The sequence below is a fragment of the Cricetulus griseus genome, chromosome 4, assembly GCF_003668045.3.
Source record: "Cricetulus griseus strain 17A/GY chromosome 4, alternate assembly CriGri-PICRH-1.0, whole genome shotgun sequence".
NCBI classification, from domain to species: Eukaryota; Metazoa; Chordata; class Mammalia; order Rodentia; family Cricetidae; genus Cricetulus; species Cricetulus griseus.
The window spans coordinates 189,157,086-189,282,787 of NC_048597.1; the positions used below are offsets into that span (position 1 = coordinate 189,157,086).

Consider the following 125,702-nt stretch of genomic DNA (forward strand, 5'->3'; position numbering starts at 1 on the left):
CTAAAGCTCTGTGTCAGATATGTGTTTTGTAGGCTTTTGCTTTGTAGCTTCTAAATAGATATTTGTAATCCAATGTATGATTTACAAGTATTTTCTCAGTTATTATATACTATCTAATCCAAAGCCATAAAGATTTTCTCTATACTTTCTTTGAATGATTTTATTTTTAGCTACTATAGCTAAACCATGCTCTATTTCTACATAAATTTCATATATAAGGTATGAGGTGAGAGCTGAGTTTCACTTTATTTTTCATATGGATAGTAAATTGTCTCAAAGGCATTTGTTTGTGGTTTCCTTATTCAAATATAGTAAATAATGTGTATTTCCCATATCTCCCCTTTATTATTTGGAAGATGTTTGTATTTATTACAGTACTTCACTGTTCCAAGGAAGATTGTGATGGGACATTATTAAAAATTCAATTTGGGAAAGGGTTTTATTATTCATCCTCCTCTCTAAACAACATCTTCACAAATAACATAGCATAACATTTTTTTACTGTGCTGATAGTTTTCAAATACCTATCTTAGCTTCTCTCTCTATTGTTGTGTTCTTTTTCTTTCCTTAGAGGAAACATACAAAAGCAAATCCAGCAACATTTTCCAGGTAAATAATTTGGTTATTCTTGTTTGGTTGGTATTTTTGTTTTTAGAAATACAAAATGCCCCGTCATCTTAGCTTATCACAGTGAAGATGGAGTAGTAAGATCAAAATGAGTGTATTTATTACATAGAGAATGTATTGGAATATTTTACTAAATCAGAATGAAATAAAATACAGAATATAAAAGCAAAAAAGGGCATTTGTTTGAATCAATATTTCCTCACAATCTGAAAAAAGTAATATCTAGAATTTCTAGGGCCCAAAGAAATGACTCAGTGGCTAAAAGCACCCGCTGATCCTATAGGGTACTGGAGTCTCATTCCCGGTATCCACATGATGGGTCAAAACCATCTGCAACTAGTTCCAGGAGATCTAACATGCTCTTCAGGCATTCATGGGCACCAGGCACATACATAGCACACATACATGCAGACAAACATTCACATACATTTAAAAAAGTCTCATTTCCTGGAACTTACTGCTATTTCATTGATTACAGTGTCTATACCTTTTCAGATAGCTTTGATGGGTAATCCTGGTTGGGAGTTTTGTTCATTTCTTTCATCTCTGTATGCAAATAAAATTATGAGCACAACATAATTACAAGAAATAGCAGGTTTCTTATGGCATTTGTAAACAGTCTGTGATGGACTTTGATCTTACCTCCTCATGCACCATTGACCTCACTGGTCACCTTCCTGTCTCTTGCTGATCTCCTGTGTCTTTAAAAGAAATTTTTTTTGACTTTCTGTACAAGACATCACATAGCTATTTGCCTTTTTGACTCTGTCTCTTGACATGAAGATCTCTACTTCCATCCCTTTTTCTTGGCCAGTTATTTTCTTCCCAGACTTAGAATATGGCATTTCATTCCCTTCTGGACTACAGCATCTATCTGTACTGAGAAATCTGTCAGTTTAGTGAGGATATCTTTACATGTGACTTGGTCCTTTTCTTCTTGTAGACTTTAAAATTATTTGCCTTTTATTTTTGACAGTTTGACTACAGCACATTGTGGTGATATTTTCTTCCTAGCCTTTTAGTGTCCTTTAAACTTCCTGTCCATGGATGTTTGTATCTGTCCCCGCATTAGGTGAATCATTTGCTGTTATTACAAGGAATGCATTTTCCTGCATTCTTTTTCTCTTGGATTTCAGGTATTTTGTAAATGATGACACTTAATCTAGTTTAATGTTGTCACATAGGTTGCCAATAGTCTATTCTTTCATTATTATTTTTTCTTTTTTATCTTTCTATTTGTACACTGTGATTATTCTCTTTTGATTTTTAATTTGTTCTTAAGTTCCACATAGGTCTATATTATATCCTGAGCATATTTTCTTTGTGCCTCTGAGCTTCTCCATTGACATTTCTTCTTTTTCCTACAGACAGACTTGTATGTGAACATATACTTTAAGCATAGCTTTAAGTATCTATATAAAATCTAGATCCCACAAATGTACAATATTTGTGTTTCTGAGATTAAATTCATTTACTTAATATGATCCTCTCTCTAGTCATATCTTTTTTATTACAAATGACTTCATTATTATTTGTGGCTGAAAAATTCCACTGTGTGTAGAAAGTACATCCCTGTATTGTTGGCCACCTAGGTTGGTTGGTTCCATCTCTTACTATGAATGGCGCTATGGCAAACAGTGATGTGCAAGCATCTCTAATTTTGTCTTCCACCCAGGTCACGGGGAGATCTAGTTTTAGTTTTTTAAATAAACCACCACACTGGCTTCCACTGTGCCTAGCCTGGTTTACACTCCTGGAAGAAGGGTATAAGGGTCCGTTGGTCTACATGTCTACATGTCAATAACATGTCTTGTTTTCTTAATGACTGCCATTTGGACTGTGTGAGATGAAATCTCAGTGTTTGGCAGGACAGTTCCAAAGACCAGGTCTTCTTCAACATCACATATTCTTTTTTCTGCTTGATTGAGCCATTCTCGAGGTTTGTCTGTATTGTTGATTGACTGAGCTTGACATACAAATGGCTCTTATCCAAAATCCCTCTTTCCTGAACTCCTCACCTGTAGCTTATTCTCTGTTTTCTCTGGCATCTGACCTACCTTTTTATGATCATTCTTTTTGGGGGTGTTTTGTTCATTTCATTTTCCTTGAACTCTGCTCATAGGGAGTTGTTGCATTCTTTTGGAAGCATCAGGTTACTTGACTGTCATATTTCTTTTTCTACGTTGAGATTTGCACATCTGGTGGATCAGGTACCTCTATTACTTTCAAAGGGTGCATTTCTCATTTAAATTATTTTATTTGTATGTGTATGGCATTTTGACTGCATATATGTCTCTGCCAAATGTGCATGCCTGGTGTCTACATAGGCCAGAAGAGGGTGACAGAGCTGTAACTCCCCAGAGCTGGAGTTACAGATGGTTGTGAGCTGCCATATGGGTGCTAGAACTTGAACTTGCTGCAAAAGCAGCAAGTATCCCTAACCACTGACCCATGTCTCCCGTCTCAGGGTGACTTTTTAATGAGTGTGTGTCCTCTGGTTTGGGATATCAGCTTATTATGCAGTGTTGGCTTTCATTCTAACTAGACATAATACCAAAGCTTCCCTCTAGCTTCTTAGGCTATGATTAATGACTCTGAGCATAGTGAATATTGAGGAGGGTCAAACAAAATTAGTGTCTCTTGAACCATGCAAAGGTAGAAATTCTCTAGTAATGTAGGCAGGCTTTTATAAGTATCAGGGGGTGAGGGGCAGTTAATCCTACAGTGAAAATGGTATATATGGTATATATATATATCATACATGTGTGTTTATATATTCATATATATAGTGAAAATAATAGTATCCTTTCTTCTTTAGTTGTGTGTATATACATATATATAACTAATACACACACACATAAACATATATGTATATGTGGGGGGGGGTTCTCATGTAGCCAGACTAGTCTTGGACATACTATGTAACCCAGAATGACTTTGAACTTCTGATCTTCCTGCCTCCACATACCAAATGCTAGGTGTGTGCCACTATGCCTGATCTATAGGATGCTGGCGGTGGAACTCTGGATTTTGTCCAATATAGATAAGCACTCTACCAACTGAAGTACATTTCCAGCCTTCTTTTATTTTTTTTAATCCCCATTTAAAAAGCTGCTATTATGTCATGGGCACAGAGTATTAAGAATGTGAACAATTTTCTCCTGCCAGGGAAGCAGGTAGGCTGATTGTAGATCTTCACCTTTCTTTTGGCTCCTCCAGTCCCAACCCCGCCCACCCAGTCTCACCCCAGCTCTGTAGGAGAACACCTACTGCAGTCTCCCTTTCTTCCCTGACCCCATTTGGAACAGATAGATCAATAAAGATCTCCTTCAACCTTCCTTCCCCCAACTCATCCCAGTATCCCAGCCTCCAACACTAGCAGACATTCCCTGGGAACATACCAATGGAACAGGCCAGGAAAACAGGTAAGCTAACTCAACACTTTAATCACTCCTCCCTCGCCTCCAAATCTAATCCCCTAGCTTTACTCCTAGTTCTGCAACAGAACCTGCTACAGAGTTCCTTCCCCTACTGTGGACATCACCTATGGATCCCACGGACCTTCCCTTCCTAACCTGCCTTCCCCAACTCATTGTTTTATTCCAGCCCCCAACTCCCTGCTACCCCACAACCACTAATGCCAAGGAAGCAGGTAGACTGACTGACTGCAGATATTCACCTCTCCTTCCGTTCTTCAGGTTCAATTTCTTAGTCTCGTCCCCGGCTTTACGGCAGACCTACAGGAGTGACCTCTCCCTCACTCTCTGCCCCAATTCCAAGGAGACTAAAGAAGAGGATCCTAGAAAAACACTCTGCTTTCCTCTGTCCTGTGAACCCCCTCAGACCACTAGCCTATCCCCATTCCTAAGCATCAGCCCCAATACCCAGAAACACATTGTACCCAAGACCCTCAATGGCCACAGTTTTTCAGGTGCACAGAAAATTTATCAGCCAACACACAGCCACCACATTCTCAAAAACAACAAAACAAACAAACAAACAAACAAACAGAAAGGAAAGGAAACAGAAGCCAAGGAATAAAGCATCCTCCTAACAAAGACAAAATCAGATATCATCACCTAGAATTACAATCTTCCCAATCTCAGATGTCTAGACACTAGCATAGAAACACAATCAATAACAGCCAGGACAATACGTCTTCATTAGAGCCTACCAACCCTATCACAGCAGTTATGAATACTCTAACATAACTGAAGCTCAAGAAAAAGACTTCAAAGCAGCCTGTTCTAACAGAGGAAATGAATAAATCCCTTGAAGAAATCCAGGAAAACACAAACAGTTCAATTTGAAAAGGGGAATAGAATCAATAAAGAAAACCCAAACTGAGAGAATTCTTTTGTTTGAAAACAAAAAAAAAAAATTAGAAATTCAAACAGGAACATAAAGAGACAAGCTTAATCAACAAAATATAAGAGATGGAAGAGAGAATCTCAGGCACTGAAGACACAAGAATTGGATAAATTGGTCTAAGAAAATGTTAAATCTAAAAAACTCCTGGCACAAAATTTCCAGGAAATCAGGGACACTAGGAAAAGACCAAATCTAAGGATATTAGAAATAGAAGGAGAAGAAGAATCCCAGGTTAAAGGCAAAGAAAATATTTTCAACAAAATCATGGATGAAATTTTTCCTAACCTAATTAATAAAATGCCTATAAAGTTACAAGAAGCACACAGATTGCCTAATAGATTGTACCAGAAAAGAAAGTCAAAGAAAGAATATTAAAAAGCTGCAACAGAAAAACACCAAGTAACACATAAAGGCAGACCTATTAGGATCACACCTGACTTCTCAAGGGAGACTCTAAAAGCCAGAAGGGCCCGGGAAGGTGTGTTGCAGACTTTAAGAGACCAAAGATGCCACCACAGATTACTATACCCAGCAAAACTTTCAATCACCAAACATGAAGAAAATAAGATATTTCATGATAAAACAAAATGTAAGCAGTATATGTCTACAAATTCAGCCCTACAAAAGGTGCTAGAAGGAAAAAAAAATCCAACCTAAAGAGGTTAACTACACCCATGAAAACATAGGAAATAATCTCAGACCAACAAAAACAAAAGAAGAGAAACACACACACACACACACACACAAAATACTAACACCATCATCACTACCAACACTGACCAACAACAAAATAATAGGAATCAACAACCATAGGTCATTGATATCTCTTAACGTCAATGGTCTCAATTCTCCAATAAAAAGACACAGACTAACAGAATGGACCAGAAAACAGGATCCATCCTTCAGCTGCATTCAAGAAACACACCTCAATGGTTGAGGTTTTCCTCAGGGTAAAGGGTTAGAAAGACATTCCAAGCAAATGGACCTAAAAAGCAAGATGGTGTAGCTGTTTTAGTACCTAACAAAATAAACTTCAAACCAAAACTAATCAGAAGAGATAGGGAAGGACACTACATACTTACCAAAGGAAAACTCCACCAATATGACTTTTCAGTTCTTAACATCTATGCCCCAAACACAAGAACACCCAAGTTTGTAAAAGAAATACCAGCACTCGGAAGGCAGAGGCAAGAGAATCACTGAGTTCAACCAACCTGGTCTACAGAGTGAGTTCCAGGACAGCCAGGGCTACACAGAGAAACCCTGTCTCAAACAAATAAACAAACTCTACTACAGCTTAAATTATATATGAATCCTCACACAGTGATAGTAGGAGACTTCAAAACCCCACTCACACCAATAGACAGGTCATTCGGGCAAAAACTAAACAGAGAAATGCTAGAGCTAACAGATGTTATAAACTAAATGGACCAAATGGGTATCTACAGAACATTTTACTTACACACACACACACAAACACACACACACACACACACACACACACAAATACCTTCTACTCTGCACTTCGTATAACTTCCTCCAACCAAAATTGATCACATACTCAGACACTGTCTGAAGTTTCTAGTGCTTGGATGAATCACGATGACCAAAGAGCAAGTTGGGAGAGGAAAGGATCTATTTGGCTTAGACTTCAGCATTGCTGTTCATCACTGAGGAGAATCAAGACAGGAACTCGAACAGGGCATGATCCCAGAGTCAGGAGCTGACACAGAGGGCCATGAGGGATGCTGCTTACTGGCTTGCTCAACCTACCATCTTACAGAACCCAGGACCTACAGCCCAGGGATAGCACCACCCACCATGGGCAGGGCCCTCCCACATTGATCACTAATTAAGAAAATGCCTTACAGCTGGATCTCAAGGAGGCATTTCCTCACCTGAGGCTCCTCCCTCTGATGACTCTAGCTTTGGTCAAGTTGACACACAAAACCAGGCAGTACTGGCACAAAGCAAGTCTCAACAGATACAAGAAAATTGAAAAGACATCCTGCATTCCATCAGACCACCATGGATTAAAGCTGGATATCATCAACAACAGCAACAACATAATTCTCACAAATTCATGAAAACTGAACAACTCTCTACTGAATGAAAAATGGGTCAAGACAGAAATAAAGAAAGAAATTAAAGACTTTCTAGAAGTCAATGAAAATGAATACACAACATACCCAAACTTACGGGACACAATGAAAATGGTTCTGAGAGGCAAGTTCATAGCACTAAAAGCCAACATAAAAACAAAACAAAACAACAACAACAAAAAAAATAGCAAACCTCTGGAGAGATCTCATACTAGCAACGTAAAAGCACACTGGAAAGCAATAGAGCAAAAAGAAGTAATCACATCCAAAAGGAGAAGACAGCAAGAAACAATCAAACTAAAGACTGAAATCAATATCAACAAAATAGAAACAAAGAGAATAATAGAAGAATCAACAAAACAATGAGTGAGTTCTTTAAAACAAAATCAACATGATAGACAAACCTTTATCCAAAGTAATTAAAAGGTGGAGAAAGAATATCTAAATTAATAAAATCAGAAACAAAAAGGGGGAACATAACAACACACACCAAGGAAGTCCAGGGAATCAGAAGGACATACTTTAAAAACCTGTACTACACCAAATTGTAAAATCTAAAAGAAATGGACAATTTTCTTGATAGATGCCACTTACCAAAGTTAAATCAAAATCAGATAAGCAATTTAAGTAAGCTTATAATCCCTAGTGAAATAGAAGCACTCATTAAAAGTTGTCCAAACCCCGTGTCAGATGGCTTCAGGGCAGAATTCTACCAGACTTTCAAAGAAGAGTAAAATCCACAAAATAGAAACAGAAGGAACAATGCCCAATTCATTTTATGAGGTCACAGTTACCCTCATGCCCAAACCCAACAAAGAAAGAGAATTACAGACCACTTTCCTTTATGAACATAGATGTAAAATTTTTTAATGAAATACTTGCAAACCGAATCTAAGAACACACCAAAAAGATCATCTACCATGATCAAGTAGGCTTCACCCCAGAGACACAAGGATAGTTCAACATACAAAAATCAATAAATATAATCCACCATATAAGCAAACTGAAAGGAAAAAAAAAAAAAAAACCATGATCGTCTCATTAGATGCAAAGAAGGCCTTTGACAAACTCCAACACCTTTTCTTAATAAAATTTCTGGAGATATTAGGGATACAAGTGGGGGGGGGCAGGAAATATCATTTAGAAATATCTCGAGGTACAAACCTCTGGTTCAGCTCCGGCCTACAATTGTATTGCAGATTCGAGCTAATCTGCTATTGAATGACATGACCTCAGTGGAGAAGGTCCCCTAGTTTGCATCTCTACAGGACTAAGCATTTGAATAAGCTTGTACCTGGGCTGAGGGCCTGGTGTGTAAGTAACAAGTGAGGACAGAAAAAGAGTTAGAAGCCATCTAGCAGAGAGGAGTCAACTGAAGGAGAGAGAAATGGCCTGGTGGCCTTGGAAGCATGGTTAGAAAACAGCCAGGAAGATGCTGAATAAAGAAGAGACTTTAGTTTTGCAGCATGGAACTGAGAGCTCTCTAAAGATGACAAGATGCCTGTGTTTGGTCTTTGTCAATGTTGGGTTGCTAGGAGTTTCGAAGTCCATGCTCCCTCACTGAGGCAAAACCTCATAGCTTCTGTGGCTTGGGGCTGAGACATGCTGGGCCACCATATACAAGAGACATGCCTCAACATAATAAAGGCAATTTACATCAAATCTATAGCCAACATCAAATTAAATGGAGACAAACTCAAAGCATTTCCACTAAAATCAGGAGCAAGACAAGGTTGTCCACTTTCTCTATTGAATATAGTACTTGAAGTCTTAGCTTGTTAGACCCCTGAAAACTCAAGTATCCGGGGTCTCAGGCCAGGTTCGCGGTCACCCCAATCACCAGGCGGATTCGAGAGCTTGCTGCAAACTGCACGAGGCTTTATTGTAATTTAACGAGTTAACACCATGTTAGCTTGGGTCTTTCACCCACCCGCCATGGCGGACAGCTAGAAAAGACGGCTCCTTGGGTCTCCCAAAAGATCTTATAGGGCAGCGTAAGGGGAGTGTCTAGGGGTACGCACAGGCTTACGCACAGGCTCACGATTGGTGTGCTTCCAGGCTTGGAGGGCTTGCCCTGTGTTGATTGGTCAACTGGTTGTTATGGCCCATAGGCCCTCCCAGGGTGGTTGCTATGCTCTCTACGTCATTGCTGTGCGCTTGTCCATAAAGCACACCCAGGGTCGTAAAGCATAGCGCCACCAGCTAACTTCTGATTGGTTCCTTGTCACGAGACAGGCATCTGACCTCTAAGTGACCAAGGCAGGTTTATGGCAAGCACGTGTTCGGCTGTTATGGCTGCCAAAAGGGAAGCCGGTTCCTTCAAGCTAAAGCAGTAAGACAACTGAAGGAAATCAAGGGAATATAAATTGGAAAGGAAGAAGCCAAGATATTGCTATTCACAGATGATATAATAATTTATGTACATGATCCTAAAAATTCCACCAGGGAACTCCTACTGAAGGAACCAGCTTCCCTTTGGGCAGCCATAACAGCCGAACATGTGCTTCTATGACCTTGTCCTAGAAACCAGAAAGTCAGATGCCTGTCTCGTGACAAGGAGCCAATCAGAGGTTAGCTGGTGGCGCTATGCTTTACGACCCTGGATGTGCTTTACGGACAAGCACACAGCAATGACGTAGAGAGCATAGCAACCACCCTGGGAGGGCCTATGGGCCATAACAACCAGTTGACCAATCAACACAGGGCAAGCCCTCCAAGCCTGGAGGCACACCAATCGTAAGCCTGTGCGTACCCCTAGACACTCCCCTTACGCTGCCCTATAAGATCTTTTGGGAGCCCGTAGGAGCCGTCTTTTCTAGCCGTCCGCCATGGCGGGTGGGTGAAAGACCCGAGCTAACATGGGGTTAGCTCGTTAAATTACAATAAAGCCTCGTGCAGTTTGCAGCAAGCTCTCGAATCCGCCTAGTGATTGGGGTGACCGAGAACCTGGCCTGAGACCCTGGATACTTGAGTTTTCGGGGGGTCTAACACTACAGATGATAAACACTTTCAGCAATGTAGCTGGATACAAAATTAACTCACAAAAAACAGTAGCCCTCCTATATACAAATAACAAATATACAAATAACAAACAGACTGAGAAAGAAATCAGGGAAATAGACCCTTTCACAATAGCTTCAAATATAATATTAAATATCTTGGGTAATTGTAATCAAGCAAGTAAAAAAATAAAACTTGCAAGTCTTTGAGGAAAGAAATTGAAGAAGATACCAGAGGATCTCTCATGTTCATGGGTCAGTAGGATTAAGAGAGTAAAAATGGCCATCCCACCAAAAGCAATCTACAGATTCAGTGGAATCTCCATCAAAACTCTAACACAATTCTTCACATATTTTGAAAGGTCAATTCTCAACTTCATACAGAAAAACAACAACAAAAACTCAAGGTGTAAGACCCCCCCGGAAAGCTCAGGCCTCCAGGGTCTTAGCCCAGGACCTCGGCCACCCCAGTCACCAGGCAGAGTCAAAAGCTTAATGCAAACTGCACGAGGCTTTATTGTAGTTTAACGAGCTAACACCATGTTAGCTGGGGTCTTTCATCCACCTGCCATGGCGGATGGCTAGAAAAGACAGTTTGATTCGGCTGCATGAGCATTTGTGTCTTTCAACTTATTCCGAAAGATTTGTTTTATTTTTAATGGTGTGTGTGTGTGTGTGTGTGTGTAGCTGGAGTTACAAGCTGTTGTTAGCTGGCTGGTGTGTGTGCTGGGTGCTGAACTTGGGTGCTCTGCAAGAGCAACAAGATGCTCTTAACTGCTGAACCATCTCTCTAGACCCTCAATCTTTTTTAAAAAATGATTTGATGCCCAACCCCCTCCCCTGCTTGAACCAGCTCAGGTTTTATTCATCTTGTTGATTTGATGATTGCTATACAAAGGCATTTCCCCTGTCAGGATCACATTTAGTATAGTGGTTTATAGTGTCTTCAACATGTCACTGCCACCTCATCCTTAGATTATAAAATTTGTCTGTCTACGTATGTGTATAAGTGTGTGTGTGTGTGTGTGTGTGTGTGTGTGTGTGTGTGTGTGTGTGTGTGCAGGTGAGCATGAATGTGTGTGTGTGCAGGTGAGCATGAGTGTGTGTGTATGCAGATGAGCATGAGTGTGTGTGTGTGTGTGTGTGTGTGTGTGCAGGTGAGCATGAGTGTGTGTGTGTGTGTGTGTGTGTGTGTGTGTGTGTGTGTGTGATGATGTATGTGGAGGCCAAAAGTTGACATGGGGTGTCCTCCTTATATGTTGAGGCAGGATTTTCACTGATGCTGGAGCTCACTAATTCAGCTCATCTAGCTATCCAGCATGCTCTAGACACCCTGTCTCCTGAGTACTAGGATTGCAGGCAGGCTGACATGCTTATTTAATAATGAAGCTGAGGATGTGAACCCTGGTCACATCCTCAGCAGACGAAGTGCTTTGGGGGCAAGCACTTTATCTGCTGAGCTGTCTTCCTGGGCCAAGATATTTAATTTTGACACATCTTACATCTCCTAATTCCTAGGAATCTGGTTCCAAAGGGAGAAAAAAATCACTATTTAACTGTCAATGGAAGTCAGGCAATATTTTTTCATGCCACTCCCAATCAGGAAATTTTGTTTTGTTTGGAGGAAGGGAGAGGGAAGCAGCTGCTGTTAACAATGAAATCTTCACTTTTTTTAATTAATTTTTTTATTTAAATAAAAAACAATCTTATTTTACATACCAATCCCAGTTCCCTCTCCCTCCCACTCCCCCCACCATCCCCTCATCCCATCCCCCATCCACGCTTCAGAGAGTGTGAGGCCTTCTATGGGGGAATCATAAAAGTCTGAATTCTTCATTTTAAGGCTAGTCTTGGTGGGGGGGCAGGCAATCAACATCACCAGGAAGAATGGAAATTTCACGAAGATAACCCCCTCCTTGGAGGCTTCTCCGCCAACAATTTTTACGTATTGCTTGGCAGGAAACAGGAAATAGGAGTTTTAGCTGCCTTTTTCATAGCTTCTTTTCTTCTAGCTAATTTTTCTTTTATTGTGACAAACAGCATGACCAAAAGCAACTTGAGGAGAAAAGTTGCTTATATTATCAAAGGAAGCCAAGGCAAGGACTCAAGGCAGAACCTTGAGGCAGAAACAATGGAAGAAATGTGTGAACTGCCTAGGATGGTATAGGCACGGTAGGATGGACCTTCCTGCATCAACCAGCAATTAAAAAAAAAAATGTCTGAAAGCCTTGTGGGGCCTTTTGTTCTGCCTAGTTGAGGTTAGCTCTGGCCAGTGCCTGGAGATTGAATGTTAGTGTGTTGATCATCACTCCAGAGTGAGACTTACACTGCATGGTTGTCTACAAGCAGGCTGCATGTGGGGAATTTGTCCACCATGTGTGGGGTGGGGGCCTGGCTGACTGAACTGCACAGCCCTCTTCCCCAGAAGTCACTGCAAACCATCTTAGTTTGATGATCTCTCCAGCCCCAGTATCTCCAGACTGTCCCTCCCCCCACCTTTTTTTTTTTTTTTTTTAAAGCAAACCGGTTATATAGTCTTCCAATTCTAAAATCCTAGCCAGATTTCAAAGAGAAAAGTCTTCCTAATTGAGCTAAAGAAAACACTTCCATAGACTGTCTCTGGTCCTACTTTGTAACTCTGCTGAACATGGCCATGGCAAGGAGAACTCTCGTGAACAGATGGCAGCCATGGGAACTAGAGAGAAACATTTGAGGAAGAGAAAAAAAATGGAGTTTAGTGAAATAGTAGAAGAGTGATGCTAACTGCAGGGAACACATGGTTTCTAATGCTGTGTGTAGTCCTGGCAACAATAATTATGGATCAAATTCAACTCTTCAGGTTGTGTAAAATTTCATTTGGTGTAATTTAATCTTTGTCACTTTCCTTAATTTGTGGTTTGAAAAACCAGACCACAAGTTCATGACTCATGTCTTAAGGAGAACTCTCCCTATAAATGATTTTGAATATATATATATATATATATATATATATATATATATATATGGGAGAATTATAGTCAAAGAAAAAAGGCTATCAACTTGAGAGTAGAGGGGCAAGGGAGGGTGAAGAAAAGGTGTTGGAGGGAGGAAAGGAAGGAGGAAAGTGATGCAATTCTTTTTCAATTAAAAACATAGTTTTTAAAGTATACTTAATTCGGTCTTTTTTGTTGAAAATAGATTCTTCTCTTGCACAACACATCCTGACCACAACTCCCCCTCCCTCTACTCCTCCCAGCTCCCCTTAATTATATCTTAATAAAGGCCTATGTATTCCTTCTAATCAGGTCATGTTTCTCCAACTCACTTGGGGATTACTTGATAAAGGAGAGGAAAGGGGGAAGAGTCTGCATTCCTTTATTTTTAAATCTCTAGGAATATTTAGGAAAAATGTTTTCACAGGAAGCAGGGCTTTGACTGAAGAGCTGAATGCATTCACTGTATGTGGCCAGGCAGCCCGTGGCACTGCCAAAGCACCAGCAGGCACGTCCATTCCTGAGAAGGCAGCCCACTTTCTCAGCTGCCTGTCATTTCTGCTCCTAGCTAAACAAACAGCTCAGACTACTGTGATCTGAGTGTGAAAGCATAGGTTACTACAAAAACAAGCAGGTTTCCAATATGGTCCGTTGGGGAGCAAAGTCTGTAAGCCTTAAAGGAAGTGACATCTTCAATAAGTGTTGAAAATTGATTAGATCTCTAATAGATTTGGGATCAGGAGGAGGGAAGAGGCTCAGAGTTGAAAACAGAAGACAGATCTAAGACTATGAACTCAATTGGGCTGGTGGTCACAAAGCTATATTTTGTTGTAATTTCGTGTATAGTGACTGTTTCTTTCTGATCATTAGTTTACTGTTATTAGCAGTTTTGGTCCCCATGTCTAGCCCCATTTAGGTCATCATTAAAAATGAAACTGGGGCTAGGAGAGAATTTAGCCAGAAAGGTGCCTGGTATGTGTATGTACCAGGTCCTAAGTACAGAGCCCCAGGTCCCGTGTAAAAAACTAGCGTAGTAGCATGTGTCTGAACAAGAAGGTGGGTTTGAGGCAGGGGGATACCTGATATTCATTGGTCAGCCACACTAGCCTTATTGATGAGCTTCAGGTTCAGTGAGAGACTTTGTTTCAGGATAGATAGATAGATAGATAGATAGATAGATAGATAGATAGATACATACATACATACATACAAAATAGATACATACATGCATGAATGCATACAAAATAGATAGATAGATAGATAGATAGATAGATAGATAGATAGATAGATAGAGGCCAGGGAGATGGCTAAACAGTAAAACCTAGTCACCCATGCCTGAGTTACATTTCTAGAACTCTCATAAAAAGCCAGATGAAGAGACATGATCTATAATCTTATCACTTCTATGGCAAGAAGGGAGGTGGGCACAAGAAAATATCAAGGATGCTGGGATAATGCTATGGGCCACACACACACACACACATACACACACACACACACACACACACACACACACACACACACACACACAAATGGGGTGATAATTGTACTAAACTAATTTTTAATTTAAAAATGGCACAAAAAGTAAAAATCAAACCCAACAAAAGCCCAGGCTTGGTGGTTCACACCTATAATCCCAGCACTTGGGAGACAGAGAAGGAAAAAAACAGGAATTTAAAGCCATTCTCAGCTACATAGTAAGTTTGAGCAGTCTGAGCTATGTAGGACCTGCCTCAAAAACAAAACAAGAACAACAAAAAAAAACTCATACACGGAAAGGGACAAGATCTCCTGGAAAAATTGTGAGCATGGGGAGAGGAGAGAGGGAGCTAGGAGAATGAGAAGGGGAGAAGAGGAGGGATGAGGAGGACATAAGGGAACAGGAAGGTTGTGTAGGGGGAAGAATAGAGGAGAGCAAAATAAGAGATACCATCAGAGAGGGAGCCGGTATAGGTTTAAAGAGAAATCAGGCACTAGGGAAATGTCCAGAGATCTACAAGGATGACATCAACTAACCATTTAAGCAACAGAGGAGAGGCTACCTTAAATGCCCTCCCCTGATAATGAGATTGATGACTAACTTATATGCCATCCTAGAGCCTTCATCCAGCAGCTGGTGGAAGTAGAAGCAGACACCCACAGCTAAACACTGAACTGAACTGGAATCCAGTTGCAGAGGAGGAGGAGTGATGAGCAAAGGTGTCCATACCAAGCTGGTGAAACCCACAGAAACAGCTGACCTGAACAAGGGGGAGCTCTTGGTCCCCAGACTGATAGCTGGGAAACCAGCATAGGACTGATCCAGACCCCATGAACGTGGGTGACAGTGAGGAGGCCTCAGAAATCTATGAGGCCTCTTGTAGTAGATCAGTTCTTATCCCTAGCATAGGAATGGACTTTGGGAGCCCATTCCACATAGAGGGATACTCCCTCAGCCTAGACACACAGGGGAGGGCCTAGGCCCTATCCCAAAGGATATGACAGACTCTGAAGACATCCCCCCCCCCAGGGAAGCCTCACCTCCCTGGGGAGCAGAAATGGCATTGGATAAGTAGGGTGTTAGTGGGGGGCAGGGGAGGAGAGGAGGGAGAGGGGACTAGGATTGACATGTAAAACAATCTTGTTTCTAATTTAATAAAAAAAAAAATGGAGGGAAAAAAAACCCCAAAAACCCATACACATGACTGGAACACACAAGTGGAATGTTGAGCATCCTTAGGTTAGGTCTAAAGCTCATTTTCTCGCCTCAGGAGTCACAGTTCTATCTCAGATCAGTGTTCAACACCTTAACATGAGCAGAGTGCAAAACTGCCTTCCCACCAGGGCCTGAGCGCAGGCTACATGAAGCAAACAAGTGTCTATGTCTGTGAGACCTGTTTTCCAAGCCTAAAAGTTCTCACCAAGCAGTTAGTGTGCTTCGTTGAGGAGTAGCTTCCTTGTTCACCACAGGCTAGCTGACTGAAAATATCAGCCTGAAGAGAGATCAATCCACAGTCCGTAGGCTAAGGTTTCTTTATTCAGATAACACCAGCCAAGCGCAAGCCAAAGCAGGCCAGGGGCAGCAAGGCAGCCAGGCCAGAGAGAAGGGAAAAAGGAGAAGAGGCTCTCCACGTGTCTCTTAAGAACCGTTCCGTGTCACCTTAGACTTCCCCTCACCACGCTCTCACGGGCATGTCCCGGCACACCTGTCTGGGCTACTAGGAGGCGGGGCTACAGTGTCTCCCTACATCAACTCTACTGGAAAGTAGACTTTGAAAGTCCATTGGAGTAGAGTCTACATCCCCCCCTCAGCGCCACAGGACCAGGCATGGAGACTCCCAGGCAGATAAGTGTCTCTGGTGACATTTTTCTATACACATATTTTGCTTCCCTGGTAAAGTTTCTTCCCACATACTTAAGTTTTGATAACTCAGCAATTACTGGCCTGAATATAATTGCTTTCATGGCATCTCTTTCAGCCAGTTCATAGGTGGCACAGAGCACTGGTGATTTTCTTTCGTGCACTTTGCAGTCTGATTCTTTGCTGAGTCTGTTTGCAGTTCTGTCTTGTCGTGAATCTTTGGGTTCATTCTGTGTAGGATTTGGCACCTTGTGGATCTTCTGATCATTTCACTAGTTTCAATTTCTTTGGAATGTTTTCCTCGAGAGTGGTATTCTTTTGGGGGCAGGGTGCTACCTTGATTCTTTTTGTATTTCTTGTGCTCCTATGCTGAAATTTGTGCATCTTGTATCTGATACCTCTGCCATTTTAGTGAAGGGGTCTTCTTAGTAAGTGGTGAGCATAAGACTTGGCTGTCCATTTGTTGGGCTGGGCTGACTTTGAGTCCAACTGGACACCATAGTGCAGTCTCCCTGTGGCTTTTCTGGCTACAAGTGACTTTGAATGTAGTGGAAGAGTTGGAAAGACTCCATTCTTGAGTGTGGGGACACTTGGGATTCAGATTAGGGGTGATATTGGTGGCCTCAGATGTGGGATGCTCACTGTGGCTTTTATTACAGGGTAGATGGTGGGCCCACTTAGATTGTGGGTTTTCTCAAGCAGAAGTGAAAAGCCTGATGTATTTGCTAGTCAGTGGTACTGAGCCAGGTGCCACAAGAAAAGTGGGATCAGGACTCTCTGCAGCACTCACTTCTTGATAACATTACACACACAGCCAGCATGTTGCCAGGATGTCTTAATCAGTGTTCTATTGCTGTGAAGAGACACCATGACCATGGCAGCTCTTAGAAAGGAAAGCATTTCACTGGGGCTGGCTCACAGTTTCAGAGGGTTAGTCCATCAACAGCAATGCAGGGAGCATGGCAGCACCCTCAGGCAGGTATCATGCTGGTGGAGCTGAGAGTTCTACATCCAGGTCCATAGGCAGCAGGAAGGGAGAGAAAGACTCTGGGCTGGCTTGGGCTTCTAAAATCTTCAAAGCCCACCCCCACACCCCCACACCCCCATGACACACTTCCTCCAAAAAGGCCAAACCTCCTGATCCCTCCAATTGGTGCCACTCCCTTATGACTAAGTATTCAAACATAGGAGCCTATGGGGGCCATTCTGATGCAAACCACCATACTGGGGGTTTCAGTGACAAGGACTGTACAGGTTAGGTTGCAATGGGAAACAGGATGTTCCTCTCTCACTGTGGTGACAGCATCCACCAGAAGTGACCACAGCCAGGTAGGCCCATTTCCTCCTCTCTGGGCCCCTTTCTGTTTTGCATGTCTGTAAAGCCAGGGCATTGTTTAGTCCCTGTCCCCAGTCTCGGGGGGGGGGGGGCAATGAGTCCAGTCACAAGAACCCCGTGTTCTCTTGATCTTGTCAGTAATGTCTGCTTGAGTGTAGCCCTGAAAGAAAGGGTAGTAGAGGCCACACAGGTAGTAGAGCCTTTGGTCCTGCTGCAGGTCTGCATATGGCTGGCCTCAGAGGGCAGATGCTGTGATGACATGGTTCATGAGATCAATGCCCCTTTGGTTTCCCCCATGTTGTGATACCTGTCTCCTGTATCTGGGCTTGCATCACAGTTACTCTGCTGAGCCAAGGTGGATCATGAGGATACTGCTTTTGTTCCCAAGCCAATGCAGTAAAATTGTCTATGGAAATCCAGTAAAGGGAATGTACAAGGGTTACTAAACCCTAGAGCAGCCGGAGTTCTGACTACAGCTCCCTTCTCAAGATAGCTACTGCCTGCAGTACCCTGAGGAGTCCCTGGAAGATGATGTAAAGTTTTCACCTAAAATAAGGCACCGTGCAGATTTTTTGGGTCTTATCTCAGTGAGCTGCAAGGCTGCGACCATTGTGAAACTTTGAGCCGGGATTACTCACATCTGCACTCTCTTTCATTATCTCTCAGACCTCTCTTTCATTATTACTGCTGCAGAGGGGAGGGGACCCTAGGGCATTCTGTCTCTCTTATGATGCTGATCCCAAGTCTCTGAATTGTAGCTCTTCTATTTTCTTTCATGTTGATTCCCAGTGTTCTCTCAAGGTCCCTCGCCTCAAATGCTGCTGTACGCCTAGAGAAATTTGGTTTAGCAATGGGGGAGAGGAGAGAGCCCAAAGCTAGGGTTTTAAGAGAATTAGCAAATAGTAGGCTTTGAAATTAATTTCCACTGAAGCTGGCAGGAATCAAAAACCCAATCTGGCATAAACGATGTCTTCCAACCTTGACCAATGAAAGGAAGCTTTGACAGATAGGCCTCCTCAAAATCTGACAGTAGTCCCAGTCAGTAGCTGTCTATCCTCTGCAAGGACACCCCCAAAAGACCAGTCTTTACCAAATGATTCTCCAGTCCACCCATTAGTGTGGCTGCATCTACAGTCACTGGGTTAATTACACCTCCCCCTGCTCATTTTCCATAGCACCATTTTTGTCCTCCTTCTGATCCCAAACCCCACCTGTACTGCTTGTACCTGGTTTAAAAAAAAAAAAAAAAAAAAACTGGCAAAGAGATGCTAAAAGTTGGGCAGTGGTGGCGCACGCCTTTAATCCCAGTATTGCCAGCCTGTTCTACAGAGTGAGTTCCAGGACAGCCAAGGCTACACAGAAAAACCCTGTCTCGAAAACCAGAGAGAGAGAGACACTGAGAGACAGAGACAGAGACACAGAGAGAGAGAGAGAGAGAGAGAGAGAGAGAGAGAGAGAGAGCCTAAGAGCATCTTCATTAGAACATGCTGGTGCCCCACCAGCCAACAAATCAGGCTGGCAAATGTGAACAGTGGTTATCCTTGCTGTGTGTTTATGAGTAATTCCTCATTTCTTCTTACTGCCTTTCAGTGTTTTCAGAAACACTGTATCAAAAAGATGTTATGAAGTATGTATTCCCTAAGGAAACAGTACAGGAGAGAAAAATCCAGAGTCGACATGTTTCCACATAAGTGCCATGGACTAACCAATTGTGCCTCTGAAGCTTCCCTACAAGTTTTCAAACTGAGCCACGCCCTGAAGATTTTACCTAGTGGTAGGAGGTACCTTTTCCAGGTGCCACAGCCTGTGTGTGTGTGTGAGGATCATGCAGTTCTTGGATAGGATTGCCAGCTAGCAGCATTGGTAGGTTTTCCTGGACTCTGTCTTCATTATCCACCCCGAAGGGTAGGGACTTGGATGACAGTCTCTGGGGTATACTGTGTTTCTTTTGCTATGCTGATTCCAAAAAAGTCTGTGAAAGTCACAGATCCTTCCCAGACAGGTGTGCCACTGTGAAATGGAGGGTTGGGGGGGTTGGCATAAGAATGTCACAGATCCTCCCAAGACAGGTGTGCCACTGTGAAATGGGGGGGGGGGGGTAGCAAAGGAATATTGGTTGTCTCAAGAAGAGTAAGACAGAGTTATACAGACACCCCTCCAGGATGGCTGGCCCTCAAGTGAGCTAGCAACCGCCACACAGCATGACAGTCACATGGACAGGCGTCCTCGTATGCAGAGACACTGGCTTAATGACTGTCTCAGTAGGAAGAGAGGCTCATTGCTATTTTCTTGAAGCAAACTCTCTTCCCCGCTCGCCCCCGCCCCCAGCATAACAAGACAACCTTTATTCACCGTCTCCTCCCTCCGCCTTCCCGTAGTTAGCGCTTATCGCCTCCCAGAAGCCCCAAGCCACTCTTCTTCTCATTTTATTATTTTGCTTATTTACTTCTCCATGCGTACATGGGTGGCTGGCTGGCTGGGGATGCACCACACGTTCATATTAAGGTCAGAAGACAACTTGCCGAAGCTGGCTTTCTCCTTCCGCCCTGTAGATCCTGGGACTCAAACAAGTCATCGGCCTTGGTGGGCTTACCCCTTATACATCCCACTGAACGTTTTCTTGCTAACCATTCCCCTCCGACTCTTACATCTTTCTTGGCAGCAGGGGCTGAGGGTGAGGAGTAGTGTGAGTGAGGTAGAGGATTGGGGGTGTAGGGGTAGGTGTGGGGGGGGTGAGGGAAGTGGGAGGTGGCCCAATGCATTTAATTAGGACCGTTTTCCTGGCAGGGGTGGGGTTATACACTTGAACAAGGAAGCCTCTTGATCTTTACAGTTTTTCCAACTGTTCTGGTTCTTCAGGACATTTTTGTTTTTGTAACTTGGAAGGCCTGTTTTGAGACTGTGCTTGTGCTTCAAATACTGGTATTTTGGAGTTGAATTGTGGCAGAGGTTAGGCAGGGCTAAGAGCAGGGTGGGCTGTTTCTAGTCTTGAGCATTTATAAAGGTCACCTTTTGTACTCTGTCATTAAAGAACCGAGCTACACTGTTTCTTACTCAAGTATTCTCAAGAGCAGAGTCCTCCTAGATATATAGAGCACCTACAGCAGAATATAGACTTGGGAAGGGCATTAGCTTCAGTGACACTCAAGGCCTCCTCTCTTGACTAGTTGGCTATTTCCAAGCTGCTGCTGCTGCTTTGCTGCAGCTGGAAATGTACTTTAATTATAACTTTTATCTCCTGCTTTTTACAATCTTTTGTTATATATTTTTTTAAAACAAGCTCTGGAACGTTTTACTAAAAGCTTCCCTGGTTCACATCCACCAGCCTGTTTGGGCACGATTCTACTAATACCAGAATCACCTGAATCTGTGATAGGCAGTGTGCAGATCTCTCCACATGCTTTTCCCAATTCAATATTATTGCCACTGTAGTGATGGACACCGGTTTTGGCCAACATGGTATAGTGTTCTATTTCATATTTCCTCAAAGCTGAGCAGTTGTTCACGAGAATAACCAAGTTCTCTTTGTGGTGTCTGCTCATCTTCAGAGTTGGCTCATCCCACCAGCAATGAGTAAATTTCTCTCTTGCCTCACATCCTCACAGGCCTTCATTTTCTTGATGACAGCCATTCTGACTGGAGAGCCCATTCTGAGATAGCCCGTCTCACTCAAACAAGTTTTTGTTGGCATTTCCCCAATGGCTACAGATTGGGAATGCTTTTTTCTTTCATGCATTTGTTGGCTGTTTTTATTTCTTTTTTTAAGAATAGTCTATTCAGTTCATCAATCTATTTATTTTACTTTGTGATAAATGTTTTATTTTTAAAACTTATTTTTATCTCTGCATCTGTGTGATATGTATGCTATGTGTGTGTGAGGTTACCCCTGGAGGCCAGAAGGTGGCAGAAGGACTCCTTGAAGCTGGAGTAACAGCTTCAAGGGTTAAGGGCTTGGTTAAGGGCTGCCTGATGTGGGTACTGGGAACCTTAACCCGGGTCCTCTGCAAGAGTAGCAAATACTCTTAACTGTCTCTCCAGCTCCAGGCACATTTATTTATTAGATGACTTGAGGTTTTAGTATTTGATTTTTTGCAGTTCTTCCTGTCCTATGGAATTAAAACACGCTACTGAAAAGGAGTGGGAAAAGTGGACACCCTCATATTACTTCTGATGTTAGTGAAAATGCTTTGCATTCTTCTCTACTTAGCATGATGTTGGCTGTAACTTGTCATATATGTTAAGATATGTTCCTTCTCTTCCTAGTCTCCAGGACTTTTATCATAAAAAGATGTTGGGTTTTGTCAAAGGTCTTTTCTCCTCTATTGATAATGATCACATGACTTATGCCCTTGAGTCTATTTATGTGTTCGATTAGGTTTATCATCTGATACATGTTGAACCATCCTTAAATCTCCAGAATAAAGCCAACTTGACCATGATAAACAACTGTGTTTTTGTGTTCTTGAATTCAAGTCAAGTGTTTTGTTGAGGAGTTTTGTGTCTGTGTTCACCAGGTATGTTGGTCTGTAACTTTCTTCTTTTGCCACATGGTTTTGCTTCAGTGGTAATGCCTGCTTTATAAAATCAGTTTGGAGCTATGCCTTCCTTTTCTATCTTCTGGACAAATCTGAGAAGAGTGGTGATACTTTTTCTTTGAAGACCTGGTAGAATTATACTGAATTCATCTGGACTAGAACTTATTTGCTTCAATTTTGTTGCTAGGTATAGATCTCTTTGAATTCTTTATCTCATCCTGGCTTGACATTAGTAAATCATAGCTACCTAGAAATTCATCTGTTTTCCCCGGGTGTCCAAGATGTCGGAGAAAGGACATGGTGGGTCCTTCAGAGTGCAAATCTGGATTTCCCTGGGTCTTCCAGTTGAAGCTGTAATCAACTGTGCTGACAACACAGGCCGAAAAAATTTGTATATCATCTCTGTGAAGAACATCAAGGGACGACTGAACAGACTTCCTGCTGCTGGCGTGGGCGACATGGTGATGGCTACAGTTAAGAAAGGCAAACCAGAACTAAGGAAAAAGGTCCATCCAGCAGTGGTAATTCGACAACAAAAGTCGTATCAAAGAAAAGATGGGGTGTTTCTTTATTTTGAAGACAATGCAGGGGTCATAGTAAACAATAAAGGCAAGATGAAAGGCTCTGCTGTCACAGGTCCAGTTGCAAAGGAATGTGCAGACTTGTAGCCCAGGATTGCATCCAATGCAGGCAGCATTGCATGGTTCTCCAGTGTATTTGTAAAATATATTTATTAAAAAGTCTTCACTCCAAAAAAAAAAAAGAAATTCATCTGTTTCTTTCAGATTTCCTGGTTTAATGGGATATAAGTTTTAAGGTATATCCTTATAATTTTATGAATTTTGTTTCTATTTGTTATAGTATCTCTTTTAATGTCTAATTTTATTCATTTGGGTCTTCTCTCTATCATTTGGTTAGTTTGGCTGAGGGTTTATCAATCTTGTTTATCTTTCCATGAGCCAATTTGATTTCATTGGTTCTTTGTGTTTGTCTCATTATTTGTTTATTATTTCTTATTATTGTTTCTATTTCTTTAATCTCTGCCCTGTCTTAATTATTCTTACATCCAATCATTTTGAGTTTGGCTTGTTTATGTTTTTCCAAGGCCCTAAAGTGCATCCATTTTATAATGTAGAATGCTAGATGATGCTGCAATATATAAAGACTTTCTCCATTGGATCTTTTGAAATTGTCATTGCCAGCAACTTTTTAGTTTGATTCTTCTCCAATATTCCTTTATTTTAAAATGCATTTACTTGTTCATGCATAGTTCTGTATGTGTAGTCATGTTTATGTCATCAAGTGCATGTGGAGGTCAGAGGGAAGTCTGCAGGAGTCAGTTTTCCCCTTCCACCATGTGGGTTCTGGGATCAAAGCGGGCCGTTAGGCATAGTGGCAAGGGTCTTTCCCTTCTGGGTCATATCACAGTCCTTCTTTAGTCCTCTGTCTCTTCACTGAATTCCATTTTCGTAGTCTGCATTAGCGTTCTTGTTTCACTTAGATGTTGGCTTTCTCTTGGAATTCATTCAGGCATTTCTTCATTTCTTTGAACATAGTTATCATCATTCTTTTGAACTCTGTCCAGGATTTCATCTAAGTCACTCTTGTTGGGCCATACACTCTGGGATTGACAGATCGTGGAGGAGACATATTGTCATGGTTTTCATGCCATTCTTGGTTTTGCTCCAGGGTTAGCACATTAAGAATCAGATAGTTGTTGGAGCTTTTCTCAATTATGTAGGTCATCCTTCTTCTTTTAGTCAGAAGCATCTGTAACCTTCGTGTGGGTCTAGATTACAATTGGGTTGATGTGTTGCTGTCCCCTGTATGACTCCTGTATAGGGCACCAGATTCTTTCCCAGCCATCCCCTGCAACAGCATTGGCTATCTATAGGTAGACCTACTGTGAGAGCAAAGTCATAGTCCACCATACAACAATCACTCCTTAGGTACTAGTCATTTTCATGAGTAAAGGGACCTTGACAGCACTGTGTGTGGTAATATTAGTTATTGTGGATACAAGTTGTTGGGAGGGGAGAAGAGTGAAAGAAGAAAAAAACACAATAAGATTAGTAATTAGTATGTTGACAGGGAAAATGTAGAGGAAAGGAACTTAAATAGGAGGGGGTATGTTACGATAAATCTTTCCGCCAAAAGCTGCCACGCCCCACCGTCACATGTGCGCTCTATGCCAGCAGCCCGCCCAAGTTAGGGCCCAAGTTAATACACAGAAACTTGTATTAGGTTCAAATGCTGCTTGGCCAATGACTGGGATTTCTCATCTGTTAGCTCAGTCTTAATTATCATAAATCTATATATTTTATAAGACTTATCTAATAGAGGATGCCTTCTGCTGGCACCCTCCCTTGCCGGTGGATCACATTGTGCCGCTGGAGGAGGAGCGGAGGGGAAAGAGGGCACTTCCTGTTTCTCCTTGCTTAAATATGAGTCTCCTTGCTATGTCACTTCCTGCCTGGATCACCACTTATCTACTACATTTCCCAGAATCCTCTTTGACTCCTAGTTCTGTCTAACTTGCTGTCTTATTGGCCAAACAAGTACTTTATTCAATAATCAATAAGATGAACATACACAGTACATTCCCCATCAGGGGCACTGTAGGGAAAAAGACTTGGGGAGATGAGGGCATTGGGGCTAAAGGTAGACCAGAGAGAGGTACAGATGTGCTGTCAGGTAACACAGAGCACATCTCTCGGAGGCTGATGTGCAGGTACCCTACAGACCAAAGGAAGAATAAGGAGAGGGGGAGGAAAAGAGAAAGTAAAATTATAAAATGCAGGAGAAAGAAAAGGATGCAATACAGAACCAAGGAGTTGAGGTGACCTGCTAAAACAAAAGTGGGTATTAACACACAGGTGCTGTAGATACAGAGGGAGATAAAACTGGGTGGGGATTAGGATGTGAAAACTATCTCTCTTGGTTGCTGGCTGTCCTCTGTATGCTTGGCTTGCTCGTGCTTCTTCCCTGATGAGAGGAGGTCCTCCGGGATGGGTCTGTTCTCCATTCTGACCTCGGCCTTGGATGACCAGAATACTGTTGCAGCTCTTCACAGGTGGAGTCTGATGTCCTAACAGCTCTGGGAATTCCTTCTGGTCTCCAACTGCCAACGCTGCCCTACCCCTGCGGATGCCACACCAGTCCTCTATCTGTTGCTTGGAGTCTGTGAAAATTCTGGTGTAACTTTAGCTCCACCATATTCTCAGCTTCCGAAGTGTGTCCAGATGCCCTTAGAAATTTCTTTCCTGCAGTCTTTCGGGGACCTGTTGTCTGGTTATGATGTATTGACCCTACCACTTGAACTGTGTTTCTATGTGGTTTACCCAAGACCTTGAGCTGCCAAGCTGCAGTGGTAGGAGGTTTTGGAGCATGTGTTTGTTTTTGTGGTTGTTGCTCTGCTAGTTTTGTTGTTGTTTTAAATGGTGTCTTGTTTCTGTTGTGTTGTTTACCAGTGCTGGATAAGACAGTAAATTCTAGTAAGGGTAGGAGTCCAACCCAGAGCAGTCTAAGCAAGCTTACAGGCCTTCTGCTCCCTTCCTTCCGTCAAGTGCTGAGTTAACAAAAGGCTTCACATTCGGGTGGAAGGAACATGGCCCCATGTTTCCTAGTCAGAGCCTGAATTATTCAAAAGAAACATTTTAAGCTTTGACGACTCCATAGATGAGAGGCCCAATGCTTGTGACTTTCACTAGCCCTCAGTGGTACTAGCAATAGCAAAGAGTCCTGGGAGCTTGAGGTTGGGGCCCCCTCCTTTGACACACCGCTGATAGAGAAGACCACAGAGGCCGCTCCTTGACTTCAGAGGCAAACTCAGGTGCTCTGATTAGGAATCAGCTACATTGGCTGCGTGTCTACTAGCATCACATTTTATGCTAGGTGCTCTGTGCACATGCACTCTGATGGGGTTCATGGTCCTCACAGCAGGGTTGTTTTACAGCACGGGTGATGCTAGATAAGGCAGGAGAAACTTTGCTTTTAGCTTTATACTTTAATACAAATCGGGGCTGGAGACAGAGCTCAGTTGGTAGAGTGCTTGCTTAGCATGTGCAAAGGCCTTTTTTCCACCCCCAGCATTGTATAAACTGGGTACAGTGGTGCTTGCCTGCAACAGGGAGGTGGAGACATGGGGATCAAGAGTTCAAACTCATCCCCAGCTGCATAGTGAGTTTGGGGCCTGCCTGGGCGCAAGAGCCTCTGCCTTAGAAAAATCAAAGAAAGAAGGAAAATATAAACCATAAGACAAGACTTTGCTCAACAATGTCCACATCAACGGGATTTGACCCAAGCCTAGGAGAAACCATTATTTTTAGTTTTTTTTTATATATAAAATATGTCATCTCAGAGACAGCAGCATGGAAGAATCTGTAGGAAAACTTGTCTTCCCATGTCTGAAGCCTGGATTGGTCCAAGCCAGTCATCAAGGAAATCAGACTGGATTCTGAAACAGTATGAGAAAAGTAGAAACTGGCATGGGGCCTTGGATGGAAATGGCAGCTAGTCAATCCCAACATCTCAGTCATATATGTTCCCAAGGTCTCTGGAGTCACAGCACAGAGAGAGATGCTGTGCCCCTACAAAGTGGTTCCACGGGAACACTGGAAGTGAGCGGAGCTTCATGGCGCTTACTGTACTCTCATATGCCAGAAAAAGAGTGACGGCAGGGACAAGGAAAAAGAAGCCTCCATTCTGAGGCTATATATCTCTGATGAAAGGCTAGTTGCAGAACATTTTCTTAATTAGTGATTGATGTGGGAGGTGCCCCTGGATAGGTAGTCCTGGGTGCTGTAAGAAAGCAGGTTGAGCCATGAGGAGCAAGCCAGTAAACAGCACCTCTCTGTGGCCTCTTTATCAGCTCCTGCCTCCAAGATCCTGCCTTGATTTTTCAGTGATGGAGGGTGACCTGAGAGATGTAAGGAGAAATAACCCCTTCCTCCCCAAGAAGCTTTAGCTGTGGTGTTTCATCACAGCAATAGAGACTCTAAGTCAGAAGCTGTGAGGATGAAATTTCCTCAGGACTGTTTCTCAGTCTGACAAGCATACAGTCTCATCAACACCAGAAGTAATATTAAAAACCTGGGATGACACTGACACCTAGTGGCAAAAACACTCCTTACTAGATTTCTTAGCAAAATGCTTTTATGGTTCCTTAGTGTTTTTTTTTTTCACAAGGCACTGGAATCAAGGCTTTAAAGGAATTGGCCGGTATGCATGCCTTTAATCCACCAGAGGCAGGCAAATGCCTATGAGTTCCAGGCCAGCCAGACTACATAGTGAGACCCTGTCTTAAAAAAAAAAAAAAAATATGGGGCCGGGTGTTGGTGAGGCACGCCTTTGATGTCAGCACTTGGGAGGCAGAGACAGGCAGATCTCTGAGTTTGAAGCCAGCCTGGCCTACAGAGCGAGTGCAGGACAGGACAGGCTCCAAAGCTACACAGAGAAACACTGTCTCGAAAAACCAAGTATGTCTGTATGTGTGTGCGCGTGTGTGCACATACATATGGGCTCTTTCAACTCCTTCCCCACTCTCAAGGCTCAGAGAACATTGTAGAAAGAGAGGCTATCTACTAAACCTGCACAACCCCTAACTGCACTCTAAATATTTGTTCTTATACCCACAAATGAGAGTAGTCTTCAATGGTCACCAAGGAAACTTTTTTCCAACAGAGACTATTACAGAAAATCACAACCAATGAAAATGCAGTTGTGCAACCTAGTCCCAGTGGATACATCCACAAAACATTTCCACACCCAAGGCTCCAGGAACATTGCAGAAGAGGGGAGGGTATAAGAATTGTAAGAGTCAGAGGACCAGGGGGTTTGCTGGCCCAAGGAAAGCTGGCCCTGCCTCTCGATGGACTGCAGCAAGAGAGCTGACCCCTGCTCTCAGGAGTGATGGCCCCTCCCACAGGGGAGGAACTGACCCTGGTGGCATGGGCATAGGGGAGCTGGCTCTATTCCCTCACCTGAGGTGGGAGGTGCCAGTGGCCTAGACTGAGCATCTCAGCTACCACTGAGGCCCACAGCTGGGCCTTGGGTTGGGCCACCCTAGCATCTACTCCATCTAGGAGTAAGGCTGACTGGACAAGAGGGTGTACTACGTGACACACTGCTTGCTCCCAGGGCCACCAGGGCAAATGGAGAGGTGGGAAAGAGGGAGAAACAAAGAGGTTTTTTTGTTTGGTTGTTTTTGGTTGCTTTCTTGGTTGTGGGTTTTATTTTATTTTATTGGGGGGCACTGCAGGGATGAGGGGAAGATATGCGAGACTGGGAGGTGAGCAGAATTGGGGTACATGATGTATAATTCCCAAAGAATCAATGATGTCTAAAAAATCTGTGGTCCGATGTTTATTTCCTTTGTGATGATCTTGTTACTGTTTCATGCATCTCATTTCTCCTCTCCAACCGTATTTGTCCCTTTGTATTCACAGAACATGATTTATGTGATGCTCAAGTGTTCATTTAGGAAGAAAGACCCCTGAGTCAGTAGGCTGAGCTTGTTGAGTTCCATGCCTGAGGGAGAGTCACTGTTTGCCACTTACATATTTGTAAGTCTCGTAAATGACATTGGAGTCCTCAAGTTTAACTGTGAAGACCAATGATGACTGAGGCGGTGACTGTCTATCCTGTTGCTATCTATCCCAGGACTGTTTATTAAATATTCTCACATTTTTAAAGGCTATTGACATGTATTCTTCCTTGAAAGAAACATTTGTTTATGATCTTTATTAAACAGCTCAAACAAATCCAGAACAGGTTTCACAATGGAGTCTGATGCAAAGACGCTAAGTCATGCGGGAATAAATACTATCCAGTGTGCTCCCTGACAAAGGTGAGTATGAGGGTGTTCAAGCACAAGGCAGCGTACGTGACAGATCTGCTCAAAAACCTGCTTGAAAACATGATTTAAACCCCACATTAAGGTTTATTATAACATAAATGTACTTAACAACTTCTAATTTCAAAACAAATTACCCCAAGAATCAACTACCCCTTTAAATAAAAAAAATAATTTATACTCTTCTTAAAGGAATTCCAACAACTTAAAATAAGTTCCAACTCCATGTATGTACATATAACTTAGGTATGCTGGCGCTCCAGGCTTCTGCTCATGCAGCAGTGATATGCTGGTGAGGCTCTACAGGGGCCTCTCAGAGAATGCAGTGTAGCTCCTCACTCTGGCGAACAACAAGGGGGTGTACATCTTGTCAATCTCAAAAGCACTGACTGCAGTCTCACCAGTTGATCTAGAAACAAAGTACAAAACCTCGGAATGAGGAAATTCCAGTGTGTCTGAAATCCCTGCATGCTTGCACAGGGTGAGTTTAAAGTCTAAACAATGGAGGCACATTGTAAAACATTTAAGAACTTCCTTCAGAAACCACTTTTATTGGCCGCATAACATTATAACCCCTGCTTATATCATAACTTACCAAGTAATTATTCTTTTGGAAAGTTAGGTTGTTTCTGATATTTGGTAATCAAAGTAATGTACTATTCTTCATGATGACCCTCTATATATTCCTAAGAGAATTTCCAAGACAATAAGCTACAGACAAATCTGCAGCCCTTGTTAAACTGTATTTCAAAAGAAAATCCTATTATTACAACAGAACTAATGATTTAATATTCAATCAATAGCAAAATCCTATGTGTGTGTGAATGCCGAGGTGGCAACTAAGTATGCTACTACAGCGTATTATATACCCCATGAAGAGAAGTCGACCAAGGCAGAAAACCAAGTGACCTTTGACTATTACAAGGCTGTGGTCACAGGCAGTTACAAAGCACTTCCCCCTGAAGAGAGATCCTCACGTCCCGCTGGGGTAAGCACAAACTGTGGCAAGCACTCACTGGCTTCCTTCTACTTATGGGTTTTACTTTGAAAAGTAGGAAAACATCTGCATCAGATCACAGATTGAATTAAGAAGGGAAAGACTGGAATGTGAGGGACACACTGCCCTTTCTTCTCAGTAGGCAGAGTCTCCAAATGAGCACTGAGGTCATTTACAAGGTGGCAATGTGACAGAGAATGTTAACCCTACATGGTCAAGACTGCAGGAAACATTAATGGGAGCCTGCCTCAAAACGTCTCTCTCAGAATTCTGGGTTCAACCTGCATGGAGATCCCCAAGACACCAATCCTCTCTCAAGCCAGCCATCGATAATTCTGGCAGTCACATGACCTAGTATTTCACTTCTTTGTTGTCTTCTAAACTTTTTCTTATTTCTGAATTGTTTGTTTTGATATTCTTAATTAATTACCCGATCAGACTAAACCCTATCTCACAAAATTAAGAGTTTTAAACAGGAATCATGTACCTAATCCATTTGGCTTTGGGTTTTACTGAGCACCGTTTTAAAAACAGACATAACTATGTAAGTGTGGTTTTTAAAACCATTGTATAATCTCTGAGAATGAACCAAAAGGAATAAAGTGAAAAACATTAACAGTGATCTGTAGAAAAGCAACCTTTTGAAAAATGCCTCCAGTATGTCAATGAATAAGCAGTGTGTTCACAGCCTGCACAGACCTCAGTTCTACTGATGCAATGCCCCCTGCTTAGTGAGTGGGTGAGCACTCACGTCTGGTCTTTCGCACTTTCACTTCTGAAGTGGAGTACTGACTGGGTAGGAAAGGCAGGGCTCCACTTCCTCAGTAATGCTCAACTTCTTACATTTGAGCCTTTTGTATGTGTATGGGGTGGGGGGGTCATTACAGTTTCACACTGTGGTTTTTACTTTGCAACAAGATACTGAAGAATTCCAAACAAGTTAGGCTTCTCCAGTTGGATATAAAGTGTACTTTTATGCTAGTCTTGGCATTCCTTTTCTTATTTTATTTTAATTTTTTTCTTATGTGTATGGTTATTTTGCCTGCATGTCTGAACACCACTTGTGTGTCTTGCACCTGTGAAGGCCAGAAGAAAGCATCTGATCCCCTGGGACTGGAGTTACAGACAGTTGTGAACTGCCATATGGGTGCTGAAGATTGAACCTGGGTCTCTGGAAAATCAGCAAGGAGCTGTAACTGCTGAGCCATCTCCCTCGCCCCCCAGCTTGGCCTTCTTTACTGCAGTCACTTACTTGTAAGTGATGTGACAGGAATGGTGGATCCAGATGAGTTTGTTGAACCTCTGGTGGCCACTGGAACACAGCTGCAGCCCCACATGAAAACTGTGATCTGCTTCTTGTACAGGAACACGACGAAAATATCTATATTTATAGTCAAGTGGTTTCTGGAAAAGAAAAGAGACGTGAGGTATGATAACTATGCATACAAATATATAAGAGTCACTACAAGTAACTTAACAGTTACACATTGCAGACTGCCTTGAGTATCACTAAGTAAAATACCAGGTTTGTTCCCCACCATCACAGGAACTTCAGGTGTTAACTATATGGCTGAAGAAATGAGGATCCAGGGAGGTTAAACCAGGTAACTAAAGTTACACAGCAGTTTCAGAAATAAAACGTTTATCTCCTAACCCTGATAGTTTCATCTATTAGAAAATATTTCCTTTACCAGGGGGTGGTGGCGCACACCTTTAATCCCAGCACTGGGGGGGGGGGTAGATCTCTGTGAGTTCGAGACCAGCCCAGTTTACAAGAGGTAGTAGACAGCCTCCAAAGCCACAGAGAAACCCTGTCTTAAACACCCCCCCCTCAAAGAAAGAAAGAAAGAAAATATTTCCTTTAAAATGCTTTTTAAGGACTGGAGAGATAGCTTGACAGTTAAGTGCACGGGCTACTCTTGCAGAAAATCCTGGTTCAATTCCCAGCACCCACACAGCAGCTCACAACTGTCTACAACTCCAGTCCCAAGGGATTCGATGCCCTCCTTCTGGTTTCTACAGCTACCGGGCACACACATGGCAGAAGGACAAGCATGAAGTCAAAGTACCCATACACATACAATAAATACAATTTTAAAAATAAAACAATTTTAAAACGTTTATCTCCTAACCCTGATAGTTTCATCTATTAGAAAATATTTCCTTTACCAGGGGGTGGCGGCGCACACCTTTAATCCCAGCACTGGGGGGGGGGGGGAGATGATAAAATGGTGAAGGCTACCAAAGAAAGCATGAGTGAAGCTTGGTGGCATAAACCCTTAATCCCAATACTGGGCAGAGACAGGCAGATCTCTGGGAGTTTGAGGACAGCTTGATCCTCAGAGTTCCAAACCAGTCAGGGTTACACAGTAAGATCTTACCTTTTATCATATGTATATACATAAGCATCTATATAAATAAATTTCTATATATCTATTTATATATAAAAGCATAGAGTATAGCTCATCTTACAACAATAAAATAGTCCATAGATACACAGATGTGATGTATTTCATTCTAATAATACTTTTGTAAATGAACACTGTGACTGGTTTTCATTATAAAAGGATACCGACATGCTACATGGGAATTCCTACATACTTTATTAGAAAAAAAACTAATGTTAATATCAGGAAATGCATAGTCACAGTCAAAGTCATTATCTCTACTCCCCAGACGGTTGTCCCACAATGTTCTAGGAGCCTACCAAAGGAGGTAGGGTGGCTGGGGATGGTGGTCACAAGATGATGGGACTGGACAAAAGAATTTAGGGAAAGTTGTGAAAACATCAGACTATAACATATATTAGTAATCAGTTCTTCCAATAAAATGCTCTCTCTGCAAGTCTCCTGACCAAAGAGTGGTCTGTCCTGGCAGCCAGGCCCCCCAAAACAGCAACCAGAGTCGTCAGATGTAGGAGATCCTGGCCCCACATTCCTGTATGTATGAAGCCTAGAACAGTTTTCTGGAAAGACATACACACTGTTCCAGACACAACATGAGAAAACTGTAGCTCTGCGGGTGGATCTGTTAGAGGCTGGCAGAGTACCACTGTTTTCTTTCTGGCTGAGAAGGCATGGAGGAGTGGGCTGTGGGACAGGAATACACCAGTTCCCAGTGCATACTCACGTCTTCTTTTTTCTTAGTTATTACAGCAAATACTTTGGTCTGATTGTCTGCATCTTGTGTCAAGCGATAATGACCCAGCAGAATTGCATCCGTTCTAGGAAATAATAAATGCACTTAAATTAACTGGTATACTTACTTGAGTAATGCAGGAAACTGAGCTACAGCACCACTCATTCAACATGCTGCAAAGGTCTACTAGGATGAGAATGGACTTTAACTCCAAAGCCCCAAACCTATCATACAGGCTGCCTAGGGAAAGGCTTCTGGAGACTGTTTTCCCCAGCCCTCTGCCTGCGTTTTAAGTCATACATTATTAAGCCAGAGGAGCACTGCATTAGATTGAATCCGAAAATACGGACTGACTAGAAAGTTGTATAAAAACACTACCTGGTGTTCCTAGTTCTTAAACGGGGCACAATGGACTGGGGCTCCTCGGGGGTTGTCAACATCATCACATGGCCGTCAGGAAAGAATCTTATGTACCTACATAAAAGAAAAAACACCAAACACCCCCCCACACACACAATATAAGACATGCCCTTAGTTTTCAGTACCTACACTTAGTCATAGCTGTGCAACCCACACTGAAACACCACCAGCAAAGCACTGCTAAGACAGGAAAGAACACAGGGCAAAGTCAGTCTACAAGGATAAGGCATTCTACGAACCTCCCTGGGGATCTGATGACCTTTTTGTTTTACTCACTGAATAAACATTAAACTTCGCTCTTTTCTTAAAGTTCCATGTTTTCCTAAGGCGCCAATAATTAATTAATTAATTAATTAATTAATACACAGTGACCAGCACTATCCTATTATCAGCAGTCATACTTGTAAACACTAAGGCTGGGACAAGCCTTGTATAATATAATCATAAAGAACAAAGGGGCTTTGGACTATATCAAGGGGCTGTAGGGATTATAAAATTCATATTAATCTTTTGGGGTTTTTTTAGTGTAATTCCTGTCCTAATACTGAATAAAAATACCACGGATCATTTTGTGGATAAGTCATAAGCAATAGAAAACAGACTGAGTAACTAACAAGCTAACACTTGAGAGAGGTCTCCACTCACTCAGTTTACAGCAGCTGTACCTGTAGTATTCCACTTGGTGCCAGGCTCTATAGAAACCATCCAGTGACTGCTCTCCCTGGCGGATATATGTAGTTTTACTGATGTACACACCTAGAAAAAAGAAACAACTGTCCTAAAAGTCATAAATACAATTTAAGTCAGAATCATATAATAGGATGTTCCCTTTAATTATGCACTTAGGTCCATTACAGAAAATGAAAACTGTTTGTTTTATCAAAATGAGCACTGCAGATCCTGGCTTCTCCTGAGTTTTGAGTCCAACTTACCATCAAAGCGAACACGAGGCCGTTCTAAAAACATCTCTCTCCACGATGAGTATGGGACGAGTTTCATACAGCTTCTACCCCACACTTTCAAGCAAGCCAGACGCCATATTTCAGGGTCTCTGGGTAAGAAAGTGCATCATCAATAAGTGTAAAAAGCTAAGGCCCTATAAGCAATGAATATTTTGACTATCATGTATTTCTTTTTAATTCGACAATGATTTGCTGAGCACCTTCAAGACACTGTCTCAAGGGGCAGGCAGAGACTGACAGACACGGTGAGGATCTTTTGTTTACGGCTGAGAAAAATATGCAGGTACAGTGCTCAGTGCAACCACCAAAGCAGTTAAGATAGGAACTACACTGTTCATGAAACTGATCCTTTGGACAAGGTGACCACAGGGACAGGGAAGACTATCCTGGCAGGTGCAGTCAGTGCAAGGTTTGGGTTCAGGTGTGAATGGTGGGTTCAGCAAAGAGCCAGTAGGAGCACACCTGCAGAAGCGAGCAAGCTGAGCAAGGCAGAAGGGGAAGCCTGCGGCAGGAAAGTGCCGTTTACAAGAGCTGAGCGTGACTATGCTTTTAAAGGGTAGCTCTGGAGAAATGGAGTTAAGGGAAGGTGATAGAATCTGTGACAGCATCCACAGAGCAAAGTCAGTGCATTCAAGACAGCAGAGGATGGGAAAGGGACAGAAAGTCTACCTAAAGAAATAACAGCAGAAAACTTCCAAAACCTGGAAAAAGACAATAAACCTAGCAAGTGGGAAGAACAAAGGATCCTAATCAAATACAACCAAAATATGACAAAGTCCCAGTGTGCCTAACAACAGATTTCCAACAGGAACCTCTACTAAAGGTCAGGGGCCTGGGGTGACCCATCCTAAACCCTAAAGGTGAAATAACAGTTAACCAGAGTTGAAGGAACCAAGAGAGTCAGAGAGAACCCCTGTCAGGACTGCCACAGAGAACCCAACAGCAAAGGGAGACTGCATCCCATTGCTGGCTGAGGGCCAGCTCTGCAAACAGCAAGGAAGTGGCAAACACTCTAAATGGAAGGGCAATGTAGAGGATGAAAGAACTGCAGCTTCAGTGCCAGCTGCTGGGGACAGGTTTTCAGTGCCAGCTGCTGGGGACAGGTTGTGTTTGTGCTGCCAGGAAAGGGACAGTAGCTCAGTACTGGCAACAGCGGCTTGAGAGCTGGCTGGCAGCTCTAACTGTGGGACAAGGAGTCCCCGACCTCACAGGCTTTGGGGGTGAGGGGAAGAAAAGGGGGCAGCGGGGTGTTGGGAATTCAATTCACCACTGAACTATCTACAGGGGTTTTAAACACAGTTCCAGGAGCTGGCTGGTACGCCATGCTTCATAAAAGAAACACGCATGTCCCTAATGGCAGAATCTATGCTGCTACAGCAGCAGTCAATGTTGGCTATCATTCAGCCGTGGGGAGAGCAGAACACCTAACGCTGGTGGAAGCCTTGGGCTTGTGGGCCTCACAGAGCTCAGCATTCTCAGATCATTAGGTGGCACTGTCACAAGCTAGAGTCCCATCTATATTTTTCCTAGGGGAATTTGGGGAAGTGTCCCTTTTGGGTCTCTCCCTGGTACTGCAGCTGCTGATACAGTCCCAGATTTACTTATGTCTGTCCACCAGAAGGGGAGAGGGTCCTTGTCACTTCCAGCAGCCCTAGAAATATAACTACTAGAGTTCTACTACCTGGTGTCATCTGCACTCTCTGGGAATAGGACAAGGTTTCTTCTCCAGCCAGCTGCCTTGAGGCGAGCTAGCTATGAGTGCCAAAACCCAGCACCATCTACCACTATCTCTCAGAACCCAGATACACTTCCAACCTAGGTTCCCCAAAGGCCTGTGTTTACAGCTTGACCCTCAGATTATAGGGCTACTGGGAGCCGGGACAGAATGTTAGGAGGTAGACGCTATTGGAGTAATCTGGGGCACTGCAGCATGCCCTTGAAGGGTTAACAGGATGCTGCTTTTTTCCTATCCTTTCTTCCCAAATACCATCAAGTCAACAGTGGACTGCACTACACACTCCAAACCGTTATATTCTGCCTTGCTCCAGGGCCCAAGGCAACAGAGCCAACAGACCAAAGACTAAACCTCTGAAATCATCACCTAAAATAAATCCTTTAAGTTGTTTATCTCACATATTTTGTCAGTGACAGAACCCTACAACAGGTCCCATCCATGTCCATAGTTCTAGAAACCCAGCTGTTAGCACCCCAAATGTGTCATACACACACATCTATCTCCCCAACAGAAACTAGGAAAGGCCTCCTCCCCAGCCCACAGCCTTAGTACTGCACCTGCTGGTGCAAAAAGCACTGGCAGTACCTAAGTCTATCTTACTCATGTCCTGCAGTTCCAAGACTCTGACTACCAATGCTTGCCCCACACAACCTAGGGACATTTTATCCACATCCTGCTGACAACAGATACCAAAACCACAAGCTCCAAACCATGGATACTCAACCCATAGTATCTAGTACAGCCACATCCGGTATCCCCAAGAGTATGGACACATCAGCATCAAAAACCCAACTCTTACATATGACCCACAAGGTCTGTGTACATGGGACCATAGCTGCTGGTACCAAAAGATCACTTGGACTTGTCACTTAAGACTTGGTTTCCACATGCAGCTGTCAGAGGTCTAAGTCCCAGAGCTAACCACAATTGTCCTTGACAGAGATGTCCTTTGCATCCTATAACTTCTGGCGTTACTGATGCTTCAGACTCCACCATTAATTTGTTTTTGTTTTTTTTTAGATTTTATTTATTTATTATGTATACAACATTCTGCTTCCATGTATATCTGCACACCAGAAGAAGGCACCAGATCTCATTACAGATGGTTGTGAGCCACCATGTGGTTGCTAGGAATTGAACTCAGGACCTCAGGAAGAGCAGTCGGTGCTCTTAACCTCTGAGTCATCTCTCCAGCCCCTTAATTTGGTTTTTATAACATGGGAGCTAGGCAAGGTGACATCCTACCGCATGGCTCCCAAAACTAGACACTGTCACCAAAGTCCAGACATTTTCCATATCTATCCTAAGAGTTGTGACAAGGTCTTTTTCAAATCCTATGGTTCAAGGACCACAGCTGTAGGCATCACAGTCTTGGTATTACTTGTGCTTGCCATGAAGGACCTAAGGACAGTCCTCTTGACATCTCATACAATTGAGACTATGGTAGATGCTACCACACGTCACAGTGGAGGCTGAGGACACAGACCAGTCTTTGGAAGTCTGTGCCCATTGTAAAGTTGTAAATTGCTTTTGTGAATCATGGCAGTCTAGACTATTCAGGCACTTGGAGACATTATTGACATCAACCAGAGCAAAGAAATCAATCACAAAGATGTTAATACATTTAAGCTCACCGAAGCCAAAGCCCCAGATGCCTCTATATCCAGATGCATCTATATCTCATGTATGTGGTGGTGGTGGAAGGGTGCACTTCCAAGAAGTACAGGAAATAAAAACAAAAGGAGATGAGATGACTTCAAAATAAGGTTTCTTTCTGGTTCAATGAGATGGCTCAGCAGGGATGGTACTTGCTGCCAAAACTGATGACCTAAGTTTGGTTCCCGGGACCCAGACGGTGGGGGAGAATGCTGAATCTATGAGTTGTGTCTGGCCTGCACAGGCATGACAAATGTATGCCCAAATACATGTATACATGAACCATATACATGTACACATGAAATACATAATAAAATACAACATTTTAAAAGGTTTCTTTTTACACAGCAAAGAAAACATCTAATAACATGTAGAGACAGGCTAATAATGAGAGAAACACAATGGCCAAATCTGCACATGACAGAGTTGACATTTACAAGAAACTACACACTCAAAGGCAAAAAACAAAACAAAACAACAACAACAACAAAAAGACCTAATAACCTAATTAAAACATGGGCAATAAATCTAAACAGACATTTCTCAAAAATAGGTATTCTGATGATGAACAGGTACATGAAAAGAAAATGTTCCATACCACTTATAAGCAGCAGAGAGAGGCAAACAAAACATTGGAATCACATACTCCACTAAGAATAGCTGTTAGAACATAGATTAGTACAGCCATGCAGGGTCCTCAAAAGATAATAATAGGGCTGTCACATGATGCAAAGGACCCAAAGGAAATGAATCAATGTGTTAAAGAGACAGCTACACTCTCACTTCACTGCAGCACTATTCACAATAGATAACAAGTGGAAAGGGAATGAACTTTAAAAACTGTAGCGCATATACACATGCAATGCTATTTAGACATAAAAAGAATAAGATCATGCAATTTGTATCAACTTGGATGGAACTACAGATCATTAAGTTATGTGAAAGGTCAGTGACAACTGCCACATATCTCACTCATTGTACAGGATCTAAAAAAGTCAATCCTGGCTGGGTGGTGCTGGCACACGCCTTTAATCCCAGTACCAGGTGGATTTCTGTGAGTTTGAGGCCAGCCTGGTCTACAGAGCGAATGTCAGGACAGCCAGGACTACACAGAGAAACTGTCTTAAAAAAACAAAGTCAATCCTATAAAAGATGAGAGCACAGCAACGGCTAGCTGCTTGTGTCCCTGGGAAGGGGAGTGAAAAAGGGAGCGACAGGAGTTGACCAATGGCACCAAGTTATGATTAGGGCAAGAAGTGCCAGTACTGCGACAAAGCAGAGTGGGTATAAATGCCAATGTGTTGTGCATTTGGAAAAAGTACAAGAATTTTGAGTTTCTACCATGAAGAAAAAATAAGCCAGGTATGGTGGCATACATCTGCAATCCTAGCACTTCAGAGGCTGAAGCATAGGGATTATGGATTAGAAGACAACCTGAGCTATATAGTGAGCTCAAGGCCATCCTGAGTTACATGCCTAGTCTCAAAATAACAAGTGCTAAGATGCAGTTTTAGAAAGAGCACTTGCCTAGTACAAAAACAGAAGTAAATGTGATTAATGTGACGATACATTATACAATATGCATATCACACAGTATATAGTGCCATCAATAGAGAAATGTTTACCTTTTTATACAATATGCGTATCACACAGTATATAGTACCATCAATAGAGAAAGTTTTTACCTTTTTATGCATTAGCTAAAAAAAATAAATTAAGGTGCATGCTTATAGAACCAGGACTCGGGAGGCTGAGTCAGAAGGATTGCTTTGCATTTGAGGCCAACCTGGACTACACAGTCAGAACCAAGCCAGACAGGGCTACCTTGCCTCAATTAAGTAGTTTTGCAAAGTTTCTGTTTAAGCTTTTACTCAGAACATCAAGGTTTTCTTTTTTTTTGGGGGGGGGAGAGGGTCAAAACTGACAAATGGCCTTCATCTTTTCACCACTGTCGGAGTCATTTTTAAAACAAGTACCTGGCACAGATATAGAATCCTCTGCACACCAGTGACAACTGCTCTAACGATCTGAGGTCCAAGTCACTTGATACCACCCATCGGAAGATATACATCAGGACCTCCATAGGCAGAACTGCAACAGAAAATCATTCTTCAGTGACTTCCCTTATTCTCTTAGTGCATTATGCATTCTGAGAAACCTGTACATCACCACCTCATACTGCTCAGACACGGTTAACTTAACAACACAGTAGTAAACAATGGCTCCTACACCAATGCATGGGGATCTTTATTTTTTAGCAGAGATTTGATACTACCTAAAGTACTGTTTTCCCCTGCGGGGAAAGCCAAACAGCCAGTAGCCAGGCAGGATTTCCAAGGCAAAGAGAATGCTGGGAAGAAGAAAGGTAGAGTCTGAGGAGACACATGAGAAGCAGAGCCAGCAGAATGGGAAGCACGTAGATGAGGTAAACAAGCCTCGGGGCAGCACGTAGATAATAGAGATGGGTCAATTTAAGTTCTAAGAGCTAGCTAAAAACAAGTGTAAACTATCGACTGGAATTTATAATTAATATTAAGTTCTGTGTGGTTATTTGGGAACTGCTGGGGGGACAGAGCTGATTGGTGGGCCTGATGAAAAACTCCACCCACAGTGGACACTAAAGCTATTTTTATTTAAGAAAATTTTAAACAGCCTCCCGTAAATAAGCAGTATTTACTATAGGAAAATGATAACTTGTGAACATTTAGCTGTGTCAGAACCACTGGAGATCCTGCTTGCTGTGCTTATTGACAGCAGTGCTCCTGCAGGCTCCAAAGGGCTTCAATGGAAAAGTATGGCACCCCAAATTCCCTCAGCACCAGTGTTGTTTCGAACGCTGAAAAGCACAGAACTGACATCATAACTATATCGCCCATCACATCTGGAACTAGGGCACTAATTATCTGACTTTACACCAAGGTTCAAGTGTTCTGAGTAGAACAACAAAGAAGCCACACCTGATATGTGAGTCTGACTGGTCTCAAGCTCAGGCTGACACAGTTTGAGCACAGACTCCTGAAATGTGAGCTGCTGCTGGAAGTATGACAAGAGATCTGCCATCTTGCTGTCATCATCATTGTCTTCAATGCTGAAACAAAGGGGGAATGAGTAAACTGAATGCCTCAGACCATAAGGTTAAAACAGTTTGTTCACAGCACCTTCCAAACAGCTTTAGAACCCCATCTAAAAAACCTTACTACTTTTAAAAGATATGCTAACATGTGTCCTGCCTTGTTGCAAAGTACCATAACAAGCTTTTCCAAAGGAAAACATTTTTTGTAATCATCCAAAGAGTTAGGAATTTTAGGCTCAGGTAATGAGACTAAATTAGTCTAATTGTAGAAATTTTATGAGTTAGTGAAAAACTGATTTGGAAATTTTGTATACATCTTTTAGTGAATTTTTGTTTGTTTGTTTGTATGTCTGTGTACCACGCAGGGCCCTCAGAGGCTAGCAAAGGGAACAGATTCCCTGGAACTGGTGTTACAGTTTTGAGCTGCTATATGGATGCTGGGAATTGAACCCAGGTCTGTTGAAAGAACAGCCAGTGCTCTTAACCACTAAGCCATCCTTCCAGCCCCCATTTAATGACCTTATTCCTTCTGACAATATGAAAAATATGCAGATGCCATCTGAGTTGCTAAATTTTCTAGCAGAAATTGCCTTAATCTGTCACCCCACCCTAAAGAATAAAATATCAAATTTGAATAAGTCTTGGGATTCACAAAATCATCTACCAATAATATTTTTAAAGATATATATAGTTGCAAGGTTGGTTTAGCTTTCCATTTTGAAGAAGTTAACCTTAAAGATGATCAGAGTTACAAAAAAGACCTGCACGAGGATGGAGTTAGGAAAACAGGAAAGGCATTTCATAATACAGAAAGCAAATAAGGTTGGGCCTAGATAAACTCAATGGTCCATCTACTAAAACTTCAACACATGCCTTTAATCCCAGCACTCAGGAGGCAGAGGTAGGTAGATCTCTGATTTCAAGGTCAGTCTGGTCTGTAGAGTAAGTTCCAGGATAGCCAGGGCTACATGGTAAATAAAACCCTGTTATAGGGGAGGGGAGGGGCGGGTGAAGAGACAAAAACAAAATAAAAAACAACTCTATGTAATGGTTCCCCCTAGCTACGGTAATGGTCTCATAGCTCTGGCTATCCCTCAATTCACTACACATACATTCAAGAATTTATAGATTCTCCTTCCTCAATCTCCCAAGTGCTGTGATCATAGGTATGTGCCATCACACATACTGTACACGGTGCTGGGGATCAAATCCTGGGCTTTGTGCAAGCTAGGCAAGCATTCTTCTAACTGATTATATTCCTAGCCCTGCAATATCCATTTGCAACTGACATTTCCTCCTGGGCACAAGCACCTTTCCTTCTAATGCCATCAAGTTGGGAGAAGTTAGGCCAAAACAATTTTATAACAGTCTTGAAGAAAAAAAAAATGGCTTTGAAATATATTCAGTTTAAACCGTCATTGCTTCTTCATAACTGATGGAAGTGCTGTCAGGTACAATGAACTATGATTTTTCTCAATGCTTATACCTTGTACCTATGCTTTTAGGCAACACTATTTGACAGGTTTAATAATGTTCATTCTACATACATTAAGAGAATGAAATCACTATAGTTTAGCATTATCCTAACAAGACGGTTTTTTGAAATATCAAAAGATTCAAACACAGAGACAAGTATAATAATACAGTTCTATAACCTAAACCACTCAACTTCGAACATTAGTTAACATATTATCAACTAGCCTAACTACATTTAGTATTTTCCACTTCAAATAGACTTCAGAAGGTTGAAGTATTTTTTTTTTTAAGATTTTATTTATTAAGTATACAGTCTTCTGCCTGAATGTGCCCTGCATAGCAGAGGGCACCAGATCTCATTCAAGGTGATTGTGAACTGCCATGTGGTTGCCGGAAATTGAACTCAGGACCTCTGGAAGAACAGTCAGTGCTTTTAACCTCTGAGCCATCTCTCCAGCCCTGAAGTATATTCTTTAATTTATTCTTTTCAATAATAATCAATCACCAGCCACTGGTGGCGCATGCCTTTAATCCCAGCACTCAGGAGGCAGATGCAGGCAGATCTCTGTGAGTTCGAGCCAGCCTGGTCTCCAGAGTGAGTGCCAGGATAGGCTCCAAAGCTACACAGAGAAACCCTGTCTCAAAAAACCAAAATAAATAGATAAAATATAATAATCAATTTAATTTTAAAAACTTTCATCACTTTATGCTTCTTACATCTACTTAAAATGTAAATCTTAAAATTTCCCTAGTTACCTAAGTCTACTTATAAACATGACACACTAAACATGACAGTAACAGAACCAGCACCACCTTCTTAGCAGGTTCAGAGTTAGAATGGTAAAAAAGTGCTTAACTTGTAAACTTTATGTATTACTGTCTGTCAAATTATATACGCACTAGCTGTTTCCAACGCCATCACCATCTGGAGACCGGGTATAAGTAATCTTGAACTCAATATCAGGTACAAGTTGCATAGCCCTACGGTAGAACTTGATGGCTAAAAGAAGAGATAAAGCTAAATTAGCTCTGGCCACACATTTCTGTCAGTCACTCTGATTGCCCTTAAATGATAGGACAGCTGAATACTTCAAATATGCAACAGTAGCACACTGAACAAACAAATCTCCAAGCCATGCTGCTCAGCTTCCTATCCTCTCAAGGCTAATGGGTTACAGGAACTATCTTTTCATCCTTCCCATGTTTTTCTCATCCTCTATGACTCACTAGATGTGATTCTATGTGGGGCTTCTTTGCTGAGCTCCATAAAGTGCAATTGTTATAGTCCAAAATAATTACTTCTGGATGAATTTTTCCTTGTGCCATTTGTAATTCATTTTTCAAACCCAATTTCCTTTAATCCAGTGGGCCCTTATTCAGCTAAATAAACTTTAAACATTACTTTTATTTGACATTTTTATTTCCACCTCTTAAAATTTATTTTTTGAGATTATAAATATAATTACAGCATTTCCTCTTCCCCTTTCCTTCCTCCAGACCTTCACATATACCCCTCCTTGCTCTGTTTCAAATTCATAGCCTCTTTGTTGTAATTGTTGTTACACAGATATAAGTACATGTAGATGCATATATATTTCTACATATACCCTGCTCAGTCTGTACGCTACTTGTGTATACGTCTTCAGGGCTGACTACTTGGTGTTAGATAACCAACTGGTGCGCTCCAACCTGGAGATGACTTTCTTCTGTTTTCAGGAAACCTTGGTTTCCTACAGTTTTCTGTGTAGGGCTGAGGCCTCCTGCCCCGCACCCCCCCTTTATTTTTTATTTCTATTTATGTGTAGGTGCACAGGAAGGGCAGAAGGAGGTGTCAGATCCCCTGGCACTGGAGGTATAGGAAGCTGTGAACACCACTGAGCATCTCTTTAGACCCATAAAACTTGTTATTTTTGTTGTTTTATTTTGTTTTCTTTGAGATAGAGTCTTGTTTTCCTGGTTAGCCTCCTATACTGAGTATATAGCTGATACTGGCCTCAAACTATGGCAATCCTCCTGCCTCAGCCTTCTGAGCACTGATTACAGGTATGCACCACTATGCCCAACTTAAATCCTGCCTTTTGTAACTCTTGTGGGTAAGTGGTTCCTAGCAGTGATGCTCCATCATCTCTCCCCACTGGAATCTGGAGCTGTAGAAGCTGATTAGCTTTTTTTCTTCAGGATGAAGTTCATTCAATATGCTATTTTCTGTCATGTTTCCACACTCTGAGTCTAGTGCCATATATTAAGTGCAGGTGGACGCCTCACAAACTAATGAAGTCTACATAAGGGATTTGACCAGTTAGACACTTAAACTATAGATAAAAATATCAGTAGAAGAAATTTTCAAATAAATACAGTAGCTTCAAATGATGTCATTTTCCACATGTTTTCAAAGGACTTAATCTCAAGCATTTTTTTCATGTCCCATTTACTATCATTCTCACCAAAAAAATGTACTACGGAAAGGAGTGGAATCACTCTGTCTATGTGCACATTATCTACCCCGCTGCTTGCTGGAGATAGAACCTAGGTCACACATTACACACAACCGGCAAGGACTCCACCACTGAGCCACCTCTCCATTTTCCAAATGCATTGCTGTAGGGTTTATAGAGACAAAAGCTGAAGCACCTGCCTTTGGTAAAAATTAAAGTCAAGCTTAGAAATACCACCTACGTGTTCTTTATGTCATCCTTTGTATTTCATGTATCTGAAATATTTTCACATATGAAAAGAACCCAATACAATTTTTACTTTATTAATGAATACCTAATACAAAGCTAAATATAGAAAATTTATTTTACTTATCCTACAAATATGATAATTTTGCTCTGAATTGTATTTTGGAAACAAGTTATATACAATTCATTTATATTAACTAATTAATTATTTTGTAAGAAGGGGTCTTTACTATGTAACCCTGGCTGGCCTGGAGCTCATTATATAGACCAGGCTGGCCTCAAACCTGCAAGGATCTTCTAAGCCACAGGTATGCACTACTGTGCCCAGTCAAATATTTTTAACTTAAAAAAATTATTTTAAGTAAAAGGAGGAAAATGTTCTACACCAAACAAATTCCAGCACAAGAAAATACTGATCACTAATGAGCTGCAATTCGGAGGCAGGGTTTTACCTTCATAGAGAGCTCCGTTTTGCTCTTCTTCTACTGCTTTCAGAAAGAGTTCTCGAGCCTGTGAGATAAAAAGGAAAAAAAAAAAAAACTTTGAAAATCTGTATTGTAAAAAGATAAAGCAGGTACAGTGGCACAAGTCCCAGCACGTGAGAGGCAGAGGCAGCAGGGCCATCCTTATGTGAGGACGGCTTGGGTTTCATTAAACCCCACACAAAAATACATACATACATACATACATACATACAGTGTAAATATATAGTAGAAAGACAGCATTTCCAAACGATGTTACAGAAATTGTACATCCAAAACAACATAATGGATTTTGACCTAAGTCACATAAAAATAACTCAAAATGGATTATGAACTCAAGATACAAAACTATAAAACTTCAGAGAAAACAAAAAAAATCTTGGGGACATAGGTAGCTCCTATGTGTAAATGACACAAAACTATGAGCCATAAAAGGAAAGGCCAACACATTCTGCCTTGTAAAGACTCACGCTCGGAGAAGCACCCTGCTAGGATGTGATGATGTAATGATGACAGCCCCCATGAGAGGAAGACAGCGACAGGGGCCAGGCAAGCAGTTAGCTTGCAGGTACTTACAGTGTAAACAGCTACAAACTGTCCAGGATAAGGTAATGACTGACATAACATGACAACACGCTCAGTTTAAAATGTAACAAAACACCCAATTAAAGTTCCCAAAGAGCAGGAGCCCAGACACCAGGTGAGATGCAGTAAAGCATAAATAAGGAGGCTGAGGCAAGGAGAGCACAGTAAATTCTCTGCCATTCCGGCCCACACAGGAAGTTCCAGGCCACCTGGACTATATAGAGTGAGAACCTCTCACAAGACAAAAAGACAAACATCCTTGAAAAGACAAGAGCATTTGAAAATTTCCAACTCTGCCTTTAGGGCTTCTGTTGTAAATTCCAAATGTCCATTATTTTTTTTTCCAGAGACTAGGTGAATCTTAAGAGGCAATAAATTAGCAACAAACATTACATGAAAATCATAGGTGACAGGAAAAAGCCAGTATTAGTTACTGTGATAAAATGCCATGACCAAGGCAATTTATAAAAGAAAAGGGTTATTTGGGCTATGGTTCCAGAGGGTTGGAGTCCATGGAGGTTGGAGTGAAAGCATGATGCAAGAACAGGAAACTGGGGGCTCACATCTTTTAACAAGCATGAAGCATTATGGAGTGCAGGCCTGAAATGGCATGGGTCTTTAAACTCTCAAAGCCCATCTCCAGTGACACACTTCCTCCAACAACACATTTCTCAAGTCTCCCCAAACAGTGTCACAAGAAAGCGAGCACTCAAATGCCCAGGACTATGGGGGACCTTTCTCATTATGTCACAAGAAAGCCCATAGTAATAATACCACCCCAAACACTTAGAAGTAGTAGAGGATAGGTAAGCCGGAATACTAGTCAAAATTTCTCCACATCAGAAAAACATCATTTACTTTATAAACACGTGTCTCTATCATCAGAGTTGACTAATGATGAATCACACTGGCGAAAAATCTGTGTGCTGCAAAAAAAAGAGTAACGTTAATTTGTTAGGACATTTCAGCACTTAACTTTTCTTCTTTTGCCAGTTCCTGCCTTCCTTTGGTGTCTGCAGCTGCTTTCAGTATGGAGCCTCTTCCTGCTCTGCAAGGCCGAGTTTCTAAATTGCTGGAACCTACGCCTGGGGCAAGTTCAAACATCCACTGAGCTCTGAACATCTGAAGCTGTGCCTACAGCAAAAGGATATTTGAGGACCCATCAAGAGAAGGTAGTGAAACTCTAGAGTGATTTATTAATGTGCCCAGTATCTATTTCAATGTACATTCTTGTAATTTTAAGGCCAGAAAACAGTGTCTCTCTCTTTTGAACCAAATACCTGAAACATACTTTAAAAAAATAATTTTCTGATTAAAACTTTAAAGAATGAACATCTGCTGAGAAAGTAAATCTGTCTATACAATAAAAAGCCTGAGAATACTGAAGATTTAAATTTTAATTAGAATTGAAGATATAAGCCCTAACTTAGGGGCTGAACTTACATGGTACTGAACAATTGTGAATAATGCACATTTGGTAGATATTACAAAGTGTATATTAATATTTAGTAGATATTACAAAGCCACTAAAAAGTTCTATAAGTCAGCCCAAAGTCTTTCTCTTTTAGTAAACATTCTATACTCCAAAATGTAAATCCTTCTAAACACAGATCATTTCAATATAAAACAGATAAGGTCCAGTCCCTTATATGGTCAGACTGCTTTTAAGGAAGATATTGCTACCCCAACTTCTGAAAACAGCCAAGTTATCACCCCTCTGGATATTGCCTCAGCAGGATCACGTTGCCTTCAGGCTCCCACTCCATCACCTGGCTCCCGGTAAGGGCAGTCTATATCCTCAGAACCCCACAGGACCAGCTCAGGCAGTCCTTTAAGACTATACTACAGCTGGGCTTCTTCTCTTGTCTCCCTCTCCCATCCTCCCTCCCAGGGCACTGACTCTAAGGGCCCTGAAGAACAATCTCAGTCTCTCTGCTTTCCTAGCAAGGAGCTCAAGCCAATGTTCTTCTCCTCTGGAAGATGGCCGCTTCTAACAGAATCGTGTATGTTGTTTCTGGCTAACTTTTTGAAATGGTGCCTTATAGATGTTCTCAAAATGTTCTGTACAGGGCTTTGGATCCCACACTCTTCTGGCACGTCACAGTCATGCCTGACCTGCAGAATCTTTAGCTGCATTCATTATTTACTAAATGACATGTACCAAACAAACAAGTATTATAAGGTTTACAAGTTCAATAATTAGTTCAATTACAGTAATTTTTAATTTGAGTTTAATACACAAGATTTACCTCACCCTTGTACATGGCTATAGTGTACTTCATATTATGGTACCACCATTCCTTAGAAAAAGTAATGAATATTCAGGTCATGTGACACTTCTCCATATAAGCCATGCTATTATAAACATCTTTGAACAAGTATATTTACTCAATTTCCCTGTTATTTCCTTAGATTTAATTTCCCAGAGAATTGCTGTATCAAAAGGGAACACATTTTAATTTTTATACACATTGCTATGTCCCCTCCAGAAAAATAATGGTCATTTATAATCTCAAGTGTAATATGTGTTTTCACAGTCCAGACAGAAATGGACATTATTCAATAAACCAGTTAAATTATTAAAGAGGTTTATTTTCTCTTCAAATATTTAACAGCCATTCATTTTTCCATTAAGTGTCTTGTAACCTTTCTGTCTGTGTTCCTCTGATTTATGCACGTAATCTATACACTGAGGATCTTAAACCTTGGTTCACATGACAGCAGCTGTTCTAGCTATTTCTTTCAACCTTACAGCACTTTTACAGGCTTTAACTTTTAAGTGATCAAACATCAACCACTGTATTTAAGGCTCTGAGTTTTGAGTCATGCTCACATATTGTTTTGAATACTTTAAACCTACATTCTGGGGACCAAAGCATTAGTTCAGTGGGTAAAAGCACTTGTTGCTAAGCCTAATGACCCAAGTTCTATCCCTAAGACCCATATGGGATAAGGGAAGAAATGATTCCCAGTAATTGTCCTGTGACCTCTACATGGGTGCACATACACACACACAAATAAATAAATGTAATAAAAAATTTTAAACTATATATTGAACTCCAAAGCTGTAGTTACTGACATTTATATGGTTTCAGTATGCTATAATGAATATGAAAGTCCAAGCCAAGCAATGGTAGTGCACTCCTTTAATCCCAGCACTTGGGAGGCAGAGGCAGATCTCTGAGCTAAAGGTCACTCTGGTCTACAGAGAAAGTTCCAGGATAGCCAAGGCTACATCTCAAAAAACAAACAGAAAATATGAAAGTCCAACTAAATTCCATGCAAGGAGCTGACAAATGCTCCCAATTGGAACCAATGTCTACATGTGGGACAAGCATTCCATATACAACTGAAGACACGTGCCTGCAGGTCTCTCTCAGCGGGACTCTCATTTTCATCATCACCCACTCTGACAGCATCAGAATGACAATCTTCCTCCGCTTCTGCCTGGGGAAACAAAGCAGAACAACATCAGAAACTGGCTTTGTGATCTACTCCGCTGTTACACTCTTGTTCCCAAAAGTATAATATCAATTCTACTCATCCAAAGTCATGTTGAGCCAGGCGGTGGTGGCATACTACTTTAATCCCAGCATTCAGGAAGCAGAGACAGGTCATTATCTGAGTTCAAGGCCAACCTGGTCTACAGAGTGAGTTCCAGGACTCTATCTCAAAACAAACAAGTCATTTTGAGTCTAGAATTTGCTATCAGTAAATGTTTCTTTGGCCTCTTGTTTCCTATAAATTGTGCCAAGATCTAGAAGGGAAATTGCATAGTAAAGACCACCTCACAGGTGACGTTTTTCCAGCAGGACCCAAGTGTCCTGAAATGCAGCCAATAAGTCCTATCACCAATGTTCCAAACACAGTGGTTTCAGTCTAACTAAAAGCAAAACATTTTCAGAACAATTTTGTGTTCACAAAGTTCGGCGAGTTATAGAAACTATTACCTTGTGAGCCAATGAAATGTAATTGCTTCTCTCCAGATGTCTGCTTTGTTAAGTTTAAATAATACCAATGAAAGAAAACTTGTACTTTAACTTTTGTAATACTGTAGAATCCACCCCACTAGGCTTCAGGTTTGGAGTTGCAGATGACTCAGAAGTTTAGAGCATTCTGCATTTCCAAGTGACCCAGGTTCTGTTCTAAGCACCCACATGGTGGCATACATGCAGGGGATCCAACCTCAGTGGGCATGGTATCTCAGCCAGGCATGGTATCACATGCCTTTAATCTCCATAAAGAAAGAGGCAGGCAGATTTTCTTGAGTTCGAGGCTGGCCTGGTCTACACAATGAGTTCCAGGTCAATGAAGAAGTATACAGTGAGACCTTGTCTTAAATGAAAAAAAGAAAAAAGGAAGGAGGGAGGGAGGGGGAGAAAGCCCTTCTCTTTTTCCTTTTTTTTTTTTTTTGTGCTGAGTCCAGAGCCTTGCGCATGGTAAACAAGTACTCTACCACTGAGCAATATCCCAACCAAACCAACCTCTATTATATTTTATTTCTATTATAAACCCAATCTTTTACATTGCAGTGGATTAAAGTAGAATAAAAGTGGACTGAATTATAGTATGTAATTTTGGGCTTAATAAATGTTTCAGTTTACTATTTCCATTGTATCCTTTTAGTTTCAGTAAATTAAATGAAGTATTGCCTCAGTTCAGTCTGTTAGCTAATAACTTATCAGCAAGGGGAACTTGCTCAACACTCAACATGATCAGTCCTACACAGAAATGTGGCAATGAGGGAAATGACCCTGAAGGTTGCCTGGGAAGAGTAACAAAACCAAATTTCTTGCCTCTAGTATCTACACACACATGCTTAAGGGCATATGTACAGTTTCATACACACAGGGAAACATATATAGACCACTCCCAAAAAAAGAAAAGCCAAAAAGCACAATTGCATCTAGTTCCAAAGACAGCAATTTTTATAACAAATTTTCAGCTCTAAGTTATTTCTAGGACAGAAAAGGTTTTATTACAACAGATCTTTGAACAGAGCAAGCAGACACACAGTATAACACAAACAAGCTCTGCTCATCCCTTATCTCAGGCAACCAGACTCAGAGCAGGGGGCCTATGACATCTGACTAGCTGGTACAGAGTCAAATGCTTGGTGCTCTGTAAAGGTTACATTAGTGAAGACATAAATGTTCTGAGTCTGGAGTCTGGGTTTAGATAAAAGAGCTTGGACAGGTGTCCCCCAAAAGGTCCATGTGTAAAAGTCCCTTAGGCTGGCACTCCAAAACATTGACAGAACCTGTAGAATCTGGCCTACTGTGGGACCCCTTTCTTTTTTGTGTCCTGGCTCATGAGGTGAACAGTTTCCTTGTTTATGTGTTCCAGCCTTGATTGCTGTTTCATTAGAAGCTCAAAGTACTTGGATTCAGAGTTGATCCTCCAGAACCTTGGGCCAAAATGAATTCTTTATAAATGATCTCAGTTGCAATAAGATACTTATCTACTAGGAAATACATAAGGGACTATGAAATGTATGGATCCTGCTGAGAAGCATACTTCAAGTCGATCTATCACTTCGAACCCTAAGCATAGCTAATAAGAGAGGACCCAAGTCCAATAGTATCCTTTTAGTGAGACAGCCTTCTACTTTTGCCTGGCAGTCACAGTAAGCTAACTTGATGTGAAGAGCTTCCTCCAGTTAGTGCTGCTTGCTCCTGGACCTGGATTACAATCATCTTCCTCACATAGCTGCTCCTACTTATTTTCAAGATTCAGGTAAAGGTTCATCTTAGCAGCTTTTCCCAATCATTTTTTTGTTGCAGGAATTTTGTATTCAAGTTTTTCTTCCTTCAGTGGAATGAGTGCAACCAAAGACAGAGAACATATCTTGGTCATCTTTGCTACCTTTAAGATCAAACACACTCCATGATTTTTGGTAAAATAGCAGCCTAGTTAGTTTTTGTTCCTTGAAACGAGGTCTCATTCTGTATAGCCTAGGATGGCCTTGAATTTGCAGTGATTTTCCTGCATCAGATTCCTAAATGCTAGGAGGAATGGAATTTTAAGTGTGAGCTACTACACACTGTGATCTTTTCTGTGGTAATTAATATTTTGTTTGTGCTCTCACAGCTTGCCTGGAGATCAGAGTGGGGAACTAGCCACTAGTTAACCACAGGGTCCAGACAGTAGTGGCACACGCCTTTGATCCCAGCACTTGAGATCTCATGCCTTTGATCCCAGCACTAGGGAAGAGGAAACAGAGGAATATAAGGCAGGTGTGGACACAAGTTTGCCCCCCTTTCAGTCTAAGAGTCACGGAGGTAAGAACTCCGGTGGTTGGCTGCTCTGCTTTTCTGATCTTTCAGCTTTCACCCCCTAATATTTTTCTCTAGGTTTTTATTAAGACCAATTTTTTTTTTTTTTTTTTTTTTTTTGGAGGGACTCTGTAGAGCTGGAGAGATGGCTCAGCAGTTGTGGACTTGATATTCTTCCAAGAGACCTGAGTTTGGTTACCAGCAACCATGTCTAGCAGCACACAACAGCTCCATGAGATTGGAACCCTCTTCTGCCTCTGTGGGCACCTGCACACACATGACATACTGTCTTAGTTAGGATTACAATTGCTGTACTGAAATGTCAAACAACTTGGAAATAGTTTATTTGGCTTATGCTTCCACATCACTGTTCATCATCAAAGGAAGCCAGGACAGAAATTTAAACAGGGCAGGAACCTGGAGGCAGGAGTTGATGCCGAGGTCATGAGTGGTGCTGCTTACAGGCCTGATCCTCGTGGCTTGCTCAACCTGACTTCTTATTGAACCCAGGACCATCAACCAAGGAATGGCACCACCCACAATGAACTGGGCCCTCCCTCAATCAATCACTAATTAAGAAAATGCCCTACAGCCCGGCGTTGGTGGTGCACGCCTTTAATCCCAGCACTTGGGAGGCAGAGGCAGGTGGATCTCTGTGAGTTCGAGGCCAGCCTGGTCTCCAGAGCGAGTGCCAGGATAGGCTCCAAAGCTACACAGAGAAACCCTGTCTCAAAAAACCAAAAAGAAAAAAAGAAAAAGAAAAAAAGAAAAGATAATGCCCTACAGTGGATCTTATGAAAGCATTTTCTCAATTGGGGCTCCCTCCTCTCAAGATGACTCTAGCCTGTGTCAAGCAGACATAAAACTATCCAGCACACATACACATACACTCACACACGAAACTGAAAAGCAATTTAAGAAGAGAGGAAGATCTGTAAAGGCAATCGGTTATTTCGGGGTCATCTTTTCAGGTGTGACATTCCACAATTAAAAGTTTATCACAGATCACACTTTATAGGTTTGGTAATAATGAAGATCAGGTGCGGTACCAAAATCACAACATGCCACGCTAGTAATAGAGGTTAAAAAAAAGAAAAAGTTAAACACAGAATACCTATCTCAAAGGTAAGAAAATGGGAAACCTGTACTAAGACAACATTCCTTTTCCCCTGAGTTTCTGTATTATAACAGAACCCATTGTTAACCTAATTTTGAAAGTATGGCCTGGGATTTTACTACATTTGGTCAATTTCAACGCCACTTGAAACAGGCACTTAGGAAATTTTCCGTTTTTTCATAATTGAAAATTACTCAAGCATCACTGTACACCTGAGTCAAGTTTCTTCACGTGGGATTAATTAAATACGAAGGTTAAGGGCCGAATCCTGGTCAGAGAACCACTTTTGAAAGTTTAGAAGAATAATCAATTCGTGCTTTTTTCCTGTGCTCCAGATTAGCTGCTTAAAATAAATCGTGTCAGCCAAGGAACGATAACCACTCTAGTTAGTCTGGCCTCTGTCATCCTTAATTCATTCGGCCGGAGGTTAATCTTAGCCATTGCTTAGACTACACATACTCCGTGCAGCAGTCCCGTTGAGACCACGGCTGTCAGACACGGACCTTAGCGCCGTCTCTCCATCTCCATCTGCACACGGAGACACGGCTTGGGCCCTCGCTATCACGAAATTAGACCGGAGCCCTCCGAGTCTGCCAGGACTGCCGGCCAATATCACCCTCCCGGTACCCCCGCAGCCTCGGGGACGTGCGTCCTAAACTCGGGGCTCCCGATCACGCCGAGACCGGCTGCGGGCCTGGCTGCCAGAACGGGAGCAATCAACAAGTGTCTCCTCTCGCCAGGGCCACCTCCCTCGTGCAGAGGCCAGCACGGTGCACCTCAGCCCCCACTGCCTGCTCCGACGGTCGTGAGCCGCCGAAGCGGGCCTTTCCTCCACCGTCGATCCGTCCAAGCCTAACCCTCACCCGGGGCCGCCTCCCCGCCCCGACGGCCCGGCCCTCGCCGCCCGCCCCCCAGCGGTTACCATGCTGGCGGGCGGCCCAGTCGAGGGGCTCCCCGCGCCCGGCTCCCGGAGGGGTGGCGACTGCCCGGTGTCTACTCCTGCCCGTCTGCTGCAGCGGGGCTTAGCAGAGTTCTCGGTCGGAGAAGCGCACCAGGCAGCGGCAGTAACTGCGGGCCCGGCGTACGGCAGCCATCTTCGCGGGGCAGGGGGCCGGGGGCAGGCGCGCTGCGGCGGCGGCGGGGGACACGAGCTGCGGAGGGGTCGCCGCTCGCCAGCGGAGGCCGAGCACCGAGCGAGGAGCGGAGCGTCGGCCCAGCAGGAGCTATACGGACGCCGCGGCGGAGCTGCCGGCTCGGCTGCGGAAACTGCGCCGCCGCGCCGCGCATGCGCGTGTGCACGGCCGCCGCCGCCGCCGCTGCCGCCTGCTTCGCTCGCAGCCGCCCGTCGCCCGCTACTGTGTGCAGCCCTTTGCGTAAACCGGGTTGCCCGGACTCACTCAACCCGCCTGTTTGGTTCTGAAGACACCCAGGCAGGAGGAAGCAGACGCTAGCTCAAAATGTTTAAACCTGAATTTTCGGAGTAGCGCCCCCGAGCCGATCTCAGTTGGACGCTAGAGAGCAGGAGTTTAGGCGCCCCGGGGCACTGTCAGAATGCGAAGAGTAATAATAACTCAACAGTCATTGCACCCCACAGACTCTGACCCGAAGAAAACATACGCTCATGTGTGCAGCCGAAGAGTGCTAACAGCCAACGCATGGCACGTCGAACTACAGATCCCACAATACAGCGGGGGGAGGACGTGCCTTTCCTAGGCCTGAAACCCGACTCTTGAAGGGAACGACGCCACGAGGCACGCTGGGATTTGTAGTTGGCTGTTCCTCGTTGAGCCGGAACTTACACCCACCCACCCCCCAACCCGGTGCCACTTCTTAAAGCCCAAACATCCGATTCCACGTCAATAGAAAGCACTAGGATTGCACGTTTTAGAACTTTTTCACCTACAAGACTTATGCTAGCAAAATTCACAGGCTCCGTAGTCTTTGACAGACATTTAGACAACATTTATTGAGTTTCTCTAAGTGCCAGGACCTGGAGGCTACATTCACTCGGACTTCACAGAATTTAAATTTTTATTGTGCTACTTTATTCTGGAGCTCATAAATGAAGTACGTCTTCGGCAAAGAAATGGAGGTAAAAGGGAAGGGGGTGCAACTTGATTACAGTAAGAAATTGCAAATTCTATGTATGTTGTTTATTTAGTTAGTTTGTCATCCACAGATGGAATATTGCCTGGTCTTTTTGGCTTGATTTTGTAGAAATAATCATAATTGCCATGGGTAGCCGGGCGGGGTGGTGCTTGCCTTGAATCCCAGCACTAGGGAGGCAGAGGCAGGCGGATCTCTGTGAGTTCGAGGCCAGCCTGGTCTACAAAGCTACACAGAGAAACCCTGTCTCGAAAAATCAATCAAATCAATCAATTAATAATTGCAGTGGGTTAATGACTACAACTGTCATGTGTCCGGAAAACATCATTTCAGAGCACTCCTCCCCTTTCGAAGGTTCTTACATTATCTCACCCCATCTTCTCTAATTGTTCCCCAGCTACAGGCTGGGGAGTGGATATAGATGTCCCATTTAGGGTAGAGCACTGTCACTGATTCTGCCAAGTTTTTTGGTTTTGGTTTTGGTTTTTGGTTTATCAAGACAGGGTTTCTCTGTGGTGTAGCGCTGACTGTCCTGGAACTCTGATCTGTAGACCAGGCTGGCCTCGAACTCAGAGAAACACCTGTGCCACCGTTTTGTAAATAATGGAATCCACCTCTAGATGGAGACTGTCCATGTCTCCTTCCTTAAGAATTAATCTAGTGAGATAGGGCAGGAATTTGGCTAGAGAAACACTCCAAGGAAGATGGGTTCATAATTAATGTAGTTTTCCTTCCCAGAATTCCCATCTCCAGTGCATTCTCTAGAAGCCAGCATGAAGTGTTCACCTGAGTCTATCTGTTCAGGTCTGCCTGAATACTTATTTTTTCTTTTGGTCTTTTTCTTTAAGATTCTAGTCAGAGCCTAAGTATGCTTTTAAACTCCCTAACTAACGCTCTGAGCTTCCTTGTCCAAAGTTACCCTTCATGTCATGTGGCATGAGTACCTTGCCTGCTGGTCTGCTCTGTTCTCTTCCTCCTGGCCTTTCATGGTTTACAGCTTGCCAGCCCTAGAGGTTTTTCTTGTTCTCGAGCTTCTGTTTGTGTCCATTTTTAAATTCTTTTATTAATGAGACTAAGAACCACCACCACCCCAGGGGTGGGGGGAGGAACCTTGATTTCCTCTGCATCACATAATGGTTCTGCTGGGACTACCCAAGGTTTCTTTCCTGCCTTTTAATTCCTTTTTTTAATCTCCCCTCCCCTTTTTTGAGACAGATTTCTTTGTGTATCAGCCCTGGCTAATTCTGGAACTCACCCTGTAAACCAAGCTGACTTTGAACTCACAGAGATCTGCCTGCCTCTGCCTCTGGAGTGCTAGGATTAAAGGCATATGCCACTACACAGGCTTAATTCTTTTTTTTTTTAAGATTTATTTACTTTTATTTATGTTTATGTGCCTGTGCACCTATGTAAGTTTATGTGCACCGAGTGTGAGGGACAGATGATTGGTGAGCCATTTCACATAGACTCTGGGAACCTAAATTCAGGCCTCTACAAGAGCAGTAAATGTTCTTAATGGCCAAACGTCTCTCCAGTTCCCTGCTTAATTCTTTAATCAGCAAAGAAAAGGAAACTGTTCCTCCACCCCAGACAGCATCCCTTTGACCAGTTATGAGTCTCTGCATTAACTGCTGCCCACTGCAGAAGAAGCTTCTTTGACTAAGCAAGGCTGACAGCAGTGTAAACAAATACTTAAAAGGCATTTTAACAACATATCCATTTAGTAAAACAACAGTCATGGCTTTCCTCTGTGGGACCTAATACCTCCTGAACCGTGGACTTTTATTTTTAAATATATAGTTTATTTTGTTTGCATTGGTGTGATAGTGTCAGATCCCCCAGAACTGGAGTTACAGACAGTTGTGAGCTGCCATGTGGGAGCTGGGAATTGAGCCTGGGTCCTCTGAAAGAACAGCCAGTGCTCTTAACCTCTGAGCCCCCTGAACTATGGACTTTTGACAAGGCTTACTGTAGCAGACATAAATTCCTACCTGTGGAGCACGTCTCAGAGCCAATCAGAAAACAGCTGGTTTTACCTATAACCTCAGTGCCACTATTGCACCAGGGGACACATCTTGCCTAAATCCTGTGGGGTTTCTTTGTTGTTTTTTTTTCTTTTTGTTTATTTTTGGTTTTTCGAGACAGGGTTTCTCTGTGTGCTTTAGAGGCTATCCTGGCACTCGCTCTGGAGACCAGGCTGGCCTCGAACTCACAGAGATTTGCCTGCCTCTGCCTCCCGAGTGCTGGGATTAAAGGCGTGAGCCACCAACATCCAGCTAAATCCTGTGTTTTTAAACAGCCCATTTCTATGGATGTTTTTATTGGCACACTGAGTTAGCTACCTATGAAAACTAACTTTATATTCAATGGAGGTCAAAAAATTCATGTTTTCTTTATTTTTAAAGGAGACTCTTACAAAAAAAAAAAAAAGAGAGAGAGACTCTAACGTTTAGACCTTCCCAGAAAATTTTTTTCTCCAAATTATCCCTTTAAAATTAGGTTTTAAATGAAAAAGTAAAAAGATTTTTAACAGAAGTGATTGGAATTCTAAGAGATCAGTTTTCAAATAAATCATTTGAAATAGTTTTAGAACTAGTCAGTTTCATTGAAAGTGTTGAAAGTTCAAGGTAGGCTGGCCAGCTAAGATATTTCTTACTCTTCTATCAAGTTAATGAAATAGTAAAGCTTAATAAAATAATATTTGTGAAGAGAAATTTCGTACTCGCTTTATTGAAACACTGTTTTTGTCACAGTGAGAGTGCCTGTTTTATTAAAGCACAGTTACAATTTATGGCTGCTAATTCATATTTTATATCCAGTGGCCCTCATCACTGGTTTTTATTATCTCAACATGCATTTACAGTGTTATAATTTCCCAAGGGCCAGAATTACTAAGCCAAGCTACGTAGTAACCCAGTAGACCTCTGCCAAAAGTAGACCAGAATCTATTTGTAGGGTAGACTGGCTTGGACCGTTAAATTAGACTAAAAATCATTTTAGTTACTTTAAAAATCACCTTTTATGAGCACCGGATGACTAATTATTAGCTCCTTGCCTTATGTTCACTGATGATGAGTTGTGATTTTCACTTGGTTATCATAGAGGTAAGAAAAGGGGTAGAAAAATGTTGGCAGAAGCCTAAGGGAACTTGGCTATCTTGTAGGTTTCTTCAACAGGAGCAAAAAGAGTAAATGATTGGAGCTTTGGTGAATTCAGGAGTGGGGAAAACTGCCTTCAGTCTTTAGGATTCAGAAGTGAGGAATGAAAGGAAATTGATATGGTGACGAGCTGGGTATTATTTGATTATTTTATTTTTAAAACAAGCTCTTGTGTAGTCCACATTGGCTTTGTAATCTTTCTGCTTCTACCACCTCAGTGTCAAGGCCAAGCTGGAAGGGGGAGACTTAAACTCACAAAAAGATCAACAATGTAAAAGGTTTACTGATTTAGTGGTCAAAATACTGTTGTTTAGAACGGTGTGGTTCTCTGGACTAGCATCATCTATCTACCCCAGAAACTTCTGGTGTGAGGCCTAGCAATTTGTTTTTACTATTCTAGGAGTGACCCTGTGAAACAATGGAATCCAGGGACCAGAAGGTAATTTGGATTTTTCAAAATGTTTCAGAACCATCCCTTAAGATGACTTAAGGTGAAGTCTGCAATATTACCTATCTATCTATCTATCTATCTATCTATCTATCATCCATCTGTTTATCTATCTATCATTGTGGGGTTTTTTGAGACAGGGTCTCTTTACATAGTCCTGGCTGTCCTGGAACTCACTATGTAGACCAAACTGACCTAGAATTCAAATAGACTTGCCTGCCTCTGTCTCCCAAGCGCTGAGATTAGAGGTGTACAGTACCACGCCCACTTTACAATTTAATTTATGACTTGAGTTTCTCCCAGTGGTTCTCAATCTTCCTAATGCTTCGACCCTTTAGTACAGTTTCTTATGTGGAAAATTATTTTTGTTGCTACTTCATAACTATAATTTTGCTACTGTTATGAATCATAGCGTAAAATGTCTGTGTTTTCTGAAGGTCTTACTTAGGTGACTCCTTTGAAAGGGTCATTAGACACCACCTTCCAAAGGAGTCGCTACCCTCAGGTTGAGAACCGCTGGAAATAGTGTTAGATTTCCTACAGCTGCATGGAAAAGAAAGTGTAGATTGCATCTGGATGGTTTTCCAGGTGGAAAGTATCCAGTCAGTCTTTCAAACTTAGGTTGCAACAATGCTGAAAGCGTTTTTCTACTGTGGTTAAATAAGAGACACAAAAATTCGTTGTTTTAAAACCTTTTGAGTATATAATTCAATCGCACTGATTTACATTCAAGCAGGAAACTGTTTTCAGTAGGGCCTCCCTTCTTAGGGTGTACTGGGTCAGCCAGCCTAGGAGGTGGTGTGGGTCTGCAGCTCCAGTTGCTCAGTGGAGCCGGGGAGCTCAGCGCTGCCCTCTGTCGCTCATCCGAGAGATGGCCGCATGCAGGGCCGCGCGGGGCCAGCGAGGGGAGCTGCAGGGCAGCTTTTCCAGGGAAAGCGACCGGTCGTCCCCACTAGAAGCCACTCTGCCTTTTGTTTGTTTTGCTGCCGGAGGCCGCGGAGCGGCGGGTTCCTGCTGGATGCCACGCGCTGCCGGGTGTGGACTTGCCGGGCTCGCCCGCTCGGATCCCACTGCCCTTGCCTGCCGGGCCCGCTCGAGTGCACGCGCCCCCGGGCTGCGATCGCCGCCTGTAAGTGGGGCTGGGGCTGGAGGGCTGCGCCGCGACCTGTCGCTGGGTATTGGGCGGTACCGGCTGACCCGAGCGAACTCACAGCCAGGAAGGCTAGGGACTGCGGCTTTCTCGGTGGACCTCACGATCCTGTGGGTCTCGTCCCTTTGCCGAGAAAACTCCCGACCCCAGGGCTCCTGATGGGTGTGTTTACCTTTCGTCCTGAAGAAGTGAAGCATCCTAGCCGACTTGAAACCTCTCGCGGGTGGAGAGGATCCGGGTGGGGATGCGGGTGGGTCGGTGCTGGCGACTTGGGCTTACCATTTGCCTAACTAGGCCCTTGGCAGCCCCACAAGGGTCTGAGCAAGAATACTCCACACTTACTCGCAACCATTTTTCTCCAGATTTCCTTCTACTCTGGTTTTTCTTACCACTCCAACCAGAGGTTTGGAGCAAGATACTGAAAGATTTCTTTTTTTTCCAGAACAACCATTTGTTTCTGTGGTGTGAATGAACCTTTTAAAAGTTTGACACTAGCATTTATGGCTTTTACAGGAGGTAAAAATTAATGCACCGTTCTGCAAAGGAGTGTGTTCATTTCCACTTATTACTAAAGAGGAGCTTTTGCTAAGGCTGAAGACGTTCTTCCCTGCATTTTATACACTGGACTGGATCTCTGAGCTATTGACAATTTTTGTATTGTAAATTTGACTCCAGCACTCTTTGTAGTAAGAAGAGTTTAACTGTTAGCAGTTTTCAGCTCACCTATGTCCTGGTGTGTCGGGTCTTCAGGGTGTGTCCCAATAATAAATGGTGCCCTTGCACCATATAAATTTTAAAAGAGCTTTAAATTAGGGTAGTCAACAAGTAAATTATTTGAAAAATCTGTATCTTGACTCTGTGCATAACTGTTACAGGAGTTAATGTATGCATACATATGCACATCAGAAATAGTTTACGAACAAAAAAACAATTTGGTAGATTCTTTCAGGCCTTCCTAAGGGCCTAGGATCATAGAACACTGGGAAGTCAGAGTAGAACAAAGGGCAGTGCTGGGAGTTTTTGGTTTTCCATACAGGGTTTCTCTGTGTTGCCCTGGCTGTCCTAGAACTCACTGGCTGGACTCAAACTCACAGAGATCCACCCGCCTCTACCTCTTAGTGCTGGGATAAAAGGTGTGCGCCACCACCGCCCCACTTGGCTATTCTGGGTGTTTTAAATTTCAGATGACATCCTGGGTCAGCCCCTGCCTCCAAGGCACAACCTTACAGTGCCCCAAACACTTTCTGCCTTATCCCTTTCTTCAGAGTCACACTGGTAGCTGGATGGGAGGAGGGCCGCCTCAATTGTCAGAGACCAACCAGTTTCTGATAATGGAGGAGTGTGCTGTAGGATTCATGGAGCCTGCCTGAGCAAGCAGAGTCCTGCCATCCTTGCCGGGCGTTTATACTAGTCACAAAGAAATCATTTTTCTTACTGAAGTTTCTTCCCTGTATGCCATGATGATTGTTAGCAGGATGAGGAGTTGGCCATCTGGAGTTTGACTCAGTGGCTGCTCAACCCTATCAAAGCCCTTTTCATAGTTTAACTGTTCTATTTCTCCCTCCTCATAGCTCTTTAAGGTTCCTAATAAAGCTGAGGATTGTTTCCATTTTCCAGCATTTGAATTTTATCTTTAACCATCTCCCCTTCGTCCTTCGTATGAGTCAGTCATCCTCTGGAATGTGTTTCATATAGGTCCTTCCCTCCACATCTAATCTATTCCTTGCCCTTCCCTTCCTGCCACTTAAGACACTGTAGCTACTTTGTAGCTAACCTCCCTTGCCTGTTAGTAAGCCCTCATCAAATGTTTGCCCAGGGAGTGAATGAATGAGAAGCTTCCTTCTCTATTCTCTTTATCATTCTGTTGCCCTTGTCTGTCTTAAGTTTTTTGAGTGATCACTTTGTTAGATTTCTCTTGGCCAAGCAGCCCTTAGTTATCTGTCATCTATCTATTATCTCAGTTCTACACCAGTCCATCTGATATTTCAAGGCCTTTCATAATGGACCTCATCCTTCATATCTAAATTCTTGGTGCTTAATGTCTTACTGTGTGGGCCAGACTGTCACCCAAGTGTCACTGTCATATTACTCTCCTTGGAACCTCTCTCTAGCTACACTCTCCTGTGCAAATAGTACCCATCCCTGGGGGAGGATATCTTTTTGTATGTTTGTGAATATGCTCATGTATGTGTGCAGGTGCGTGTATGTGCTGATGCGTAGGGCCAGAGGTCAACATTGGCTGTCTTCTTCAGTCTTATGTCTAGAAACAGACGGTCTCACTGGTTCATTTAGATGACAAGTGATGCACCTCTGTGCCTGGTTTTGGCTTCTGTGTGGGTGCTAGGGATTGAACTCATTCATGCCTTCATGCTTGCACAGCCAATACTTTATCAACTCCCAAGTCCTGTGAGTCCTATTGTTTTTAATTACTCGTTTCTTTTTCTTTTTCTTAAATGGGTTCACTAGCTTGACATTATATTGCTCTCTAATTGGTCTACTTATTTTAAGTCTTTTAGACCTAGAGCCTTATTATGTATGGCAGTGTGTCTGTGGTTTCGGAGTCAGGCAAAATATGGTTGGGCTTGACTTTACTTTTTAATCACATGGCTGTGTTGCATTCTTCAAGCATTACTCTTCTCTTCAAGCCAGTTTAGTGTGAAGATGGTCCACAATGCCTGCTCAGTAGTGGCTGACCAAGTTCTGCTTGTCCCTTCACAGTGACTGGCAGAGTCCTAAACAGGTGGCATACATTTGGTAGATGTGCAGTAGACATTTCATAGATGAGCCTAGAGGAGAGACAGCCTAACCACGCACTGAAAATTCTGGAGCTTACATTATTCCTGGCTACAGCTCTGCTTCTGGAATCTGTTACTATTTTTCCTTCTGAACCTTGCCAGGAACATTTCTGCCTTTTAAAAAAAAAAAAAAAAAAAATCAGCAACCTCTTTTACTTCATTTTGTCAAGTTAAAGATATACCTATCCAATGTATTTATCTGCTTGTGGAAGATGTTTGATTATATATCGTTTTCTTCCTATACTTATTCATTTGTTTTGATTTTTGAGTCAGAGGCTGCAGTGGTTTGAATGAGAATGGCCCCCATAGGCTCATAGGGTTTGGCACTATCAGGAGGTGTGGCCTTTCTGGAGGAGATGTGGTCTTGTTGGAGGAAGTGCATCCCTTTGAGGTTTCAGAAGCTTACTCTTTCTTCCTACTGCCTGCCCATCCAGACATAGAACTCTCGCTACCTCTCTAGTACCGTGTCTGCCCACATGCCACCATGCACCCACCATGATAATGGACTAAACCTCTGAACTGAAAGCCAGTACCAATTAAGTGTTTTCCATTAGAAGAGTTGTTGTGGTCATGGAGCCTCTTCACAGCAATAGAAACCCTACCTAAGACACAGGCTTGCTCTGCAGCCCAGGGAACCAGGTGAGCCCTCAGCCTCCCAAGAGTTGAGGTTGAAAGTGTGAGCCATCACCCCAGCTTTGACTGTGTGTATTTATGCAAGACTACTTACCTGGTGTTTTCTGGATGGAATTCTGGGTATGGTGACCTTTGTGGTTTCACCTCTTTGCCATGTTAGAACACACTGACCAAGAGCAACTTAGGGGAGGAGGGTTTATTTCACCTTACAGGTTGCAGTTCACCTTTAAGCGGAGTCAGGCAGGAACTTGAAGCAGAAGCCATGGAGGAACACTGCTTGCTGACTGGCTCACAGCTGATGCTTCCTAGTTTTCTAATGTAACCCAGGACCACCTGCTCAGGATACGGTGCGGCCCACAGTGGGCTGAGCCCTCCCATATCAACAGTCAAGACAATCCCCTACAGACCAATCTAGGCAACTCTTCAATTGAGGGGGCTCCCTTCTCAGGTGACTCTAGGCTGTGTCAAGTTGACAGTGAAAACTAACAAGGACAGTGACCACTCTGTGTAAGCTGGTGTGGAGATTGAGAAACAGTGTCGCACTTAACTGTTTATTCTTTGAAGGCTGTGTCATTTTTTAATAATTAAATTTAATTTATTTACTTATTTGCTTTTTTTTTTTTTTTGTAAGTTCTCATTGTGTAGCTCTGGGACTTGCTATGTAGCCAGCCTAGTCTTGAACTCACAGAGATCTACCTGCTTCTGCCTCCTGAGTACCAAGATTAAAGGCATGCACCACCACACCTGGCTCCATGGCATTCTATTTTAAAAGACAGGATCTTTGTAATTCAGGCATGTCTTAAACTCAAGGCAGCCCTGCCTTAGCCTCTTGAGTGCTGGGCATCCAGAAAGGCCTGTGACTAGAGTGGCTGGCAGTCTCTCTCCGTGGACTTTAGTGTTTATAGATGGTGTGGTTGACAAGAGTGTGCAGAGGTGTGGGCTAGATGAATTAGACACATAATTCTGAGGTCATAGGGTAACCATGTCCTTACTTATGTTAGTGTTTACCTTTGGACTACAGCTCTAACTTCCTTATCAAAGTACACATGTTCTGGCCAAGTATGGTGGCTCACATCTGTAATACCAGCACTCAAGAAGCTGAGGTATATAGATTGCTGTGTTTGAGACTATGTATGAGTTCCAGGCCCCCCCCCCCAAACTTATTTTGTAAAAAGACTTTGGTGAAGCAAATAATTTCTAAGGAAAATTGCATTAAAATCCTGGGGAAATATTGTGGGAAGAAGAAATTGAAACTGCCTTGACTTGAAGCCCAGGAAGTGAAAAGCAGGTCAGACTGTATTAGAGGTGGTAATATCAATGTTGTGATGCTCTGCTTCTCGCTGCTCAGCCTGAGCTACCCACCCATGAGAGGAGCAGAGCCCTGTTTCGACCATTCAGGGAAATGGCCAGCCCAAGTTGAACCCTTATGTTTCTAATTTCTTCATGAAGCTGCTGAAGTGACTTTATACTCTTAGAAAGTTGAACTCTTCATAGGAAGTGTAATTCATGAACTCACTGTGCAGACCACACATTCTGTGTAGACCTGTGACATTAGGTGTGGGTTCAGGGTTAGAAAATATCTAAGCTTTTTTAAGGGGGGGGGGCTTTGATGGACCTTTGCTAGGCAAAAGGCCGTTTGCTCTCACACATTTAAAAGGATGCCACTCTGAAGATGGTAACGATTTGACACTTGTCTCCTGCCAAGTTGTGATGTCGGATGATCTTCAAGTTTACATACAGAAAGGAGACTTTCCAGTTTCCTTGTGTTAATCCCAAAGATTTGAGAAGAAGACCACCAACCAATTCATCATGGCCAAATTAATTAAAGCAAGTTTTCTTTTTCTTTTTTTTTTTTTTTTTTTTTTTTTTTTTTTTTTGGTTTTTTGAGACAGGGTTTCTCTGTGTAGCTTTGGAGCCTATCCTGGCACTCACTCTGGAGACCAGGCTGGCCTCGAACTCACAGAGATCCGCCTGCCTCTGCCTCCCGAGTGCTGGGATTAAAGGCTTGCGCCACCAACGCCCGGCTAAAGCAAGTTTTGTTTTGTTTTTTTTTTTTTTTTTTTTAATTCATCTATATGGGCTGCCTCAAGAAGTCAGCATTGGATATGGGCAAGATGAGAATTTTTACAGCTCATATTGTAAAATATTTAATACTTTAAATATTTCCCTAGGTTTTCATCTTGTCATCCTCAGTTTTTAAAATAGAATGGCCACGGTAGTGTTTCATATTTCATTTGATTCTTTCCCCTTATGGTATTGGACCTCTGTGGTTACTTAAGTCTGTTGATGGCTGGGGGAATATGAGAAGCATGCATTTTAAAATTTTTGTTTTTATTTTTATTTTATCTTTTTACTTATTTGAGACAGTCTCATTCTTTAGCCTGTGCTGGCCCTGGTACTTGTCATGCTGCCTAGGCTGGCCTCAACCTCATAGTGAACCACTTGCCTCTCTCTGCCTCTCAAGTACTGGGATTTACCATATCCTGCTGAAACACATTTTTGTTTTGAGTGAAATAGTTTTTTTGTTTTTTGGTTTTTTTTATGTAACATTTATACATACCCAGCTAAAACACATTTTTTGGAGTGAAGATTATTATAAGTAGCTTTTTTATATAATATTTATAGGTATAACATAACATAGGGTAAAGTGCTGCTAATGAAAGGTTCAGGCATTATGCTGGCCTGCCCCTGTTACCTGGTGAAACAGGCAGTACCCTGGTCAGCCCAAGGTTCCATGGGAACTAAGTCTACACACAGGTACAGAGGACCCCTTTAAAAGATAAGTCCCTGCCCCTTTACGCTCTTTGTTTCTCTGTCTCTCTCTCTCTGTTCCCGTTCTCTCTGTTCCTCTGTTTCTCTGTTTCTCTGTTCCCTCTCTCTCTGTTTCCCGCTCTGTCTCTCTATGGCGACCGGCCATGGCGGTCAGCCATTTACCCTGTTCCTCTTCTTAGTCTCCCCATTCTGCCGCACCTTATAATAAACTTATAGTCAATATGTCTGTCTCAGCAATTTCTTTTTTCTTCTTTTTAAACAAAACAATAACAGCTAATATGGAGGCCATAGGGCCACTTTAAAATGTAATGCTCACAAGCAAAAAAAGATGGTTAGTTCAGCAGTTAAAAGCACTGGTCCCTTGAGCAAAGGAACCAGGTTGGATTCCCAGCACCTACATGGTGGTTCACAATTATCTATAACTAAAGTTCTAGGGGAATCTAACATACTCTTCTGACCTTCATGGGCGCCAAGCACACACATAGTATACATACATGCACACAGGAGAAACACCTATCCACATGAAGTAAATAAATCTAAAACCTAATAAAAATGAAATTCTCCAGAACTAAGATGACAGGTTACAATATCAAATTACTTACTTGATCCTGCCTCTCTAACCTAAACAACAAAAATTCTTTGTACTTCAAATTGTGAAACTTTTTTAAACGTTTTATTTATTTTTATTTTGTGTGCATTGGTGTTTTGCCTACATGCATGTCTGTTGTGATGGCTTCCATTCCCCAGCAACTGGAGTTACAGTCAGTTGTGAACTGCTTATGGGGTTCTGGGAATGTCACCCGGGTCCTCGGTCCTCGGGAAGAGCAATCAGTACTTTTAACGACTGAGCCATCTCTGCAGTTCCAAATCTGTGAAACGTTTTAAGCTCTGACATAACACCCAGAATTGGACTTGTGTGATTTTTCACACCTGTGGTTGAAATGCAGACATAATAAAAATACTCTATGAGATTATCCTCTAACTGTGCCTGTGAGCTGTAGCCAATGTTTAAAGTATGTACAAATATCATGTGTATACAAATATTCCAAAATAGCATGCTTTTTGGACTTGTAGTTCACAAAATGGTAGCTAATTCCTTTGTCTCCTTAGATTTCTTTAAGTTTACTAGAGAATGATTTCAGGTAAAACTGAAGAAGAAAACAAGATGTATCGAGATATACATGTTTTCAAAATTACTGCAAAGAATTTAGAAGGACCCATAGTTTTGTGCCCAAATCCTAATATGGTTGAACCATTTTGCCAAAATGAGGACTGTGAGGAATGGTGATGGGAATAACTTATTGAAACGGGAAATCACCTACAATCAGAGTGACACTTTACAGATCTATAAAGTGCCTGTGAACACACCTTTTGATGGCCATTCTCTGTCCCCCACTGTCTGCTGGATTCCAGTGCTAGGATTGCAGTTATGATTGTTGCCCTCCTGGAGGTAGAGGCTGGGGATAACTGCACTTTTATAAATGCGGCCCTGTAAAATGATTTATATGGAGAGTGTTGCCATTTACATAGGAATTTCCTGTTTGGGGGTTAGGAAACTATGACCTGGGGACCAGGTCCTACCCTCCAGCTGTTTGTGAATAAAGTTGTAGCAGACTACAGCCATACCATTTGTTTATATGGTGCCTGTGACTGCTTCCCTCCTACAGTGCCAGAGGTGAGCAATTGTTCCAGAGTTGGAACCTCAAGTATTTACTGGTCCTTCACTGAAAAAGCTTACTGATCCCCACCCTATTTTTATTTTCATATTAAGCTGCGATTTTATCCTTAATGCATTTTAGTTCATCATCGTAAACTGAGTTATATCCATTCCCAAATTAAATATGTTGTAATTCCAATTTGACAAGATTTAGACTCACCATGGAAACATACCAGTGCTGTGTCTGTGGATGTGTTTCTAGAAAAACTTAGCAGGGAAGACCCACCCTGAATGTGTGTGGCACCATCCCAAGGCTAGAGTCCCAACTGGATAAAAGTGAGAAAAGGTACTGGCATTCAGCTCTTCCTGCTTCCCATTGAGGATGCAATGTGACTTCCACCATGACTTCCTCACATGACAGCTGCACCTTCAAACTGAGTCTACAGGAACTCTTCCTTCAGTTTCTAGGGCATGGAATAAGGCAAGCAGATAATTGATCTCTTCCTTTCTTCTTGTGCAGTCAGTGCAATGGCTGAAGGCATCTTTAATGCACTCCTTTGTCGAGGAAAGAAGTTTCTTTCAGTCTCATAGCTGCTATTCCTAACAGGAAAAAGTAGTTGTCCTGTTGTGCCCAAATTCTGAACCCCAAAATCACCAAGAGGCCCATTCCGATGCAAAAGCAAAGAGTCTTTTATTGTTTAACGAGTTAACTGGTTTCCTGGTCCATTTGGCACAGCGGGTGGATGAGAAGGACCTGGAGCCACAGGGGTGGGGGTGGGGTATTGGGGTAAGCAAGGGGAGTGTCTAGGGTCCATAACAGTCTCAGAATTGATGTACTTCTGAGCTTGGACGACCTGTCCTGTGTTGATTTGTCAAATGGTTACTATGGCCTATAGGCCCTCCCAGGATGGTTGCTATGTTCTGCATCACTGTTATCGTAAAGCACATCCAGAGCCCACCAGCCAACTTTTGATTGGTTCCTTGTCACATGGAGGGTATCTGGATTCCTAGTGACTAGGAGGCCAGGCAAGGGAGGGAACTCAGCACATATTGCTGAGTCAGGGGCCTTTGTCTTGCTGGGTCTTTTCTGCAGCCTGTCATGGCTGCCAAAACAGGGGGCTGGGTAAGGGTCTAGTCCCTTCAGTCCAAGAGTCAAAATGCTTTGACTTGTTTAAGTGTATACAGGTGGAAGAATTATTTTCATAAAGTTATTACACATTTGAAAGAAGATCCAGAAAGTCATTAAAAACCTGTAAGGTGGTCGGGCATTGGTGGCGCACGCCTTTAATTCCAGCACTCGGGAGGCAGAGGCAGGCAGATCTCTGTGAGTTCGAGACCAGCCTGGTCTACAAGAGCTAGTTCCAGGACAGCCTCCAAAGCCACAGAGAAACCTTGACTCAAAAAAACAAAAACAAAACAAAACAAAAAAAAATTAAAAATAAAAAACCTGTAAGGTACAGTACATTTTGGAAGTGAAGAAGTTTCTGCACCCTATTAGCCTCTCCACCAACGCAGCAATCCAAATCAGACCAAATCAAGCCAAATTAGAATGGGCCCATGTTTAATGAGTAAAAAAAATGCTCCTGAATGATTTTCCAGACCTCCCAGAGAGGAAACAGGAGAGACTGAAAAACCATGTGTCTGCTTTCTGGGGGGCAATTTAAATACCTTGTGGGAGCGGCCTTGAACATCTCTTGGGGAGGAGTCCTGTTTGACAGGCTTTCTGGGATGGGGCAGGGTCTGGAGAGAGAGGGGTCGAGGGAGAGAGGAGGATATTAAGGTGGAGCTTCCTATGGAACAGGATGGCCCATGAAGGGTCATTTGGGGCTTGCACAGGCAGACTTACTGTGGGGCAGGTGAAAGCAACAGAACCTCAGCAGAAAACCACCAAGGCTGAGGGTCAGGAGCTTTTCCTGAGGGAGGGCAAAGTGTGAGTGGCTTTGGATATCATAGCTAGAAATCCCCAGTTTGCACATAAGTTTATATTTATATATTAATTATACAAAAATATGTGTATGTATACACACATATATACATATACATATATGTATGTATGATTCCTTGACCATCAAGGTTCCAAAATAAAGAATGAACTATAGTTGCTTCGTTCCAGGCCTGTTTTCCAGGCTGTGAATGAGTATGGTGTCTGGTCATGAACAGAGAGGGGAGGGAACTGGGGCAGGGCACAGGAAGGCTTTCACCAATGTCACCTTGCTAGGAAAATGGTTTATTTCAAACATTTGCCAGAGCACTTTCTGTTTAGATAGAGCATTACCCAAATACAAAAGGCCCCCAAACAGCATGGAGGGGCCTCCCTGTGACTGGAGGCCTAAGAGGCTTGCAGCTCTGCACTCTTTTGCTTCAGAACTTCAAAATACTTCCAGAGAGCTCAAACGACTCGCTGATCTTTGTTTTGGCTGTGAAGAAAGAGACGCGCTATGAGTTTTTTGTAGACAAGGAGGTAGAGAAAATAAATAGCAAAGTCTAAACTTCAGATTTGGGTCAGCCTTCAAGAACCTGCTGTGTGTAAAGAGTGTGCATTGTGAAGGCACAAAGAACAGAGTGGTGTGGGCTGCGGCCCTGCAGAGCCCTGTCACTGGGTCACTCACCACAGGACAGGGGCTGGCACAGATGAAGACAGGCTGCTATGATATCATGAGCAAGGATTCATAACTGTGTCTGTCCATGGAGCAGGACAGCAGGTCTAAAATAGATAGGAAAGATGTCTTTCCTCATCTAGGAAAGACTAGGCTGTTCTTAACTTGGAGACTTCCTCGCCCACTTGCTTTAGTCAGATGCATTGTAACAAATACAGAAGTACTACCAATACAGTATCCATCTGTATTGTGCAGCAACGTGGATAACTGCACAACTGTAGAAAAAGGTAATAGTTGGCCTTTTGTAAGGAACTCAACAGTTTGAAGCCTCTGCTTTTGGACTTAAGTCCCATTGAATCATGGGTAAATGTAGAGAGGAACAGGGAGACTTGAATTGGAACTTTAGCTCCATATTGTTAAAGATACTAAGTAGTTTTGTCTTTACTTTTAGTTGTTTTGAAATAGGGTCTCCTGTATCTCAGGCTATTTTCAAACTCTTGTGGCCAAGGATGACCTTGAACGTCAGCGCTTCCTGCCTAGGAGTGCCAAGATTACAGGCATGCACTACCCACCTCAGTTTCTGAAGTACTAGTGATTGAACCCACCATACAGGGATCTTAAAGGCCTGAGGGAAATTGCATATAAAATACTCTGGGGTGAAGAATGGAAGCCGCTGTTTTGGCTAGCTAGTTCTCCAGGCATCTCTGAGAGATACCAGAGTAAAGTATGTTGCATTTATGTCATGTGTTCTTTCAAAATGGAAACACACAATAGAAACAAGCACAAGTAAACCTTGGGCAAGTAGACAATAACCTCTTCTACATGCCTGTTCCCCTTATGACTGTTGCTTAGAAATAAGTGGCTCATGTGCTGAAGGCATGGTTCCCAGCTAGCAGATACAATCATTGAGACCTGGTTGGATCCCGAGAGTTCTGACCTAACCAGTGGATTCATGATTTGACAGCAGCATTGGGCTGTCATAGGAACCTTAGGAAGTCAGTCCTAATTGGAGGAAGTGGATCACTGAGAATATGTCCTCTAGGACCCCACTGTTTCTCTTTCTATTTTCTGTTGGCACAGCTTTGCTCTAATAGGTGTGTTCACCCTCTGGTTCAAAGGATACATGGCAGAGGACAACTATGGATGCATCTGACATAAATCATAAACTTAAAACAGTAAGATATTTTTGTGAGTTTGTTCGGTTGAGTTTTTGTTTGTTTTGTTTTTGTATTGTGTGTTTCTTCTGAGATCAGACGAGATAGGGTGCGTTCAGGGTGCTATGACCATAGACTATTGTGTGTTTCTTGAGTGTGAGCTTTGTAGACAACATCGTTTCACAGGGGTAAAGGTTGGACATGCCTAACAGCACATCCTTTTGTCACAATGTTCTTTTTTTCCACTGTCCAAAAACAACAAAGCCAGCCAACTGAGTGGTTGAAACTTTTGAAAGGACGACAAACTACAATATAGCATTTCTCCTTTTAAGTTGTTTGTGCCAAGTATTTTTTCACAGTAATGAAAAACTGACCGAATGATGATGCTGATAATGAGAGTCAATTTATTACCTTCCTGTCAGTGTAGTCTTCACCTACTATATCTGGAGTGCTTTTAGCTGTTCTTGATAGAATAGCAAGTCCAGCATCAAGGACATTTAATTAGTTCATCCAGCATCAAGGACATTTAGTTAGGTCATCCAGCAAGAACTCAAAGGCAGGTATGTTCAGGGAGTGTTCAGCAGCCCTGCTAATGGCAACCAGGACTGAGCTCATGTCTTTCTGTTCACCCTTAACAGATGATGTTGTCATCTTTGCCATTGACATCCCACAGTACAGCACAGCTTCATGCAGTCATGCTCAAGACAAAAATCTGTCACCGGTCTTCTTCCTACTTACAGCCCTCCTCTGCCCTCACCCACTCATTTCCCTTTTGATACCATGTGCTGGGGCTCTCATCCCATGTCTAAACAATTTTTAGTAGGAAGTACTGTGTCTTTGCTGGGCTTAAATTAATGCCTAGGACTAGAGCAGGTGGCTTCTAGACCTGAATCTGCTAATCTGGAATAAAATCAGGGTCCTATAAACTAAGGATGGTGAGTAATGTTGCTGTTGAGTGGGCCAGTGATGGCATCTGCCAGAGTACCAATTCTTTTTCTTTGTATTGTCTGTCAGTCACCCTATTGTGCCCCACAGTAACTAAGCATCCTTCCCTATTTGGGCCACAAAGGGGATATTTAACCTCTTCTTGCTTGAATGTGCTTAGGATTGATTTTTGCTTAGCCTCCTGCCTGATGCTAATTTGACCAACATCACTTTATTTTTTCAATATGGAAAATAATTAAGTATGGAAAAGGAAACAGCTACCTGTGGCGAGTGGTTCTGTTCTCAGGATCCATACATAATGCAGCCAACCTTTTCTCTAATATTGTTTTTTGCATACTTGAGAAAATTTTATGGCTCCCCAACCTCCTTTGCCTCCAGCATCCTATGCTCTCATTGAGGACCCTCACTGTGTTCTTTAATGTATCTGTTTAAAGTTTGGCATCTACACGTCAATGGCAGTGCAGCTTAGTTTGAGCCCAGCGTTGCCATGTTGCACAATTCCAGTAGGCACCACTCCTATTGTGTTTTATGTGAATGAAATTCCATGAAATCTCTAAGCTTGTCAACTTGGTCTGAGTATTATGTTTCTAAATTAGGTTTCAGTAATGTGCTGTCTTGAGGGGGCAAGTGGAACTTTTAGAGCTATTTGCAATTGCCTACTGAGCATGTCCAATGGTTGTTTGGTTTTAGGGGTGGTTTTGTTGACTTTTATTAGTTTGTTTGATTGTTAGTTTGCAGTTCAATAAGGGTCAAACCCAGGGTGTATGCAAGTAGGCACATGCCGTACCACTGAACTACATCCTTAGATGAGAAGTGTTCAATGTAGTTCAAACTCAGCACCCCAGACAGTAGACTTGAAAAAAAAAAAAATCTCTTTCCATTGTCCAAAAAACATAATCAGATATTCCAAATCCCAAACTTTGTTTAACCCTGTTTCTGATTAAGTCAGGTCAGTTGCCTTTGTTTAGGCCTCTATCATATGTCACTCAGACATGGCTGTGGCACCTACTCTCTGCCTTTGCTTTCTCCGCTCTGACAACTATTCAGTCTCTAGGGGAATCTCCTCGTGTTTCTCTGCAAGACTCTGGAGGTTTCCCTTTGCAGGATAAAGACTAAAACTCCTATATGATACACAACCTCCTTCATAACCCGGCCCCACTCCAAGGTACTATTTCCCTCCATTGCCCTTGCCTTCCACACACCCCAGCCCTCCCTGGAGAGCTTTCAAAATGATCAAAGCTGGTTCCCACTCAACCTGCCTCTTAGGACTGGGCCAACTATCAGGGCTATTAAAGGTTCTCCGGGCAATTGTGAAGTTCAGCTGGGTAGGGGCCAATGCCTAGGCTTCTTTTTCCTTCTAAACACATCAAAGAATTATTCCTACCAACCTTTTATGTATGTGTAGCTTTCTCTACATGCAATCCCTTCCTCCCCATCTTCTGTGAAATAGTCTTGCTTACCCTTCAGTATCCTAGTACTGCCTCATCCCTGAAGCTTGTCCCATCTCTTCTCACTTTCCAGGAGTTGACTGTTCCCGCCACCATGGTACGCTCTTGTAGCACTTGAAACATTTTCCTTATGTGTGTCAATGTACATTATTTTGAGGAAAAGCACTTTCCTTATACTTCATGTGCCCCCAAAATCTTGCATAATGTTTAACTTAACCTCTCAGCAAAATTCGATGAGAATTATACATGGTCAATTTGACATCAGTGCATGAAGACCGATTCATTGTGCAGTCATTATGTAATTACTTGATATAACAGCATGCAAAGCTGCTACCCTGACACGGTGTCAGCCAGATCTTGTCACAATAATTGATTTTTGTTTCTTGATAATAATGACAAATTGTAACAAGGAGGAATTGTTAGGGTAATTGTGTGTTGAGTGATTCAGTGTATCTTAATTTCAGTAAAGTGCTTCATTCATAAATCGTTTTCTTAGTAATCCAGGACAAAGCATTGTTACGATTATCCAATTTAAGTGGATAAGGAACCATCGGTGCATTAGCTGTAAAGCAAAGGCTTCGTTAATAATTGGTAGTCTAAGGCCATTGCAAAAAGAGAAGCAGAGTTGCCCACACACCACTGTAATATAATCATTATTAAGCTTTAGTCAACACAATTCATCAAGGAGGTGGAAAAGTGTGAGAGAATTGAGAGGTTCGTGCCAGAGATAATTAAGGAATGGAAAATGGGTCCTATGAGGAAAGCGGTGCAGGTAAGGCTGCAGAGAGCCAAGCCACACTTGATTACTAGCTCTATGTGCATACATTCTTTCATGACATCGTTTCTTCAGAGCACTGAACATGGAGAGATTAGCTTGAATAGCAGTATGCAAGATTGGTTAGACGGGAAGGAAAATATCTAGTGAACTAGAAAACATCAACAAAAAAATGTAGCCAGGTCATAGCAGTCCCGTACAATTTGCCATTATCTAAAGAGCAGAGCAGATTTAACCTAAGTAAACAAACAAATGTGTATTTATGGGGCTGGTAGACTGGCCGGGCAGATAAAGGTGCTTGCAGCATAAGCCTGGTGACCTGAGTTTGGTCCCCAGAACCGATGCAAAGGTAGAAGAAAAGAACTGATTCCACATGGATGCCTAATGTCCTCCATTCCCCCCCCCACTCTTACACTTTTTATGCCTCCTCTTCTACAGGATTCCCTGAGCTCTGAGGGGAGGGATTTGATGGAGTCCTCCAATTTACTCAACCTCTCTAAGCCTATGGATAGTAGTTTTGTTATCATTTACTTAATGGCTAATATCCATTCATAAGTGAATAAATATATATATGTAAAAAAAAAAAAGAAATGACTCCACAAAGTTGTCCTCTGACCTCCATACTCATGTAGTCACACCTACCCCCTTTCCCCAACACCTTGCCCTTTCATATACATAACAAGCACAAAGACGCAAAATAATAATAAAAGTTTACAGATAAAGACTGTAGTTCATTAGATGATTCTTGACAAATCAGGGTTCCAGTAAGTTGGTTTATTGTTTGCTTTTGTTGTTTGTTTGGTGGGTGGGTGGGTGGGTGACTTGGTTGGTTGGTTGGTTGGTTGGTTACTGGAAGATGATAAACAGTGGTGGCTTGGGAGTCTTAATAGACTACAGAGAAGCTATGGGCTCCATGGAAAGTATGCACACCACAAAATAGATGAAGGTGAATGTGTTGAAGGAAGGGTCGATGCAGCACTGCTGCAGTTTCTTGGGCTGTGGCCAGATACTCTCTGTGTTTGGTTGAAGCAAGTCCTCAGTGCAAATAGCCCATGATCTGATGACCATGCATGGAAGAATGAGGGAGTTCTGGGAAGGTCATATCAAGCAAATCCTCACTGTATGTCTTAAATGACAGTAAGCGGTTCGGTGTGGTCTATGTGCCTTTTAAAAGATCCCCTCTCTCTACTGTTTTGGGGAGAAGTGTTTAAGTGTGTAAGCTGTAGTAATGTCAGAAAAGCCACAGGAGTAGTACTTGGGAGCTCCTGGACCTACGTCTGCTTGCTCACACTAGTGCAGCGAGCTGCAGGTTGGCTGCCTTCAGCAACAGAAGTTTATTCCTCACAGCTCCAGGGACCAGAGCTGAGGTTTTAATGGGTTTCTGCAGGTGAGGTCCTTATTTCTAATTTGTAGATTGCTTTACATGGCAGGGATGGGGCAAAGGAGACAAGGCACTAATCCTGTCATACCACGGCCCTACCCTTGGGACCTCATTTTTAACCCAATCACCTCTTTTTAGGCTTAGTTTCCAAATACAGTCACCTTGGGGGTTAGAACTCCTGTTTATGAATGGGAATGGGGTGGGGATACAATTCTGATTTTCTCCGTTAACACTTATTTTACCCTGTATGTCTCAGGCCTGCACATATGTATGCGTGCATACACACAGAATACTCGTGGTGCTCAACTTCACAATGGTTTGGCCACAGACTTCCAGCTTTAGGATGGTGCCCGAAGTGATGTGCATCCCATAGGCACTGCACTTTGAATTCTCATTTTGATCTTTTCCCAGCTTGCGTCATGAGGTACCATACTTTCCCAATGTGGAGTAGTGACAGCAAGCCACAGCTCCCAGGCAGTCATTCTATCGGAGGGTGTTGCTGGCATTATATTGTATTTTGTGTTTACATCCCATCATGTCTACAAAAAAAAAAATGCATATCTGTGTGTATAGGAGATATTCAGTACTTGATAAAGTAACCCAGCTGTGTTTTGAGCATGTGGAAGGTGGACAAGGCTAAGGGATGACATTTGGTAGGTTAGGAATATCAGATGCATTTTCAGCTCACATTGTTTTCAGCTTACAGTGGCTTTATCAAGACATAATCCCATAAGAAGCTGTAATCACATCCATCATTGTCCTTTATCTCTCGATCTTTCTGTGTATTTTCCAGCAACAACACAAGTGTTGTTGCTGCACCACAGCATAGGTATCAACTTCAATAAATTTAAGATAGATACAATATTTATCTAATTTTCTTCCATATGTCTGCTTGCTTCCATTGACTGGATAATGTCTTTTTATACAGCATCTTCCTCTTTTTTTCGGAGTAGAATCCAGTCGAAGCCTGTGTTTCTAAACACGGGTAGCCGAGGAGCTACAGCTCAGTGAGTAAAGTGTTTGCTGTGCAAGCTCGAAGGCTTGAGCTTGGATCCTTAGCACCCACATATAACGCCTGGCTATATAGCTGTAATCCCAGTGCTAGGAAAGGGGGCAATGCAAAGAAAAAGGATCCTGGAGGCTCACTGTTTGGCACTCTAGCCAAAACTCAGTGAGAGACCCTGTCTCAAAGAAACAAGGTGGACAAAGGAAGATAGCCAGAGTTGATCTCTGGTCTTGATGTGTGCATGCACAGGTCAGTGCACCTATGCTCATGTTTACACACCACATTCACACACAAATGCACACACATACACAGAGTTGTCTGAGGTCCTCCAGAACAAAATGATGGCTTTAGGTTACCCACGTTCCCTCCTCGATCCCAAGTTTAAACCCTTGGGCTTTCATTGCTGCTAGCATTCCTGTTTGCAATACAACACACCTAGCTTTCCTTCATGATTCAGTTTCTTTGCTTTTCTTATTGCCTTCTGAGCCCAGTTGGAATTGACCCATCTGGAAGCCAAGCCAACTAACCCTGCTCCATATCCCACCCCCAACACCCAGTACCATGGGCCTACTTGAAATGCCACCCTCCTCATTCCTTACCATGGATAAGCTCTTTGAAAGAAGGGCCTGTATTTATAAATATCTATTAATATTTATGTGCCTTATGAATATGTATCAACCAGCAGTGGAATACATCACTGTAAAGAATAGCACAAAGAAGCTGTAGGGAAGATCCTGAAGGGCAAGAAGAAACAAAATGTCCCTGCCTGGGGGAAGGAGTGAGCTGAGTGAGCCGAGTGTGAGTGGGCTGAGCTGGACCCCTACATGCTCTTTCAATTGTGTGGTAGAGAGTAGGGAAGTCAGGATTGCCGGTGTATTTCCCAAGGAGTCTCAAGTCATGCACAACTTTTACAAGAAACATAATCTAGGCTTATTTTTTATTGTTGTTTCTTAGTGTTGAGTTTATCACAGACACAGAAAACTTACAAACAATGGTAAAGTACTAGAAACTGCACGTGGCATCTCCATCTTAGGTAACCAGAGAGCTGTGGTCAAGAGTAGAGAATTACTGTAGGTATAATTAATGTTACTGACTAAACTGCAGACTGTAGTTGTATTTCATAGAGTCCCCATTGCTGTCCATTTCTGGGGATCTTGGATCCCATGTTGAGTTTAGTTGTCATAGCTCCTTAATTGCCTCTAGCCTTATCTTCTGTCTGTCTTGTCTTTTATGATCTTGACTCTTTCAAATACTGTTGGCCAGTTGATTGTAAAATATACCGTGTCCCTCATTTGGGGTCTGTGTGTTGTTTCCTCGTGATTAAGCTGACTGAGATACTGCTTTTTTTGTTTGTTTGGTTGGTTGGTTGGTTGGTTGGTTGGGTGGGTGGGTTTTTTTTGAGACAATATTTCTCTATACAACTGCCCCTGGCTGTCCTGGAACTCACTCTGTAGATCAGGCTGGCCTTGAACATATAGAGATCCGCTAGCCTCTGCCTCCCAAGTGCTGGGCTAAAGGCTGCACCACCACTGCCCAGCTGAGATTCTGCATTTTTAAGAGACTGCTGTAGACTGCGTTTTAAAGTACACTGACTGGTGTTGTGCCTGTCTTGGTAGTTGGAAGTTTCCTGTCTCAGAGCAGGTCGGTTCCAAATACCCAGCAGCCACTTCCCAAATTACTACACAGAGGCTTAACCAATGGCTCAGGCTTATTATTAACTAGCTCTTATATTTTAAGTTAACCCATGTTCCTTATTTATGCTCTGCCAAATACCTTTTCTCAGAACAGCGTGCCCATCTTGCTCTCTCTGCATCTAGCTGGTGTCTCCTTACTCTGCCCTTCTCCTTTCATCATCCTTAGTTTGGTCACCCTTCCTACACTTCCTACCTGGCTACTGGCCAATCATTGTTTTACTAAACCAATTCAAGTGACAAATCTTTACAGTGTATAAGAGGATTATTCCACAGCATTTCTCAGTGCATTGCACGTAGAATTTATAAATCACATCTCCTTGGTGAGATGTTGAACTTAACCCTTGACTCAAGTATGTTTGGAGTTTTGTTTTGTTTTGTCTCAAGGCAGGGTCTCATTGTGTAGCCCTAGCTAGCTTGGAACTGCCTTTTTGCATCAGGATGTCCTCAAACTCAGAAGAGATCTGCCTCATTCTTACTCAAGTATGCCACTACCAGCAGCTAAGGAGGCATTTTTGGTTTGGTTTTGAGGGGGAGTGGGGAGGGTTGTTTCTGTTTCTATGTTGTTTAGTGCATTTCTTTTTGTAAAGTTATCTCCTCCCTAATAGTTAACCAGTATGTTTGAGATTATACAAATGCCCTGTTTCACCCACCCATTCCTTCCTTCATGTACGAGCTTTGCCTACTGCCAGTCTTACTGTGGTATTTACTTAGTAGTACATTTCTTCTTTCCCCCTTTTATTTTGCAGTTATTGATTGAAATTCTTTTGGATGGAGAGGCTGTATAGACAGGAGTTATATGCGGAAAGTCACATCCTTCAGTAATATATCATTTGAATCTTCAGATTACTAGTTTTGCAGCCATAATATATCTTTATTGTTTTTTATTAAGTGTTTATGTTATGAGTGTTTGCCTAAGAACATTGTAGTCACCTGGGTTACAAAGCTTCTTTATTATAGGCAGACTAGATGACTCCTCAATTATACGTTTTGAAAAAAAAAATCAATGACTTATTATTTAAAGAAAAAAGAAACCTACAATGGGTAACACTGAAATTGCTATATATCTTCTATGTAGGCCTTGAATGATTCATTCTTTGTTTAGCTTCCAATCATCTAAAAGAAAAATAGAACTATTGATGCTTAGCCTTGAATGGCTCGAGAGGCCATGTCAGTTTTCTTTCTGCAGTGTGATATTGGCTTTCTCGGCTTTTGTATGTTTACACTGCTGATTATAGCTGATGCGTAGAGAACATATTTAGCATGGGTGCTCTTGGTTCAGCAGCCCTCATATACCATAGTTAAGCAGTTTTCCCAGAGAAGCACTGAATTGGAGCTAATTCATTTCATTGATTTCTAAGCACACCATCTCTGGTTTTTTGAAGACTCTTATTTGTATTTGAAAGAGCATATGTAGGTCAGGAGTTGACAGTTTTTTCTGTGACTCCAGAGTGTAACCACTCTTGGCTATACAGTGTCAGAAATACTCAGTTCCGCTATTGTGGATAGAGATAACAAGCAAGTGTAAACAAATTGTCCCAATAAAACTTTATTTAAATGAATGAATGGCAGTCCAGTGACTGCATTCACTAACCATTGTTTCAGAATACAAAAATACACAAATCCAAAACATTCATTAGCATCTGTCCTAATCCTTTGTGCTTTTCTACAGGCAGAGGACTGACCTTTGAAAATATGTATTTGGGAGATAATCACGTTCTATTGAATACCTTGTGCTGGTGCTGCCATCGAAAAATCTGGTTACAGTCTGGGGAGGCCTGCTACTGCTGCAGGACTGATCCACCTCGGCCCTGAGATGAGTGTCCCGACAGAGCAGGCGCATCATGAATAGATACACAACGATCAAGCAGCTTGGGGATGGGACCTATGGTTCTGTCCTGCTGGGGAGAAGCATCGAGTCTGGAGAACTGATTGCCATTAAAAAGTAAGTTTTTACTTCCCTCTTGTGAGCTCACAGTCAGCTCTACCTATCAAGATGATTTCAACTCTGTTCTGTCCGTTCCCTGTCTTTGAACCATTTCTAAAGGGGAGTGGATGGGAGGCGTCAAGAACACTGGGCGGTGATTCTAAAGTTATAAAGAAACCAGACAACTTCTGAGGAGGTGGTGGTGAAGTTACTAAACTTCATTTTCTAGGAGAGGAAATGTGTTTATCTGGCATCTGCTGTCTTTTGTGCACCCCCCCCCCATACTTAGTTTTTGCAGCCAGAGTTTAGAGCTATTGCATTAGTTACTTGTTACTATGTAGCAGCTAATTTACTCCATACTTGTAGATTAGAGCAAGATAACACACATTATATCTCAGTTTCTGTTGGTCAGCACACCTTAGCTGAGTTATCTGGTTCAAAGTCTCTTCTGAGGCTGTAATCAAAGTGTTGCTCAAAGCCATGGTGTTATTGACAGCTGGGCGGGGAAGGATCTACTTCCAAGCTCACTCATGTGACTTTGGGTTGCATTTAGAACCTTGGGCATTGTTGACCTGAAAATCTAGGTTCTCTGCTGGTTGTCACCCAGAAGCTGCCTCTCAGTCCTTTGCCATGGGGACTGCTCCAAAGAGTAGCCTTGCTTCATTGAGATATAGGCAGTAGGAAAGCAATAAGGGGCTGAGAGATGGCTCAGCAGTTAAGAGTACTCACTACTCTTGTAGAGGGTTGGAGTTCACCCCAGCTGAACTATACAGTCAACAACCTGTAACAACAGTTACAGAGTTACAGCAACCTATAACTCCAGTTCCAAGGGATCTAATACCTCTTCTGGCCTCTGTTGTCACACATATGGTACACATAGTACCCTGCTGTACATATGTACACTAAATAAATAATTTTTTTTAAGAAAGAGCCTGCTTAGATGGAAGTCATATCTTTTTATTCTTACAAATCAATCACAGAAGTGACTTCCTCTCAGAATGATGTGCCCTTACTGGCTAGAAGCAAATTATTGAAGGAGAAAGGGTATACACAGTTGTAAGTAGAGGAAGTTAGGAGTCTTTGGGGGCCATGTTAGAGCCTGCCTGCTAGGCTACCTACGCCCATCTGCCTTCTTTCCATCTCCACCAAGCCCTGTAACCAATTCAAAATCATTTCCCCAAACTGAACTTACATCCAGGGTACTGTTCCACTTTTATTCCAGACTTGTTTAATCCTTCTTCTTTGTTTTGTTCAGTTTCTGTAAGACAGTCTTACTATGCATTCTAGGCTGGCTTTGAATCCACACTCCTCCGCCTTGCCTCCCAAGAACCAGGTTACAGATGTGTAATATTCCTTCTGACTCTGGTTTCCCTATCTCCAGCCACCTCACAGCCCGAGTTCTCTTGACTTTGCTCCCACTTACGCCTTGCCTTTAGTCATCTAGTCCAGGCAATTGTATTAAATATCTATCTGGTCTACCCACTCCATTCCTACTAGAACCTCATTTCCAACCTATTACCATTTTACCATCTGACTACCAGGTCCTCTCTAGGGTTCTTGGCTTCCAGTCATTTCACTGGTCATACCAAACTGAAAAGACAGTTCATTAAAACCACCAGTGTTAAACATTCTTTGTGTTCTCCTTCCTGCCTCTTTGCAGCCCTGTACTGGACGGTTTTACGTCAACTTGACACAAACTAAAGTCATCTGAAGCCTCAACTAAGAAAATGCCTCCGTAAGATCCGGTTGTAGGCAGGCACATAAGTGCTTGATGGGAGAGGCTCAGCCCATTGGTGGTGGTTCCGAATTCTTAAAAAATAAAAACAAGCAAACTGTACAAGACAGAGGGAGCAAGCCAGTAAGCATCCACCCTTTCATGACCTCTGCATCTGCCCCTGCGTCAGGTCCCCACCCGGTTTGAGTTCCTGTCCTGACTCCCTTCAGTAAATGACTATAAATATGGAAGCCTAAGTCGCATAAACCCTTTCCTCCCCAACTTGCTTTTTGGTCGTGGTGTTTCATCGTCATCATCATTATCATAGTAACCGTAACTAAGACAAGCCCCTTGTCTCCTCTAACTTCAGCACCCACAACAGAGCTAGGCCTCATCACTGCTCTTGGTATCTGCACACTCACACATTCTTCACTTGATCTTTCATCCTCCCCTGGTTTTGCTGGTCTTTGCCCTGGCTTCCTGGAATCACCTTCTAAATGAGCTTCCTGAACCGAAGCCTATGAAAGTCCAATGTGACATAGCTTTCTTTCATTGTCATCCTCTTAGCAATAGGCATCAAGTTCTGTGACCTCCAAGTTGCTACACCTTTAGCCCATTCCCTCAAGCTTTATCTCTTATCACTGCCCTCTTGCCTCTTTGTTCCGGTCTCCAGCCTTTCCGTGTCTTGAACTTACCTAATACCTTTCTGCCCAGATCTTCTTGAGATTGGTCCTCCTGCATGTGCCTGGCTAATTGTACTGATTCTTACTTCCATGGTGGTGGAGCTGAGGTGCTATCGCAGGGGAGTAGACCAGCAGCTGAGAGCTTACAGAAAACAGAGTGTACTCACCCAAAATAGGGCAAGTCTTTTGAAACCTCAAAGCCCACTCCAGTGACATACTTGCTCTAACAAGGTCACACTTCCTAAGCTCTCCTAAACAGCCACCAAACTTGAGACCAAGTATTCCAATACCCTAGACCATTGGGCATAGACATATCCTTCAACTACCACATATAGTAAGATACCATATCTGCCATCAGCATGTACATTAAAACCCTGTTCTTGTGGTGTGCCAGCCACACACTTTTTAAAAATATACTTTTAAATTAATTTTTCGGCTGGGCGTTGGTGGCACACACCTTTAATCGCAGCACTCGGGAGGCAGATGCAGGCAGATCTCTGTGAATTCGAGACCAGACTGGTCTACAAGAGTTAGTTCCAGGACAGCCTCCAAAGCCATAGAGAAACCCTGTCTCGAAAACCAGCCCCCCCCCCCCCGCAAAAAAATATTAATTTTTTGAAGATTTCATTCATAGCACAATGTATCTTGGTCCTATCCATCTCCAACTCTCCCATGGACCTTCCCAGTGTATGTACCTCCCACCTTCGTCATCTCCCCTTCTTCTTCCTCCTCCTTTTCCTTTTCTTTGTGTTACCCTCTGAGCCAAACTAGTGCTGTCTACCTTATCCTGTAGCAACAGATCTGTGGCTACCATATTGGATACCACCAAAGATTTCCACCACCAACAAAAGTTCTGTCGGCTGGCACTGGCCTAGACAGAATAAACCTGAGGGAGTTTCCTTCAGGCCAAGTTTGTTAGTGGTAAAGTCAGACAGCAGACCTGGCTCTTTGTACCACACCAGGTGGCCTGGTCAGGGTTCCTGTTGCTGTGATAAACACCATGCCCACCTTGGTGAGGAAAGGGTTTATTTCTTCTTACAACTCTCAGGTCGCACTCCATCACTGAGGGAAGTCAGGGCAGGAACCTGGAGGCAGGAGCTGAAGCAGAGGCCATGGAGGGGAGCTACATTTATGTGTGCTTTCGACAAGTGTATGTGTGAGCCCACAGAGGACAAAAAAATGACATTGGGTCCCCTGGAGCTGGGTTGCAGGCAGTTTGAGCTGCCTGATGTGGGTGCTGGGACTGAATGAGGGTTCTCTGCAAGAACAAGAAATGCTTTTAACACTCAGCCATCTCTCCAACCCTGAATGAAAGCATTCTTAAGAAATGGTGTTCAGCCTATCACTTGGAACAAGCATGCTATTTCTTTTTCTTCTCTTGCAGAATGAAAAGAAAGTTTTACTCCTGGGAAGAATGCATGAACCTTCGGGAGGTTAAGGTATTTGTGAATTTGTTATTTCGGAGAATAGTTCTATTTGGCTGATTAGAATAGCTGTATTTATGGCTAGATTTATAGGTGCTGTAGTCATTCCATTTGTATTTTTTTTTTCACCAATGCTGTGAAAGTGGAGAAAGGATATTATGCAGCTGGTATCTGAATGCAGAAAATTACTATATTACTTAATGAATGTATTATTACTAGAATGCTTTTGTCCTTAATGGATTTCTTCAACCAGTATATCTCGATAAGTGTTGATTTGGTGGATGGTTGCCTCCACAGGCCTCATTCCTAGCTATAGATGCACAAAGGATCTACCCGTAGCTTATTTTTCCTGGATACTCCAGCAGTGCCGCTCACATCTCCTTGCACTAATAACTCACACTCCGTTACAGTGTGTGCTGGAATTCCTTGGCTAACACAGAGTGTGGTCAGCATTGCATAGAGTATGTCCTCACTGGGTTTCTTTGTTGTTTGCTTCCTTTCTTTTTTCTTTTCTTTCTTTCTTTTTTTCCAGACAAAGTCTGTCTATATAGCCCAGATTGACATTGAACTTGAAATCCTCTTTAGGTCTGCAGCTTCCCAGTTGCTGTGATTTACAGGCTCCACCATGCTTAGTAAAAAGTTTTTTGTTTGTTCATTTGTTTTCCTTCTTCCTTCCTATCCAGCACCTGTGTGCAAACCCAGAACCTCATGCCTCCTGGGCAGGTGCTCTAGAGCAGAGGTCCACCCCGCTCTTACCTTTGCTGTGTTCCCTATTCTTTCTCTTTTTCCTCTCTTCTCTCCACTCTTCTTAGGTCGTCCTCTCAGCATCTCCCCAGGTAGAATGGCCACTAGGGTTTTCTGTGTGTCACTCTTTTCCTTGTGCCCTGGGATGGTGATTCAGCCATGGTTAGGCCTCTCTCTGGCCCTGCTTGAAAAGCCCAGTGGGTATGAAACCATCCCTTTTAGTACATGAACAGGGCTTCAAGTCCAGAGCAGGGATGTGTAAACTGTGTTCATAAAGGGCAGGTCATAACTCTTTTAGACTCCATGAGGCAGAAGATACTGTTGAAGATATTGTTTGTGTATATATGTAACAAGTAAAAAGCGTTCTGTCAGGTGTGGTAGAACATGACTTTAATCCCAGCACTTAGGAAGCAGAGGCAGGCGGTTGAGTTCTAGGCCAGCCTGATTTTTGTAGTGAGCTCCAGGCCAGCCAAACATACATAGCAAGACTTTGCCTAAAAAGAGAAAGAAAAGTAGCCAGGCATGGTGGCACACACTTTTAATCTCAGCACTTGAAAGGCAGAGGTAGGTAGATCTCTGTAAGCTTGAGGCCAGCCTGGGCTACATAGCACATTCCAGAACAGCCAGAGACTCTGTCTCAAAAAAAAAAAAGAAAGTGTATAAAAATAAGAATTGAATATAATTTATTTATTTATTTACTATGTATACAACACTGTTCTGCCTGCATGCATGCTTGCATACACCAGATCTCATTACAGATGGTTGTGAGCCACCATATGGTTGCTGGGAATTGAACTCAGGGCCTCTGGGAAAGCAGCCAGTGAGTGCCCTTAACCTCTGAGCCATCTCTCCAGCCCAAGAATTGAATATAATTTTATTACAAGCCTTCCAATGAGAAAAGTAGCATTCACTTGCTGGGAGGCTGTAACATTTGTTTTAATTAAGGTTCAAGGTGATCAGGGCTCGAGAGATGGTTCAGAAGCTAAGAACACTAGCTGTACTTATAGAGGACCCTTTGGTTCCCTACACACACACACACACACACACACACACACACACACACACACACACACACACACACACACACACACACACGGATGGCTCACAACTGCACCCTCTGCTGGCCTCCGTAGGCACTTGTAAGCATGTAGTCAGGCCAACACACATACACATTCATTCACAAAGATAAATCAAGTTGGTTTTACAGTTTTTCTAGAAGGTAATTCTAGAAGGAGCACAGTGGTTCAGCTCTGAGGCTGTGGTCTGTCTGAAACTTGAATGACAGGCCCCTGTCTAAGAGTAGCATGAAGCTCCAGTTTCAGTAAGGTTACAGAGCAAGTTAAGTGTTCTGTCCATCTGGGCTAGAAAGATGGCTCAGTGATTAAGAACACTAGCTGATCTTCCAGAGGTCCTGAATTCAGTTCCCAGCAACCATAGGATGGGCTCACAACCATCTGTAGTGAGATCTGGTGCCCTCTTCTGTCCTGAAGGCATACATGCAGACAGAACACTGTATACGTAATAAATAAATCTTTAAAAATTTCTGTCCATCTAATCTGTAATTAATTTTGCTGAAAGAATTTCACAGTATTCAGTTTACAAAGATACAATTCCAGAAGGAAGCATCCTATCTGGTGATAGAAAAGTTTCTGAAGGAGTAAAAACAAGCCACTGGGTAAGAGCAGATAAGCGTCAACAGTGCCCCCAAAATGAGCCAACGGTTTCCACAGGAATGCACTCCACAGATTAGTCGATAGTATCCAAATGAATCGATAGTATCAATTCTGATCCCCTGGGGACTGGTCAGCACTTTCCTCCCTACTAAAACTACCATGCACTATACCCTAAGGATAAACCTGGTGTATGTCATGTCTGCCTCTCTTACTCAGAGAATAAAAGCTCTGAAGGAATTTGCCATGAAGCTACTTGTTGAGGGGTGCTTGTGACGTGCTTTAAGCAAACAGGCAGGAAAGATGGCCACGTTCAGGAGCAGCCAGTGAACAACAGCCTGTGTTGTAACTCACAGAAAACCAGGAATCCAACCTAAAGAAAAGGAATAATCAACCTGACTGGGCCCTCCTAGAAGATTCTAGCCAAAACTGCTGAGGATCCATGCCAGCAAAATGACTTGACAAGAATTCTGTTCTTTGGGGTGAAAGTTCCAGAAAAAGTCTCTTGGTCCTTATCCACTAGCCATGTTTCCTCTCTCTTCCAAGCTGCGTCGATCCAAGTTCTGATCATTTATTTGAATCCTTGTAGATTTGAATGTTCACTTTAACACTTCCTTCTGCACACACTTTGTCTGCTTTATTAAAAAGGGTATTCTTTTTAATGAAACTCAAAGGTAGAGAAGCTGCCATAATTTATCATTATTGACCTCATTGCCTTTTGGGGGGGAAAGACTTTTAACCACTGAGCCATCTCTCCAGCCCCAAGGGGAAAAGACTTTTCAAGGTTCAAATTCTGATCATCCAGGTAGCACTCCCAGTAACTGGGTGTCTCTGGGCACTGATTGCTGCTCACTAACAGGACAGCAATTTTGTTCATCACTGGCATATGGCATATACAGAAAGTCATAGGTACAGGGCTACACTCACATGAACTTAGAAAGCTACATGTATAAGATGAGTAGTCAGAAACTCGTGTGTAGTCTTCTGAACCTTGTCATATTCCTCGACTACTGCTTGACTCTCTCACCTTCCTTGCTCTTAGACCTTTCAGTATTTCAACAATATATCTTCATCCCTCCCCCCCCAGTAATTAAAACTCACCTTGTAAGAAGGAGCATTTTGTCTCAGGCACACAAGCCTAGAGAATCAGGCTATTGCCTCAGTCCATGCAGCAATTTCCTGTTGACCATGTCTGCAGGCTGCTGTCTGGTGACCTCAGCCTTAACCAGCTGCATTCCCCATTCCCCAGGGCCCAACGATTTAAAGCCATGGCTTTCTGTACTGATTTTTCCCCCTAGCCACCTGCACAACCTGAATCCCATGATCCAGAGGAAGTAAGCCTAAAATAGCCTGGGCCTATTGCCACGTAGTCCTGACCTATAGCTCTGGGCTGGGTAACAGCCAGGAATACCAGCTAGTGATCAAATGCTTACCTTCTAGTCAGTTCATCAAAGTCATTTTTTTTTTTTCAAGACAGGGTTTCTCTGTAGGCTTGGAGACTGTCCTGGAACTCTCTTTGAAGACCAGGCTGGCCTTGAACTCACAGAGATCTGCCTGCTTCTGCCTCCCGAGTGCTGGGACTAAAGGCATGCACCACCACCGCCTGGCCAAAGTCATTTCTCTAGATAAAGTTATATTGATTTCAGAGAAATGCCATTTATTGAGTTGCCAATAAGACGTAGTTCATGGCATGTTCTCAGTTCTCAAATCAGAAATCCCTTTCTAAGTGTGCTTAGAGTTGCTTTCCCTTTTAGATGGATTTGTTTTTCTAATTTTGTTTGGTTTTCTTTCTCGTGTGTTTCAGTCTTTAAAGAAGCTCAGTCACGCCAACATAGTAAAGTTGAAAGAGGTCATCAGGGAAAACGACCACCTCTATTTTATCTTCGAGTATATGAAGGAAAACCTTTACCAGCTCATTAAAGAAAGGTATGGTTTGGTCATAACCTTATTTTTTTAACAGAGTGTATTTGAGATTTATTTTTATTATTTTAAATTATACCTGTAGGGATGCGTATGTATGTGAGTGCCCACAAAGGCAGAGGTGCCAGCTCCCCACTAGTGCTGGAGTTACGGTGAGCCATCCCAATGTGGGTGCTGGGAACTGAACTCTCAAGGGTCCTCTGCAAAAGCAGTATGTGTTCTTAATCACTGAGTCATCTTTCCAGTCTCGTAGTCATAACATTCTTATGGATTAATTTTGCAAAGTAGATGTACTTTTTGCCTTGTTTATTTCAGTTTTCTAGTTCTTTCTGTAGACCTTTAACAGTCATGCCTCTGGATTTTAATGATAAAATCTGCCAGCTAGGTGAAGGACCCAACCTCATTCCTGTGCCCAGGAGCCCTGAGACAACCTCCAGGAAGCGTCTTGTTTACTTTCATTCATTTTGTGGTTTTGTTGTTGTTGTTGTTGTTATTGTTGTTGTATTGAGAAGGGTTTCATTCCTAGGCTGGTCTCATACTTGCTACATAGTTGAGACTGGGGCTGGAGAGATGACTCAGAGGTTAAGAGCACTGGCTGCTCTTCCAGAGGTCCTGAGTTCAATTCCCAGAAACCACATGGTGGCTCACAGAAGAGGGATCGGATCTGGTGCCCTCTTCTGACCTGCAGGGATACATGCAGGCATGATACTATATACATAATAAGTAAATAAATAAATCTTTTAAAAAAAATAGTTGAAACTGGCCTGGAACTTAAGATCCTTCTATGTGAACTTTCTAAGACTTGAGATTACAGGTGTGGCCGCCATGCCTAGCTTATTTTTGGATACATTGTTACAGGTTTCTTATTTATTATTATAATAAAAAGTTTACTCTTTTCTTTATAATAGAGCTGAACATACTTGGTGTTTACTACTTAGCTTCACTATATCAACAAGTGACTATTTTCTCTATTATTTATCATAAAAGAATCTGGTAAAATTTCTTAATTTCATATTATATAATCAGAATAAGACAAATACAGGCGATTCCTTTTACTACAGAAACTTGGTTTTTTAACTTTGTTTTCTTCTGGCCCATACAGAAATAAGTTGTTTCCAGAGTCTGCTATAAGGAATATAATGTATCAGATATTGCAAGGACTGGCATTCATTCATAAACACGGTGGGTGATTTGCAGTATTGTACTTCTGAATAGCAGTGAAATGTCATTAGTTGGATGACACAGGAAGTATTAATGGCTGTAGAGCTGACAGGCTGACAATGGCTTTCAGAATGTGTTCCCTTGGGACTTTGATTTCTGAATTTTCCTGCGTGTGGGGGGCGGTGTTTTAGCATTAAGCTTGTTAGTTATAGATAGATCTAAGAATTATTTACCACCATTTTCTGATGTATCAACAAGAGACTTCAGATCAGATTCCGAGGTACCATGTGTTGTGTCTAGCCCACACTAGCTTCTCTGCACTGTGCCACTCATTTTTCTACATCGTTTGTGTTCCAGTTTGTTTCTGAGGGGGTTAAAGTGGCCTAAAACTTTATGCAACATGGGAAAATAAAATAAAGTAAAACTTAGCAAACTGAAGAAGAGACAAAACAAGGCAGGAATACCACCAGGAGTAAAAGCCACTCTTTCTTTCTCCCTTCCTTTCTTTTCTTCTTAACTTTTTTTTTTTTTTTTGAGGAACCAAGCATTTATTCTGGCTCACAGTTTAAGAGGGGAGACAGCCAAATGTGGTGGCACTGTCCTTCAATCTCAGCACTCAGGAGGCAAAGGCAGGCAGAGCTCTATGAGTTTGAGGCCAGCCTGGTCTACATAGCAGATTCGAGGCCAGCCAAGGGTACATAGTAAGACCCTGTCTAAAAGAAAAGAAAATATATACTCCGCTATGGTGGTAATGGCAGCAGGAATGTAATGTGGTCAGTCACATTATGCCCAATTCTTTTTTTTTTTAACTTAATCGTTTTAAAATGTTTTCATATAATATATTTTGATCACATCTTTCACTCCCTCAAGTCCTCCTACATCCTCCTCGCCCTTCTACCTATCCAATTTCATGTTCTTTCTCTTTCTTAAAAAAGAAAAAAAAAATGAAGTCAAAAATTACTAAGTCACAACCAAAAAAAAAGCACACAGAAAAATGTCGAATCTGTTTTGTGTTGTCCACCTACACCTGAGAATGAGGCTGGAGATGGAGTTGCTATATCTATTATCACTCCATTGGGGAGAACTGGTAATGTGGGAAATTGCCAGTGCAGAGCCAGGTGAAAATACAAGGGAATTTATTAGGAAAAAGCCTTACTTATAGAGCGACCTAGCCAGCCGGCAGGGCAGGAGTAAGTTCAGCAAGCCAAAGATGAAACGGAAGAAGGGGCTCCCACGTGGGCACTCCTCGCTCTTACACCTTCCCTATGTCACCCTGACCATGCCCTCGAAGGCGTGGTCAGGCACACCTGTAGCCATCCCCTAGCAGGGGTGGTTATGGTGTCCCCTACAAACTGGTTTTCCCTTTCTCAGCAAGTGTCATGTAGCTCCTGGTTGGGGGTGGGACTCTGTGTCCACCTCCCCCTCTCTATGCTCAGATTTTGTCTAGCATGAATTTATACAGGTCTTGTACACACCTGTCACGCTCTGTGAGCTGATGTAGTGCGCAGCAGCCCTGTGGTGTCTGAAGGATACTGTTTCCTTAGAGTCATCCACGACCCCTAGTTCTTACAACTTTTCTGCCTCTTCTTCTGCGTGAGCCTTGAGGAGAAGGGTTTGATAAAGACATCCCTATTAGGGCTGTGTACTCCAAGGTTTCTCATTGTCTACACAGTGTCCAGCTGTGGATCTCTGTGTTAATTGCCATCTACTGTAAGAAGAAGCATTTCTGATGAGGGGTGAGCCATGCACTGATCTATGGGTATATAGCAAAATGTCATTTGTTGTTACTATAGTTATAGTCTCTCCCCTAGGGCCCATGACCTATCTAGTCTTAGTTTCTTGGCCTTATTGGTATCAAGTATGGGTCTCAGCTCATAAAATGGGCCTTAAAACTATTTTTTTTAAAACAGTGGTTGGTTACTCCTATCACCTGTGTGCCACTGTTGTATCAGGATATTTTGAAGACAGGTCACTGTTGTAGATTGCAGAGTTTGTAGGGTTGAAACTTCTAGTTGGATACTAATTTGATTTCTCCATGTTTGATGGCATAAGCAAATGGTGTCTTCAGCAATAGAGTCTTATACTCTGGTGGTTGGGGTGGGGGGATGGGAGGGTAACCAATAATATCATTTGTAATAGCCTGTGATGTTTGGAGGATAGGTCCAGCATACCAGCAAATTTTATTTTATTATAAGAAGCAGACAACAGATTTGTTTCTGAGCTTGTTATACAAAGCAAAATGTGAAACATTGATCAGTTAGAATTTGTGTAGTTCCCTTAAAAATGGACTTTTTACCAAAAGCAAAACTATTATTTTTTAAATTAAGACTTTCATTTTACGTTTATTTATTTATCTAATGTGTGCATGCATATGTGTGTTTGTGTGTTTGTGTATGCGTGTTCACATGCATTCACATGTGTCACATCATGGGAGCAGAGGACAACTTGCAGGAGTCTTGCAATGAATCCTCTTCCTTCCACCTTTACATGGGTTTTGAACTCATGTCATCAGGCTTGGGTACAAGCATTTTTACCTGCTGAGCATCTTACTGGGCCCAGGATTATTCTTGATACCCTGGCCAGGAAGACACTTTCTCATGGGTGCTTTGGAGGGGACAGTATGTCGTAGTGGCAGGCTGCATAGGCAGTTTCTCATGGGTGCTTTGGAGGGAACAGTATTTCATAGTGGCAGGCTGCATAGGCCAGTTTTGTTCAATATTCTTCACCTGTTATGTCGCCTGATCAGAGAAAGCAATTCTGCCTGCCCCAGTGTGACTCACTTCAGGGATGGTGTGGACGTCCACAGAGAGATTTAGAATGTCCAAAGGGAAACATAGCTATATGCCCTTCAGGAAACTCTCCATTTGTGTTTTTCCTCTTAACTGAGCTTGTGGCAAGTTAAACAGCAATGAATATAGGCAGTCATCTCCAGCAGCTCTCTGGAACATTGCTAGTCCGAACCACTGCAGACCAGATGAGGTTGGATTGATAACTTTGCCATGAATATGTAGCCAACACATGGACATCGCCCATAACATAAACATGGACTCTGTTTATCCAGTATTCTCTCCATTGGAGAGAACTGATTTTCCTTTTCTCAGCAAGATGCCACTGTAAACAATGTGCTAACAAATAGATTCATTACTCAGTAAAAGACTGGGTTGAAACCTTTTGGCAATTACTGGATTTGGTGTAAATTGTCTGTCCAGGGTCAGCAGCAGCTTGCTCTTTACCTCTGAGTAGCTCTTCACAGTTACAGAGTAGATGAAACACACAGGCGTCAGCTGTCTTTGCAAACCATCGTCATCCGGCAGCACAAGCTTTGTAATCCATGAGGAATACACATGGCCGAGCTGACTTCTTAATCCAGCATGGTGAGACAGTTAGTACAGGTGATTGCTGATCCCACTGACTTCAGAGGACTGGCTCTTTAGCCTTTATTCACAAGAATTCATGGCGAGTAGTGTGTAATAACCAGACATGGTATCTTAGGGACAAATAGGAAAAGGCATGTAAGAGCCTGTTGGGGCCCATAAAAAATGGCCATAAAAGGGGAAAAGCGGGGAAGCAAAGGAATTTTCTGCCAACTTATTCTTCATATAGGGAACAGTCAGAGTTTGGGTCATTCAGGCTGCTTCCTTCAGCCTGGAACCTGAATTAGAGGCTTCCATTTTAGTCCTTTTAATGAGACTCAGATATTTGTTGCTAGGAAGAACTTCTGAGACTCTACTTAATGAAGTATTTATAGACTCATAGACGCAGGCTGCCTATGCACTTCTATGCATACTTCTGCACGTGTAGCTATCTCTGTATGCGCACATGCCCACATGCCTATTGTCTGTCAGTCCTTCCTGTCCCTCACACATAAACAGATGCAACAGCATTGCCATGTGCACACACAAATATCTTCAGCTACCAATTTAGCACCCCTTAAACTCCCCTTGGAATTCTGCACTGCCGTCACTTTCAAGCCTTGGACACTGGGTGTGTCCAAGCTGTGGAGAACATCAGGACTGTGTCTTCACAACCTTACTACCCTGGCCATTACCACAGGTGCTGGTTGACAGTTTTCCCAACAGCTATACGCCCAGTTCTGACTGGAGCTAACTTCATCCATTACTTTTTTCATTCCCTTGTCAATGTCACAGGTAGAAAGAACAGATAGCAACTATGTCTTTCAAAGAAGAGGCGACTGAGGCTCAGAGAGGCCCGAAGCTCTGCAGAGGTCACACTGAAACAATGACAGGGGAATCTGTTAGCTAGTCTGTCGTCCCCAAAAGAGTCTTAGAGGAAGAAGATGGTAATGACTGTACGTGGGGTAGACACTAAATTCTCAAGTTTGATCTCCTTTTTCATTATTTATTATTTTATTATTTATTGATAAATGATTTTTTTTTTAATGAAACAGGGTGTAGGGACAGAGAGAGATGGCTCAGTGGGTAAGAGCACTTACCACCAAGCCTGACAAACTGAGTTTATTCTCGCTGAAAAGAGTGAACCAATTCCTGCAAGTTACCTTCTGACCCTCACACACGTGCCCTGGTAACACTTACACACACACACACACACACACACACACACACACACACACACACACACACACACACCCCTAGTAAACAAATGTGATTTTGTTTTTAACTTAGAGGGTTTGTGTGTTGGTGACCTCGATGTTACCCCTTTCCCTGTCATGACAGAAAAACTCTGTGACACACTTCACAGAACTGTCTAGTGGTTTCAGCCCTTCCCGTAGCTCATTCTCACAGTGAGAAGGTGCAGTCGGCTCCTGGGGAGTATACTCCTCTGAGAGAGAAGAACAGCACGGCGTGTAGTTGCTATGGCCATATTTCGTGTCACTGAGTATTGTCCCCCCATGGGGCATAAACACATGGCCGTACTCGACACTGTCTGAACAGTGCCAAAGCACACATCCCTTGCAGGAATATAATCCGAATTGTATGTTTCCTCCTGACCCACCCTTGTAGCTCTCAAGAGCACTCTTCCCATCAGGCGATGGAAGTGCATTTGGTGGTTTAGACGACTGTGTTTTGCCCCAGAGGTGATGTTGTGCCTCTGAGCCTCACCACTGCCACAAGTGTGTGACCTTGACCTGGCCCTTCTCCTGTCTGTGTGCCGCGGCTCCTATGGCCTGCTGCTTTTTTTCTTGATATTAACACCGTAGGTTCAGATTCAAGGGAGGAAGGAAATTGGGGAGGGTGGAGGGGAAACGGTGAGAATTATCTGAAATACTTTTGCAGCAAGAAGATATGCTATGTAAATTCATAACATTTAAATACTCTTTAATCATTTGCTCATATTTAATCAGCATCGTCAATACTAGGATATGGACAGAGGAGAGCCTCCCTTGAGGTTTCCTTGGTTTTCCTTTCTTCCTTGAAGTTATTCATCAAAATCTTCTATCAGAATGGAAAGGAAAATCCTTCTGTTATTGAGCAGGCAGGAGGTATCCTGAACTTAAATGAGGTGTGTGTGTGTGTGTGTGTGTGTGTGTGTGTGTGTGTTCTGGAAGGTGTTTTGAACAGGAAAGTTCTTACTGTGGAAGAACTCTGCTGTTGCATGATGTCTAAATGGCACAGCTAGAGGATTCCCGCTGTGGAGTCAGGAGTGAGAAGGAAGAAGGGGTGTCTTTGTTACAGACCACACTGCACACGTCAGCAGAGCACAGACCCAGGCAGGAATCAGAGCAGAGCTCTACTGCCACCTCCTCACAGAGGGCACTCACCCTCACAAGCTTTAATTCTTATCTGCAAAGACACGACATCATATGCACAAGGCCATGTTGACAGTTTGGGGGAGGTTACCAGAGGGAATTTTCTCGTAGCCTTCCTCACAATGACCTGCTCTTGCAAGGTGCTCATGTGTCGGCACTGCCCTCCAAAAGCTTTATGGGTTCAGTGCATTTCATCCTGCAAAATAGGCCTGTGAGGGATGCTAGTCTCTGTTCCACAAATGAGGAAACTTGGAAGGTTAAATGACTGGGAGTTCTGGCTGGTCTGTACATTCACATCCTAAGCTGCATTGTCTCTTTAAATGGAAATAGTAATGTTTCACTAAAACAGATGAAATATGAAAAAAGAACTTACTTAATGGGATAAGTGAGGGACCTGAATCTTCATTCCACTTTTGATTAATGTGCGTGTTCTCTTGGAACTAGAATCAAAACGAGTATAGGCCATGAGGGAAAGGATAGAGCCTGTCGGTTGCCGGGAGGGTGCTTGGTGTTTAGAGAAGTGTGGTTCGCATGGACACAGAAAAGGTCTGGAGTGTGGTGCTGGAGAAATGAGAACTGATGTAGGTGTTATAGATAGTGCCAGAGGGAGTTGCTGTGGGTGGAGGAGGTCTGAGGACAGATGAGTCACTGTAAAAGAAATGCCACATGAGTTTATAAATAATAATTACCTCAATTAGAAGAGGAAGAGAAAGTTAGCGAGGAGAATCGGTGTTGATCTGGGCTTGAGAGGATCAAAGCCACAAATCAAGGTTTGGGTGGACAGAGTCGCCAAGAGGGAAACAGTAGTGCTTGGCACTGTTAGGCTGTGACGCACTTTTTGGTGGGATTGTGAGCAATTTTTTGCCCCCAACCCATGACCAAGTTTTCCCATCTGTTCACTAAGAAAATGATGCCTGCCATTTCATCTTTCATCGGAGAGTTTTTAGAGTGCTTGAGGTAGAGAAACCATCATCTCACAGTTTTCAAGGGTCCTGGAAACCATCCTAGGTACATTGACAAAAGATAATTTTTAATAATTGTATAATTCTTAATTCATTTCCAAGATGAGTACATCCAGTCAGACCCTCTGAGAACTGGCAGGTGTTCACAAGAATAAAGGTCCCAAACACAGTGACTCAATTATACCAAGACTTAAGAGAAGGCATCTGGTGGGTAGATTATCTATTTTATTGGGGTGATAATAAACCATCTGGATTTGTCTATGTCAGTCAGGTTTGTTTTACTTTTACTGGAAAGGCCATTCTTGACTAATACTGAATCACTCTGAGTTTCTTAAGCTAAGAACCTCAAGTTTGGTTCTTATAATTATTTATGTTTGGTTTACTACAAATCTGGTTAGGATTCTTGAAATTGGTCTATGGAAGGCCAGTAGACCTTTGTCAGGACAGCAGCAGAATAAAGATGAAGCACTGAAATATGTGAATCTCAATGTATTTTCACATACACGTACACATGCATGAACTAATATCTACAAATATACATGTGCTGTAAAATAGACAACTTGTGTGCCTGTCTCTTGTCTAACCCAGTCCCAACTCTGATCTCAATTCCTTGGGATGTACAAAGCAGGTAGCCCTGCGTTGTGAAGGAAGTACTTCTTACTCTTGCCCCTGTCCCCCTTGAATGTCTGTGATCAATTTTGTGCCTTCATCTTCATGTAGGCATGAGGTTCTAATTGTATTCCCTTGGTCCAGCTAAGCTAACCACTTGGTATGCAGTCCCATCATTATGCTATACAACTATGCATTTGTTACTTGACCTGATGCTAAGCCTAGTTGTCTCTCGGATATTGAATACCATTGCTAGTTTCCATCACACATGGAATATAGTGCATTTTGACATGTAAGCACATCACAATCACTTTCTGCTATAGCAGAGGCAAGTTTGGAAAACAACCTTGGCTAATTGCTTGAGGGCTATAGGAATGACCTCTGTGATATGGACACCCAACAATGAGTCCTCATTGTCCCTACCCTGCTTCTGAGCCCTTGCACTTGTCATTCAGTTCTCAGTTACTGTCTTTTTAGACTTTCCCCTTCCACAACTCAGATCCACTCTCTTGCTCCTGCATATTTAGTCCATGTAGATTCATCACTGTGAACTTCCGTCATTCTTCTGACAGGCCTTTTTAGTTCCCTCATTTCAGTCAACAATCATATGTTGTGAGATTGCCATGTTTTGTCTTACATGGAGGGCATTCAGAACTACAAAAGACCTTGACTGTTAAAGGGCTTCCTTCTACTTAGTGAGAATGGTGACCATATCTGTAAATAATAGAATTCTACATATAATCAGGGGAAAGGCCTGTTCTACCTGTGAAGGCAAAGACCAAGAACCATGGTATTTGGGTGGCTCGGAATCCACAGAGCCCAACCCATGGCCTCTGAATATTTCTTGACCAAGTGGAAGAATGCAAAAATTGCATCATGTGAAATGTTTGTTTGTTGTTGTTTTTTTGATACAGGGTTTCTCTGAGTAGCCCTGGCTATCCTGGAACTCACTCTATAGACAAGGCTAGCCTCAAACTCAGAGATCCACCTACTTCTGCCGCCTGAGTGCTAGAATTAAAGGCATGTGTCATGAACACCCAACTGTGAGATGGTTTCTTAGACAAAGGACTACTCAATAAACCTTGGAGAATGGTTAAGATTAGGACTGATACAGATAAAAAGGAGCAGGGTACCTTATTTTGGAGACAAATACAGTAAAATTAAAGGGAATGAAACACACTCTATATAACTGGTGATCAGTATTGGGAAATACGTTTTGCAATACGGGTGATTGAAGAGCACTGGCTGCTCTTCCAGAGGTCCTGGGTTCAATTCCCAGCAACCACATGGTGGCTCACAACCATCTGTATTGAGATCTTGTGCTCTCTTCTGGTCTGCAGGGATACATGCAGACAGAACACTGTATACATAATAAATAAATAAATCTTTAAAAAAACAAAAGTTATAGTTTGGTTTACTGAAACATAAAGCAATATGGGTGATTGAACCTAGGGCATCATGCATGTTCCTCAAGTCCTTTACCACAGATACATTTATCTCTTTAGGTAGAATAAAAGAGATCAGAGTTATTAAACTATTTAAAGAGGCTAAGGCAAGGGTGTGCGTGCGTGCGTGCGTGCGTGCGTGCGTGCGTGCGTGTGTGTGTGTTGGGGGGCAGTGTTTAAACTATTAGAATGCGTAGAGTACAATGAAGTTGGAGGAGGGAAACTGTGATGGTTCAGCCACAGGCAGGAAGAGCAGCTTGGAATGCAGAGGGAAAGGGGAAGAGACCAGGAGGTATTCTGAAGGAAATGCAGGACCATCCATCACCATCAAAAGACTGGATTCAACAGAATGGTGATACTATTAAAAGTTTGAGAAGGACGGATTGGCTTTTAGGTAGTTTTGGACAAGCTGCTGCAGGCATGAAAGTGGCATCCAGTCAGGATCCTATTAAGGACACAGCTTTCAAGGATGGTACAGGATGTAACTTTAGAGACGATAATGCATAACTAATAACACTGTCATGACATCCACTAAGTTGCCTTTCCGTCGGAGTGTCCCAGCACCATGAATGATGTCTGTGGTTGGTACCTCAGGGAGGAGGTGGTTTGGGTACCTGGTATATAGCAATATACCAGAGTCATGTATATTGCTAGCCACTGGATGTTTGTGTGTGTTTCTGGTAGACTCTCATATTAAATCTCTCTGTGCTGCATCTCCACAGCACCACCACTAAGGCTTCTCATTCAGTGACATTGGGCAAATTCATAAGTACTCTTTAACAGTGTAACAACTTACCCACCAATCCTTTCTCTCTCCCTGTCTCTGTCTCTGTCTCTCTCTGTTTTTGTTTTGGTTTGGTTTTTTTTGTGTGTGTGTGGTTTTTCAAGACCACGATTTCTCTGTATAACAGTCTTGGCTATTCTGGAATTCACTTTGTGGACCACACTGGCCTCAGATCTGCCTGCCTCTGACTCCCAAGTGCTGGGATTAAAGGTGCATTCCACTTCACCCAGCTAATCCTTTGTTTCTTGTTATTGTTGTATACATTTGATGCGAATAAAAACTATTATCTTTTTAAATGGTTTTATTCTCAACATAGCTCTGCTGACTTGATAAGAGTGAATTTTTCCCTCAGAGATAGTTGGGTTTGCAGTTATCTTCGCTCACAAGTTTTGGTATTTAAAAAGACTTCTTTGTAAGTAAGATGTACAAAGAACAACTTGGGTTGATTTTTATCTAAGGGGAAGTCTGGGGGCCTGATCATTTGTTACAGATGTTTTGTCAAAGAGTGTTAGAGCTGCAGAGAGTGGTACAGAAAGGACATGCATTTGGATTCCTTCACTGTCTCCGCAGGCTTCTTCCACCGGGACTTAAAGCCTGAGAATCTCCTCTGCATGGGACCAGAACTTGTGAAAATTGCAGACTTTGGATTGGCCCGAGAAATCCGATCAAGACCTCCGTACACAGACTATGTGTCTACTAGATGGTAAATGCTGTTTCTCTCAAAATTATTTAATTGTGCTTCTTTCAGAAGATACAGTTTATATATAAGGCCAAGTGTAGTGACACACACTTCTTAATCCCAACACTCTGGAGGCAGATGGATCTTTGTGAGTTCATTGCTAGCCTGGTCTACAGAGTGAGTTCCAGGCTGGCCTGGGTACATACATAGTGAAACCCTGTCTCAAAAAAAAAAAAAAATCACAACAGAAATAATAAAACATTATGCTGAGGACAGTATTAATCATGAACATTAAGTTCTCACTAAAAGGAAGAAAGAGTTCAAACACTGCAGGTATTTGTTACTAAATGAAGATATAAGCTTGTGTTAAAAACAATTTTAAAAGGAAAGCCATCATGCTGTCCACAGTCTAAATAATTTTTAAAGTTTTTAAAATTATTATTTTATGTGTATGAGTGTTTTGCATGTGTGTGTGTGGGGGGGGTGTTTGTGGGTTTTTTTTTTTTTTTTTTTTTTTTTTTTTTTTTTTTTTGTGTGTGTGTGTGTGTGTGTGTGTGTGTGTGTGTATACCATGTGCATGCCTGGTGCCTGTGGAGGTTGAATTCTCTGGAATTGGAGTTACAGATGGTTTGAGCTGTTATGTAGGTGCTGGGAATTGAACTTGGTTCCTCTGGAAAAGCAACATGTGCTCTTAACAGCTGAGCCAATTTTCCAACCCTTGTATAAATAATTTTTGTATGGAAGCTTTTCGGGAATAGTTGCTCCACGTCCTTCTTCCCTGCCCTCTCTTTGCCCTACCCAGTTCCTGCATGTGTTTCTGAAGATGCTACAGAGGAGGAGCCTGTGTACAAGAGAGATGGCTGAGCACTAAGAGTTTGTCCTGTTCTCGAAGAGGTCCCAAGTTCAGTACCCCACCCTCATCAGGTGGCTTATAACTGTTTGTAATTTCAGCTCCAGAGGGATCCAGTGCTTCTGACCTCTTGTGGACATACCCCCACCCAGAATTCTTTAAAGACTGTGGAGGAGGAGGAGGAGGAAGAGATCCTGTAGACAAATGCTTGGTTGACAGCTCTGGGGAATACAGTCTAGCTTTTCAATTGTGGCTGCAGTCCCACATGTGGCCAAGTAACTGAATGTGGGGTTGTGAAGAATTGGGCAATAGTGAAAGGCTTCCGAATGTACAGCTGAAAACTAATTCAGAATCAACTATGTAATGAACCAGGGGTATTTCTGACTGTGATCCCATGTTACATGCAGGACTTCACTACAGCTTTCTTTGGGTCTAAACACATGGCATGCATGTCCTTCAGTGCATATGCTGTTCTACCACCAAACAGTGCCAGTGAACCTGCCCAGAAAGAACACTGCAGCTGAGATTCAAGACTATCATATGTTAAAATTGCTGTGGTATGAGTGGACTTTTTGCCCTTGTAGAATAACATAATGGTTTAATTGTAGAAAACAAAGACTTTTGATATTTTCCTCCATTCCTAAGCAAATTGGTAGTATCAAATTTGGATCTCTTTGGATTGGATTGTGTTAGAATGTTTGAGTTTTAAAACTGATGTTTGATTTCCTCGTTGAATCTCATTTAAAGAAAATCACTAAATGGGACTAAGAATATGGCTCCATGAGTAGTGTACCTGCATCGAGTCCTGGGCTCAACCCCCAGCACCTCATTAAACCAGGTGTGGTGGCACAAGCCTGTAATCCCAGAACTAGGGGGATGGAGCTCGGAGGATCAGAAGTCCAAGGTCACCCTTGGCTACATAGTGAGATTGAGGCAGCATGGGTTACATAACACTCTGTCTCACCAGATGTGATGGTGTATGCCACTAGTCCCAGCACCCAGGAGGCTGAGACAGGCAGATCTCTGAGTTCAAGACCAACCTGGTCTATATAGCAATTTCTAGGATATCCAGGGCTACACAGAGAAGCCCTGTCTTGGGAAAAAATCATTAGGTGAATTTTTGCTTTTATCTTTAATAAATGGTAAAATTATATGTACACTAAAGAGGTGATTAAAATAAATGTAATTTCTTAAATTTTTATACTTATCTTATATACCTATATACCTGAGGGGGGTATAAAACTTTCTCAAGTAAAATGGAGTCACAAATGGAAAACATTTAAGAAGCCTTGGAGTAGATCCCGACTTCTTTTCTTTCTCTTCCATCCTTCCTTCCTCCCCCTCTCTCTTTCTTGTGTGTATTGAGTATAAGTGTGTGGTATGCATGTATATTGGATATGCACATGAGTGTGTGGTATATGTGTGTATATAGTACTTGCACATGAGTGTGTGGTGAGGCTGGAGGAGAACACTGAGTGTCCTCCTCTATCACTTATTCCCTGGAGACAGGGTCTCTCACTGAGCTGAGAAGCTCACTTTTTTGGCTAGGCTGGGTAGCCAGTAAGCTCATGGAATCCCTTGCCTCTGCTCCCGAATGCTGGAGTTACAGGCACATAAAGCCATGCCTAGCTTTTTACTTGGGTGCTGGGGATTTGAACTCAGGTCCTCATACTTTCACGAAAGTTAGCTTATCCACTGAGCTATCTCTGCAGCCTTAAGACTATTATTTATTATTGGCCATGACAGTTGGTTGCCAAGTTTTGCATTTAAGAAAAATATATACTTTAACTAAGAGTTACTTGTTACTGAAGTTACCTTCTGACCAGTAGAAGCAATAGCTAGTTGTTAACTTTGTCTTTTCAGGTATAGGGCTCCAGAAGTCCTCCTGAGGTCTACCAACTACAGCTCCCCCATTGATGTCTGGGCAGTGGGCTGCATCATGGCAGAGGTGTACACCCTCCGGCCTCTTTTCCCTGGGGCCAGTGAAATCGACACAATTTTCAAAATCTGCCAAGTGTTGGGAACACCAAAGAAGGTAATGACATAGACCAAAGACTTGTGAGCCAAAGGCTGGCTGCCAAAGCCAGCAGCTCCCTGCTCTGCCTCCCCCCAGTGCTGTGCAGCGACAATACACAAGACTGTTTTAGAGTCTGTCTCTTGACCTTGACCATGCTCCTCCCCAAGTCCTCTAGCAAGGCCAGCTTCTCCCTTCATTCTGCTTATAGCTACAGTGTTTGTCATGGATCTCTCGATATCATCGCACCCTTTACGGAATTTCTCCATTCATATGGGCACGATTACATCTGCTAAACCTTCCCAAGGCAAACTGTACCTCTGCTTCTCTCCTTTATAACAGCTCAGATCTCCACTTTTCTTCTCATTCCACCTCTGACTGAACTCACCCAAAGCTTACCATTTAACACGCTCACTTTCTTCGTGGTCAATTCCTATCAGTCTTGGGGGCTGAGTTTCATTATAGCTCTTCAGTTTTTTTTGTTTGGTGTGGTTTGGGTTTGGGTTTTGAGACTGGGTCTCACCATATAACCCAGGCTGGCCTGGAATCCACAAAGATCCACCTGCCTCTGCCTCCTTTTGAAGGGCTGGGAGTAAATGTGTGCAACCACACTGCTCAGCTGAGGCTGTTTGTCTTTGCAGATTCACTGCCGAGCTGCTTCCCAGGCTTTTCCCTGCAGGTTGTCTGTCAGTCTGTGACTAGATTCTCCTTCCTAAGAAACAGCTCTGATTACAATCTGGTCTTTGCTTGAAAGTATCCATTCATCGCCCACCCTCAGCCATTCACTACATTCCAACGCACAGCCTGGCTCTGTACCCTGGAATAGCCCCATTTCTGTATATTGCCTGAGTGAATGTCTCTTTAGTGACCATCAAGATCCCTTCTTCCTCCATAGGACTCAGTGACACACTCCTCCCCACTGCTTCTCCAACCTCCACTGTACCCATGTTCTGTGCTATTAATAGACTTGTCTTTTGTCTGTTTTCCCAGCTCCCAGTACTATCGCTGTGTGTATTCGATCTTTATTCTCTCTCTCTCTTCCCTCTTTCTTTGTGTGTGTATCTGTGTGTGGCACTGGGTATCGAACCTAGGGCCTTAAACATGCTAGACAAAGGTTTTTTGTTTTTTTCTTGTTTTTTTGTTTTTAATTGTTTGAATGGGCCATTACTGCTACCCTGTTAATGATAAGGTTTTCAAAGTCCCCTGCTGGCCTCCTTCCTCTTTGTGTCTATATCTACCCCTCTAGGTGCCTTCGTCATTTTTTATTTTTATATTTTAAAATAAATGTCCTATTTTTGTCTTTTGAGGACAGTGACATTTTTAAGAGAAGGCTTTATATTGAATTATTTCTGGATACTCAACAACACTAAGCATTCACCCAGAAACTGTCTGAGTGGCCCCAGGGAGAGGTCAAAATCATACCAGGGTATGCCTTACAAAACAGTAGTGTTAGAACTGGAGAGAGCCTCAGGCCTTGCTGTTCAGATCTCCCATCATTCACCCCAGCCTCCAGGGCCCCACAGATGTGATGCCTGCAGACGTGGAGAGTGGTGGGTGAGGACAGCTGTGTCTCTGCTAGTCCTATGGGTGTAAATACTTAGAATTAGCTTCGATGATGGTAGCACATGGCACTTCACAGATCTATTGGGCCAGGGATAGGTATTTTGCTTTACTTCATTTTATTTTGTCTTCCCCCTCAAAAATACCAAGCTAGCAGTTTCCAAAACCCATGTGTCAGGGCAGGGAAAAATGCTATAGGCTTCAGTTCCCACCCTCCGGAGAAGGAAAGTCTTCTGTAAAGGTTCTGTGTTCTGATGGAAGCTTCACCCCAAGCCTCCATCCCCCATGTCTCTCCAGACCTTGCTGCATCCCAGAAAGCCCGCTGAATGATGACCCCTACCCCAGAGATGCTCAAGACCACTCCCACAGGGTATTTAAACTGTCCCCCAGAAAGCAGACATGTGGTTTTCCAGTCTTCCCTGGGGGATTGGAAAGCCATCCGGGAGCACATTTTATCCAGGAGCACGTGGCCTTTTTCTAATTAAGTTTGATTTGGTCTGATTTGGATTGCTGCCTTGGTGGAAAGGCTTATTGAGGTGTAGAAACTTTTCATTATAAAACAAGCTAAACTGGTGGCAAGTCACTGTCTTCCCTGCTGTCTCTCAGATTTCATGCACTGTAGTCTGTGTTTGGGGAGCCCTGGGCCTCATCATCTACACCTGTCTAGTGGAGACACAGGACAATCCCCCTCGGTTAACGGGCACAGGTGGAAGACTCCTAACCCCAGTCACAGCCACTGTCTGAGCACCATTTCCTGTCTTTTCCTGCAGACCGACTGGCCTGAAGGCTACCAGCTGTCGAGTGCTATGAACTTCCTCTGGCCCCAGTGCATACCCAATAACTTAAAGACTCTAATTCCAAATGCTAGCAGCGAAGCCATTCAGCTCCTGAGAGACATGCTTCAGTGGGATCCCAAGAAACGGCCAACGGCTAGTCAGGTTCGCCTGGGTTTTTCTGTTCAAAGCATTTCTTAGGAAATCTATACCGAGTATTTCAATGAATTGCATGGCAAGTTTTCATTTGATAACACAGCTGAAAATAGTATTGACTCTTATGAACTGGAGGGATTTAATGTAATCTGAAACTTGTTGGGCATAATGAAAATAGTTAAGACTAAGCAGTGTTATTTGTTTTGAACATTAACATTGATATATATGATATATCACAATCTGTGATATATATGTAATCTGCAAATGAAAATAAACATAAAATTGCCAATGGGGCATGGTGGCACCCACCTTTAACTCCAACACTCAGGAGGCAGGTGGATCTCAGAGTTCAAGGCTAGCCTGGTCTACAGAGTGAGTTCCAGGACAGCCCCAGGGCTACACAGAGAAACTCTGTCTAAAAAACACACACACACACACACACACACCAAACCTACAAAAAAAAAAAAAGAAAAGAAAAGAAACATAAAAATATCAGGGAATAAAGAATAGTTCAGAAAAGAAAAGAAGTATGTGTCTGTTTTCAGAGGTGCTTTAACGTGTTCTCTGTGAGATGGTGATTAGCCATCACTGAGTGTTGAAAGGTAACTTACAAAACCGGCTCCCTTGTGTACAGATAGCAGAGACAGATGGCAGAGAAATACAGCCAGGCACTGTATCTGCAGTAACTGCAGCTAGCATTTTCATGTACTTTGTATTTTTATGTGTTTTCGATCTAATGAAGATTCCACGAGGTAAATATGTTTGTTTTCACTTCTGTAGGTAAGAAAACTAAATCTTAGAGAGTGTGAATGATTTTCCCTAGTCACTTATTCAGTAGTAGGTACAGGTAGTGCAGCTGTCTATAATCCAGGTGGCAGGGCTTCCGAATATCTCCCCACCTACTTTCCCCTGGGCTACACTGATAAATTATGAATTGTACCCAAAATCACCAACGTAACTCTTGTCACTCACCTGCCTCCTGCAAGCCTGGTTTTGTGTTAGTTGTATTTGAACCTTTGTCAGCTTGGCTCATGAACAGTTAATTACACTCCTCAGAGCACTGAACAAATAACCAGTTCTAACCAGAGAAGGTGATCTGTGATCTTTTATTACAAAAGTGGCAGGACTATGGGAAGAAAGGGCCAGTGTGGAGGTATAATTTGTGGTAGCTGGAGGGGTGACAGCTGGGGATAGTTAAGGGAGGTAGAAAACTTCTTTCTCAAAGTCCTGAAGAGGCAGTCACAGCCTGGTGCCAGCAGCCTCTGGCTGGTAAGATACAATTAGAAAGTTCATGCACTCCTGATGGTAAAATTCACAAAGAGTTTTAGGGCAGCAAGGAAAATTTCTGATGAATCACTTTATTTTTTATAGGATGCTTATAAAATATTAAGTTAAACAAATCACAACAAAACTTGTATAACCAAAACCAAGGGAGGAATGGTATTAGAAAAGCTAAAAATGCCCCCCAAAACATATCAGAAGTGCCAGAGACCACAAAGAATTCTTTCTAGTTGACTCTTGAGTCTGCACTTACATACAATAATTATAGATGTTTATAACTAATGTTCCAGACCCATTAAGAAAATGCTGGTATTTTCAGTGACTTCCATTAACAAATTCGGGAGAATACATATAGAATTTTATAAAGAATTGTAAGTTTCTGCGTGTTAAGGTTTATGCTTTGGTTAACTAGGAACTCAGTTATCCATAGCAACTGGCGGCTAAACCTTGAATTCCGGGAAAGTTTGAATGTATTGTGTGTTGTACTCTTGGTGCAGCCCAAATAATGGTGGAGATTCCTACTGACTCCTTTGTTGTTGTTGTTTGGTTGCTTGGTTTTGAAACAAGATCTTATGTAGTCCAGCCTGAACTTTCTGTTTAACCAAGTCTAGCCTTTAATATATGATCCTCCTGCCTGCACTTTCCTGAGTGCTAGGATCATAAGGCGTGTCCTGCCATTCCCAGATTCATATATCTGATTTATCCAAATAATTTTAAGTATTGCAAGTAATATGTAAATTTCATATTAACTCAGGTACAGAAAAATAGCAGGGGGCTACCAATGCAGTATATTGGTTTATAGCAGGTTTGGGCTAAGAGCCTGTAGTGAACTGGTCACATGAACTTTAGTCCATTGATCGTGATAGTGTTTACTTCCCCTTCTGAACTTTCCTTCTAATGCCACATTTATCATTCCAGGCACTTCGGTATCCTTACTTCCAGATTGGACATCCACTGGGCAGCGTCACACAGGATTCAGGAAAACAGCAAAAAGATGTCCAAGCCAAGACAGGACTGCCTACTTACATCAAGCCAGCCCCTCCTGCCCAGCCCCCAACCAAGGCACATACACTGATTTCTTCACGACCAAACCAAACCAGTCAGCCTCCTCAGCATTTTGTGTACCCCTACAAAGGTGAAGCCTCCAGGGCAGATCAGCCCAGCCATCTTCAGGAGGGCAAGCCAAGCCCAACGCTCTTCCCGTCCCTTCACAATAAGAATCTTCAGCCAGTAAGTGTCTACAAGGAAACTAGTTTATTTGTCTCGGTTCTTTCTCTTCTGGCTACAAATACCATGTGCATAAGGTCTTATACATTTGTTTCCACAGTGCCATGGCACTGTGAGAAGGCCCTTGATATAAGGTCTGAATTCAGTTTCTGCCTTTTCCATTAACAATACCTTTCTGGATTAGTTCTTTTGCTGTTGCTCTGGTAAAACACCATGACTAAGGCAACTTAGAGAAGAAGGAGTTTATTTGGGCTTGTGGTTCCAGAGGGCTAGATCCATGATGGCAGAACAAAGGTGTGGCAGTAGGGGCAGGAGGCTCACATATTGAGCTGCAGACACCAAGCAAAGAGAGCACACTGGAAATGATGCATGACTTTGAAACCGAAAAGCCCATCCCAGTTTCATACTCCCTCCACCAGGACACACCTCCTAACCTTACCCAAACAGCACTACCAAATGGAGACTGAGTACTCAAACATTTGAGCCTATGGACATTCTAATTCAAACCACCACACACTCCTGCTAGCAAGTGGAGCAATGGTGGCAAGCTGGGCTCTATAACCAGAGTTCTGCTCTTCAACAGCTTGGTAACCATGCATACGAAAGTTACCTGGCTCCTCTGCTCCATATTATCTCACATGTTAAATAGGAGCAATTATAATGTCTACTTAATATAATTGTTTTTAGGACTGAATTAGTTAATACTTGGGAAGAATTTGGAATAGTACCTAGTATATCATATCAAAATATGTACAGTACTAGCATGTTTTTTGTCAACTTGACACAAGCTACCGTTGAGTAGAGGGAGCCTCAGTTGAGAAAATGTCCCCATTAGATTGTCCTGTGGGCAAGCAAGCCTATGGTGTATTTTCTTAATTAGTGGTTGATGTGGAACAGTCCAGCTCACTATAGGTGGTCCCACCCCTGGGCAGGTGATCCTGGGGTAAGAAAACAAGGTAAGCAAGACAGTTGCTATGGCTTCTGCTTCAGTTCCTGCCTCCAGGTGCCTGCCCTTCTTAAGCTCCTGCCCCGATTTCCCTCAGAGATGAACAGGAAGAGTAAACTAAACCTTTTCCTCCATGAATTGCTTTGGCCATGGTGTTTTCTCACAGCTACAGAAACCCTAACTAATACATCACAGAACTCAGCAAGTGCTGGACACTGTGTTCATTCCTACAGTCAGTTTCTTCATCTGAGGAAGAAGGTCTTAATTTATATCCCCTCCTCCAACCAGTTTATTCTTGATAATGGAAGGTCCTGATGCCTGTGGTGATGTTTTGAAAATCCTAAGGAGCTGGAGTCATTCTTCTGTCTGTAGACTGGTTTTCATATCATCATCATCATCATCATTATGAATTGATGTCAATGCTGAGCTACTAATTGAGCACAAATCTTTCTTCTGTTGATTTTTGAATAAACAGTGTGTGCTGGATCCATAGAATGACAACCTGCCAAGGGGCTGGAGTTATCATTTGCTTTGTAATGCTGTCAAGTCTTACTTCTTAACAACTTTATCCAAAGAGGTCCCTTTTCTGGACAACTATGCACCAGAATCCCAACCGGTACACTGTGTATGTCCCCAGGGCTTATGGGCTTCCATCTCTTAGCACTTAACCCTTCTCAAGATTGGGATATGGTCTGTTTGGAAATTCCCTATAAACCACTGTTTACATTGTTTGATGTAATACAGCAGGGTGACCAAGATTTGGCAATAATCACTTGTCTACTGTAGCAAAGGTCCAAGTTAATATTTAGCTATCTTCCTAATATGTAAGAAAATCATAACTTCCTGTGATGGTTGGTTTTGATTATCAGCCTGATACAATGTAGAATCATCTGAGGACTAAGCCTCAGTGAGGAATAGTCTCTTGTCTCGATTAGGTTATCCTATAGGTATGCCTAGGAGGGAATTTTCTGGTTTGGGGGTTGTTTTTTTTTCTTAAGATTTATTTTTATTATGCAAAATTGTGTGTGTCTGTCTGTGTGTGTGTGTAAACACCAGAAGTGTTGAATTCTCTGGTGAATTAGAGTCGTGATTACAACTGTCTGATGCAGGTGCTGAGAACTGAACTCCAGTCCTCTGCAGGAACTGTATACGCTTATGACTTCAGGGCCTTCTCTCCACCCCAAGTGTTTTCTTAATTGGTTAATTGATGTGGGAAGCCCCGCTCTCGGTGTGTGCAGTACCATTTCACAGGCTGGGCACAGGACTTTATAAACGGAGAACACAAGCTCAGTGTAACACCTTCAAGTTCAGCACCTACCTATTATGTACAAGGCTGTGGATTCCATCTCCTTCATGCACACGGACTCTCTCTCTCTCTCTCTCTCTCTCTCTCTCTCTCTCTCACAAACACAGGCACAGACTACTGATAGATGAACGCTGTTAATGTTGATTTTTCTTTTCCTTCTCCTGTGTTTGTATACACAGAAAATCCTAGCTGGTGTGGAACACAAAAATGGTGAAATCAAGCCAAAGACCAGGAGAAGATGGGGTCTCATTTCCAGGTCAACAAAGGGTTCTGACGATTGGGCGGACTTGGATGACTTAGATTTCAGTCCCTCTTTCACCAGGATAGATGTGAAAAACAAGAAGAGACAGAGTGACGACCCCCTCTGCAGGCAAGTGTGCTTGCTGCTTGTTCCTGGGAGCAGGCTGGCTCGGATCTGTGGGTCACCAATATCTCTGTGATGATGCTCCACCACTCCTGACTCCAGCCACATTCTCTTGATTCAGGTTTGAAAGTGTTTTGGACCTGAAGCCATCCGAGCCGGTGGGTACAGGAACGAGTGTCTCAACGCAGGCTTCCTCCCAGAAGAGAGACACGCCAACCCAGCGGTCTGCGGCAAAGCAGCACTACTTGAAGCACTCTCGCTACTTGCCTGGTAACAGAGAGGGCACACACCTGGCCTCTGATCACCCATAACCAATCTTTGTTCCTGGGATGGCATGTATCTGTAGGCTCTCTTTCAGAGGATGCGTATGCCCATGTTGGTTCTTTTTTTTTTTTTTTTTTTAGATTTTATTTATTTATTTATTATGTATACAGTGTTCTATCTGCATTTACACCTGCATGCCATAAGGGAGCACCAGATCTCATTACAGATGGTTGTGAGCCACCATGTGGTTGCTGGGAATTGAACTCAGGACCTCTGGAAGAGCAGTCAATGCTCCTATCCTCTGAGCCATCTCTCCAGCCCCCATGTTGGTTCTTGTGCCCTATTTGACACACAGTATAGATCCTGTCATGTCACTCCTCTTGCTGAATCCCTTGCAGAGCCATCTAGCCTTTGCTCATGAAGTGAAATCCAGATTTCTTACACACCCCAAACATGCCTCATACTTCATGCTGTGTTGCCTCTGCGGTTAGAGGGCTCGCTCGGCACACACTGGCCCCTGAACCCGTGAGAAGGTTGTAGAATATTTTATCTTACAGAGGCATCCTGAGATGAGAGACTTAGTGTCTATAGGAAACGTGAGTGAGTTGGGCTTCTGAGATCGCTGGCTTGGCAAGAAATAGACAGCATATCTGGAGCCTATCCTCCCCGTATGCCCTCAGGAAGCCAGGGTAGGAGTTTACTTACACCTTCTGGGCAGGACTATAGATAAATGTCAACACTGTAGTTTGGTAAGTGCCCAAGCCCCTCTCCAGACTTCACGTCCCAACCTCACATTGTCATCCAGTCATCCACTCACGGATGAACTCAGCCAGCCTGAATGTGTCAAGCACCTGCTATGTGCTGAGCACTAAGAATATTATGATGAAGCAAGACCCCCCCCCCCAACCTTCCTGGACAGCGCCGGGTAGCTCCTTCACATTGCAGCCTCACAGTGGCATCATTTAAAGATAAGTGGAGCTTATGTACTCATGGTGAGACTCTGGCATGTAGTCATCACAGATGGTGATGCAGTGGTCAGGAAAGATTTCTCTGAGCAACTGGCTCAGAACCAAGTGTGCAGAAACCAAGAGAACAGCACACAGGCCGTGGAAAGAGCAGGCACACAGTCCAGGCAGGAAAGGCTTAGCCTGAGAGAAACGATGCAGTGACCAGTGTGTGTAGAGCAGAGAGAGGAAGGAATGAAGTATGTAGCATGAGGAATCTTTGAAGACTTTGTTTAAAAAAAAAAAAAAAAAGAGCTAGATTTCATTTTTTGTTGTTGTTAGTTTTTTGGGTTGTTGTGGGGTTTTTTAATTGTTGTTTTGGGGACAGGGCCTCCCTGTGTAGCTTTACCCTTCCTGGAACTCACTACATAGACCAGGCTGGCCTTGAATTTACAGGGATCCTCCTGCCTCTGCTTCCTGGGTGTTGGGATTAAAGGTGTGTGCCACCATACCATGTTGAATTTCGTTTTTTGAGATAAGGGAAATCTTGAAAGTACTTAATTGGAGGACATAAGTCTACAGTTCAGGGCCAGCAAGCTACAGCTGTCATCTGGGTAAGAGGAAGGGAAGCCAGTCTGGGAGGAAAGCCTCCAGATACATTCAATCTTGATCTGTGCTTGGGAGCATGATGAACCCAGACAGGCTATTAGGGTGTCGACGTCACAGTCCTAGAAGTCTGGACTGATAGTTCCCGCGGTGGCAAGTGTGGAGACCCAGGCTTGAGGGAACTACAGAGCTTTGGTAGAAAGATGATAAAAGAGTGTGAGCTTCATTTCTAAAGAGTAGCTGCAGAGCCTGGCATTGGCAGGGACATGGAGCTTGGTAGAGGCTTGTCTGAAGGTCAGCTTCAGGCTTCTGTGTTCTGTCCTTGCATGTGAAGAAGCAGCGTTCTCAAGGCTTGTTGGCACAGTGAAGTCAGCAGCGGCTAACATCGAGGATGTCCAAGCCGTGTGAGGAGGTGGAGCCTCAAGAGAACAGACACAAAAATAAACCAAGGGCTGCAGAGCATGGGGTAGGCTAGGTGGGGAGTGGGGAGTGGAAAGAATCCGAGTGACAGGAAAGAAGTTATCTGGGAAGAAGGCAAACGAAAATGTATAGTAGTCCTGAAGGAGTCCTCTGAGCGACAGCACCAGAAAATCAAGACATGGAAGCATAAGAAAACCTCTCAGACAGCCCACAATGAGACAATTGAGATAATGTGCTTCATTCAAAGATGTCCTCTACCCTCTGCAGCTGTCAGATGACATCAGCAGTTGGGGGGGAGGGGTGTGCCATAGAAATTTTGTGTGTTCTGTGTTTTATTTTTGAAAATTGGTCTAAGATTTATTTTACATTTCAAATGATCTTTATTATGTCTGATTAAGGCATCTCACACGTCACAGGTTAAGAAATGCACTAGGGTGACTGTCTTAGCCACTGTGTCCCTTGTGAGATGTACCACTGCTTCTGTCTGTCTGTCTGTCTGTCTGTCTGTCTGTCTGTCTGGTTTATCTTGTATTTCAAGCTCATTTTCTCTTCTACTAGGAATAAATGTAAGAAATGGCGTGCTCCCGAATCCAGGCAAGGACTTTCCTCCATCAAATCCATGGTCCAGTTCTGGTTTGTCTGGAAAATCTTCAGGAACAGTATCAGTAGTGAGCAAAATAACTTCAGGCAAGTAACGGTTACCTCCTGAGTGACCAGAGGCAAACTCTCCCGAGGCTACTGGGTTGGGGGGAGGACACATAGAGAACTGTGGAACGAGACTTTTCTGGTCTGAGGCACAGGCATCTCTTAGACTTCCCTGCCTTTCTCTTGCTCCCTTCCTTAACAGTAGCCCCCAGGGTTCAGCCAGCTCCCATAGCCTTCTGTTCTCAGGGGAGGAGGGGTGGTGGAGCAGTCTTCCCTGACCCAGGGGAAAAACAAAAATAAGTTTACAGACTTACCCAATCTGACCCCTGATGCCCTGGTGTGCTTTGGGCACCTGGGCTAAAGTCAAGGTTGTCTTCTCTGCTCCCACTGGACTTTCCGACTGGTGGTGAATCTGCCCTGCCCAGGATATCAGAATCCCTTCTGATTGGAAGATGGACAAATTATCAGCCCTCTGTGCATGCATTTCAAAAACTAAAGTCCTCCAAAGTAATTAGGTTCCCAGTAGACAATTTCTCGTGCTGTTTGACAGCCCTTGCTGGGAACTAGGCCCTCTTCTCTAGCACCTAGTCCACACCTAACCCTCACGGCTCCCCGCCTTCCTCCATTAGGGTTCACTTAGGAGTACAGTGCCCAGGTACCCATCATGCCACCTAAGAACACACTTGAGGTCCCAGAGTCTAGCTAAGTCTCCCCCCCCACATAACAACCCATCTCCCCAACCCCATACCATATCACTCCATACCGCCCTACCCCTGGCCTGATTGGGTGTTAACTTTTCCTGTGCATTTAAAAATTATGTGTGAAATTCAGTGAGTTTTTCATATTTTAAAGTTTATATGAACACTTCCTTTTAAGGACTAATGTGTATAGCAAGTATATATATCCACCCTAGATTACAGAATGTGCTGTGTGACTGACTGTGTGGTGCCATGACTCCTTAATTATCCTGGATCACTATTTAGTCCGTGACGTCTCAACAAGCACATGGCTGTTTGTAGCCTGTCCATCAGAAGGGACAAGGTGCACACTTCTGTATCCATGTTGTGTGCACACAGACACCAGGTACTCTGCTGGAATCAGCATTTTAGGTTAATGGTGTGCCCATCTCAGGCTTTATAGATTTTGTCTGATTGCTCCCCAGCAGGGTGTAGGAGTTGTGCCTTATCCTTGGTAACACTTGGTACCCAAGACTAAAGTGAGTCTTGATGTAGTGTGAAATGGTGCCCTATGTCTAAACTTGTATGTCTTTAAAAGTGAGGTTTGTTCCTTGTGTTCACTATGTCTTTCTTGGGAAAGTGGAGCCTTATTCAAATTCTCCATTTTTCTTCCTCTCTCCTTATTAACCAGTACTGCATGGTGACTCCATCTGACCAGCCTTGCACACGCATTCCAGGACATTTTCCCACTCTGCCTTAAGCAGTTATTGAATGCCTTTTTCACTATTAGGACAAAGCAACTGTACCATGACCACTTTCTCACAGGTGGACTTTTATCTGTTTAGTGGTCAGTAATATTCTCCATTATCCCTGAGTGCCTCTGAGCCATAATGGTCAGTATTAGAAATACTCATTGGTCTGTCTATGTTAACTGGCTACTTGTCATTTCAAGTTATATCATTAACCTCCTAGAATACAAAGGAGGGCAGGATGCAGTCTGCCCTTACCACGCTTTCAAATGAAATGATTTAAACAAGTCTGACACCTATAATCCCAGCACTGGGTGTGTGTGTTTGGGGGGGGGGGCGGGCTAAGGTGTGAAGACTGCCCATTTGGGGCCAGCCTGGGGCTCTGTAGTAAAACTCTACCTCAGAAAAGAAAGAAAGGGAAAAGGAATGAGGGAGAGAGAAATGGCAGATAGACATAAACAATGAATTTTTAGGACATTTTTATTGGGGGCGGGGGCGTGAGAAGGCTCAGCAACTAACGGTTTTTACTGCGCAAACCTGGAGACTTGAGTTCAATTCCTGGAACTCATGTAAAGGTGGAAGGAAAGAACTGACCCCACAGGTGTCCTCTGACCTCCAGGTGCTTGCCACGTCATTCACACTCCCACACACACCATACAAACACAATAATAATAAATATATGTGTATATAGACATATAGGTATATATCCATATATATCCACATATATATATGTGTGTGTATGTATATATTTAGTTTGTTTGCTTGTTTTTTGTTTCTTCAAGACAGAGTTTCTCTGTGTAACAGTTCCTGGCTGTCCTGGAACTCACTCTACATACCAGGCTGGCCTCAAACTCAGGGAATCCACTTTCCTCTGCCTCCCAAGTGCTGGAATTGAAAGCATGTTCCACCACCACCCCCGAGCTTAAAAATATTTTTATTAATGGTTAGTTTTTCTAATTACCAATAGGATATTTAGTTTATAACATCTAAGTAAATGATATTACCTATGTGTATGATCAGTAAGAGAATGATTAAGTGGATTATGTTCAGCTGTGCTTCAGAATTTGTATTAAAGGATATTCCATAGGATGGAGTAGAAAAAGAAAGTTTCAAAACAGGCTAAACCAATTCTCAGGAGGGAAAGAAACACAGAAACTATCAAATACGTTCCTTGTTTCAGCCACCTGTGTAGATGCTGCCCGTGGGAAGTCCCTTCCTGTGCCCATGCCGGCCTCTCTGACTGTGGTTTGGTCGATTGCATTCTTAGAACTCTCCTCATACTCCTTTGTCCCCCACAAGTAAAAACAAACTGTTGTTGCATACTCTTGGTGTCATGAAGTGTGTCTTTGTAGTAATGAGTTTTCCTTTTCTCAGTTGGCTCAGGCTCCACCAGTTCCAGCGGACTGACTGGAGGTTACATCCCTTCCTTCCTGAAGAAAGAAATCGGTTCTGTTATGCAGAGGGTACAGCTGACGCCTCTCGCCGACCCCGCCCCTGGTGAGTTGCATTTCAGATCTCCTGTAAAATAATCCACTAATTACCAAACAGCTGCCTCGAGCAGGAACAGTGTAGACAGAATGAGTCAGGCAGTGCTCCTTGCCCAGGGTGAACTGGCACTCTAGAGATGATGCGTGAGTCCGATGCTCATAAATGTTAGGGAAGAAACCAAAGCAGGTGAGCAGGGGGGAGAAAGATGGGGAGGGGTTTAGTGGCAAGCACTCAAGCCCTGTGGGTGGCATGGGATTCCTGAGTACAGTGAGCAGTGAAGAGGCCAAAACACAGGGCAAGAAAGAGACTGGGGGGGTGGAGGGAGGGAGTGTATAACTAGGGGAAGTCAGAGGTGAGGAGTCTGGAGAGGGAGTCCTGTAGCAGGCACTACAGTATATTGTCATTGGCTGGTCTTGGGATCTGCTAGGGTTTTGTGTGGACCACCATTTGCACAGGTGTGCTCCAGCTGATCATCGTTGTCATGAGGCTAAATGGAAGCGAAGTTAGAAGCGGAACCATAGCTTGGGCCAGGGTTGTTAACAGTTGGTAACAATTCACCAGATTCTGATCTACATGGGTTGGAGGGCCAGCAGGATTTGCTGACACACTGTGGATTAGAGAAAAAGAGTGGCCAAGAGTGTCACTAAGATTTGGACTAGACAAGTCTACCTGTGGACTTCTCCTTGCCTGCAGGAGGGTGACAGAGGAGGCAAGTGTTCCTCCTGAAAGTCCCAGACATTTGTCCCTGTGCTGCGCTTGCCTGCACTTGGCTTGGGACCCCCGTGGGTCAGCTCAGCATTTCTCTTCCATTGCAGGCTATTCTTCCCTGAAGGCCATGAGACCTCACCCGGGGCGGCCTTTTTTTCACACCCAGCCTAGGAGCACTCCTGGGTTGATTCCACGACCTCCAGCCGCCCAGCCTGTGCACGGCAGGATAGACTGGTCTTCCAAGTACCCATCCCATCGGTGACTGTCAAAGCCCCGAGGCCATTCTCCTTCAGCTGATTCCGTTGTACCTGCAGAACCACCTGGTGGTGTAAAAGCACCCAAGCTTACAGCTGTTCTGAACTAACACATTTCAATATTTCTTTTAAATGTTTTTTTTTAAATATTGATTTGACGCAATACCCTCTTTTGTATAAAATTATTTTATTCTAAAACTGGGTCTCATTATTTTCTTAAACAACAGCATTTTGTATATATGGATTATGTTTTAGCATTTTATACAGTCAACTTTGTAATGAAATTTTTAAAGATTAAGTAATTTTTGTTTGTTGTTCTACATAATATTTTATACAAATCTTGAACTATATAATAACATTGATGCAGTATTGTGGCGGGGTGCAGTTCAGTGCTGCACAATAAGGGATTATTTACTCAATATGTTCCAATATTGTGACGTGGTTACATTTAAATGTGACTCTTTTGGTACTTTAGGCTTTCTTGGACTGATCCACTGCTATTCTTAATAGCTGGTATTGGTGGGGCAGAAAGTTGTTTTGTGGTTGTTTTTGTGACAGGGCCTTATGTAGCCCAGGCTTACCTACCACTCACCAAGTAGCTGAGGATAGAATTGAGCTTCTGATCTTCCTGCCTCTAGCTTCCTGAGTGCGCCATGTTTTGTTTCAACGAGGGCTTTTTACATGCCTAACAGCTCTAATCTACCATCTTTTTTACTGCTGTTCTGGTCTAAAATCACTTTATTTGGACTCATTTCAATTTATTTTTGCCCCCAGAACAAAGAAAACTTTTTTTGAAATTTTATAACACTCATAAATACAGTTGGAAACATCCAGATAGAAGCCAAGCATAATCGTAGCAAACTATTATATCTCTACTTTTCTTTTTTTTTTTTTTTTGATTGATGAGGTTGCTCTCTCTATTGGTTAAAATCCACTGCCCTCCTCCAGCTTCAAGTTGTGCACACTTGGGCATGAGGATGAAGGGAGGGGTTGAGCAGAGACCTCCAGCTCTCTGCTGGGCAGACACTGAGGGGGAGGTGGCAGGAGCTGTAGTCACCAGGCATTGTTTAGGTACTTTCCTAGTTCCGTGTGGCCTTCCCACATCCAGCAAGGCCAGCAAGCCTTTCTCAGGCCTTCACTATCCCCAACTCACCCACAGCAGACTAATGATACAGAAAACAGTACTTAGCTATAAATCAGCAGAGCCGAGGAGGCAGGGTGAGGAGGTTGCAGCCCATTGCAGGTGTCTACACCTACCTCCCTAGAGCCAGAGAGGAGGCTCCCTCCCACCCCTGTGGTCCATGCTTTTTTTGCATTTTTAAAAACTCTGGACTGAGCGATGACTCAGCCGCTCCAGTTCAAAGGGATCCGATGCCCTCTTCTGGCCTCTGTAGGCGCCTGCATGCGTGTAAATACCAACATTCTGACAAAACACATAAAATCTTTATAAAATCCAATTGTTAAAAATCCCTTAAAAGGGAAGCTTTTTTATGTCAAGGGTACCTTTTTTACTATAATTTTTCATTGTTTTATTGTAAAAATTTCCTAACATCGTTAATACAATTAAACTTATATCCCTGCCAAGATGAGCGGATGACCAAAAGAGCCAAGTGTCTTTCTATGTAGCCCTGGCTGGAACTTGCTCTGCAGACCAGGCTGGCCTCAGACTCACAGAGATCTGCCTGCCTCTGCCTTCTGAGTGCTGGGATTAAAGGTGTGTGCCAACATGCCATTTTATTTTTTAATTGAGAACTGAATGTTGCATTTAGCTCAGCTCTCCACACCTGACTAGGGGCAGCTCATAAACTATCGGAGCCAACTTATCAGGACAATTTTTAGGAGTGGAAAAGGCTTAGGGGAGAGTTTTAACTTACCTGAGAAGTCACAATCGCCATGATGTTATATCCAGACTTTGCCACATCTCAACCCCCCCCCCCCACACACACACCTTGTGTGGTCTCTTTCAAGGATGAGACCTCTGTTGGACAGGCTGTTCCACTGAGAGGAATGTTTACAGCAATTCTGCAAATGAGGAAGCTAGTTGGGGACAGAATGATGCAGAGGACCCCCTTTCTTCCATCTCTGTATTGCACGTCTGCCTCCACTCATGGCTGCCTTATAAAGGGAAGGGTCACCACCAGTGAGTGCAACAGCAAACCTCAATGGTATATTACATCCTCCCAGGGCCCAAATGGCTCTTTTGGTTACAGTTTCCAAAATACAGCAAAGCAAACCCTATGAAACAATCATTTGTATAAGTTGAAATGGTGGGGTAAGGTGAATGTAAACATTCCCATGTGGTCCAGCCTAATGTATTGATTTATGATTGCTTTGATGTCTTAATAATGGCTTCCAGTGGGCTCTCTCTGCCCTGAAATCAGAAAGTAATTTATACGTTGGAGAATCTGACTCAAAAGTACACTTGACCAAGCACTTTGATTCTGAGGGGCATGAAAATAGCACATAATGGACATGGGTTTGATAGGGAAGTTTTCCCTGTCAACAAGCTAGCAACAAACCTTCAGAAAAGACAGATGCAAGCACAACTTGAAACCATCCGTTCCTGTATTATATTCTAAACAAACAAATGTGTGTCCAGAGATGAGTCCTTTACTGTGAGGTTAATATTTATTTTCTCTTTTTCTGTATTATGTATAAAAAGTAAATTAATCTCAAATCCTGCTCAGCTAGCTGGAAAGTTGGTTTTAAATTGTAGATAACACTTAGATATACAAATAAATCATTAACACCATGTTCTCTGTAATCTAGCTAGTGTTAACTTAAGGTCATTACATTCTTTTTAATTGACAAAAATCCTAGCGGCCTGGTTGTAGGACTTTATAAATTGTTTTCCTGATGCTTTGTGGACCCTGTCTTTGCTTTCCTTCTTTTACTAGCAAACAGCTTTCCTCAAGAAGTTAAACATTAATCGTTTACATGAACGAAGCAGCTAGTAGCTGAGAAAACTAGATGACTGATAAACCAAGTTCTAAAGAACTAGCAAAAACCTCAGAAGTGCTTTTCTCCCATCAAAATGGGTAAAGGAGAAATTGTAGACAAGCTAAGTAATATAGACCTTTTAAAACAGTGATAGTCAAGTTTGCCTGTTGGATATGTTTTTAGCTACTGTAGAATTATGAAATGGAAAGGGAAACACTGACAGGAGTTAGACTGCACCTAGCCATGACTATATCTCCTTTACAATCACAAAGCACTTGGGGCCTTGGAGAGTGGTTCAGAGGTTAAGAGCACTCACTGCTCTTCCAGAGGACCCAGGTTTGATTCCCAGCACAAACAAGGTGGCTCACAACTCTAGTTCCAAGGAATCTACCCTCCTCTAGCCTGAAGGCATCAGGCATGCACATGGTGCACAGATAGGAATGTAGGCAAAACACCCATAGAGATAAAATTTTAATTATATCACATTAAATTAAATAATTTTTAAGTAAAGGGGATTTATTATTTAAAGAAAATAAAACCAAAAAATAAAATAAATAAAATAAAATAAAGACCAAACCAAACAAAACCAAAAACAGCTTTCTGGCAAGTCAGGAAATGGTACAGAGTGGCTTTTGGGGGACCTGTTTTGGTGGCAGGGAATATGCTAAGGTGCCACGGTTTGCCTCACAGAGACAAGGGAAACTTTGTTTGCATAAAATCTGCTGTTAATAGTATTTCCTGTACAACAAGTCCCATCAATTACCAAGTATAGAAAAGTGATCCTAAAACAATGTTTCAGACATAGTGCTTGCCTAAGGACCACGTATATCTAAAAAAGTGACACTGTCATGTTCTGGAAATATCAAGATCTGAATACATGAACGCAGAGTGTGTTAAAGAAAGTCTTTCCCTTCCAATTCCAGTTTAAGTACTGTTGGAGTTAGTGGCACCATATAGTCCTAAGAAGTCACATTTCCATAACATCAAGCCATTGCTTTGTGCCATTGGGGTGTGTGTGTGTGACACAGACTCTTTCAACTCACTGTATGACCAGAAGCAATATGTTTATAAGAAAACATTTGACATACTCATTGTTTTAAGCATACTGTAGCAATGTGTTTGTTTAATATATGTGGGTAGGTATTTTTTAGAATTGTTTTTATAATTTCCAACCAAATGTACTGTATATTTGTATAATTTATTGGGATGACCTGCTCAAGTAAATTATCAAGATAAAATAGGGGCATGTGTCATCTTAATTGGTATTGGTTTTTCCTTAAATGCTGACAATGTGACTTGATCTCCGCCTGGATGAAGCCTCTGATTTCCCGTATCTCAGTACAGAATTTGGTCTAGTTCCACTGATTTGATTAGAAACCCATCTTCCCTTAACTAGAAGGCAAATGACGGGAAGTAAAGAAAGACCCTTCTGAAACAAAATAATATTTCTGAATGGTCTCTCCTAAGAAGTTTGATGGTGTTGACATTATATATGGAAACTTCTACTCCAAATAAACTTACAACTTAAGAAAACTTGATTTGAGTATTTTGATTCTTTTGTACTTTTCACCAGCTGTTAACTTTAGGACTGAGAGGAAACTGTTGTTACTGTTGTTGGTTGGTTGGTTGGTTGGTTGGTTGGTTTGGTTTTTTCAGACAGGGTTTCTCTGTGTAGCCTGGGCTGTCCTGGAGCTCATGCTATAGACCAGGCTGGCCTCAAACTCACAGAGATCTGCTTGCCTGTGCCTCCTGAGTGCCAGGATTAAAGGTGTGCACCTCTTGAGATAGCTTCTCATCACAGAGCCTAAAGTGGCCTGACCTCCCTTCCTGGCTCCACATCCCTGACTGCTGGTATTACAGTAAGGACCATTGTCCCTGACTCTCTGGTTTGTAGTGATATATTATTTATGATTCATTAAAGCCTGCCTGAGAATTCAGAAAGCAAAGTCAGCCACAAGCTATAGAAGCCAGGGACACACCTTTAGCCTCAGCAGCCAGAAGCTGGGAGGTGGTGGTACACACCTTTAATCCTAGGACTTAGAATTAAGAGGTAAACCAATCTCTCTGAGTTCAATGCCACCCAGGGATAACAAGAGAATGAATTAGTCTAAAAGAGAATTATAGCTAACACCTTTAATCCCAACATTAGGGAAGTTGTAAGATAGAAACAAGGTCTCAGTATAAGGCATTCATTCTCCAGCTCTGAGGAGACGTTACAGTCTGAGACTTGGTGAAAGCAGGTGAAGACAGAACCAGTCCATTCAGCTTGAGGCAGAGGCAAGAAGCTAGTGGCTGTAGGGAGAAACCCTGATAAAGAGGTACCGCTGGCCACAAAATCACAAATATCCAATTGCCTCTACCTCCCGAGTGCTGGAATTAAAGGCATGTGCCACCATACCCAGCTAGAGGCTTTTAGGCAGCTTAGTATGTCTGAAAGTGTATCTCAGCAGGCCTTACTGCTTATATATGCTTAGTGAGGGAGAGGCTTAGTGTATCCGGTTGGTTTTAGGGACTTCCTGAAAACTTTTAGTTGTTTACTTACTGAACTTAATGAGCTTTTTTGCAAAATAGAATGTTTCCTCCTCCCCCTTTAATATCCCGTGTCATAAGCAGCTGGAAGATGGAAGGTTTCTATCTCAGAGGAAATTGCTACACAGCAAAAGTATAAGCAAAGACAAAAATGATAGATATATTTCTTTATAGTCAAGGGATGGCTCTCCCCAGACATGCAGGATTAAGTCCATATGAGATCTTATTTACACAATTATTTCTTTTTTTATAATTTTTTATTTTTTATATATTTGAATTAGAAACAAGATTGAATTACATGACGATCCCAGTTCCCTTCTCCCTTCCTTCCTCCCTTACCACCCCCCAACTAAAATCCTACCTGTCATATGTCCTTTCTTCTAATCTACACCTGACTCAAAATTTCTGCTTCCTCATGACCTCTGCATCCTTCCTTTTCTTCCCTCCTCACTCTCGGTAGCTTCCTCCCCCCTCTTCCCATGTTCTCAATTTTCTCAGAGAATGGTGACCCTTTCCCCTTCTTCAGGGGACAAAGTTTGTCTCCTACACAATTATTTCTTACTAAGGATTTTTATTCTTGATAAGGAAAATGCTATCTAAATACAGAACATTATGACCTCAGCTCAGTTCAACACTGCAGCACTTACCTGCAGCCAAGAGGGACAAGTCGACTATTGTTTTAACCTAACAATTAAATGATGGGGTATTTCCTTCTCTCTCTGCCTTTCCAGGAGCCATCTGGAAGGGACCTCACACTGTGATTCTAGTCACTGCAGTAGTTAAACCAGGGCTAGAAAATGTCCTGAGTTTCAGTGGATTTTGACTTGGGCATTTTTAAAATATTCCCTGTTTTGGCTTCTGATGCCAACCACACACACTAGCTTTTACTTCTCTGTTGTGGAATATTCCTTTACCCTGTGAAGATAACGTCAATGTTACTAGTTTGATTTAAAAAAAAAAAAATGGCCAACAGCTAGGTAGGATTTTCAAGGCAGAAAGAACACTGAGAAGAAGGCAGAGTCACCAGCCAGACACAGAACAAGCAGGATGGGCATTACAGAGATGAGATAATAAACCTATGAGGCAGAAAGTAAACTAATAGAAATGGGTTAGTTTAAGTTATAAGAGCTAGTTAGAAACAAGCCTAAGCTGTCAGCCGATATTTCATAATTAATAATAAGTCTCCATGTTGTGATTTGGGACTGGCTGGCGGGACAGAGAAAGACTGTCTACTCTCTCACTCAAATCTGTTTCCAGACAACCATTCTTCCCTACACTTGACAGTTATATGTGGTGACATATTATTTATGATTTATTAAAGCTTGCCTGAGGATTCAGAAAGCAAAGTCAGCCTCAAGTTATAGAGATCAGGCAGTGGTGCTACACACCTTTAATCCCAGGACTCAGGATTAAGAGGTAGATGGATCTCTGTTAGTTCAAGCCCACCATGGCCTACATAAGAGTGAAAAGTAACAGAGCTCATGCCTTTGATACCAGCACCTGGGAACACAAAACTTTAATCCCAGCATTGGGAAGGTATATAAGAGGAGGAAGGTCTTAGAGCAGGCATTCAGTCTCAGGATTCTCCAGTCATGATGAGGGGAGCACAGCAGCCTGAGTGGATCTGAGGAGCAGTGAAGTAGGGAGCAATTTGAGGATCACCCCTTTGGTCTAAGCTGAGGTAGAGTAAGAGCTAGTGGCTGACTGTTTGGTTTTCTGATCTTCAGCTTGAAGCATGAACCCCAATATCTGACTCTAGGTCTTTTATTTTTTGTGTTACAATTATACAAAGAAAACCACTGATGCACTCTTAGAGGCTTTTAGATAGGCCCACAGGAGGGGTACCCCAACTGTCATGCCCAATGAAGAGACCTGGAAGCCAGCACAGGACACCCCAAGGCCAAGTTCTCAACACAAAGATTTATTTATCCCAGAGGGGGACAATAAGAGTAGGGAATAAGAGACAAAGACAGGATGAGGTAGAAGGGGAAAGGAACAAGGGAGACAGAAAAGGTGTATTTGTCCTGGAGAACACAGGGCTGCCTCTAGATAGAGAGGACATCAACGTGGTCTATAGGCAAATGTCAGTTTATGAAGGTAAAA

The 125,702-nt window shown here is 42.7% G+C and overlaps 3 protein-coding genes across 8 annotated transcripts; 2 read left to right on the forward strand and 1 right to left on the reverse strand.

The window, feature by feature from the left end:
- The first annotated feature begins 22,563 nt into the window (after positions 1-22,563).
- LOC100754445 (60S ribosomal protein L23) lies at positions 22,564-23,027 on the forward strand. The gene has a single exon (XM_027411399.1). It carries the CDS (start codon positions 22,564-22,566, stop codon positions 22,948-22,950), a length of 387 nt encoding a protein of 128 aa, XP_027267200.1. The 3' UTR covers positions 22,951-23,027.
- A 5,965-nt stretch (positions 23,028-28,992) lies between these two features.
- Fbxo9 (F-box protein 9) lies at positions 28,993-55,477 on the reverse strand. 3 transcript variants are annotated; one of them, XM_035443814.1, is made up of 13 exons: positions 55,200-55,218; positions 49,704-49,787; positions 47,316-47,474; positions 45,726-45,783; positions 43,493-43,592; positions 41,001-41,131; positions 40,020-40,134; positions 34,623-34,741; positions 34,356-34,446; positions 33,649-33,744; positions 33,262-33,355; positions 31,385-31,536; positions 28,993-29,544 (listed from the first exon to the last, which is right to left on the reverse strand). In XM_035443814.1, the coding sequence occupies exons 3-13, from the start codon at positions 47,460-47,462 to the stop codon at positions 29,436-29,438; spliced, it is 1,212 nt and encodes a 403-aa protein (XP_035299705.1). In that variant the 5' UTR covers positions 47,463-47,474; positions 49,704-49,787; positions 55,200-55,218; the 3' UTR covers positions 28,993-29,435. The 3 variants fall into 3 exon arrangements, with proteins under 3 accessions (XP_035299705.1, XP_027266906.1, XP_027266907.1); XM_027411105.2 differs by lacking the exon at positions 55,200-55,218 and adding an exon at positions 55,350-55,477 and having other exon boundaries at positions 28,997-29,544; XM_027411106.2 differs by lacking the exon at positions 55,200-55,218 and adding an exon at positions 54,655-54,806 and having other exon boundaries at positions 28,997-29,544.
- Cilk1 (ciliogenesis associated kinase 1) lies at positions 55,477-118,528 on the forward strand. Of its 4 annotated transcripts, XM_027411102.2 has the most exons (15): positions 55,477-55,824; positions 59,397-59,435; positions 81,121-81,393; positions 85,157-85,211; positions 89,415-89,536; positions 90,633-90,712; positions 100,790-100,922; positions 103,612-103,783; positions 106,093-106,260; positions 108,451-108,762; positions 111,191-111,381; positions 111,497-111,645; positions 114,168-114,296; positions 117,055-117,177; positions 117,984-118,528. In XM_027411102.2, exons 3-15 carry the CDS (start codon positions 81,293-81,295, stop codon positions 118,136-118,138), a joined length of 1,890 nt encoding a protein of 629 aa, XP_027266903.1. In that variant the 5' UTR covers positions 55,477-55,824; positions 59,397-59,435; positions 81,121-81,292; the 3' UTR covers positions 118,139-118,528. The 4 variants fall into 4 exon arrangements, with proteins under 4 accessions (XP_027266903.1, XP_027266902.1, XP_027266905.1 ...); XM_027411101.2 differs by lacking the exon at positions 59,397-59,435; XM_027411104.2 differs by lacking the exon at positions 59,397-59,435 and having other exon boundaries at positions 55,477-55,799.
- The last annotated feature ends 7,174 nt before the right edge of the window (positions 118,529-125,702 follow it).

What these genes read in the sequence shown, in the direction of transcription:
- Fbxo9 (XM_027411105.2), bottom strand. An exon ending in AACTGGCAAAAGAAGAAAAG is followed by an intron (nt 45,784 to 47,315) that starts TTAAGTGCTGAA and finishes TTTATCTCACAG; the next exon opens with GCTCGAGAACTCTTTCTGAA. An exon ending in CACCAAGTGGAATACTACAG is followed by an intron (nt 33,745 to 34,355) that starts GTACAGCTGCTG and finishes TCTTTTATGTAG; the next exon opens with GTACATAAGATTCTTTCCTG.
- Cilk1 (XM_027411102.2), top strand. Translation starts at nt 81,293, where the DNA reads ATGAATAGATACACAACGATCAAGCAGCTTGGGGATGGGACCTATGGT. An exon ending in TGAACCTTCGGGAGGTTAAG is followed by an intron (nt 85,212 to 89,414) that starts GTATTTGTGAAT and finishes CGTGTGTTTCAG; the next exon opens with TCTTTAAAGAAGCTCAGTCA. An exon ending in GCACTCTCGCTACTTGCCTG is followed by an intron (nt 111,646 to 114,167) that starts GTAACAGAGAGG and finishes CTCTTCTACTAG; the next exon opens with GAATAAATGTAAGAAATGGC.
- LOC100754445 (XM_027411399.1), top strand. Translation starts at nt 22,564, where the DNA reads ATGTCGGAGAAAGGACATGGTGGGTCCTTCAGAGTGCAAATCTGGATT.